General features: G+C 45.4%; 1 protein-coding gene and 1 pseudogene across 2 annotated transcripts; one reads left to right on the top strand and one right to left on the bottom strand.

Annotated features, from left to right (window-relative positions):
- Positions 1 to 35628: 35628 nt before the first annotated feature.
- Positions 35629 to 129033, top strand: NID1 (nidogen 1). 2 transcript variants are annotated; one of them, XM_057736098.1, is made up of 20 exons: positions 35629 to 35965; positions 61744 to 62043; positions 64036 to 64262; positions 66798 to 67171; positions 69466 to 69615; positions 73471 to 73722; positions 75826 to 76026; positions 78269 to 78514; positions 80139 to 80282; positions 87546 to 87671; positions 93412 to 93561; positions 94583 to 94705; positions 110369 to 110587; positions 112903 to 113075; positions 117908 to 118034; positions 121751 to 121922; positions 123677 to 123834; positions 124987 to 125110; positions 125810 to 125922; positions 126913 to 129033. In XM_057736098.1, exons 1-20 carry the CDS (start codon positions 35741 to 35743, stop codon positions 127032 to 127034), a joined length of 3726 nt encoding a protein of 1241 aa, XP_057592081.1. In that variant the 5' UTR covers positions 35629 to 35740; the 3' UTR covers positions 127035 to 129033. The 2 variants fall into 2 exon arrangements, with proteins under 2 accessions (XP_057592081.1, XP_057592080.1); XM_057736097.1 differs by having other exon boundaries at positions 69463 to 69615.
- On the bottom strand, positions 36205 to 44670 carry LOC130853316 (charged multivesicular body protein 1B2-like; annotated as a pseudogene).
- Positions 129034 to 144179: the final 15146 nt, after the last annotated feature.

Here is a 144179-nt window from a genome sequence, read left to right as displayed (position 1 = left end):
TTGAACAGTTAATGTGAATACTCTCTCCCATACAGTATCTAGACTTTAGAAGACAGTCTTGTATAATAGCTGTAAAATCATGTTGGGAATGGTAATTTCTGAAGAGACTAAACATGCTGGACAGCATTTTCATTTCTTTATAAGCAAAATTGCATGCCTATAAAATACAATACTTATTTAACTCTATCTGACGTACTTGCTTTTATTTTATTTTATTTTTTAACTTAATTTTTTTCATACTTGCTTTTCTAGATGACAAGTGTTGGCAAGGGTGTGGAGAAAAGGGAACCCTTGTTCATTATAGGTGGGAATGTAAATTAGGTGGAGCCACTATGGAGAACAGCATGGATAGTCCTCAAAAACTTAAAAATAGAACTACCATATGATCCAGCAATCCCACTCCTGGGTATGCAGCCAAAAGAATTGAAATCAGCCTCTCACAGAGATATTCGCATCCCATGTTCATAGCAGTATTACTCACAACAGCCAAGTTATGGAAGCAAATGAAGTGTCCATCAAAGGATGAACGGATAAAGAAGATGATGTGATATATACACATATGTATATGTGTATATATGCATGTGTGTGTGTGTATATATATATATATATATATATATATATATATATATATATATAAAACACAGAATTCTATTCAGCCATGAGAAAGAAAGAAATCTTGCTCTTTATGGCAATAGGATTGAAACTTGTGAGCATTATGCGAAATGAAATGTCAGAGAAAGACAAATACTGTATGTTTTCACTTATATGTGGAATCTAAAAACACCAAACTCAGAGAACCAGACAGTAAAGTGATGGTTACCAGGGGCTGGGGTGGGGGTGGGGAATGGGGAGAGATTGGTCACAGGCTACAAACTTGCCATTTTAAGATTAACACGTTCTGGGGATCTAAGGTACAACATGGTGATTGTAGCTAATAACACTGTATTATATACAGTCGGCCCCCCACAGCCACAGGTCCCACATCCGAGTATTCAACCAACCCCAGATCAAAAAAAAAAAAATCCAGAAAGTTTCAAAAAGCCAAGCTTGAATTTGTCACATACTGGCAACTATTTACATAATATTCATTGATAGTTTGAATTAGGTGTTGTAAGTAATCTAGAGATGATTTAAAGTATATGGGAGGTGGTACTTAGGTTATATGTAAATACCATTTAATATAAGGAACTTGAACATCCATGGATTTTGGTATCTGTGAGGGTTCTGGACAAATCCCCCAAGGATACCAAGGAACTACTGGGCCCGGCAGTGAAAGCGCTAAATCATAGCCCTGGACCACCAGAGATTACCAAGAACTACTGTACTATAATGTACAAAGACAATAGATGTTAATTGTTCTCACCACAAAAAAGAAATGGTAATTATATGATGGGATGAAGGTGTTAACTAATGCTATGGAGGTAATCTTTTCGCAGTAGATAACTGTATCAAATCAACACATTGTATACCTTAAACTTACACAATGTTATATGCCAATTATATCTCAGTAAAGCTAGAAAAATAATAACTAAAAATACACTTGCCTTTGATCAAGCAAGTATATTTCATTTTATAAATAAAATACATGTACATGCCTGATTTGTATTTAGCTTAAATCTTTCAGTAGATGTGGGAAACATGCATATTTTTCAGTGTTCAATCATTGGCTGCTGGGTTCCAACGCTGAGAGCAAGCTTTGATTCAGTTCCTATTAAGAAGTAAGTAATGATTGACAATAAGGAAAATTATAATGAACAAGATGCCAAATTATGCATGAAATGTGTATGTGCTAACATTTTGTTCTACATTGCATGTTTCATTTCAATATGACTATAGTAATATTTCTAATATTAAGCTTAACCATGTAAAGGATTTCAAGTTTTAGTTAAGAAATGCACAATGAATCAGTGCTTTTCCATCAACAACCCCCATGGGAAGCCTCCCTCTTTAGACTGTGAAGCATGGCTTCACTATTGACAGTTATCCTAGAAGAAGGCAAAGGATTAGCCTGGGAGCTTAAATCTCTATAGTGAGGAACACTCAGTGATTTGCCAGAGTTCTTATCAGAGTGTTTCTAAGTAGTTTGATTGTGTGAATTAAATATACCAAACATCCCCATATTCCAGGTGTGGCATTGATGAATACAGTAGGCACACGCCCCGAGCAGATATATAAATTTAAATGTAAATTAATCCCATTAAATAATATTCAGTGTAATTCCTCAGTCCCACTAGCCACACTTCACTGCCCATGCAGCTCACACTAGTGCCAATGCAGACCATTTCCAGCATAACAGGAAGCTCTACTGGGCAGCACTAGGCTTGAGTTTCCATTTTCCACAGTAATGGGAACTAAGGCTAAAAAGAATCACTAGAATAAAGGGAACAGTAAGCATTCGTTTTTCTCTCCTTGGCATTCCTTTAAACAAAGGCATGTTTAATTTCTTTTTTTCCCTTTCTTCCGCCTGTGTATTCCTCATCTCAGTGTAGTATCAACCAATACGCTTTCAGTTTCGGAATGGAATAAAATAATTTATTTGAAATAACAATTGATTTAGAAAAACAACGTCAAGTGAAAAGGTTTCCTGAGAAAGTTAGAGAACAATATAGGAAAGAATATATTAAACACCCCTTGTTAGATGAATACTAGTTATACAGGTAATTCCAAAATCAAAATCTATTCATCCATGGTGAATTAGGCAAAATTCACTTTGATTTTTGGTGCTCCACGGTAGTGAGAATTCTCCATCCTTTCCCCATTATTGTCAAGGAAAGATACACTTCAGAATTATTTCTCTACACCTACCTTTCTTAGGAGAAGTGGCCAATTTTGGTATCATTGGGCCATCTTGCTAGTAGTGGGGACCACTGGGCCCCACATCAGAGCCCTCTGCTTCTGTGTGCTCTGGGCATCCTGTGTTCAGATACAGAGGCTCCCTGCTGCTCCATCCCTGTGAAGCCAGGTACATCGCGCTCTCCTGATGCCATTATCCCTCCAGGACAAGACTTTCTCTCTTTCAAGTTTAGACCATCTTGCAGGGATGAACTGACTTCAGTTCAGGCAAGAGTGACCTCACTCCAGTCCCAGATCTAGGCATGTTCTAAAACTAAGTTTTTAACTGAAAGCCCTGCAATGGCTCAACTATTTAAAAACCTGGTTTCCATACTTCTCTACCATTTGCTCCATTAGCCAGAACTGGGGAGAGGATAAAAACCTTTAGCAAACAAAATGTATGACACACAATAGTGTTTCTTAACTTTTTTTTTTTCATTATTGCTTCCCTCAGGAGCCTTTCTATACATTTTTAACTAATCTTTGCAGCATGAAATTTTAATACCTCAGATATACCGTATATCTAATTATAAACATATACATATAAAATACATAACTACTGTATGTGTATCTGCTTTGTACATAAAAAAAGAACTTTTCACTTTTCAAAACAAAAGTTTTATCTCCTTGGGGAAGATATTGCTCCCTTTGCTAGTGCCTGGTAAACAGCAATTGAAATATCAGAGATGGGTACTGTATTCTAGATCCTATATCTATGTTGCAGTGCGGATATTTCAAAGGTTATAGCTCACTTGAGTGTCAGGATTCAGAAAATATTTCTTTTTTCCTGCAGACATCGTACTTGCATACATCAGTATGTCAGTGAGGAAATGACCTCTCTGGGCTTTCTAAGAAGTCATAGTCTCTGAAGTCACTGGACCTTGACCTTGGAGCTTGTAAGTCATTCTACTCCATTTTCAGCGTAACTGCTTACAGGGTTATGAAAGAATATGGAAGGATCAAGAATATGGAAGAAATAAATGAAGATACTTAGATAATACACACTTTTTATTTCCCAGTAGCTGTTTATTCAAGCTTGTTATTAAATAGCTTACCCCTGCATCTTTTGAAACTTCCTCACTTAATAGGTTAGCACTTGGAAAGCATCTTTTTTTCTCCATTCTCAGTTAATAAAATCCCCCATAATTTCCTAAAAGAGAAAACAATATTCAAATGTTGAGCACTGAATTCAATATGAGGTAAGTCATACTTCAATATAATAATTGTAAAAATTTACACGAATCTGCATTTTTTTTTCATTTTATCAAAGCTTTGCTCCTGCATATTAGTTGATAAGTCAACAAATCTTACAATTAAGACAACAAATAAGGCATTTGTTTATATTTTCCTTTGTTATGCTTCACACTAGTAATAATAAAAAGGAATATGACATTTTAAAGTATAATAAGATAGTGTGCTTAAAATGTATTTAATTAAAATAACAGACAAAAAATATACCTTTGAATTGTCACCAAGTCCAAGCTCACTCTGCTCTCCAAATGACAGGCCAATAAATAAGGGGATGAGGTGTTGAGGCAAGGAATAGTGACTTTATTCAGAAAGGTAGCAGATCAAGAAGATGGCAGAGTAGTGCCTCAAAAAGACCATCTTATCGGGTTCTGGATGCCAGTTTCTTTCCCAGTTTGAGAAGGATAGGTTTTAGCTCCTCTCTATGTGTTTGATAGAATTTGCCTGTGAAGCCATCAGGTCCTGGTCTTCTTTAGTTGGAAGAGTTTTAATCACAGTTTTAATTTCATTGCTTGTGATTAGCCTGTTCATATTTTCTATTTCTTCCTGATTCAGTCTTGGAAGGTTGTTCTTCTCTAAAAAATTGTCCATTTTATTGGCATGTAGTTGCTTGTAGTAGTCTCTTATGATCCTCTGTATTTCTGCAGTGTCAGCTGTAACTTTTCCTTTTTCATTTCTAATTTTTGATTTGAGTCCTCTGCCTTTTTTTCTTGATGAGTCTGACTAATGGTTTATCAATTTTCTTTATCTTCTCAAAAAATAGCTTTTAGTTTCTTTGAGCTTTGCTATTGTTCTCTTCATTTCTATTTCATTTACTTTTGCTCTGATCATCATAATTTCTTTCCTTCTACTAGCATCCAGTTTTGTTTGTTCTTCTTTCTCTAGTTGTTTTAGGAGTACGGTTAGGTTGTTTATTTGAAATTTGTCTTGTTCCTTGAGGTAAGATTATATTGCTATAAATGTTCTTCTTAGAACTGCTTTTGCTGCATCCCATAGGTTTGCTGATCCCGTAGGTCTAAACAAGTTTCAGTCTCTCAACACCAGTCTAAGCCAATGTAAACTGGTCTTGGCTGGTATAAACTAGGCTAAACCAATCTAGGCCAGTCTAAACCAGTCTAAATGGTCTAAACAGGTCTGGGCTACTCTAAATTGGTGTCAACTGGTTTAAACCAGTCTAAACAAGCCTCAGCTGGTCTAAACCAGTTTCAGCTGGTCTAAACAGGTCTCATCTGGTTTGAGATGACCTAATCAGTCTCAGCCGGTCAAAACGAGTACAAACCGGTTTCAGCTGGACTAAACAAGCTTCAACTGGTTTCAGCCAGTCTAAACCAGTTTTGGCTGGTCTAAATCAGTCTAAACCTATTTAAAACAGTCTAAACCAGTCTAAGCCAGTCTAAGGCAATCTCAGGTGGTCAAAATCAGTCTAAACCAGTTTCATGTGGTGGAAACTGGTCTAAACCAGTCTAAACCATTTTCTAAACTGGTTTCAGCCTGTCTAAACCGGTCTAAACCAGATTCAGCCACTCTAAACTGGTTTCAACTGGTCTAAAATGGTTCAAACAAGTTTCAACTGGTCTCAACCGGTTTCAGCTGGTCTAAACCAGTCCAAACCGGTTTCAGGTGGTCTAACCTGGTTTTGGCCTCTCCAAGCCTATCTAATCAAGTTTCAACCAGTCTTAACCAGTCTAAACCAGTGTCAGCTGGCCTGAGCTGGTCTAACCTGGTTTCAGCCAGTCTGAACCAGTGTAAAACAGTCTAAAACTGTCTCTACCAATCTAAATCGGTCTTTTCCATTCTAAAACTGTTTCAGCTGGTCTAATCTGTTTTTGGCCATTCTAAACCTATCTAATCCAGTTTTAACCAGTCTAAACCAGTCTAAACCAATTTCAGCAAGTCTGAACCAGGGCAAACTGATCTAAACCTGTCTCTGCCAATCTAAACCAGTCAAAACAGTCCTAAACTGGTCTTTTCCATTCTAAACATGTATATAGAATACTAATTTGGCAGTTAATTTGTTTCAATATATTGAAGATATTACAATATCTTCTGGATTTTTTTTTCTTCTTTGGAGATAATTTGCCTATTTTTCTTTTCCTTGAGCTACTTTAAAGACTTTTCTCTGTCTTTGGGTTTCAATAAATGATGTAATTAAGAAAGCATGTATAATGTTGTTACAGGAGTGTGTGTGTGTTTGTGTGTATGTGTGGTTGTTTTGTAGTGTTTGTTTTTGCTGATCTTATAGGGGGTTCCTGGCACCACTTGAATATGTAGAATTTTTTGGATCAGTTTTGAGAAATTCTTAGCTATTCACTCTTGAAATAGTGCTTTAGGTCCATTGGTGTAAGTGGGGTGTTAAAGTCCCCTACTATTATTGTGTTACTGTCAATTTCCCCTTTTGTGGGTGTTAGCATTTGCCTTATGTATTGAGGTGCTCCTATGTTGGGTGCATAACTATTTACAATTCTTATAACTTCTTCTTGGATTGAGCCCTTTATTATCATGTAGTGTCCTTCCTTGTCTCTTGTAATTGTCTTTACTTTAAAGTCTATTTTTTCTAATATGAGTATTGCTTACCCCAGCTTTCTTTTGATTTTAATTTGCTTGCAATATCTTTTTCCATCCCCTCACTTTCAGTCTGTATGTGACCGTAATTCTGAAGTGGGTCTCTTGTAGACAGCATATATGAGGGTCTTGTTTTTGTATCCATCAGCCAGTCTGTGTCTTTTGGTTGGAGCATTTAATCCATTTACATTTAAGGTAATTATCAATATATATGTTCTTATTACCATTTTCTTAATTGTTTTGGGTTTGTTTGTTTTTGTAGGTTTTTTCCTTCTCTTGTGTTTCTTGCCTAGAGAATTTCCTTTAGCATTTGTTGTAAAGCTGGTCTAGTGGTGCTGAATTCTCTTAGTTTTTGCTTGTCTGTAAAACTTCTGATTTCTCCATCAAATCAGAATGAGATCCTTGCTGGGTAGCGCAATCTTGGTTGTAGGTTTTTCCCTTTCATCACTTTAAATATGTTCTGCCACTCCCTTCTGGCCTGCAGAGTTTCTGCAGAAAAATCGGCTGACAACCTTATGAGGATTCCCTTCTATGTTACTTGTTGCTTTTCCCTTGCTGCTTTTAATATTTTTTCTTTGTATTTAATTTTTGTTAGTTTGATTAATATGTGTCTCAGTGTGTTTCTCTGTGGGTTTATCTGATATGGGACTCTCTGTGCTTTCTGGACTTGATTGACTATTTCTTTTCCTGTGTTAGGGAAGTTTTCAACTATAACCTCTTCAAATATTTTCTCAGACACTTTCTCTTTCTCTTCTTCTTCTGGGACCCCTATGATTCAAATGTTGATGCACTTAATGTTGTCCCTGAGGTCTCTGAGACTGTCCTCAATTCTTTTCATTCTTTTTTCTTTTTTCTGCTCCGTGGCAGTTATTTCCACCATTGTATCTTCCAAGTCATTTATCCATTCTTCTGTCTCAGTTATTCTGCTATCATTCCTTCTAGAGTATTTTTTATTTCAGTTATTGTGTTGTTCACCACTTTTTGTTTGCTCCTGGGTGACCTGCTCTTACTGACACCCCCACCTCAGGTTGCCTGAGCTGGCACTTGGTGGAGTTGGAGGGAGGGAGGGGGAGGAATCCCTCCAAGGACCTGCTGGGAACACCTGAGCTGAGTGTGGGACGGATTCATGGTCATGTGATGGTTGTTGAGCACCTACAAGGTGCTGCTGCTGCTGGAACCCAAGGCCGGGCTGCTGATGTCCTAGGGGGCGTTCAGTTACATGGGGCACAAGACAGGTACAAACGACCACGATACAAAGCAGGAAGCAGTCATTACCATCAGATAGACCAGTGCGAGGAGACTGCAGAGGAGAGGTTACCTTCTGCCCCTCTGGCAGGGGATGGGGGTGGAGAGGTGCCGGGGAGTGCTCAGGTGGCTTAACGGGGCCTGGAAATGGGAGAATAGGTGTGAGGGGCAGTGTGAGATCAGAAACAGTCATACCCACCCACTCAACCACACTCTCATGTGCACATTAACAAAGGCAGCCCCCCAAACCCCTGTCCATCCTTCAGGTTTCCCAGGGGCCCAGCTCCATCTGAAATCCCCAGGAACAAGTCACACAGGAACTGATGATGCTGAAATTCTTGAAGATTTTCTCCAAAACTGACAATGGCAAAGGACTGGCTCTCTCCACTTTTCCACGCTGTGGACTTGGTTTTGGCTTTGCTGGGACCAGGCTGTGCAAAGCCGGGGACTGTACAGTGTCATTGGCTTTGCCCAATGGAGCAGCTTTGCCCCGATTCTGGAACCAAGGGGCCTGGTGGTGAATTACAGGCCTAGCAGGTATTTCTATGTTTCCTGGGGTCCCCAGATCTTCCTGGAGATGGAATCATGGTCACTGAAATTGGTCCACGGTGGAGTTTGTACATCCGGGTGTCAGGAACTCTCCAACTAGGGGACACCCTGCTGTCACCCTCACGCCCCATCTCCCCCCTCCTCCCTCTGAGATGGCTGCTAACAACCTCGGTGGGAGTTTCCCACAGATACCTGTGAGTAATTCCTTTTGGGTGTTTAGAACACGAGAAGCAAGGAAATGATTTCAGCTGTTCGAAGGTGAACTGCAGGTTCCATTCTGATGTTAAAGGCTTCACCGAAGTCAATAATAGTTTCTGTCAGCAGGAGAAAGCAAAATCCTACCTTCCTCAGCCTGTAAAATTCTACCCATTGGCATCACGATCACAGTGATTTTATCTGGGCCTCAAGCCAGGGGCCTCTAAAGAGATCATGTGGGAACCCATTGCTGCCAGTACCATGCTGGTTCCCAACGTGTGCTTTGGGGGTTTCTTGGAATCCTCTGTGGATATTAGTTAGAGAACAGGAGGTCGATCTCGTACCAGAGAGTTTATTCTCACTCCTCACTTCTCCTGTTTTCAATGCATAAATTGGATCAGAAGTAGAATTCAGGTTCTTTCATTCATTTGACATTTAATTTAACATTTGCCCTGAGCACGCTTTATCTTAGGCATTGGAAATACATATGTGATTAGAAACCAGTCCCAGTTCTATAGGATAAGCTACATCCCAAAAGTGTACTTAACATGAACCCAGAGCTTTTCAATGCCTATGTGCCTGTCTCATTCATTTTCCACCCCTTGCACTTAGCATGGTGTCTGAGGTTTAAGTGAAGAAGCTCAGGTACAGTTTATTAAATAATTAATTGGCCAGTGATTAAGAATCTACTTTCAACAGTGGCAATGAATCCACTTGAGAAGAGAAATGGAAACTCTAGGATAACTAACATGCAGATAAAGGAATGATCACTGCTGCTTATCAAGAAATAAAATAACAAGGCCACAGGGGAAAGAACACTTAATTCTGCCTAGGGGAACTACTGGGGTGTTGAAGAGGAAAAACTCACTGTGTTTCTCCTCTACTTACCACTAAATGTGAGGGGAATTTTCTTACACCAAACAATTCTCCAACACCTGCTGGGTATCCTACAATTCAACTCAATTCTGACACTATCTCCTGGAGATGCCATCAGATCCCACAGGTTAAGGGCTCAGTCTCACAAGACTGCCCCCCTGCCCTCATTTCAGATACCAACCTCAAGTCCAGGTTGTTACCCATGCTTCTGACTGACTGTAAATCGAGGGTTCCCATGCCCCATCTTTGGGTTCAATAATTTGCTAGAATGGCTTACAGAACCCAGGAAACAGTTTGCTTGCTAGATTACTGGGGTTTGTTTTGTTTTGCTTTTTGCTTTTTGTTTTCTGTGGGGGTTTTTGGTTTTGTTCTGTTTGTAGATTACTAGTTTATACTTTTAAAATACAACTCAGGAACAGCCAGAAGGAAGAGGTGCACAGGGCAAGGTATGGCGGAAGGGGGGCGGAGTTTCAGTGCTCCCTCTGGGACCCCTCCCAGCACCTCTGTGAGTCCACCAACCCAGACACTCTCTGAACACCATCCTTTAGGATTTTTTTTTTTATTATTTATTGGCTGCATTGGGTCTTCATTGCTGTGCATGGTCTTTTTCTAGTTGTGGTGAATGGGGGCTACTCTTTGTTGTGGCTCGTGGGCTCTAAGCACAGGCTCAGTAGTTGTGGCTCATGGGCTTAGTTGCTCTACAGCATGTGGGATCTTCCCTGCCCAGAGTCCCCTGCACTGGCAGGTGGATTCTTAACCACTGCACCACCAGGGAATTCCCAGGAATTTTTATGGAGGCTTCATTACGTAGGCATGATTGATAAATCATTGGCCAGTCAGTGATTGATTCAACCTCCAGCTTCTCTCCTCTCCCTGGCGGTTTGGGGGCTGAAAGTTCCAACCTTCTAGTCACTAACTGGTACCCTGGCAACCAGCCCTTATCCTGAGGGACTTTCCAAAGGTCACCTCATTAACATAAACACAGTTGTGGTTGAAAGGGGCTTTCGATGAATACAAAAGACACTTCTTCTAGTTCTCTTATCACTTAAGAAATTCCAAGGTTTTAGGGGCTCTGTGCCAGGAACTGGACCTGGACAAAGACCAAATAGATATTTCTTATTATACATCACAGAATCACAGATGTCTTCATAGGGAAGTTGCCATCTGAGCTGTCTTAAGGGACAAGTAGAATGGTAGAAAGAGATTCTGAAGATAAAATAACTTAGGCAAAGTCCCTAAAAAGTGAAAGATCATGACCAATGATGAAGCAGATGGAAATACAGGACACGTGTGGGCAAGCAGAGAGCTGATGCTGAGAATCTGGGCAAAGGAATTTGTTTTCTTTTCACCATGCTTTAGAGGTCAGGCTTTCTCTTATAGGTGGTGCCAAACCACTGAAAGGTTTTAGATCTCCCTGTGCCAGCAATATGGAGGGGCAGGCTCAAAGCTGGAGAATTAATAGGAGGTAGCATTGGTGCATGTGAGAAACAATGCAAGCACAGAAGAGGCCAGCCCAGGAGATGGAGAGAAGGATCAAGGTGCAGGGTGGTGACAAAGAACTCAAGCTTTGGGGCTTCCTCGGTGGTGCAGTGGTTAAGAATCCGCCTGCCAATGCAGGGGACACGGGTTCGAGTCCTGGTCTGCGAAGATCCCACATGCCACAGAGCAACTAAGCCCGTGCACCACAACTACTGAGCCCACACACTGCAACTACTGAAGCCCGTGTGCTCTGCAACAAGAGAAGCCACCTCAATGGAAAAGCCTGCACACTGCAACCAAGAGTAGCCCCCATAGAGAAAGCCCAAGCGCAGCAACAAAGACTGTACACAGTCAAAAATAAAATAAATAAATAATAAAATAAATCTTGAAAAAAAAAAAGCGCTCAAGCTTTGGAACTAAACAGATCCAAGTTTCATCCTAGCTGTCTCTTAGCTCTGTGACCCTGAGCAAGTAATCTGCGCTTCATCTCCTCATCTATAAAGCACTGCTAATCGGAGTACCTACTTTGTATAGTTGGTGTATCAGATGAAAACGTTAGGGATTAGTGTACTGTCTGGCACACAGAATGTGCCCATTAGATATTAGCTATAATTATTGCTACTGATTAGACATGGGGTGGAGGGAGATGAAAAGGGAGAAGTGGAAGAAGACAGGTTTCTAGACAGAGCAAGTAGCCCAAAGATGGTGTCTTGGACCCAGGTGAGGGATCCAGGTAGAAGAACACACTCGAGGGGAGAGAATTTTGAGCTCCAGTTTTGGAAATGTTGAATTGAAGATGTCTACGGGACAGCAGTGGAAATGCCCACCAGGCATTCAGTAGAGATTTGAGCTGGAGTTGGACATCTGGGGGATGCACAGCACAAAAGAAGAAGTTTAAGCCAGTAGAGGACTTGAAATCACTTGGGGAAAGGCCTTCAAGTAGGAAGAAGGGAGAACTCAGAGGACACCAGCAGGCAGAGGGGGCGAAAGAAAGGCCCCGAACAAGGATGCTGGGCTAGTTGCAGGTGGAAGAGAGAGGCCTCCCAGAAGCAGCACTGCTAGGGGAGAAAAGACCACCCAGAACCCACCCACTGGGCATCTGCTTTCTGCTGGGCAGCTCACAAAGACAGGTAAGACAGAAACTTACAAGAAGAAACCTTCAAGAAGGCTCCAGGAGCCCCCCAGACCTCACTTTAATGGCCTGCAATTCTGTTTCAGTTGCCTCTTTTCTTCTCTCTTCCTTATGAATAAAAAAATCTTCACTTGCAATTTCTCTGCCCATCTCTGTCTTTGCTTACAGCGTGGAGGCTGTGCGAGCCCCGGTGGAGAGGGCAGGTCTGCTGAATGCGTTACATGGGCGGGCCAGGCAGACCGCATGTCCTGTGTTGCCTTCCAGCCCCAGACAGTCAGCACTTTGAGAAGCGAGTTAAATACTCTAGCCAGGAGGGAAGGAAGTGTTGGAGGTCTGTGCCAATGTAACTTGCAGCTGCTTTACCATCTTTGGCATTGCAAAAGACACACGCATTTCAAATTAAAAAGCTTTCTCGTTTTGCGACAATGTCATACACATCTAGGGCAGGCAAGAAGCTCTATTTATGGAATTCGACTGATTAAGTATAACCACGTGTCTGGCGTTTGGGTGGGAACTAATGGGTGGGAACTGTTAATGTTTGCTGCCACTGTCAGCAGGTTAGTGTGGAGCTCTACCTCTCCTGTCCCATTGCCTGTCAAATTCTCCCCTCACAGTGATGAAAGGGCACCCCGAAATCTGCAAAAGATGCTCCTCAGAGCTCCCTCCAGGGATTAGGCAACTGTGTCCCAGAATCAAAGGCTAGGGTGCTGCTTGCCCTAGGACGGCTCATGTCCTACTCTGCGGAGGGTACACAGACTCTGAGTATTATCTGAACAGTTATTTCGGGTACTGTGCAAGGAAATCTTGGGATTTCCAAGAGGGAGGGAACATATGTTTACATACAGCTGATTCACTTCATTGTACAGCAGAAACTAACACAACATCATAAAGCAATTATACTCCAAAAAAAAAGTGCTAGCAAAAAATATCTTTGTAGAAGGATGCACATTGCAGCGTTGTTTGTGAGAGCAAAGTTTGAAAACAACCTCAGCGCCCATCACTAATGCTTGGTTCAGTGAATTACAAGACTTCCATCCCCTGGAATACAGTGAGCTGACAGACAGCATAAACTAGATGTGCTTATACTGACATAGGGAGACCTACCCAATGTATTGCCAAATGGAAAATCTGTGTGCAAAGCAATATGTCTGGAGTGATACCATTAGATGAAAAGTGTGTGGGACAGAGATTGCTAGTTGTCTGTCAGTATCCCTTCTTTACTTCATTTAGGAATAGAATTCTGGTCTCCCCCTACCCCCTACTCGTGTCCATTTTAAGTGGGCAGCTAAAGGCTACATTAGCTTGGGTGGGTATAAAGATGCCAGGGGGCAGTGTAGCCAATCCTATATTTAAGTGGGCGGCCAAAGCCTCCCTTTTAGCCAAGTTTGGCAGAGAGCCTAAATTCTGGCCAGTGGGATGTGAGCAGAAGTGCTCTGTGCAACCAAATGGTCATATCCTTCTAAAGGAAGTTAATGGTTCACTTCCTCTGTCCCCTTCCTGCAGCTGGACCCCAGAGATAAGGCTTTAATGCAGACAAGGACCCCTGCTAGAGGATGAAACTTCATGAAACAGAGGCCAACTCCTGCCCTGTCCCTCTCCTCCAAACGCTTCTAGAAAGAGAAAGAAACATCTATCTTGTTTGATCTACCGTAGTTTGGGGCCTCTGTTACAGCAGCGAATCCTATATTCTAAGTAATACGGTAAGTGTTTATAGTCTCACCACTACTAATAATGCTAATTAACACACATCTAGTGCTTATTCTGTACCAAGCTCTGCTCCAGCCACTTTACATGTAATAACTTGTCTAATCCTCACAACAGCCCAATGAGATGAGTTCCATAATTGTCCCCACTTTACAGATGAGAAAACTGAAGCACCAGAAACTCAAGGAACTTGCTCAAGGTCTTCCCAGGAGAGTGGCAGAGTTGCACCCAGGCAGTCTGACTCCAGAGGCCATCTTCCTAATAGAAATCCCAAATGACCTCTGGAGTATGTGATGCAGGGAGGGGAAAGGAGAAACTTCCCTTTTGACATTAGACGTGCCTGAATGTTCTCAGTTTTTATAACAGTCGTGCACTGTTTTCATAATTTAGAAAAGGAAATTTTTTTTAAGTCTAGACACTTTAGTGGAAAATAAACACAATGGAGAGAGGTAACATTTGTTTAAAATAAAACTCAAAAAAGAAGACAATTCACTGATGGCCCCCTCAGCCAGGAGCAGGAATGCAGGTGGAAAGCCCTGATATTGTAACAGGACAATAGCAAAGGGTGGATTGGATGCTAAGATGAGAAGAATGGGACTGAATCGCCCCGCAGATGGGCCAAACGAACCAGCTGGTGCAATGTTGTCCAAACAACCCATTCAACACGCTTCTCATTTTTCATCTTTTGTTTTACCATAATCTATCTTCAGTGTAAACCTAGGAAGGAAAAACCCCTCTGAGTCAAACACTCCTCCCCTGAGAGGGTCTCAGGCATACTGTCTCTCTTTATATTTGTAAATATTTAGCACTCGAGTTCCTGGAAGAAGAAAAGCACTTGACTTTCTTAAACCTCCCTGGGCTGCAGGATAGCCTTGTGGGGTGTGTGTTTGAACCAAAATGTCACACCATATTTGGGCTGAAATGAGTGGATTGGTGATGGTTTTAGTTTCAGATCTTCTAAATGGAACGAAAGCTATTAGGTCCACACAGTTATCAGACATAAATAAACTGTATGGCTATTAGGTCTGTACACTCACCCAAAATAAATGGACTCAGGGGTTTCTGTCCATTTATTTGTCTGCAGGTCTTCGTGGCCGAGAGGAAATTCTTGCATATTACACAGAACCCCATGGGAGCCCCAAGCCGACAGGTTTTAGTTAAAAGGGCATTTTGCACCTCAGTTAGACTACTTACAGAAAATAATATTTGAACAAGTTTTAGGTTGAAAAGAAAATCCACCCACAATACAGTGTGTCCCAAAGATGATGTGTTGGTTACAGCTTCATAATGGCTGTTTTATTCATTTGCACTTTTAAAAAAAATTTATTTACTTATTTGGCTGCACCGGGTCTTAGTTGCAGTATGCAGGATCTAGTTCCCTGACCAGGGATCAAACCGAGGCCCCCTGCATTGGGAGCATGGCATCTTAACCACTGGACCCACAGGGAAGTCCCATGCATTTTTTTTTTTTTAACAATATAATAATCAGCTGTGTTTTCTCCTTAATATTATTTGTGGAATAATGTTATCTGGACCCATGAAGACTGCGTGCTGAGGGCAATCATTTTATTTTTATTTTTAAAAATTTTGATTGGAATCTAGTTGATTTACAATGTTGTGTCGGTTTCAGGTGTACAGCAAAGTGAATCAGAGGGCGATCATTTTAAATTATAGTTGTTTTAAACCCATCTACACCTATCATGTTTCCCAAAACCTTCCTGGACACAGGAAACAATGACTCGGTCTCCTGTGCAGTGTTTGATGTTTACACTCCCACGGAGGTGGTTTTATTATCCAGCCGGCTCCTGTCTGAGTCATCCTCATTAAGGAGCCTTTCTTTGAACAGGATAGTTTCTGCCCATAATAGTTCAGTCTGGTAAGCATTTTATGAGCATCTACTATGTGCTTCCTCCTGTGGGAGGACCCAGAGGTGAACAAGGAATTCAGTGTCTGGTCAGGAAAAAGGACTAACAGGGGCATGAATGATACAATCTGTCTTCTAAAGGACGGGAGAAGGGGTGAGGAGGGTGAAACTTTGAGGGGTGTGGAGTGGCCACAGCAGGAAGAGTGAGTTGGGGAGTCAGGGGGCCCCATCACGGATCCTGGGCCTCCTCCACGGGCCGTGATTCTCAAGCAGGGACCTGGGGTCAGCTTTGTTCTGTGACAAAGCTTTCATTAGCCCATGGTAAAATTGTTAAAAATTACATGTATTATAATTACATATTATATATATAACCACACAGATGTAGTCACATATACATTCCTATATTCTTTATGTAAAGTGCTTTTTTAAGGACTTTTATTGAGATATAATTGACATACAATAAACTGCATATATTTAAAGTGTACAATTTGATTTTTTCTTTCTTACCAGTAATGTATATATGGCAATCCCAATCTCCCAATTCATCCCACCAATGTGTTAACCAGAATCGTAGTTAACCATATTCAATTAAAAGGATTCTTCTTGATTCTGACCCTGTGTCATCGCTGTATGTGAATGTGAAATTGTCCTGTCATTTATCAAAGGATGGTGACAATAAAAAAGTTGCTGATTCTATGTTGATCCCCTCAATTTTCACTTTAAATCTCATAAGGCCTCGGGATTCTGCAATTTTGGGAGCCATTAGTAGAGACAATAGGGCAACTGAAGGATTGTGGAGACCAGACTGTGAGGGGGCGGGGCTGCCCGCTGGAGACAATGTAGGATGGAGAGGTGAACTTATTTACAAACAGAAACAGACTCACGGATTTAGAGAACGAACTTATGGTTACCAAGGCGGGAGGGGGAGGGGGAGGGATAGATTGGGGGTTTGGGATTGACATGTACACACTGCTACCTGTATACACTGCTACATGTATCTATATCTATCTCTTTTTTTGGCCGAGCCACGTGGCATGCGGGATCTTAGTTCTCCGACCAGGGATCAAACCGTGCCCCCTGCATCTTAACCACTGGACCACCAGGGAAGTCCCACACACTGCTATATTTAAAACAGATAACCAACAAGGACCTGCTGTATAGCACAGGGAATTCTGCCCAATATTCTGTAATAATCTAAATGGGAAAAGAATTTGAAAAAGAATAACACATCTCACAAGTGTTATGGTACCTTCTCTGACAGGGTTGTATTCAATCCAATCATTTTATCCCTTTCCCCGAACCCTAACCTATCTTTTTTTTTTAATTGGAGTATAATTGCTTTACAATGCTGTGTCAGTTTCTGCTGTACAATGAGGTGAATCAGCTATGTGTACATATACCCCCTCCCTCTTGGACCTCCCTCCCCTACCACCATCCCCTCCATCTAGGTCTTCACAGAGCACCAAGCTGAGCTTCCAAAAAACAAAACAAAACAAAAGAAAGAAAGAAAGACAAGGAAAAAGAATAGATACATGTGTATGTATAACTGAATCACTTTTCTGTACACCTGAAACTAACACAACATTGTACATCAACTGTTCCAACATAAAACAAGAATTAAAAAAAAAAAAAGAGGTAATGAGGCCCCAGCTCCCAGGGTCCATTCCTGTTGGTATTTCATCATAGAAAGCACCCTCTTCAGCCTGAGTGCAGTCAATCCAAGTTCCAGCTGGCCTGGGGATGCCCTAACACAGAGAGAGCCACCTGCATCCCCTTCCTCTTGATACACATAGGCTGGGGGTGGGAGGTGGGGTGGGTCTTTCCTTTCCCGGGAAGTGGTTCATTTTCTCTCCTCAGTAAAGATCCTGAAAAACAACCACCCCAAACATCCAACCCCCTCCCATTTGGTCCTTTCATCTCTAATAGGAAATCCTTTATTTTTTTTTCCCTTCGTTTCCAATCTGAGAGGTTACCTGAATGTTCTAGTGAGTATTCAACTCTCTCTCTCTCTCTCACATGCACACACACATAGACACACACATACAGCACATGAATCTACACAGTGACCTCACCTACCACACTCCCCTCTCTCATTCTGGCTCCAGCTACTCTGACTGCCTCATGTACCAGGCTGGTTCCTGCCTCAGGACCTTTGCACTGACTGCTCTCTCTGCCTGGAATACTCATAGCTCCTTCCTTGGCTTCCTTTTAGTCTTTACTCAGTTGCCACCTTTTCAATGAGGCTTTCCCTGACCACCTTATTTAAAATTCACACTTCCTTCCACCACCTCATTCCCCAAATCCCAACTCATCTCTTTATTCTCCATAACACTTGCCCCTTCTTACATATTAGATAATTTACTTATTGTATTTATTTTGTCTCCCTCAACCAGGATGTAAGTTCTGTGACAGCAGGAATGTTCATCTCTTTCATTCAAAGCTGTATCCCCAATGCCTAAAGCCAGGGGTCAGCAAACAATAGCCACTGGGCCAACTCCCACCTGCCCTAGTTTTAGTATAGCCAGCAAGCTCAGAAATAGTTTAAGATTTTAAAACGTTAAAAAAAAAAAAAAAAAAAAAAAAAACCCAAAACAACGACAACAGCAAAAACACACTGTTAGCTTTTTGGAGAGACAGTTGCTTCAAGATTTGAGGACATTATCTCTTGATCCACAAAAGCCTAAAGTATTTACTGTTTGGCCCTTTACAGAAAACATTCACCTACCCCGGCCTAAAACAATGCTGAGCACATAGTAGATGCTGAAAGAGTGAATGAATAAATGACCACCATTTAACTTTTAATTAAAGAACTCAATAGAGAACAGACTTGTGGTTGCAAATGGGGAGGTCAGGTGAGGGAGGGAGGGACTGGGAGGTTGGGGTTAGTAGATGCAAACTATTACATATAGAATGGATAAACAACAGGTCCTACTGTATAGCAGAGGGAACTACTGAGTGGGCCAAAAGATTCATTTGTTTGTTTTTCCTGTAAGATGGCTCTAGTAGCACTTAGTTGTCTTTGATTTCATTTGAAACAATTTGTTAGATTGTATGTGACAACTGTCACATCAGGGTGCATTTTAAAAAGGAAAGACATCAAAATTGGTGAATTTTTGTGTAGCCATTTTAATATTGAAGGTGGAAGAAAATTAAGTAACATTTTCCACATATTATGCTTTATTATTTCAGGGAAGGTAAACACAAAAAGAGATTTGTGTGGTGTATGGAGAAGGTGCTATGACTGATTGAACGTGTCAAAAGTGGTTTGCAAAGTTTCGTGCTGGAGATTTCTCACTGGAGGATGCTCCGCGGTCGGGTAGACCAGTTGAAGTTGATAGGGATCAAATCGAGACATTAATTGAGAACAATAAACGTTATACCACGCGGGAGACAGCCAACATACTCAAAATATCCAAATCACGTGGTGGAAGTCATTTGCACCAGCTTGGTTATGTTAATCGCTTTGATGTTTGGGTTCCATATAAGTTAAGAAAAAACAAATCTTCTTGACCATATTTCCATATGCAATTCTCTACTGAAACATGATGAAAACTTTCCATTTTTAAAACAAATTGTGACGGGCAATGAAAAGTGGATACTGTACAATAATGCGGAACAGAAGAGATTGTGGGGCAAGCGAAATGAACCACCACCAACAACACCAAAGGCTGGTCTTCATCCAAAGAAGGTGATATTGTGTATATGATGGGATTGGAAGGGAGGCCTCTATTATGAGCTCCTTCGGGAAAACCAAATGATTAATTCCAACAAGTACTGCTCCCAAGTAGACCAACTGAAAGCAACACTCGATGAAAAATGTCCAGAATTAGTCAACAGAAAATGCATAATCTTCCATCAGGATAACGCAAGACTGCATGTTTCTTTGATGACCAAGCAAAATCTGTTACAGCTTGGCTGGGTAGTTCTGATTCATCTGCCGTATTCACCAGACATTGCACTTCAGATTTCCATTTATTTCCGTCTTTACAAAATTCTTTTAATGGAAAAAATTTCCATTCCCTAGAAGACTGTAAAAGGCTCCTGAAACAGTTCTTTGCTCAAAAAGATAAAAAATTTTGGGAAGATGGAAGTATGAAGTTGCCTGGAAAATGGCAGAAGGTAGTGGAACAAAAGGGTGAATATGTTGTTCAATAAAGTTCTTGGTAAAAATGAAAACTGTGTCTCTTATTTTTACTTCAAAAATCGAAGGCACTTTTTGGCCCACCCAATATATTCAATATCCTGGGATAAACCATAATGGAAAAGAATCTGAAAAAGACTGTATATGTATGTATAACTGAATCACTTTGCTGTACACCAGCAATTAACACAACATTGTAAATCAACTATACTTCAATAAAAAAATAAATTTAAAAAGTGAAAAAAAAAAAAAGAACTCAAATAGGAACGACATGGCTTGATTTTTGGAGTTATATGGATGAAAGGGGAGAATATGGGTATTTCTTTTGTTTGTTAGAAGATATCAGAGGAAAGAGAAGGTATATGTAGAGACAAAGTAAAAGGAAGAATAAAAAGAGAATAGTAGAAAGGTAAAGAAGTGAAAGGAGATGGAGAAGAAGGAAAAGAAATGAGAAAGTCTGAGACCACAGCATCACGGAGGGCGGTACGTACCTCCCTGCTCCTCCCGGAGGCTGGAGGCACAACCAGAGCGAAGAGAAGTGTCCATTCCATTTGGTCCAAAGTCATTCATGGACCAACTAATGGATGCAAGGCCTTACGCCTAGCTCTCCCATGAGAATTCAGAAAGGATCATATAGATGCCAGCTGACCAGGATCTGATGGTCTTGTGCAGTGGGTCTCAAACTACCAGCATCAGAATCCCCTGTTGTTAAAACACAGATATGGGGCCCACCCCCCACCCCCGGGTTTCTGCCTCAGTAGGTCTCGATGGGGCCCTGAGAATGTGCATTTCCCACATTTTGAGAACCACTGGGCTCATGTCTCCTCATCAGAGAGGAATGACTCAAAACACTAGTGTTGTGTCGAGAGAGCCTGCAACTTTACTAACAGGCAACAAACCTACTTGCACATCAGATGGTTCCAATCCTTCGATAGAGGACCCACTCAATTGTCACCTGACATCCATTTTCCATCCTCCTCCCATGACCAAGAGTCATTCCTTGGCCCTTCCACACCCTTCAGGCTGACTTGTGTTTACGAATTACTTCTTCTTTCACGCCTGCCCTTGAGTTCCACATTCATCTGATTTAATCTGCAGTCAGATATTGAAAAGCGAGTCAGTGGGTATGTGTTGATCTCACACCCTCCTGTGTCTTCCCAGAAAGGATTTGAGGCGATGTAGTGTGATGATAACAAATTCAAAACATCAAGAATGAGATTAATGTAGATGGAAGCAGAAGATCAAGATGGAGAAAATGAGGGACTTCGCTGGAGATCCAGTACTTAGGGCTCCGAACTTCCACTGCAGGTGGCACGGGCTCCATCCCTGGTTGGGTACTACGATCCCGCACGCAGCAAAGTGCAGCCAAAAAAATGGGGGGAGGGTCCTGAATGATAAAGGAGTTAATACAGACCATAGGGTCTGCACAGCTATTAAAGGTGAACCTTATATTTTACGCTGAGAGTTCCATGAGCGGACAAACCAAAAGAGAAAAGCAGTCCGTTCACCCTTCAGGGGAAATCTCACAGCAGTCCCTTAGGGAGGGGAAGTTTTTCCCGGCACTTGGATTTGATGACAATCTAAGACTCTGGATAACATTATAAGCAAGGTCCTCAACAATCTGCAGGTGATAAATGAGAGTATTGCCTACAGCTGTCTCTTCCAGAATCGCCCTTTGTGAGCCAGGAACAACTTTATGTGAGCCAAGGCACAACACAGGGTGAGCAACTCTGCATGGGGTCAAATAACCTGATCAAGGTGTGCAGCTTTCTGATGTTCCAGAATGTTCCAGGGTCATTGGAAGGATGAGTTGACTACATGTTTCAAACAACCAGCCTTAACACTTCTGACTTTCAACCAGGCTTTGCTGACTGTTAAGAAGTAAACCAACCTTCAGGAGAGACCAGAGCAGCCTGAGTGCTACTGATTAAGCACAGAGCCACGTTCCCTAGGGAATCACCCTTTGGATTGAGGGTTGGCATCTGGAATTTTTATTCTTTTTTTTTTTTTAATTTTTAATTTTTGGCCACGCCGCACAGCATGCGGGATCTTAGTTCCCTGACCAGGGATCGAACCTGCACCCCCTGCAGTGGAAGCTTGGAGTCTTAACCGCTGGGCCACCAGTGAAGTTCCTGCATCTGGAATTTTTAGGACTTTTTGCCTACAAATAACTGAGACCCCTCAATATGGCTTGAGCCATGATTTACCATAAATTACCATAACGTCAAAGGTAATTCACATTATCTCACAAGACCTGGAATCCAGAGGCAGGGCTGGTTGATTCAGGGACTCAACAATGTGGTTAGCTGTGGGGGTCTAGGACCTCCAGGGAAGTGCCTTCCACTCAGTTCACTGCCTCCAACAAATAAGTGACAATGAACCCATGGTAACCTTTCCTAATTACTTACCTGTATTATAGGACTGTTTGGCATAAAAATTACCTAATATAGAAGTATTCACTCCATCTAGACTAAACACTTCTCTTTTTTGTGGGGGGGTGGGGCGCTGTGTTGGGTCTTCATTGCTGTGCGCAGGCTTTCTCTAGTTGCGGAGAGCGGGGGCTACTTTTCGTTGCAGTGTGTGGACTTCTCATTGCGGTGGTTTCTTTTGTGGAGCACCAGCTCTAGGCGTGCGCGGACGTCAGTAGTTGCAGCACGAGGGCTCAGTAGTTGTGGTGCATGGGCTCAGTTGCTCCACGGCATGTGGAATCTTCCCAGCTCAGGGATCGAACCCGTGTCCCCTGCATTGGCAGGCAGATTCTTAACCACTGCGCCACCAGGGAAGCCCTAAACATTTCTGTTAATACACACACCATGCACACAGTCTCCCTGGGGGTATAGGGTAAAGGTCCATCGTACAGGCACTGGTCTGCAGATTGTTACCAGTCCCCAGGGAGGCAAATGTAGAACCTGAGAGCAACTGTGATTAGAAACTTTACAGCAATTTGACTGAGTAATTTTATGTCTGTCCAATCTAATCATTACAAATGTGAGATTTATGTCTTTTATAATTTTCATTTTAATTGTGTTTTACAGAAGTATCATTTACATTTACAGACTGCTCCTTCAGCTCAGGCAGACTCAGAAGCACTCCTCCAGGCAGGCTCCTGCGCTAGACCATCAGTCACAGTGTAGGTGGGTGTAGGGGTGGATTCCTCTCACCCCAGGGGCTCCCAGCCCTCACTCTGGACCAGATCCTGTAAAGAGCTCCTGTCACAACCAAGTCGGGATTCAATGTGCAAGCACTGGAAAAGGGGAGAATCAGAATGGACCCTAAAGGGGAAGTTTGCACCATCAGCTGTGAGAGGTTGGGATTTTTCTGCTCTGTCCAGGGGGTCTCTCTTTCTGTGATTGGTCCCCTAAGGGTGTTGCACTTGGGCCTTCTCTATGATTCTTCTCTCACATAATAGAATTTGAGAGGCCAGGCAGTGGGACAGCTCCACGCATCCTCAGGGACCCCTGCAGCTCACTGCACCCCCCTCCCTGGGTGTGCCTCAAGGTTCAAGTTGACTGCTGAGTTCCAGTCAACACATCTGCATCCCAGGCAATAGATGAAGGAAGGAAGAGGAACTTCCCAGAAGCCTCTCACAAGGTAAATATGGAGGATACTTTTAACACAAGTATTCATATCACAGAACCTGTTGGTTTCCAGGTTCACTGGCATGCGTAGTTTCTAGGCCAGGCCTTTCCCCACTGGGCCACTCAGCTATTTAGTAGGACACACGTCAAACTACTATATGTGTCTTCCTAGTTAGAATGAAAAGAGGGTTGAAATGCCCTTCCTTGATCTCTTTCCATTGTCTGGGTTTAAATTTTCTTTATTCTTTCTGTTTTTTTTTTTTTTTTTTAAATACTTTGGCTGCACCACCTGGAATGTGGGATCTTAGTTCCCCGACCAGGGATCGAACCTGGGCCCCCTGCATTGGGAGCTCAGAGCCTTAACCACTGCGAAGTCCCTAAATTTTCTTTATTCTTATAACTTCATTTGTGCATGAGGAATGGGCCATTTGCCATCAGAATTAAATGGAATGATGGGAATTATCCTGAACGGAACCAGAAGCGAAAGCCCAGTGCCCACAGTCAGTGGATTGTCAGCTTTGATCAATGATTCCCCACCTGCCCCTCCCCTTCCCTCCCACCCTGCCCTCCCACCCGCTTCCCAGACCCAGGCACAGCCCCAGGCTTACTGGAATCCAGGGAAGGGAATTCTGAGTCTTCCCCCGCCCCAACTTCTCACCCCTCAGCCCGCCTTGCTGGGGACCACTGTTCTGCAAGAGAGTGTTTTCTCTCGAACCTGGTGGAGTTTCTGAAGGCTGCCTGGCCACATGGAGAAGTCAGCATCATTGCAAAAAGCCAATGTTGCCAACTCTTGGGCGGCAACCTCTTCGGACAAAGACAAAAAGTTCACTATTGACCTGAGTTGTTCTTTTATAGCTCTGTATAGGGAAGAGCCCTGCCTTTGAAGGCCTCTTGCTAATTGAGTGTCCTTGAGCGAGGTATTTACTCTGAGTCTCATCTGTAAAATAAGGATTAACATACTCCTGCAGGTTACATGAGATTGTGGATACACTTTGTAAACTAAAGAGTCCTCAGCCAAGATAAGATGTTGCTACAATCATTGATCTAACAGGGTACAGGAAAAGGAGAATGGATTCTGCTGGGGAGGGGTCTGGGAAGGATTTTGCAGGAAATTCTGTAGATTTGAGCTGCCTCTGTAGAAAGGTTAAAAGGCACATGTCTCATTTCTCTAGTGTTGGTGGTGATTTTGTCCACATTCTATCTCTCAACTCACCTTACCCCTCACTCCTAACAGCGGCAATACGTTATCAAGGGCCAAGAAAATGTTCACATCCTTTGACCTAGTAATCCTATTTGGGGTAGAAGATTTGAAGAAATAATCCCCAGAGAGAAAAAGCAATAGTCACTGCAGATGTTTTTTAATAACAGCCAAAAAAAAAAATTAAAAAAGGAAAAGGAAACAACCTAAATGCTAACAGATGGGAAACGGTCAGATTAATTAAGCTCTAATAAATGCGAAGTTTGCAAAGTAATAATTATGAAAGCTATGTCACAACATGGAAAATCATGACATTATCATGCTAACTGGAAAAAAGTGAATATAAAGTGGTGTATGGGACTTCCCTGGCAGTCCATTGGTTAAGAGTCCAAGCTTCCACTGCAGGGGGCACAGGTTCAGTCCCTGGTTGGGGAACTAAGATCCCATGTGCCAAAAAAAAAAAAAAAAAGAATAAAGTGGTGTATGTATACTCTAGTGGCAGCCCTGTATAGAATATTTGCATATTTGAACAGATTCGAATAAAAAAAAACTTGTATTGAGTAATAGTCATGTGGCCTTAAAAATGTTTACACAAACACTTGAATATCATTACATGGGTGGAAACAGTATTGTGTTTGGAGTTAGAAGAAGGCACTTTAGCCTCAGCTGTAATATTTTTTAGCTGTTGAGACCTTGGGCAACCATTTAAATACTCTGAGTCCCAGTTTCCTCACGAGTAAAGTGAGGTCTGTCATACAGCCCTCACCAGGCTGCTGTAGTGATTAGATGACATCACATACGTGATATTTACATACTTTGTAAAGGGCACAGACGTAACCATCCTCTTGGCCCACCAGGCAGAGAGTGGGCCCGTCCCCAACCCTCATCCATTTTCTTGGGCCTGGGGAGGATAAAGGGAGCAGGAGGGAGTCTGTGGACTCAGAGCAGTTCTCACACCTGTGAAAGGAGAGGGAGGAAGCAGGAAGATGCGTGGGAAGACATTCAGGCTGCAGTGTGATTCTCGGCCAAGTCACCTGAAGGAGGTGACTGCATCCCGCAGGAGTGGGGCTGCACGGTTCCCCGTCCGACTCGGGAAAGTGGGGCCACAGCAGGATGTGGCAGTGGGTGCGGAGGCCCTGCGGCAGGTGCTGTCAGTCAACTGTGCTCCGGGTATCCGTTCTGAGCGACGCGTTTCCACGACTACCTCTCGCCCCTCTTCCTTTTCCTCCTTACTGAGTCCATCTCTGTAGTGGATTGGTATCTTCTCCATTGTCCCCGACACTCCCATCTTCGTGACATTTCTTCGGTAATTCAAGCTAAACCATACTGATACAGTAATCTTCTCAGAGTACATCTCTGCTTACGTCACCGCTCAGACACTGTCAGCGGCTTCTCGTTGCCTAAGAATATATCCCATCTCTAACCTGTGTGATCGGCTGGGCTGGGCCTGCTCTTCCACCCCCTCTACGCTCTAACCTGACCTTTGTTGTCTATGAACTGATCTTGGTGATGTAGCTGCAATGTGATTGTTCCTGTGGTTATTATTTAATCTGCGGAAAATACATAAAGTACGTTCTGGTTATGCCGTAGAGATTGTATCTGGACCCTGGATTTTATCTCCAGGGGACATAGCTTGCTTTTGCAACCCCGTGGAATTTCAGGAGATGTGACTCAGGTGTAAGAGGTTTGATGAGACCCCACTTGGGGTTTTCTACAACCTGGCAGCATTTCACCTGGACAGGCAGAAAACCATTGCCACCAGCCCATGTGGTTTTCCACGAGGCAGCTGGAAGATTTGGGAAGTCGTGTTCCAGAAAATTCCTCAGCCAACTTTTCCCTAAGAAAATGTCCTTATGCCAGCCTGCTCTAACCTGTGTAAAATTTCTGTGTCAAAGCCCTCACTTTAGACAGGTCTCCCAACCATCCCTCTGAACATTCAGACTTCTGCTGAGTCTGACCCTCATGTATTGGTACCTCTCCGGACCTATTTCCACTGGCTGACTTCCAGTACCCATCCTTTCTAGTGACTTTTTTTGCTGTCAGAAGGCAATTATTGTCGTCTAAACAGATGACTGTGTGTGATTCCAGCAGGCAAGAACCAAGGGCTAGAGTATCTCCAGGAGGATGTGTGGAACGGGCATGGTGCTTTGAGAAGGATCTGGAAGGGGAAATCCCTGGCCTTCTGTGGGAGACGAAGTTAACCCAAAAAGGAGGAAGCCAGGTGCCTTTCAGTCCCACGGTGGTTTCCATGTCATGGCTTTCTAGGATGGCATTGACAGCTCACTTTTTCTTCCTGTTTTGAACGACACCAGAGAGAATCAGATGGATCCCAGGAAATCTGCACATCATCTTGGCTGTGTGGATATCTGTTACCAAAATGTGATAGATTTTTCTAGATTGCAAAACGTGCATTCCTGAAAATCATGGCAGAAATAAAAACCACGGGGTTTATGGGGGAAGTGGGGTTAGGGGCACGAAACTCAAAAACTGCATCAGTGAAATTTTAAAAAACAATAACACAGAAACTGAGTAAAAATGGCGGCACACTTTACTGCGTATGAAATGGTTTAAAAACGCACACATGCTACAACGGTGGCTCTTTACCTTGAAATAGATCCAAGGCTTGCCTGTGGAAGTGTGCACTCAGCTCCCAGGCCCACTGCCCGTGACTGAGAAAGAGAACAGAAAAAGAGAAAAAATGAGAGAAAAGGAAAAAGAGAGATGAATGGTGAAAAGGAACAGAGAGCATAGAGGAGAACACAACGTAGGCTGAGCAGTATTAAAGAGAGCGAGTGGCAGGAGTCAGAGGGCCAGAGTGGGCTTTGCAAAGCTGAGGGTCCAGGGGTGGAAGGAGGAGCATCTGAAACCCGAAGGTTGCAGCCCCTGACAGGGATGGGAGTGGCTCACCGTCCTGGAGAGCGCTGTGCGCATGTGCGTTTGTGCATCCCTCAGTTCAACCGGGTGCAGCTTTCTGTTTTCTTCCGGTGTTTCTCCAGGACAAAATTTTGCATAACCAAATGAGAAAACGCATTGTTCCCTAATCTATCATTCATGTTGGAACACATTAGCATTTTCAAAATAAGCGTTGTAGCAGAACTGACTGTACTTTAGTGAGAAGACACTAGAATTTTGCTCTTTGTATTTCTATCTTCTCAATGCTCGTGTCTCCTTTAGTCTCATATTGGAATCGTTTTTCTTCTTGTCTCTCTTCTGCTAGATTTGTACTACCTTCCATGTTTTCTATAACCAGATGCAGCCATTGAACTCGGACATGGAAATATGTATTCTAGTAATTTGGTTGATTTCTTCTGATTTTGACGTTGCTTACTGAACTGTTTTCAGGTGATTCCTAACGGTCCAAAGCCCTTACTGAGGCCTATAGGGCCAAGAAGTCTACCCCTTGCCCCCCCAGCTCTACCTACCTGGCCTGAATGCTATTCTTCAAACAGAGGGAGCCCATTCTTGCTCAGGAACTTTATTTATTTATTAAATTTAAAGCTTTATCTACTTCTTTTTATTAATTAATTAATTAATTTGGTTTTGGCTGCGTTGGGTCTTTGTTGCTGTGCTTAGGCTTTCTCTAGTTGCAGAGAGCGGGAGCTACTCTTCCTTGTGATGTGTGGGCTTCTCAGTGTGGTGGCTTCTCTTGTTGTGGAGCATGGGCTCTAGGCATGCAGGCTTAGTAGTTGTGGCACTTGGGCTCAGTAGCTGTGGCGCACTGTCTTAGTTGCTCCACAGCATGTGGGATCTTCCTGGCCCAGGGCTCAAACCCGTGTCCCTTGAATTGGCAGGCAGATTCTTAACCACTGCGCCACCAGGGAAGCCCTGCTCAGGAACTTTAAGTCTGCAGTCCCTAGACCCCCCCCAGCCCCAGTGCCACACCATCTGGACATTCGCCTGGAATGCTCCTTCACCCTGCACACATGTGGCTCACTCCCTTACTTCCTCAGGCCCCAGCTCCAAAGATATTTCCTTGAAGAGGACTTCCTTGATCACCCTAAATAAAACTACCTCTCACATTACCCATGTAAATTCTTATCCTAATTTTTTTCCTAATTTATTTTTATTCACAGCACTGTTAGAACAGTGTCAGGAGCATAATAGATGCTCAATAAATATTAATTGATGAATACATGATCAGTATAGGTTATTAAAAGTGTAAGTATAAATGCTAGATAAAATTATTTGGCATCAACGAACCCATCAAAAAGTATGCCCTGTCCTCAATATGCCTGTGGGCCTGTGAAATGGGCCAACTGTGTCTTAAGCACTCTGGTTCTCCCAGACTCTTATTTTTCAGTCCTCAGTGGTGTCCTCTCATAACTTTTCTAGCCCCCTGAAATTCTGTGTTATGTCAAAACATGCTTTTCATAAGTCACAAACCTAGGTGGCTTCAGATTTTAATTGGAAGGAAAACCTCAAGTCCAATGAACAAAATTAAAACCAGTGGGTAACTTAGAGGACTGGGGCGGGGAGGGTGGGGGGGACTCGAGGTGGGGGGAGTCAAGGAAGGGAGGGAATACGGGGATATGTGTATAAAAACAGATGATTGAACCTGGTGTACCCCCAAAAAATAATAAAAAACAAACAAACAAACAAAAAAACCAGTGGGTAAGTCAGAAATTGGAGGAGTCTTTTGCATCCTCTAAAATAATCCCACAAAGGCAGTTGTCTAGTCTATTTTGCAGAAAGATAAAATATCCAGAGAAGACATTACAATATATACTATTGCCTAGAAGGTACAGATTCTAAGCACAGCATCTAAGCACTAAGGAGATGACATGTAGCCTATACCACAGAACTAGATTGTTCAAAGAAGTTCCAGTTCAACACATATATATATATTTTTAACTTTATCCCCCTAAGCATGCTTGATGTCATATGGAAATGTTACAATTTGTTCTTTTTTTAGACAATCTGTTCCCCACTCGGTTTGTGCAGTGGTTAGTTGGTCTCAGCATCAGACATAGAACCAGAGGCCAAATGGTAACGACTGCTTAATCCCATTCCAACAAAAACATTTTTCACAAACATACTTTGTAATTACTTTTCATCTAATTAGCTAACACAAGGTAATGAGTTATCATGGTCTAACAACCTTCTTGCAATATGACTGAGTAAAATCAGCTACAGTGAAGTACATTATACTCAATTAGTCATCAAAATTTATGCTGAATTACATTAATTATGCAAATTTTATCTAATTTTGTTACAATAAACTCTACCACATAGAAATGGAAACTTATGAAGATTCATTAACAAAAGAAAATTAAAAAAAAATAATACCTTTATTTGCCCTTGACTCAGATTGAGTGATATTCAACAATCTTAGGCTATGTGTGTGATCTAGCATAAGTCACTACTATTTTCAATGAAACATACATGTGGGTTACAATATTAAAAATCTTTGCTGTTCTCTCATATAAGCAGAGAGTAGAATGGTGGTTGCCAGGGGCTTGAGTGTGGAGGAAATGGGGAGAGGTTGGTCAAAGGGCACACATTTTCAGTTATAAGAGAAGTAAGTTCTGGGGATGTAATGTACAGCATGGTGACTATCTATAGTCAGTACTGTATTGTGGACCTGAAATTTGCTAAAACAGTTGATTTTAAGTGTTCTCACCACATACACACAAAATGGTAACTGTGAAATGGCAGGTGTCTTGATTATGATAATTGTGATAGATGTGTTTATTACACGATTATGGTAATTATTTCACAATGTATATGTACATCAGATCATCATATTGTACAGCTTAAATGTATACAATTTTGTCAATTATATCTCAGTAAAGCTAGAAAAAATAATAAAGGTGATTAACATATGAAAATCCATTCTTGGAATAAGAAAATTGTGAACTGCAGCTTGGAAGCCATAAATATAAGATTTTGGATTAATCTCCTAACTCTCCTGTAGGATTGTCTTGGGATGAACATTGTCTTGGAACAAGATGTAGTTATAAAACTACTCTCACAAATTATTTTGGAGAGAAAAAATATAGAAGAAAAATGGTACGAAATGAAAAATTTGAAAAGCAGTGATTGGAAATGGAATTAAATATATGCAGATGCATTACAAACCCTGAAAATGGGAACAATAATAAGTATTCATAATAAGAGTAATAATTCTGGTGCTTAAGGAAACATTACTAATTAATTTTACTTTAGGAAAAAACCATGTGGAGAAATCCAGCAGACACCACTTCAGTCAACTGAGCAAAGTTAACATCAGTGCTAACATCCTTATTTCGACAACTGTGTTGTGGCTATGTGAGAGACTGTTCCAGTTTTTAGGAAATATACATTAAAGTATTCAGAGGTAAAGAGACATCATGTTTGAAACTTACCCTCAAATAGTCTGGATAAAACTTTGTGTGTATCTCTCACCTATCTATCTAGCTATCTATCATCTATCTAACTATCTATCTATCTATCTATCTATCTATCTATCTATCTATCTATCATCTATCTATCTCTATCATCTATCTACCTATCTCTATCATCTGTCTATCTATCTATCTATCTATCTATCTATCTATCTATCTATCTATCTAATCTAATCTAACTATAAAGAGAGAGAGAGAGAAAGGAAACAAAATTAAAGCAATTATGGTAAAATGTTAAGAGGAAATCTGGGTGAAGTGTATATGAGAATTTTTTGTATTCCTCTTGCAACAATTATGTAAGTCTGCAAACTACATAAATCAAAATAAAATATTAAAACAACAACAAAAGGCAGGTTGTGCTGGAGATTTCATGATAATGAACCAGCAAAATGCCCAGATGAAAACAGGATGTAGAAACAGAAGGATTAAACTTTGTCCTGAATACTGTGGTATCTTCCAAACCAAACACATTGATGGACATAATTGTATTTATCCAAATCTCCTTAGAAATAGAAGGATTAAGCTTTGTCCTGAAAACTGTAGTATCTTCCAAACCAAACACATCAACGGACATAATTGTATTTATCCAAATCTCCTTTGAAAATGCAATCAATTGAGCACCAAATCCTGCTTGATTCTCATCCTTTGGTAGGGATGGTATTTAATTTAGGATATCCTTACAACAATCATCTTATTCATTAAGTGAATTCCTCTGGAATTGAAACACTAATACATTGAACTCTACATGACATCTGGTAAATGTAGGAGTAAATAAAGGAATAAATATGGCCATTTGTGCTCAGTGGGCAAACTTCACAGAAGAGTGAGATTATAACAGATGTCTCCTCCGGTGACATAGACAACTGAGCTATTTTGCCACTCAATTGCCTGGACATTTTTCTGAGTAAACCAAATAGAAACGTTACCTTGGCTTCTTATGGATATAGCCCGCTTCCTAAATTTGGTCTTTTTGCCTCATCTGATCACAGCAGTCAACAAAAGAGTACACGTCTCAAAAGCATAGGGTTTAACTTAAAAAAAAACCCCACAAAATTGCTGTAGTCATGTAATTGTGGGTACCTATGTTACTGCAGATATCAAATGATTCTTAAAAGTGCTATTGAATTCTCAAACTGTTGACTTTTATTAAATGTACATGCAGCACTGGGCTAGGCTCTGTGAACTTTGGAAAAGAAACAGAACACGTGATCCTCGCCCCAAAGAGCTCATATCTGGGGGAAAAGAAAGCCATATAAAACAACTAGAGAAAAACATCTAGGTATTAAACACACTTAGAAAATGACCAGAGCAAAATATGAAATTAAATATTCTATGATGAAGATTATGATTACACGCTAAATATACTTGAAGAGATAAATTCTAAAGGAGTGCCTGGTACCCAGCCCACATTGTCCTAACAGAAGGCACAGCATAGATGTCATGTCCCCCCAGCACCAGGCAACTGTGCAGTGAGTACAGGGCTATAAATAGGAAATGACAGATTCAACCAAGACTATACTAACGAAATTAGGGAATGGAAGCACACGTAAAAACAAAGCATGAACGTTGTGTATCAACAAGGGAGCAAATGTATTTTGTGGATGGAAATTGAGGGAGAAAGCTCTCCTACAGAAAGGCAGGAGGGTGTAGTAGAAAGAATATCAACTTTGGTTTCAGATACACTGGGATTCAAATCCTGGCTCTTCCACTAACTGTGTGAAACTGGGCGCATTAACTCTTGCAGATCTCATTTTCCCTACATCTACTAAAAAGCTACTAACGTGTGCAATTGTTACTGTTAAATTCAATGCTCCATAAAGCATCTAGCAGAAGCAGGAGCATCGCTGTTGTTCTCTGTATATCTGTTAAACATCGCACTGTGTTAATGCTGTGTCTGTCGTTCCCGATAGACCATGAGCTGCATACAAAAGGGCTAACGAGTTAATGGTCTCCGTGTTTCCAATTCCTAGTACAGTGTCTGACTCAAAGTGGATTCTTAGTAAGTGTGGAAAGAAGAATCATGAAAAACACACATTTAGATAATAATGATGGCTTATTATTAACAGAGTACTTCCTTTACGCTCCAACTCCATGCTAGGAGCATTTCATGGATCACGTTATTTAATTTCCATAACAATCCTCTGATTGGGGTATGAACACCCCATGCAAATGAAGAGGATATAGAAACCTGCCCAGGTTCGTAGGGCTAGTAAATGGCCAAACCCAGGCCTCAGCCAGACTGGACTCCAAGCTACCCTGAACCGGCCGAGTGGAGAACAGCTCTTGCTTCTGTATTAGCCGAGGAAAATTCCACGGACCAATAGGAGTTTCAGAAGCTGTCTGAGTACTAAAAAGGCAGAGAATTCAGGAGAGGGGGTGAGAGCATTCCAGGCACAGGCAGCAGCTTCAGAGCCGGCTCTGATGTGAGACAGAAGGTGGGGTCGGGGTTGGAAGGGGGAGAGTCTGAGGGGTAGGCGGGATGGGATGGGATGGGCTGGCTGAGCGCACACTCGGAAAACTGGGGCCTGTGCCGGTGAGCACAGAGGAGGGAAAAAGGAGAGCCTCCGTATGGGGGTCTCTCCATTGGAACCGGCAGAGCTGGGGCTCAGAAGTCCAGAGACAGGTGGTGCAGCAGCTGAGGCTACGGATGGCACGGGGTAGAGTTCTGGGGCAGGAAGGAGGCCCTGGGTGGTGAAGTTCTGGGAGGGATCTGAAGGAAAAGCCACTGGATTTGCTAACATTGCAGGGCGATAGTCACTCTTTAACATCAAGAGGAACAAATGTAGCAATAATGACTCTACTTAGTATTGTGGCCTAAGGGGGGGGTGGGTCTTGGAGCTGGACAGGCTTCCAGCTGTGTGACCTTAGTAAAATGATTTAAACCTCTCTGGGTCTCTCTGTCCCTCTTCTGTAAAGCGGGGGGTGGGGGGTGGTTTCTGTCTCCTAAGGTTATTGTGATTGCACAATGAGGGTGTATTTCATTGGCATTTTCTTCGTATTTTCTAGTGGTCCAGGGCTCAAGCCCCCTAAATATTATACAGACTTTGCTGTTTATTGGGAGAATTCTCCCAAACCGGGTCGCAGGTCCTTAATTTTAGCCCGCGACAGGCAACGGGGGATACCCTGTTGACTCCTCCAGGTTAACAGGTCTGACATCAAACACACCCACCTCCCAAAGTCCCAGCTCCCCTTCCCAGACTTCAAAAGGCAGCACAGCTTGTGCAATCCTCCAGGCTCAAAACCTTCCACCCAATTTACATTTTCTCCCCTCCCCCCATATCAAATTTACATAATCAGGTTTATCCCTTCTTTCATTGTAATGCCTTTTATTTTTTTTTAATTTATTATTTATTTAATTTATTGGCTGCATTGGGTCTTCCTTGCTGCACACGGGCTTTCTCTAGTTGCTGCAAACGCGGGCTACTCTTCATTGTGTTGTGCAGGCTCCTCATTGTAGTGGCTTCTCTTGTTGCAGAGCACAGGCTCTAGGCGTGTGGGCTTCAAGAGTTGCAGCTCACGGGCTCAATAGTTGTGGCTCACGGGCTCTAGAGCACAGGCTCAATAGTTGTGGCGCACAGGCTTAGTCGCCCCGAGGCATGTGGAATCTTCCCAGAGCAGGGCTCGAACCCGTGTCCCGTGCATTGGCAGGCGGATTCTTAACTACTGCGCCACGTAGGAAGTCCTGCAATGCCTTTTAGATTCATTTCTTCTCAATTTCCACTTTTCCTTTCTAATCCCAATTTTTTCCCCCTTCAAGGATCCTCTGATGACTGCAGTGTCTCTTCTTTGAACCCAGTGCCAAATTAATGACCAACGGATTTTTTACGATACCACTTGCGTGCTTATCTCCCTTTGCCAAGAACTCTCAATAGTTCTGTGAGTGTTAGGGTGAGTTCAGATTCCTAGGTTTGGTATGAAAGGCTTTACTTCGAACAGGAATTCGGAAATTCCTTTCCCAAATTCTCCACCAGGGGATGGCACCTTGAATCCACCCACAGCTCATGCCCTCCAGCTTCTAAAAAGTTCCCTCTCCAGCCCCCTGGTGAAATTCTACCCCCTCCGGAAGACCTGGTTTGATTTCCACTCATGACTTTGTCTCTGGAGGTTGGAGCCGATTTCTGGCCGAAGTTCCCGTTACCAAGCACAGGATCCCGCACTCAATAAAGTTGAAAGAACGGATGGATGGGTAAAAGGGCCATGCTCCTGGCCCGATCCCGTCTGGCTAATCCTCAGCCCTGCTACCCCCTCTTCCTACCAGTCTAACCCCGTGAGTCCGACCTCCGGACGCCACCAAGCAGCATTGGGGTGGGCTGTGTTCCCGAATCCATAGCTTTTCCACGTCGCCCCATCTCCGCGACTTAGCCCTAGGCCGAGGACGAACATGCAGAGCCCGGCGCCCAGCTCCTACCTCCCGGAGGGGCCGTTCGATGGGAACGGGGTTGGTTTCGGGAATCGCGGCCACCAGCGCCCATTACCCCGCGGGGAACGAGGGCGACCCGGCCAGAACGGCTGGGGGATTCGGCGTCGCCCCTCGCCCTCCCCCTCGCGGCCATTGGGCAGCCTCCGCGGCGCGCCCTGTGGACGGGGCGGGGCCCTCCCCATCTCCCCTCGGTTCCCCTCCCCTATTTCCCGGGGTGGGAACGTCGGGAGGCGGGAGGCGCGGAGGGGCTGCCGAGGGGCGTCCGGTTACATCTCCGCCTTCCTCCGCCTCCGGCCGCAGAGCCCCTCGGTTTGCGGGACGGCAGTCCGGGAACATGTTGGCCGCGATCCGCCGGAGCGGAGCTGCGTGGACGCGGGCGCTGCTGCTGCAGCTGCTGCTGGCGGGGCCCGGGGGCTGCCTGAGCCGCCAGGAGCTCTTCCCCTTCGGCCCCGGACAGGGGGACCTGGAGCTGGAGGCCGGCGACGACCGCATCTCCCCAGCCCTGGAGCTGAGCACGGCGCTGCGCTTCTTCGACAAATCCGACATCCACTCGGTCTATGTGAGTGCGAGCCCGGGCGGGCGGTGGGGGCGGTTGTGGGCGAGGGCGCGGGGGGCCGAGGCGCCGTCGGAAGGAAGGCCGGGGCGGGCCGGGGGCGCCCGCGGAGCCGGACGGATGTGAGCGTCGTGGGCGGGGACCGGGACCCGCTGGGCGCCGGGGCGCGGGGTGCGGCGCCGGGTCTCCAAACCCAAGTGGGCTCCCGCCTTCGCCCGGCCCGCCGACGCCTCCCCAGCGCCTGGTCAGTGCCGCCCGCGGGGCGCTCGGGTCTGGGGAGCTCGCCCCATCTGCGCCGCCCCGCGCGCGCCCTGCCCGACTCCGGAACCCCGCGACCCCGGACCCCGGGACCCGGGAGGAGCCTCCTCTCCCGCGGCCGTGGGCCGCATCGCCGCCGGGAAGACGGTCCGCATCTCGCCCTTGTCCCCTGCCTTTGGGGGACAGGACCGGGTCCGGCTGGGACCAGACGCGGGCGCGGGGCAAAGGCCAGAGCTGGGTCGCAGCCTGCGCGCGGGTGGACTCCCGTAGGTGCCGGGGCAGGAAAAGCCCGCCAGCCTGGCCCTCCACCCCGGGAGTGGAGCGGACAGCCCCTGCATGTGTTGTGTGTGGACTCCGGATATGTCTTGGCAATGATTCTGTTCTCAGTCCAGAGTTCAGGGCTGGGAAAGCAGGGCGCCCCGGTGATCCAATTTCCTGTAGCCGAACATGGTCACCATGGGGGGCGGGGCGGGGGGCCGGCCAGAAGGGGAGCGGGACAGGCGCCTTGTCTGAACTGGCCGGGCGCAGGGACGCTGTCAACTTGGTAAAGTCCTTTCGTGCCGCCGCCGCGCACCATGTGGATTTCATATAAAGCTGTGTGCATTCCAGAAGTGCAGGGAACAACACCAAGAGTGGCTGGAGCCTGTCCTGCCCCTGAAATGGCTGTGCTGGTCTCCTGGCCGGGGCGGACTGCGCCGGGGACAACACCCACGTGGAGCGGGTCGGCTTTGCCCAAAAAGAATCAGTCCTTGAAGTCTCCACCCACAGAGGGTGTCCCCTTGTTGGCTGACTACCCTGACCTCCTTGGGCAGTACTGTAGCCTATGAGACCCCGTCTTGGGCTTTTAAATGCATAAGGTAAAAATCCACAGGATTGCCAAGGAGATCAATTCTTGGTTAAAAAAACGAGTTAAAATATTTTTAAAAATTTAAAAATTTTTTTAAATAATTAAAGTGACAAAATATTTTTTAAAAATTGTATGAAGTAATGTGTGTGTGTGTGTTTAACCATATTAAATAGCAAAGTGTAGCAGTGCGTCCAGCAAACGATCAGCTAATGACTGAACTTTCAAGGTCATGGGAACTGTAAACAATATTCAGAGACACCTACAGTAACTATAACGTGATAGGAAAATATCTGTGACTTCTATTAGTGGCAAGGTCATTCAGTTCTAATTCTATAGTGTTTTCTTGCCTACATTTATAATGGAAAGAAATGCTTAATATCAATTACAGGTTACTGAAAATAATAGTGAAATTTCTTATTCTCTCTAGGTTAACAGACCCAGTGAATTCAATTCAGGAACCCCTTTGGGGGGTCACTGAATCCCAAGCTCAGAACCCATATGTTAAATTAGGACCCTCCTGCCCTCCTGTACTTGTGGCATCAGTCTAATCACATTACATGATAAAGACGTAGAAAATACATTGCTAAAAAGTTCACACCTTTGGAGCCTATTTGGGTTTTTAATCTGCGTTTGAGGGAGAAAGACTCCCAGAGCTCTCTTCGCATCTTATTTCTGTGCTTCAGGTTGGGTTCCCAGGAAGAACTCTGAGATGGAGCTTAGCAGGTAGGTTATTTCATTAGGGCGACTCCTCAGATCCACACCTGTGGAAGGGAGGGCAGAGAAGGACTGAGTGGAGGGGGTAGCTGAGCTGCAACACAGGCCAACAAGGGCGTCCAGCCAGCCCCCCGCAGAGCTCTTGAAGGGGGATGGCCTTTCAGAGCTGTCTCAAGTCTCCTAAGAGGGCTGGGCCTCCATGTCCTTATGGGGGTCAGTGATTCCATAAGGGCTGCCCTGGAAGGAGGCGTGACTCTTGGGTGACGCAGTTTTTTCCATGGAGGCAGTTATCAAAGAAGAGGGCTGAGGACTGCATTCCAGGAGCCGAAGGGGATCTGTGCCACATCACAGCGTCCGCCACCATCTGTAACTGTGTAGATGCTCATTTGAGCTGATGGAAACCCTCACATGGCCCTGAGTCAAAGGGTGAACTAGATGGTCTGTACTGTTCTGAGCACTAGATTAGGAAAACGAAAGGAAACCCACCTAGGATGAAAGTGATTATTGCACGAATATATCTACATGTGTTAGGGACTTGCATTATTTAATCCTTGAAACGACTTGTTTTATTCAGATGAAGAAATAATCATAGTAATTAGTAATTACCCAAGGCCATAGATAGCATCAGTTAAAAATACCCAAAGTAGGATTTCAGCTCAAGTCTGTGTCTGACTCATAATGCGTTCAAGCATCAGGCCTAAAACATGTGATGAACCCAGGGGACTTCTGTGAGAGTAGTGAGGGAAGATTTTACAGAGGAGGTTACCTTTAAGACTTGAAAGACAGGTCCATTTTCAGTAGGTAGAGGGGGAAATGGAGAGGCCACTGATGGTAGAAGGTTCTGCAGGGGCAAATGCGTGAGGACGGCAACAAGCTTGGCACATGCTGGGAGAGTGGGGGATACGACCCCACTGGAGCAGAGTGTGTTTGTCGGAACAGGAGGATTCTGTCTGGGACAGGCAAGTGGGATCAGGGATAAAAGTATCACTTAGCTCTTGCTGTGTAACAAACAACCACAAAAACCTTAGTGGCATATAACTAGGCATTTGTTGCTCATGTGTCTGGAAGCAGCAGGTGGTGGGCTGGCTTAGGGTGGCTTCAACAGGAGCAACTGGGATGATCTGGTTCTGCTCTGGGAGGTGGCAGGGAAGGGGGGGTTGTCTCTCATCCTTCACAGCTGTTTTGCTTAATAGGGTAGCTGTTAGCCATGTATAGCTATTTTAAATTAAAATTTTTTAAAAATTTTATTTATTTTTGGCTGCATTGGGTCTTTGTTGCTGCATGCCAGCTTCCTCTAGTTGCAGCGAGTGAGGGCCACTCTTTCTTGCGGTATGCAGGCTTCTCATTATGTTGGCTTCTCTTGTTGCAGCGCACAGACTCTAGGCACATGTGGGCTTCAGTAGTTGCAGCACGTGTGCTTCAGTAGTTGTGGCACTTGGGCTCAGCAGTTGTGGCTCTCAGGCTCTAGAACGCAGCCTCAGGAGTTGTGGTACACCAGCTTACTTTCTCGGTGGCATGTGGGATCTTCCCGAACCAGGGATCGAACCTGTGTCCTCTGCATTGACAGGCAGATTCTTTACCACTGTACCACCAGGGAAGTCCTTAGTTAAATTAATTAAAATGAAATAATATTAAAATTTCAGCTTTCGAGTCACCGTAGCCACATTGCAAATGTTCAACACCCTCACGTGGCTAGTGGCACCTAGATCGGACAGTGCTGCTGTTGAATGTATCCAGCACCACCATCCAAATTCTGTTGGATGGTGCTGCTTCAGAGGGCCAGCTTAAGACTGTCCTTTTTCACGGGGATGTCAGAAGCATAAGAGAGTAAGTGAAAGTGCATAGTGCTTTTCCAAGCCTTCACTTGGGCCATGTCTCCTAACATCTCATGGACTAAAGCAAGTCTCATGGCTGAGCTCAGAATCAATGGGTGAGTCAGGTCACCCTACCCGTGGTGGTAATTGGCATGGATACAGGGAGAGGTGAAGGTGTGGAGCCAAACGATGCAATACATTACATGGAAGGTCATGAAAGGTGGCTGGAAGGTCAGTGGTTGCTGGGTTATACTGTGTGTAGCTGGTCACAAGGCATGCCCATCTTTAGTAAGATATGTCTGGCAGTGGTTTGCAAGAAGCACAAACAAACGGACAGGGAGAGTTTGGGAGCCGGAAAACCAGTCCCATAAGTTGCTGGCTTATCCAGATATGCGGGGATGAGGGCTTATAGAAATGGGACAAGGAGAGAAGTGAGTGAACCTGAGTTGATCTAAGATGCATCAATAGGATTTCTGATCAGTCACATATGGAACATGGAGGAGAAGGCGGGAGGGAGGGGTTCTTGGTCTTGAGAAGTGAGAGAGGGATGAGATGGTTGGGAGAGCTGACTTGGGTGAAAGCATTAGTCCAGGTTTGACTCAGTGGTGTTGGGGACCAACAAGGGGACTAGAATGTGGAGATGCCCTGGAGATGCCCTTCAAACAAGCACTTAGGTTGGGAGGTGAGTGGAAGCCTTGCCCCTGGTTTACAAGGAGAAGTAGGAAAGTAGGAAACAAGCTGAGAGCTGGGTTTAGAGCCCTTGGAAAGGGTACCGTTAGTGATGACCCAACTCAGCGGTTCTCACAGTGCGGTCTGGGGACTCTTAGGCGTCCTGGAGACTTTTTCAAGAAATTTACAAGGTCAGAACTCTTTTCCTGATAATGTGAAAATGTTGTTTGCTATTTATACTCCCATGCTCTCATGTGTATACAGGGGAGCTCACTAGAGGCTACAGGATGTGTGGTATCTACATATGTTGTGATCTCTATCACAACAGATCAAATGCAGAAGATAGGAGAATCCAACTGTCCTCCATTAAGCTAGACATCAAATTGATTTGCACAAATATACAACAACGACACTTCTCTCCCTAGGTACTTTTTTTTTTTAAACATATTGGATTTTTTTTAAAACATTCCCATTTTAAAAATTATTTATTTATTTATTTATTTAGGCTGTGTTGGGTCTTCGTTGCTGCGCACAGGCTTTCTCTTGTTGCAGAACACAGACTCTAGGCACAGACTTCAGTAGTTGTGGTGCACGGGTTTAGTTGCTCTGGGGCATGTGGGATCGAACCCATGTCCCCTCCATTGGCAGGTGGATTCTTAACCACTGCGCCACCAGGGAAGTCCCCCTAGGTACTTTTGGGTTCTACTTTCTTTAAAAATATGTTCACATGTAATGAGTTTATTATTATTTATTATCAATACTTAAATTTTTCTCAGTTTTAATTTCTGGTAAGTATTGATCAATGTAACCTGTATAAACACAAGATTCTGGGGGGGTCTTTAACAATTTTTGAGAGTATAAAGGGGTCCTGTGACCAGAATGTTCAAGAGCTGCTGATCTGATGGTATCTAGACATCACATGCCTCTGTTTTAGTTTGAGAGCTGTTCCAAGGCAGAGGGTATTGCTGGCGAATGTTCCATCGTGGGGTGAGGGGCCATCCCAGTTGCCTGACTTGCTCCTGTGGGCCATTGCATGATGAGATCTGAGTCTCCTCATGGAATAATGTCTTATTTTTGAATCAGCACAGTCCCAGTGATGAAGCCAGTCATTCTTTGGACCCCATTCCTGGGTAACGAGTGGGGAGTGGGCCAGTGGGGAGTGTAAATTGACTCAGCCAGCTCACTGAGCCGATGGGCATTTTCCATGAGCTCTGCTGCCTTGGCCAATGACCTGAACTCCCCCCCCACCCCGGGCAAGAGTTCTTCAGAAACACAATGAGGTTGTACAGAACAATCAAGACAGTTTCTTCCTGTGTCTGCAATTTTACCACCTCAGTTTACTAAGGCTGGTTCTCTCCTGCTGACGGAAAGCTTTGATCGCCTGTTGACCAATAGAAGAAATTCTAGAACATGGTTTGATTGCATGTGATATTATTTGTGTCTTGATGCATAAACATGGAGAAATGATTTAGTTATTCTTTAATAGGTTCGGTTGGGAAAATAACATTCTTCTTGGCTATGGAAAAATAATAAAAGGATATCCTTGGAAGCAAAAAGATTGTGCACCGCTGTCCTGATTCACCTCCTCAACTCCCTTCCTCATGTCTGTCTGTCTGTCTGTCTGTCTGTCTCTCTCTCTCTCTCACTCCCTCCCACACCCCCCCCCCCCCACATACATCTTCCACAAACTGGTTTTCTTTATACCACTTACATACAGGAATCTTTCCTTAAATAGGGTAAATTTAATTCTTCTTTCAAAATCTAACTTTCTTCCTATTTTTATCCTACTTTCACTGCCAACACAGGCCACTCACAGGCCACTCACTTTCTTCAAAACTTACTTCATTCCACCACTTGTTACCAAGGGATTCTTATGTGTTGTAGGGGCTGAGCTGGGGCTCTAAACTGTCTGAAATGCAGCCACTGAATATGGCCAGGTCCCTGCCCTCAACAAAGTCCCTGTGTCACCAGGGAGCCACAGAGGAGCAGGTGGTCCCAGTGCCCTGTGCTAGGGACGGTGATAAAGGAACAACTCCCTGCAGTCGAGGGAGCTCAGAGTCTCCAGGACGCGCTGCGCGCCACCGGGTTCCTTCCCGCAGGCCTCAGTAGACCTGATCTAAGTCTACGTCGTACTGTGATTGTTGCCAGAGTTTCCTTTCCTGGTCTCATCCTCTCTTCTGTCTGTCCACAAATAGACTACAAACCCGCTAAAGTCATATAGTATGGTTTGCATGTCCTTTGTTTAGTTTTTCCTTTCTTTGGAGATCTGGCCAACCTCTCTGGCTTCATCTGCCTGCTTCATGGCCGTGTCTCTGGGTTGTGTTTAAACAGCTTATCATGAGGTGATGTGCTCTAAAACTGGGCTTTCTTCTCTACTGAGAGCAGAGATTGAGTCTTTTTTTCAAAAACCCAAATCTTTATTCTATACTTTATTCTGTAGCACTTTGGTGCTAGAATTTTTTTTTTTAAGATTTTTTTTTTTTGGATGTGGACCTTTTTTTAAAAAATTGTTATTTATATATTTACTGTGTTGGGTCTTTTTTATTTGTTTATTTATTTATTTAATTTACTGTGTTGGGTCTTTTTTGCTGTGCACGGACTTTCTTTTTAGTTGCGGTGAGTGGGGGCTGCTCTTTGTTGTGGTGCGCTGGCTCCTCATTGCCGTGGCTTCTCTTGTTGCGGAGCACAGGCTCTGGGCGCATGGGCTTCAGTAGTTGCAGCACATGGGCTCAATAGTTGTGGCTCATGCGCTCTAAAGCACAGGCTCAGTAGTTGTGGCACACGGGCTTAGTTGCTCCACGGCATGTGGGATCTTCCTGGAGCAGGGATCGAACCCGTGTCCCCTGCATTGGCAGGCAGATTCTCAACCACTGCGCCACCTAGGAAGCCCTGGACCTTTTTTTAAAAAGTCTTTATTGAATTTGTTACAATATTGCTTCTGTTTTATGGGTTTTATTTTTTATGTTTTGGCCCTGAGGCATATGGGATCTTAGCTCCCCGACCAGGGATCGAACCCATACCCTCTGCATTGGAAGGTGATGTCTTAACCACTGGACCACCAGCAAAATTCCTGGTGCCTAGATTTTTGATGTTAATTTTTGTGAAAGATGTTTCATATGTAATAAGCTAATGCTACTCTGTCAAAGACATCGGCGGAAAAGATATCTTTCATGCATCTACACATAATATACAGAACTGTTAAATATGTCAAAGTGGAAACTTCCTGCAATCTCTTTTTTCTCCTGCCTACAATTTCTTTTTTCTGCCCCCTGCAATTTCTTAATGTACTGGGAAGTACAGCAGAGCCAAAGAAAGCATTACATACAAATAGTGTTTAAGCATTCTGGCATATGTGGTGTTCTTAGCTTTACTGGAATACAACTTATCTGTATATATGCACAAAATATTTTAGAAGCAAGTAAAGTAAACAGAAGTACCAGTTCTGTAAATTACTCTTGATCTTGCAGACGAGCAAGTCTTTGATAGTTCATCCTGTTCCACTGAAGCAACACTTGTACCGACAGAACCTCCTGACCCCATGGTAGTTGCATTTGGGGTCAAGGCTAGCTTTATCTGCCATTTCTTGAAGCAACATATCCACTTGGTGTTTTTTTTTTTTAAGTTTTTTTTTTTTTTTAATTTATTTTTTTATTGGCTGTGTTGGGTCTTCGTTGCTGCACATGGGCTTTCTCTAGTTGCAGCGAGCAGGGGCTACCCTTCCTTGTGGTGCACAGGCTTCTCATTGTGGTGGCCTTTCTTGTTGCAGAGCATGGGCTCTAGGCACGTGGGCTTCAGTAGTTGTGGCACATGGGCTCAATAGTTGTGGCACATGGGCTCTAGAGCGCAGGCTCAATGGTTGTGGCACACGGGCTTAGTTGCTCCACAGCATGTGGCATCTTCCTGGGGCAGGGATTGAACCTGTGTCCCCTGCATTGGCAGGTGGATTCTTACCCACTGCGCCACCTAGGAAGTCCTCCACTTGGTTTTGTGATGTTATTTGGGTGGTGGGGTGACTCATTGTGTCTTTCTTTTGCTGTGTTTGAACCTCTAGCATTTCTAATTGGCGTTCACATACGTCCATCAGGGCAAACATCTTTTCAAGGTTCATACCCCTCAGTGTAGCATCTGCAGACCTAGCCAACGGCTGTGAACTTTGTCACCTTGCTCATAGTTTGAACTCCTGCTGCCACAGCAGGAACCCCGGTGCTCACGCTTAAGATGTTAGTTGCTTTGTTCTTCTGGTGGATTGCATTTTCAACATGTGTTCTTGCAACTTCTGGATTGCTCTCCTGAGTGGCCTTTTTAATCTTGGCCTTTCCAGCCTTTTATAGTTTCTCATATCTCTTGGCATTCCTAGTAAGTTCTTTTATAGAAAACTTCAAGTGAAATAGGTGTTTCTCCATATTTCACAAGCTCCCATGACTTTTTTTGGGAGGTGCAGGTTTGATGGGAGGATGCGTGCAGCCGTTAGTCCTGAGCTGTGGGCCGGCCTGGCTCCCTGTGATTGTGTCGTATTCCTCTTGTCATCACTCGTGGACCTGCCACACTTACTGGCACATAGAAAGTTTATGGTTAAGTCCAGGGCCACCACCCATGGTTATGCAGTGGTTTGCAGCACAGGGCTGTGATGGCGGGGACAGATGGGCTAAAGTCCAGCCCATAGGCCTGTTACCAAGCCCTGAACCTCAGCATGGGCCTGAGGCCACTCAGAGGAAGGGGTACTTCTAATTTGCCCAAAGGCATCCTGTGGTCTCTAACAGTAGCCCTGGCTGAGTCACAGAACGCTTAGAGTATCAATTTCCAGTGGGGGCGAAAAGGAAATTGACGAATCATGTTGATTAACCAGTTTCTAATTGAGGCCCAATCATTTCATATCTCACCCTCTTATCCTTCCAGACCTCTTTTATTGTAAAATGAAGAGGTTTGATGAGATTTTCTCTAAGCTTCATTTTATCTCAGATCTTTGATATTCTCTGCTCAAGCAACCAGATGTGGAGTGTGTACCTTTACTATTTCAGGACTGGCTATTATTTCTCGCAAAAAGCAGTGCAATGTTGAGATACATCATGTGGTCATGCGACAAATATTTAATTTGTTGCCTAACATGCCAAGACCAGTGCTAGGCTTTGGAGATTGAGATCGAGCCCAGACCAGTGTCTTTTTCTACTCTTTACAGTCTAGTGAGGAAGACAGACATTAAACCAGTAATGATACTGATCACTGACCAGTTGCCACTGTGATAAGTGCTATGAAGAAGAAGTTCATACATTGTGGTGAAACTGAGCTAGGTGGAGGGTCAGGAGGACCTTCTCGACCTGGAACTAAAGCGTGGGTGGGGGGTAGCCCTGTGACAAAGGGAAGGGGCAGGGTGGAGGCTCCTTACTGAGTGTGAGGCCAGGAGCGTGTAGAGAGGAGGAGCTTGGCACATCTCCGGGATGGACTGAAAGCCAGAGCGAGTGAGGGCGGTGGTGCAAGAACTGGGGGAGCTAAGTCAGACCCGGACACGCCAGCTCGAAGCTCTCCAAGTGTTTCCCTTTGCACTTAATGACATCCAGCTTCTCACTACGTGTCTGCAACTCACATGGTGCAGCCGCGCTGGCTCTCCACCCCTCATCTCTTATTACCCGCCTCTCCTCACGTGCCGGGCTCCAGCCTCCCTGGCCACTTTCTCTTCCTTGAACACAGCCAGCTTGTCCCACCCAGGTGTAGACACTTCTCTCCCCTCTGAGCTCCACACGTCTGCACCTTCCCATCGCGCAGGTCTCTGCTGACACGCAGACCGCCATGCGTGATATTATGTCGCATTCTGTCTTAATTTCATCCCAGCATGTACAGCCACCGAAAACTAGTTTGTGTGTTTGTTTGTTTACTTGTTTGTTGCTCATCCTTCTCATCAGGGTCTGAGCCCTTTGCAGGCAGGGTCTGACCTGCCTTGTTCACTGCTGTCTCCCGGTACCGGGAATGGTGTCTGCGGCCCATAGTGGGTGCTCTGTTACGATTTGTTGAACGAATGAAGGTGTGAATGAATGCTAGGTGTTTCTTACTGGATTCTATGAAGCAGTGGGATGCCATTAGGGATGCTAAGTAGATGAGTGACATGATTGAAAGAAAACTTTTTTATTTTATATTGGAGTATAGTTGATGTACAATGTTGTGTTAGTTTCATGTGTACAGCAGAGTGATTCAGTTATACATATACATGTATCTATTCTTTTTAAAATTCTTTTCCCATTTAAGTTATTACAGAATATTGAGTAGAGTTCTGCGCGTAGGTCCTTGTTGGTTATCTGTTTTAAATATAGTAGTGTGTGTATGTCAGTCCCAAACTCCTGATGTATCCCCCCTCCCCCCATGACTTTTTTTTTTAATTTTTTAAAATTTTTTATTTTTTTATTTTTTACAATAAACTGCACATATTTAGAGTGTACAATTTGGTATCCCAGTCTCCCAATTCATTCCCCCCCCAACCCTCCCTGCTTTCCCCACTTGGTGTCCATATGTTTGTTCTCTACATCTGTGTCTCTATTTCTGCCTTGCAAACAGGTTGATTTGTACCATTTTTTATAGTCCACATATATGTGTGAATATACAATATTTGTTTTTCTCTTTCTGACTCATTTCACTCTGTACGACAGTCTCTAGGTCCATCCATGTCTCTAAAAGTGTCCCAGTTTCATTGCTTTTCACAGCTGAGCCCATGACTTATTTTTAAAAGATTCCCATTTCCTCAGCAAATAAATGACGTGGGAGAAAAAGCAGGGAGAACCGCATAGATTCAAAGAGGCTTAAGAGACAAGTGAACCAAATGTAAGGTGAGGACTTTGTTGGATCCTGATGGAAACAAAGTGGCCGTAAAAGACATGTTTGAGACAAACTGCTTTTCTAGAAGAGGTACATGTGGAAATATTGACAGGTGAAATAATTTGATGGCTGGGATTTCATTTAAATACTCCAAAAAAGAAAAAAATAAAACATGCACATGTGCGGAAGGAATAGGTAAAACAAGAGCTAGAGCGTGTGGATAATTTTGGTGATTCTTCTGGGTGTGTTTGAAAAGTTTCCCTTATTAGTAGTCTTATTATGAAAATTTTTTTTTTTTTTACAAATTATGCTGCCTCTGGGTAGAGGACTTTTAGGGGAAGTGTGGAGGAGGAAGAGTGAATTCCACAGCTACAGACCTGTTGTCAGGGTCCAGGGGAGGGTGGTGATGGTGTGTGGACATGGGTTGTGGGTTCCAGAGCTCTTTGGAGGTGAGCGCAAGGAGGCTTGCTCATGTGTTATCTCATCTGAGACACACAGCAGCCCTGTTAGGTCACTCAGCCAGGTGATGGGATGAGCCCCTTATTATAGAGAACACTGACACATGCAGCTAAGGGCCTTGTCAAAATACACTCAGTTCGTGTCGAGGTGGACCTCAAACGCATCTCTTCACACTCCTAGTTCTGTGGTCTTTATACTCTGCCACCTTGCATGCTCTTCCCTTCCTTCCTTCATTTATTCATTTGACAATCTCTTATCAGCACTGTAGTGCACAGACTTTGGGGTCAGGTGTGTGGGGCTACATCAGATGACAAGGGACATCACACATGGTCCCTGCTCTCATGGGACTCACTACTGTGCCACAGCACTCACACCACTGCATCACACCACTCACACTGCATCACACCACTCACATTGCATCACACCACCCGCCATTGCATTACTTGTGAAAAAATGCTTCTTAGCCTTAAGGAGCAGGTTTCTTAACTGCTTTGTCCTCAGGTAAACTCTTTCTTTAATTTTTTTTTTTTGGCTGCACTACGGGTCGTGCAGGATCTTAGTTCCCTGACCAGGGATCGCAGCTGCACCCCTTGCTGTGGAAACGCAGAGTCTTAACCACTGGATCACCGGCAAAGTCCCTTTAATTTTTAATTAGAAATATTTTCACACACACACACAAAAGGGGAGAAATTAGTATCATGAACACCCATAAACACATTACATAAAGGTAACCATTGTTAGCATTTTCCCTATGTGTTTAATTAATTTCTCTTTACTCATGTGTGCAAAGGAAATTACAGTCTTCATGACATTTCATCACTAACTATTTTAGTATGCATTCCTAAAACAATAAGAACATTTCCTTACCGAACCAGGATACTATTATCACACTAAATGAAATCAGTAATAATTTCCTATTATCAGTTTATGCTCAGTCCATATCAAATCTCTCCAGTATCCCCAAAGCTGTGCTTTATAAGCTAGACTTATTCAGACTGGGGCCCAAAGGAAGACAATCATTACATTTGGCTTTTAAATTTGACCAATACCTTCCCCCTTTTGATTTATCAATTTATTTAAGAGTCACTGCTTATTGTCCTGTAGAATGTTCCACTTTCTGCATTTGCCTGTTTGTTTGTAATGTAGTCTGGTCTGTTATTCCATCTCTGAATTTTCTGAAAACTGGTGATTTTGAAAATATTCAGGTTAAACATTGTTTTCTTTAGGAAACATAGAATTTTATTTTTAAATTAATTTGGGGAGCAGTAAGACAATGCAGATGGTTAAAAAACTCATGAAAACAGTGTCCAGGGACGTTCCCTTCCTACCCTGGCCTCCAGCCCCATTGTTCTCTCCCCAGAGACGATCACTGTTCATGAATTTTGTATCTCCTTGCAGAGGGATTCTCAAATGTACAAACACATGTATGTACACATTCCTCCTTGTTTTCTACACTTCCTTGATTTTCTGAATAACAGTGTTATGAGATGTAATTTACATACCCTAAAATTCACCCCTTTAAAGTGTACAATTCAATGTGTTTTGTATATCCAGGGAGTTGTGCCACCATCGTCACTAACTCCGGAATATTTTGCTCAGCCCCTAAACAAACCCAGTATCCTTCAGCAGTCACTCCCCATCTCCCCCACCTCCGCCACCGCCCCAGACCCTGGAAACTGCTAATCTGCTGTCTGTCTCTGTGAACTTGTCTGCCCTGGACATTTCACACAAATAGAATCACACAACGTGTGACCTTTGGTGACTGGCTTCTTTCACTGAGCATAACATTTTCAAGGCTCCTCCACTTTGCAGGACATCTCAGTTCCTAGTTCCTCTATGACTGAATAATATTCCGTTGTTTTATTCGTCCATCCGTAAGTTCATAGGTATTCAGGTGGTTTCTCCTTTCTAGCTGTATTATGAATAGTGATGCCGTGAATGTTCATGTTCAAGTTTTTGTGTGGACATCAGCTTTCAGGTTTCTTGGATATATACCTAGGAGTGGCATTGCTAGGGCATATGGTAACTCTATGTTTAACATTTTGAGGAAGTATCAAATCGTTTTTCAAAGGGGCTGCACCATTTTACATTCCCACCAGCAAAGCATGAGGGTTCCGGTTTCTCCACGTCATCAACACTTGTTATTACCTGACTTTTTGATTTTAGCCATCCTCGTGGGTGTGAAGTGGTATCTCATTGTGGTTTTGATTTGCATTTCACTGAAGATAATAAGGTTGAGCATCTTTTCATGTGCTTATTGGCTATTTGCATATCTTTTTTGGAGAAATATCTGTTCACATCCTTTGCTTATTTTTTAATTGGGTTATCTGTATGTTTATTGTTGAGTAGGTTAAACAGTATTTAACAAGAATACTTCATGAATGAAGCCGTGTGTGTCATACTGTGTGACATCAGGAGGCAAATGGTGTCTGGTTGTTGCTTTGCTAGCTGCTCCTTTAAGGTAATGACACTAGATCATGTCTGTTGGGTTACATTTTTCCACTTGTGAGCAGAGAGCAAGCTATGGGGTGATACTTTGGTCTTATGGAGCTGTCCCCCTGCCCGCCAACCTTTTTCAACCATTGATGATCATTTCCTGAATCAACTATTAAATCAACGGTTGCCAAATGGTGGTTTGTTTTGTCTTGTTGTTTGCTTGTTGGTTTCTAGCATTTTTTTACGTTTATTAGTGGACATACTCCTGTAAAAAAGAGCTTTCCCTTATCGACTGGGGCCTTTGGGTTACACTGACATGGTTCGTTCTGGAAGGACAGATGAGTGCATAATTCTTTCCCTATAACTTCTGATGTTGAAATTAAGGGACTGGTTTCAAATTAAGGGGTTGGTATAATCCAAATTCAGGGAGTCCTGGTGCCCTAGTTAGCCTAGGTGATCTTCTGCTGTCTCCACCCAAGGTATTAAGGAGGGACACACTTCTCCCCAGAGACTGCAGGTTTGGACAAGGCCCTTCTCTTCCCTTCCCTGATCACCTCTTGTTCTGGAATGCTGAAGGACACTTCTACCTCTTCTTTGATAGACATACCACAAGTTAACATTTAAAGACTCCCAACCATTTTTAAATGTTGGCAGATAATCTCAGGTTCCTGCAGAAGAGATGGGTAACTGATCCTGAGTCTCTCATTAGACATTAACTGGATTAAGTTTAAAACATTGACTCATCTTTTAACTATTACACCTAGGTTGCCCCTTGTCTTTATCTGCTAATCCTTTTGTTTCTATTTCTGATTCAAGCCAGAGTTGTTTCTCTGGCTCTGTGGAGTTAATAGAAAAAATTTGCAATTTAGACTCAAGAGTTTCCTTCTGGCACTTCTGGTGTGTGATCTTGGGCAAGTCTATAAATGGAAACTCATTTTTTTCTCAAATGAAGAATGAAGATGATAGTAGCGCATACTTTACTGGATTCACTACCATAACTGGAGTGAAAACGCTTTGTAACTTGTCAAGTACCACACAAGCAGGGCAGGCCCAGGTCTCCTCTGGGCTTGAGGCTGGAATCAGTCAACTTCCACCTTGATTGTATCATTATTTCAGGCTGTATCAGGGACTTCTTTTTCAAGTTTTTCTTTCCTTAGGCCCTTTTCATTTCCTAGGTTTTTCTAGCTGCCCAGTCTCTATCCATGGAGCCCCCCAGGAAGCTTTGCAGCCTCCAGGATTTTCGCTCCCCATTTCTCTACCCTAAGTGGCTGAATAGTAACAGAAAGAGCACAGGTGATGGACTCGACCAGATGTGGGTTCAAATCTTGCTCCCATCATTTGCTGGCTGTGTGACATGAAGCTCAATGGTCTCTTGTCATTTCCTGGTCTGTTTCATATACCTGAAAAGAGGGGTGATTATATTAAATTTTAAAAAATATGACTAGCTTTAGTAAAAGGGCCTCAAACTTAGCAGTAAGCATTTGCTGCCTTTTCCTTCTGTGCCCCAAATGATTTTACCTTAGGTTCCTGCTTCCTCCCACCCATGGAGTTTGCTTTTGCAGCTCCAAGCAATTTCATTGTTTTCCCAGTACAGCTATTTGCATTTCTACAAGGAGCCCATTTGTTTCTTATTTGTGCCTACCTCAAGTATTCTTAACCACATCTGTTTTAAAGAAGGCTTTCCCCTCCCGGTTGCAGGGCAAAGGCATTCTCTGCCCTGGGGTCTGCTACTAGGCTCACTGAAGCCAAAAAAGATGGCTGTTGTTTCAAGGTTCGCTTGAATATAAGGAATCTAACACATAATTTTAATGTGTGGAACATCTGCAGTTAGACTTTCTCCAGGGCTTCATGTGCCTGTAAGTTCACTTTAAAGATGCACAGGAGATTGGAAGTGCTTTTTAAAATGGGGACCACTCCCCCACTATGAGTTAGTGCTCTGTGCTGCCTCTTCTTACTGTGGGCAGAGTTGAAACTGTTGCAAGTAAGTGGCTCCAGCTGTTAGCCCTGCAGGGGCGTTTTGTGATGCAGTTGATGGTGCAGCTCTGGGGAAGGGCCTGTTGTTCGCCTGTTGTTCGGTGTGTTCCTTGGGGTGAGTGAATCGGTGTGTTCTGTACAGGGGTGTTAAGTTGTGCCAGTAACACGCTGAGCCGAACGTTAACTTTGCTGAAGGAACTTCTTTTTCCCAGTGTGAACTGTCAGCAAGGTTCAGGGCGGTATTTACATTGGTCAGTGTGCTGGATGTAGTTGTTTCTCAGTAAAGAAGCAAAGTATTATTTACTCTACCAAAAACCTCAGCGAGGCAATATTTGGTTAGAGTTACCTTAAGACAATAATATAGCATCACCACCATCATCATTACTTTAGCCCTCAAGAATCCAGACTGACTTTCTCAGGAATGCATTCAATTCACAAGAGTTTTGGAACTTCCCTGGTGGTGCAGTGGTTAGGACTCCGCGCTTCCACTGCAGAGGGCAGGGTTTGATCCCTGGTCGGGGAACTAACATCCTGAAAGCCACATGGTGTGGCAAAAAAAAAAAAAAAATTCACAAGAGTTTTGCTGTGTAATAGTTACCAAGTCCATAGGCCAATAAATCGAGAGAGTTGTTGGGGCAGGGAAGGTTGCCCAGTAGAGCTACAGGAGACTCCAGGTTGGATCTGTTTCTTTGACTTTAACCCTTGCTTTTTGTTGCTTTTGTTATTATAATCACAGATGATGGCCTGCCTCTGGGAACACTGCCCCTCTGCCTGAATGTTAAACTAAAGTGCCTCTGTTCATCTCACAGATAGACACTCTGCCCTGCCCACCTGTGTGAATGGCTGAAATTAACATATCCCCTCACCAGGGCTGGTTATTCCGGGAGATCTTTTGTAAGACCGATGGCCCTTTCACTTTACTTCCTCACAGCCTCTCCCTCTCTGATTCTATAAAACAAACTGGCATCCAGACCCCAATAAGATGGGTTTTTTAAAAGACACAAGTCTGCCATCTTCCCGGTTTGCCGGCTTTTCGAATAAAGTTGTATTCCTTGCCTCAACACTTCGTCTTCGATTCATTGGCCTGTCGTACGGTGAGCAGAGTGAGTTTGGACTCGGTAACAGGAATAGGGACTTTATTCGGAAAGTCAGCAGACTGAGAAGATGGTGGACTAGTGTCCCAAAGAACCATCTTCCCTGAGTTAGGATTCAGGCTTCTTTAATACCAAAAGGGTTGGATGCTGTAAACTTCTTGGTGCCAGAATCCTTTGTTCTTGCAGCTGTCCATGTAGGTCTGGTGACAATGTTTCTATAAACTCCAGCAGGACAAATGCTATTCTCTGTTCTGCAACTTTTTATTTCTATATGAAGGGGAGAATACTATACCTTTAAAGTTCAGAGCCTTGAGAATGGGCTCTCCTGTATATTTCAGGTTGTAGGCACCATTCTTAACTTGTAGCAAAAGCAATAGAATAACAAAGGTTAAAATAAAAAATCCAATACAGAGTCAGATTTGTTCTTCCCTATTTCATAATCTACAGCAAGGAATGTGCAGGTGTCATTGGGACTCAGGGCACCAAGGTGCTAATTGCGAACTGGTAAAAGATAAACTGGGGTGTATTAAAATTTTTAAGAGTTTGAGCAAAAATTGATTCGAATCGGGCAGCATCCAATCTAGCAAATAGAAAGGAGCTCCGAGGAGCTGTACAAAAAGAAAGACTTTAAAGGCAGGAGGAAGTGGGAACAGGGAAGTTATCTGGCAAAAAAAAAAGCAGGTTGTGTTATTGCAAAGTTACTTTTCTTTAGGGGAGGACAGGGGTCTACCTGGCAGATGGTCTCACTAGTGCTGATCAGGTGGTTTCTGGTTGACTGGTTTAAGATTGCATACAGAATGGAAACTATAATTAAGTCTCAGTTTGGTAATGTGGGGCTTAGCATAAGTGACTCCATTTTGGGCCTGTTGTTTTGTTTTCAATATTTATTTATTTATTTATTTTATCATTTGGTTGCAGAGGGTCTTAGTTGCAGCAGGCTCCTTAGTTGTGGCTCCAGGGTTTCTTAGTTGCAGCTTCCTAGCTCCTTAGTTGTGGCATGCATGTGGAATCTAGTTACCAGACCAGGGATCGAACCCAGGCCCCCTGCCTTGGGAGCTCAGAGTCCTATCCACTGCGCCACCAGGGAAGTCCCCTGTTGTCTTGTTTTTTAACAAAAGTTAGAGGCGCAGATGTAAAGGAGCTGGTGGTTAACCCCACTTAGGGAGGGCAGGAGGGCTTCACAGGGAGAAATGGGACTTTGCTAAGGACACGAGCTGAGTGAGGGTCTTCAAGGCCGAGAGGACCATAAATGCAAAACCACGCAGTGTGAAGTAGGTGAAACACCACGGTGAGTTTGGAGAAGTGTAAGCAATTAAACAAAATTTTTTTCAAGCACGTGCATTTCTTCTCTAGCCTTCTCCTCACCACGTTCATATCAGAACTAAAACCCGGTCCCATAATTCATGTCATTTCTCATCTGGCACAGAAGTGGTGAACAGAAATAATACTGGCAACTGCTGTGTAATACTTATTTATTTATTTTTTTTCTTTTTAGTTGTGGTGCACGGGCTTAGTTGCTCCGTGGCATGTGGGAATCTTTGTGGAGCAGGGCTTGAACCCGTGTCCCCTGCATTGGCAGGCGGACTCCCAACCACTGTGCCACCTAGGAAGCCCAATACTTATGTTTAAATAATTGTTTCTTTCTGGACTCAGGGCCCTGCACCTGGTGCCTCAAGCACCTTCATTTTTTTTTTTTTTTTTTTACTTTTTTTACTAAACCTGCTTTCACCAGCACCTTCTACCCATTAACAGAATCTAGCTTGCCCAGTGCAACTAAGATTCCTCAAAATCTCCGGTAGAGGAGAGGCAGGGGCCATGAGGGAAGGGGTGGACTGGTCTGGGGAAGGAGGAGTTCAGACAGTGGACACGGGCCCTCCTCCTTGCAGAGAACGTTCGTGCGGGCTTAGCTGCAAAAGTTAACGGCCTTTCTTTAGAAACTTTACACTTTAGATAAGTCACTTTATCTATTTGTTTAACTTTTTTGAAAATTTTCAACATATGCACAAATAGAATATTATGATGCAGTCTCATGATTCACTCAGCTTCAACATGTGTGCATTCATGGTGGGTCTAGTTTCGCTTATATCCCCACCAATTCTTAATATTGCCGCTCTTACCTAAACTGAATTGTTTTTAAGCAAATCCCAAACATTTTATTTCATTATCAGCATTTCAGGATGCATCTCTAAAAAATGACTCTTTTAAAACAAAACTGCAAAATCATGATCACATCTAAAAAGTTAATGATTCCTTAATATCTTCCAGGATTACATAGGTTCATAAAATATTTTATTTGGCTTTTAAGTTGATTGGTTTAAATCAGGATCCAGGCGAAGACCACACATCACATCCGGTAGATATTTCTTTTCTTTTCTTTTTTTTTTAAAGCAATGTATTTCACTCAGTTTTTCTTTCTTTCCTTCCTTCTTTCCCTCCTTCTTTCTCTTTCTCTCTTTCTCTTTCTCTTTCTTTCTTTCTTTCTTTCTTTCTTTCTTTCTTTCTTTCTTTCTTTCTTTCTTTCTTTCTTTCTTTCCTTTTCTCTCTTCCTTCCTTTCCTTTTCTCTCTTCCTTCCTTTCTCTCTCTCTCTCTTTCTTGCTCTCTTGCTCTCTTTTTTAAATATTTATTTATTTGGCTGTGTCAGGTCTTAGTTGCAGCACATGAGATCTTCATTGCACGTGTGGGATTTTTAGTTGTGGTCGCCAATCCTATGGCCATCCGAGGATTATGTTCCTAGAATTAGAGCACCCCCGAGGCTGGTGGTGTAGGATAAAGATAAAAGGCACATTTCTTTCTTTCTTTTTTAAATTTATTTTTATTTTTTGGCCATCCTCCGTGGCAGGCGGGATCTAGTTTCCTGAACAGGGATTGAACCCAGGCCCCCTGCACTGGGATTGCGGAGTCAACCACTGGACCACCAGGGAAGAATCAGATATTTTCTTAGGCCTTCTGAAATCTACAGGTTTCCCTCAGCTCTTTTTCATGCGTTTATTAAAGAAAGTGGGTATTTGTCCTTCAAAATGTCCCATGTTCTGGATGTTGCTGGTCATCCCTGTGGTATCCTCCAGGTGTGCTTCTGTCCCCGGTATTTCCTGTAAAGTGGTATTTAGAGCTAGAGACTTGCTCAGACTCGAGGTATCGGTTCACATGTATGCAGACTGTTTTAGTAATCGTGTCACACTCCAGCGGAAGAACTGCAGACACATAGTAAGTACTGTGATCCTTGGCGAGGCCCGCCAGGCAGTAGTTCTCAAACAGCCTTGGCAGGGGGACCTATCCCTGTGAACCTCCCCTCCCCAGTTCCTGGAGGGAGTCAACAAGAGAGGGGACTAACGTGTGCCAGGCAGGGTGTAAGCTCCGTAGATACAGCAGAGACCAAGACCTAGTCCTGGGCCACGAGGGGCACACCACCCAGTGCGGAGAGCAGCCAGAGCCGGCAGATGAGTAAATGAGACCATTACAAACGGTGGTCTGTGCCTGGAAGGAAGCAAATAGGAGGCGGAGATAGAAATGGGGGTCAGGCGTGAGGGAAGGCAGGAGGAGGGGCCGGCCAGGGAAGCCTACACTGCATGGATGGAGGAGGCTCTTTTAGAAGGTGTTATTTCAGCTGAGCCCTGGAGGAGGCCAGAAAGCGCAGGGATGCAGGAGGTGGGGAAGAGGGATGCTGCTGGTCGCAGGGATGGAGAAAGTGCCATATACTTCGGAGGCAGGACACAAAGGACATTGGATGAGAAAGAGGAAGGAGTCAAGGTCAACTGCCAGGTTTCCTGTTTTAAGCAGCTGGGTGAAAGGCTGTTCTGGAGAGAGCCATGAGCAGCTGCCAGGAGGCTGTGTGACTCTCCCTGTGGTCCCCAGTCTAGTTCTCTTGGGGATGGTGTTACTGACCTGGGTCCTTGCACTCTCTAATCAATAGAAATGGATAAGAAGCCAGATGAGAAACTCAGGCAAGGCTTTACTGGGACTCGTGCTACAGCCTGAGGGATTAAAAAAAAGGAACAGGTGCCCTTGCTTGCTCTCCGGCAGGGGGCAGTGAGCGGTCCCTTAAATGGGGTGAGGGTGGGGGCGGAACGGTGGGTCGCGCCGCAGGGGCAGCTTAGGTGGTCTGCCCTTTGGTGGTGCTATGTGCAGGGATCAGGGGCTTTTGCTTTTGCTCCAGGCATCTTAGAAGTGGCAATTGGTTTGTGGCCTTTTTGTATCTTATCGTTCATGTGTCCTAACTGCACATGCACCCGGTTATTTTTAGTCCCTTATAGTTTCTTTGTATTCTGTTGCTGGAGGAGACATTTGTCCAGGTTCAAGTACAAACACTCAGATAGAGGGTCCCAGGTCCCCGCCTGTCTCAATTTTATCCAGGTCTGTCTTCCTGGCCTCCTAAGTACCTTTTAGACCCGTCTTTTTGTGTGTCTGCCCTTCTATTGAATTGCTCGACTTTAAAAAGACAGAGAGGGACTTCCCTGGTGGCGCGATGGTTAAGAATCTGCCTGCCAGTGCAGGGGACACAGGTTTGATCCCTGCTCCAGGAAGATCCCACATGCCGCGGAGCAACTAAGCCCCTGCGCCACAACTACTGAGCCTGAGCTCTAGAGCCTGCGAGCCACAACTACGGAGCCCATGAGCTACAACTACTGAAGCTGTTGTGCCTAGAATTCATGCTCCGCAACAAGAGAAGCCACTTCAGCAAGAAGCCTGTGCACGGCAACGAAGAGTAGCCCTTGCTCGCCACAACTAGAGAAAAGCCTGTGAGCAGCAATGAAGACCCAACACAGCCAAAATAAATAAATAAAATAAAATAATAAAATAAAATAAAATAAAATAAGATAAAATAAAAAGACAGAGAAAAGGAACCAGTCCAGTAGGAGCATCATAAGCTGGACAGATTTATGAAATGAGCCTAGTGCCCAAATGTAAGGGATTATTGTTCATCAAGTCTGCCATTCATTGTTACTTCTGGTAAAAAACAAAAACAAAACCAAAAACGTTTACTAAGAAGTTTAAGAATCAGGGCTTCCCTGGTGGTGCGATGGTTAAGAATCCGCCTGCCAATGCAGAGGACATGGGTTCGAGCCTGTGTCTGGGAAGATCCCACATGCTGTGGAGCAACTAAGCCTGTGCGCCACAACTACTGAGCCTTCGCTCTAGAGCCCATGAGCCACAACTGCTGAGCCCGTGTGCCACAGCTACTGAAGCACACATGCCTAGAGCCCGTGCTCCGCAATGAGAAAAGCCATCACGAGAAGCCCGTACGCCAGAACACAATGGAGAGTAGCCCCCGCTCGCCACAACTAGAGAAAGCCTGCACGCAGCAACGAAGACCCAGTGCAGCCAAAATAAAAATAAAATAAAATAAAAGTTTAAAAAAATCTTAAGAAGTTTAAGAATCAAATGAAACTTCCAGGTGTTCTGTATATGACAGCTTTCTTTGTTCTCATAGACAAGTGAGTTGAATGTACTGTAAAACTGGCTGAAAAATAATTTTCCTAATAGTACTAATACTAATCAGGGTTATCTGGCCTTTGTCCAAAGCATTTGCAGGCAGGGCGTCTTAATTCTTGTCTAAAAACTCAATTCCGAAAGCATCCCGTGTGAAAACAGAAACATTCCTGTGCCCAGATTCTCAATAATAAAAGACACCGGGAGTGTTTTCAAAATTGTTAGCCTGACTTAAATTTCACTGGAAAACAGCTTTTTAAAACTGAGTTGTCTGTATGTGGCCTCCATGTGATCACTTCCCACTGGCAGCTGGTAACTGCCAACGTCTGGTGGCTTGAGAAAGGGAGCCGTTTCCCACGCTCCCACACAGCCACCCAATCAGGATGTTTGTGCTGGGAGATGTTTGGATGGGGTGGGGGCACCGAGAGCGAGAGACCAGCTGGACGAGGCTCCTTCCCTGACTCCCTTCTCTGCAGCCAGTCTGTAGGTTCCAGAAAACCTTTGCTGGTGCCAGGTGATGATGGAAAATATGTCACCTGAACAATTAACAGCCCGTGACGCTCGGTAAGAAGGGAGGATCTTGCTAAGGCCACCCTTCACTCCCAAACCTGTTGTTCTTTCCCCTTCCCAGGGCCCAGATTGGCTCCATCACCTCGAACCTTTTTACCTGATTCTCGGCATGTTGTAGGGTTTCTGGTCTTCCCCTGCCCCTCCTCCAGGAATGAGGTCTGCAGTGAGGGAAGGATAAGGCCGTGGGAGGAGGAGGGAGGGAAGTAAGTGACCTGGAAAACCCACAGGCCTTGTAATCAACTCCTGAACAATTGTAACTCCCTTTGCTGCATTCCTGTTCTTCCCATCTGTAGCCTCTTGAAGTGCAAACTAGGACGCCATATGCAAAGTTGCTCCCTCTGGATTAGGGAATTTTTTTTTTTTTTAATGCACGGACTCCAGAAGTAAAAAGATCACTGGCATGGTGTTCTCTGACCCCAGTGGACTGTGCACTAACAAGGATGTGTGAGGGGCTCAAAGCCTCATTCCAAGCCAGGCATTGCTGGAGGCCCACGCACACCTACTGCCGGGCGGCTGTGGTCCCTTCCCCATTTTCCTGGGGAGTGTGGGTTTTAGCTGGATAAGAACACTGAAATCTTTTTTTTTTTTTTTTTTTGTCTCAAATAATACTATTTTTATTATTTTTTTATTTTTTGGGGGGTACACCAAGTTCAATCATCTGTTTTTATACACATATCCCCATATTCCCTCCCTCCCTCAACTCCCCCCACCTCGAGTCCCCCCCCACCCTCCCCGGCCCAGTCCTCTAAGGCATCTTCCATCCTCGAGTTGGACTCCCTTTGTTATCCAACAACTTCCCACTGGCTAGCTATTTAACAAGAACACTGAAATCTTTTCATAGGATATAAGCTGATTTCAAGAAATGATAACTGATGGCTGGTTTCAGGAAGGCTGTACATGCAGTGATTCAGAGGGCTGTCTTTGGAGTGGGGCTCCCTGGGTTCAAATCCTGGTGCTGCCACTTATTTAGTAACTTTGGACAAATTGATTAACTTCCCTCATTTTCCAGCTCAGAAAAATGTGGATAATAGTGATAGCTAGTCTTATGGGGTTCTTCTGAGGACTAGATGCTAATAAGAGGTCTGAACATGGTACACATTCAGTAAATGTTACCTGTTGATCTCATGAATTTGTTCAAAGTAATGACACCATCATGGCCCATTCACATTTAGTTCTTTTCTTTTTAAAATTTTACTCATTTATTTACTTATGGCTGCATTGGGTCTTCATTGCTGCGCACGGGCTTTCTCTAGCTGTGGCGAGCAGGGGCTACTCTTCGTTGTGGTGCGCGGGCTTCTCAGCGCAGTGGCTTCTCTTGTCGTGGAGCATGGGCTCTAGGTGTGTGGGCTTCAGTAGCTGTGGCTCGCGGGCTCTAGAGCACAGGCTCAGTAGTCGTGGCGCACGGGCTTAGTTGCTCCGCAGCACGTGGGATCTTCTGGACAAGGGAGCGAACCCGTGTCCCCTGCATTGGCAGGCGGATACTTAACCACTGTGCCACCAGGGAAGTCCCCCATATTTACTTGTTGACACTTGCTGTTTGCTTATTGTCTGATCATCTGTGTTCGTCCTTCCCCATATCCTTCTGGATTGTGGGTGCCTTGAAGTCAGAGCTTGGGTTCTACCCATTTGCGGACCCACATGGCTTAGCATAGACTTGGTTTGTAACAGGCTGTTTGTTGAGTAAAGTAACTCAGGCTTTGATGATGACTTACATTCGAATGGTGCTTCGTGTGCCACAAAGCACACACACGGGAAGCCTAAGACTTGAAGTTTTAAGACCCTTGCCCAAGGCCTGGGGACTGGCACCGCAGAGGCAGGTCCTGTGATTCTTGCCCTGCTCCTTCCACCGGGCTGTCCTCCCCACGAAAAGAATGCTGAGCTTTCCGGTTCTGGGTCCTGTCTTTCTCCAGCTCTGTTGTATCTGACACACCATCGTGTTTGATACACTCTCACGGCATCCTGTGAGTGGAGCTGAGTCTTCCTGAGGAAGATGTCATTTCTGCCCTCCTTTTTTCTTTTGTTCCTTTGATCATGTCCTTTTAATGAAAGAGCTGAGATAATTTTATCTTTCCATACTCTACAAGTGCAGCTTTTGTGTACGTTTGAGATTAACTGCTGTTACCTGAACGACACCATTTTCCTCTTGAGTCTCACATAAATGAAGTCATAGTGTGTACTGTGGTTGTGTTTGCATTCTTTTGCTCAGCTTAGTAGTCGTGAGATTCACTCATGTGGTTTTGTGTATTTTTTAAAATTATATAATTTATTGGCTGTGTTGGGTCTGCATTGCTGCACGTGGGCTTTCTCTAGTTCTAGAGAGCGGGGGCTACTCTTCCTTGTGATGTGCGGGCTTCTCATTGTGGTGGCTTCTCTTGTTGCGGAGCACAGGCTCTAGGGGCTCAGGCTTCAGTAGTTGCAGCTCTTGGGCTCTAGAGCTCAGGCTCAGTAGCTGTGGCGCACTGGCTTAGTTGCTCTGCGGTATGTCGGATCTTCCTGGCTCAGGGATCGAACCCATGTCCCTTGCATTGGCAGGCGGATTCTTAACCGCTGTGCCACCAGGGAAACCCCTTGTGTATTTTAAAAAATTACTGTATACTATTCCATAGTATGAAAAGGCCAGAATTTATTTACCTATTCTCTTGTTGATGGGTTTTTGGGTTGCTGCCAATTTGGGGTTGTAATTTTCTGCACTGCTTTTAATGATGTTTGGTTCTGTACAGGTCACTACAAATGGCCTCATTGCCATGAGCGAGCCCCCAGCTGAGGAATCCCATCCTGGGCTCTTCCCCCCGACCTTCGGAGCAGTCGCCCCTTTCCTGGCAGACTTGGACACGACCGATGGCCTTGGGAAGGTTTACTATCGGGAAGACTTATCTCCCTCTGTCACTCAGCTGGCAGGGGAGTGTGTGCAGAGAGGGTTCCCGGAAGTCTCTTTCCAGCCCGGTAGCGTGGTGGTGGTGACTTGGGAATCTGTAGCTCCCTACCAAGGGCCCAGCAAGGACCCTGCCCAGGAAGGCAAGGTAAGCACCCACCCAGGCACAAGGGCAAATGGTCTAACACGGTGGCTTGGTACACTTTGGTCTTCTGGTTTGTGCTACTCTGATGTACACCATGCCTATGGGATTGATGAAGACAGGACATCCAAAGCAAAATCTAGTAGGCTGTTTATTGCGGCTCTGAAACTTCCGAAACCGTATCTGCAGGGCTGCCTAAATCTATGTTGTAATGATGATTAGATGTAAAGAAAACCAAATCCTGAGAAGACTGCCACATGGCAAGAATAGGGTTAATCAATTACAGCCTCAGCTGCTCTTACTTTGGGTGGCAGATAGCAGGAGGCGGTTTCTAGGTAGAGAATTTATTAATATGAAGCGATAGGTTGAAATAAAGCAGTCCCAAGGGATGTGAAGAAAGACAAGACCCACACTCTAGTTGGGGGGACAAAACCCATTTGTACCTTATTGATGGTTCAGAACACGAGTTTCATCATAACCAGAGGTGGGGGTCTCTGTAGATGCTGTGGTCGGGATAGGTGTTAGGGGGTGTAGAGCTTGGACTTGCCTTTAAAAGAGGAGTATTTGAGTAGGTCAAGAAGCCATCTCTAGATCTGAAGTGACTCTTTAGGACATGTTTCCATTTTTCCTTGAAAAATAATTTCATTCCACCATATCTAATTTTTATAGTATTATAGGGTAGAGAACAACTTGAAAGGCCCCAAAGCACTCCTTTTAAACGAGGGATGTTCCAGGCTGGTGGTGCCCAAAGTGTGTACCACAGAACACTAGTCCTACAGACAGACCTTGAGGAAAAGGACTCCTTGGGCCAAATACGCCTTGGGGAACGCTAAAACTATATCTCCCTCATGGCGACTCACTCTGGAAAGTCCTACAGTACAGAAACCTGATTAATTTCGTTTCATGTAGCCATCCCCAAACCTTTTGGCCATACCCTTTCCCCTCCCAAATAAGACACATCTGCATCCCATAGAGCACACTTCAAAGAAGTCTGTCTGACTCATTTTGCTTTGCCACCTGTACCTGCCTGAGTGCTGGACTTGAAAACTGTATAAAACCTTCAGTTTCTCGAGTGTGCATCCCTTTCACTCTAGTGATACCTGCCTGGCCCCTGGTACAGAGCTCTTACCTGCTTCCCCGGGTCAAACATCCCCCATCCTTACGCCACACCCCCTTGCAGCAGCTGTACCGGATGATTTGCAATTCCCTGATGAGGCTTTTTGCTTGTTTGTTTTACCCACAGTCTCTTGCACTAGCTGTGCTCTCTGCTTGCGATGGCCTCTCCCTGACCTCGCTACACGTGTCAAGCTCCTGCGAGTTCTCTCCTCCTCCTCTATCCCCGCCCCTCCAGCATCGGGCGCCTCGCCTGCACACATTTCAATTACAGAATCTGTCCTCCAGTTTGACAATGTTTTGTTCACATGTCAGTCTTCCCACCTAGACTGGAAATTCTCAAGCGGTGGGATCACGTATCTCCATCTTACAGAGTCACAAATCAAGGTTCAGAGAGGTTAGGTAACATGCCCAAGGTCACACAGCCAATGAGATGTAGAGCAAGGATTTAGATCCAGATCTGTTTTCTCCCACAGCTCATGTTCTTTCTTACTGCACGGTTCTTGGCTCAATAAGCTAAATAATGAATGTGGTTGAATATATTTATGGCCGTGGAAACAAATTCTGCAGGTAAGAATTTGCTAAGTTGCATGAGATATAGGCCACTACCTGGAGGTACCGTCTCTATAATTTTTGGTTACCCTTCAGGTCACAGTTATGCAGAAGGTATTCATTAATTAATTAGAAAATTTCATGTTAACACAGGCTTAGAGATATTTAAGTGGAATTGTCCTGGAATACTTGGTCCTTGCTGCAAAAATACTTCTCTAGAATCAGGTGTGAATACTGCCATCTCTGCACTTTTTATATACAGTATGGTGAAGAGCATGTTTTAAGATTTGTAGATATTTTCCTGAGTAACTGAATTTTAACTTATCTTCACAGAGAAACACATTCCAGGCTGTTCTCGCCTCCTCTGATTCTAGCACCTACGCCATTTTCCTTTATCCTGAAGATGGTCTGCAGTTCTACACGACATTCTCAAAGAAGGATGAGACCCAAGTTCCCGCAGTGGTTGCTTTCAGCCAAGGTTTAGTAGGATTAATATGGAAGAGTGATGGAGCTTATAATATATTTGCTAATGACAGAGAATCCATTGGAAACTTGGCCAAGTATGCTTTTTTTGTTCTTCACTAGATTTTCCCCCTAATAAGATTATCATTTTACTATTTTATTAAGAATAACGTAATGGAATATAATGGAATAATAATGTTATAGAACATTACTTAAAAATATTCCCATGGATTTAAATTTTGTATATAATTTTTATATGATGGCATACTTTTTTTCTGATGAATTCAAGGGCATATACTCAGAATGAACAGGTATCTAAGTTTCAAATCATTCTCACTTGAAATAGTTTTACCATTTCTTCTACATGTATAAAGTTACACATACAAACTATTCAAAACTATCTCCTGCTGTGAACCCAAGTTTCGCCCCCTACACTGACTGGGGATAAAATTCTTATAATAGAAACAGTGTTCTCTTGGGCTCTTTTGTAGAATTTGGCAAAGGGGGAAAAGCACAGACTGCTTTTTCTAAAATTAAGGTCTTTCCTCTCCCGTTATTCTTTAAAAAAATGAAGCACCTCCCCCTCCCAATTTCACGTTGTCAGCTGAGCCTAAAACTCATCTCCCCTGCAATGATGTGCTGGTGAATGCTTAGCAACTGGCTTTATGTGTTGAGGAAGCCCTCATTTATAGCATCTGCTTATTTCCATGGTGTAAATACTCCTCCCCTGGCCCCCGTTTCCAGCTGCTCACATCATGTTGCTTAACCTGGGATTGAGAAAAGGTGAACCATCATACAGTATTCTCACCGTAGAGGTGCAATAGATTCAGATAACTTCTAGAACGTAGCTAATAGGAACGTAATTTGGATGGGATGAGTGTCGAGTATTTATTGCCTCTGCTTTTAATGCAGTTTGTTTAATTGTAAGTTTATATAATTTGATGTTTTACAAGCTGGTGCAAGCAGACTCCTGCACACCACTGCCTTTATTTGAGTCCCAGGCAGACGGATTGATTAGATGACCAATTTCTGCAGGATTTTCTTGCTTCCTTCCCCTGTCCCACCCCAATCTTTTGCTGGGTGTTCTCCACTGAATAATGTAGGTCCCTTCTTTCCGTTGTATGATCTGGTCATTTTACATAATTTCTGATAGGGACACTTCCAATCACACACGTAAGAACAGTAGAAATGGTGCAAGAAGTAGAGACTAGGGTTACTATGGTATTTTATAACTGTAAAATGCCATTAGATTCTGAATATCATTTGCATTTCACTACACCCTCTGAGCACAAAAAGGTAAACTGAGACCTGTCCAAGGTTCCACAGCTAACAGTGTTGGGATTTCTAATAAATCAGGTCTGTACTGTTTTCACTCATAACTCTTCTGACACCAAATATGTGGGGTTTTTTCCCCACCCCAACCAATTCTCCAACTCTTCAGACACCAGCTGAGTGTCCTATAATTGAGTTCAGTTCTGACACTAACTGCCTGGAGTCAGCACAGACCTCACAGGTTAAGGGCTCCGTCCCACAAGACCACCCCCCCTTCAGACATCCTTCGCAAGTCCCGGGTTGCCACCTGCACTTCTGATTAACCAGCTATAAATCGGGGGTCTCCATGACCCCCTGCTCAGGTTTGATTATTTGCTAGAATGGCTCACAGAACTCAGGAAAACACTGTACTTGCTGTTACCAGGGTATTATAAAGGACACACTCAGGCACAGCCCAATAGAAGAGATACTATTCTATGGGGGGAGGAGGGGGTGAGGGGCTTCAGTAGTCTCTCTGAGCGCACCACCCTCCTAGCACCTGGATGTGTTCACCAGCCTAAAAGCTCTGTCAGCCTCATCAGTTAGGAATTTTGATTACATAGGCATGATTGACTAAATCATTGACCATTGGTGATTAACTTAATCTCCAACCCAACCCCCCCACCCTCCTCCCTGGACGTCAGGGCGTGGGGCTGAAAATTCCAACCCTGTAACTGTGCCTTGGTCTTCCTGGTGACCAGCCCCCATCCTGAAGCTACCCAGGGTCCCAGCCACCAGCCATCTCATTAGCATACAAAAAGACACATCACTTCAGAGATTACGGGGATTTTAGGGGTTATATGCCAGAACCAGAGACAAAGACCAAATACATATTCTTTTTTGTTTTGTTTTTGTTTTTTTTGGCACACGGGCTTAGTTGCTCCGTGGCATGTGGGATCTTCCTGGAGCAGGGATCGAACCCGTTGTCCCCTGCATTGGCAGGCGGATTCTTAACCACTGCGCCACCTAGGAAGCCGCAAATACATATTCTTAATTGTATCACACCATGCCCTGGAAAGAGAATGAGGAAGAAAATGGATGACTCCAGTCAACTGGTAGCTCATATGAAAAAGCACGAGACCAGCGATGTAGATAAATCGCATTTTTAAGGCCTGAAAATGTTCCTGTAGAGTGCCTCTCGAATGGCCGAGACTAAGGCTGTGCTAGGGTTGTGCCCGTTGGATACAGCCTCACCGTATCCCCCCAGATGGTCTCAGCTCCGTGACGACCAGACAGGACCGCATCTGCTCTCCCGTCCTCCAGCCGAGGCTGTGGGTCGAAGCGGGCGATGGGTTTCGGGTTGACACTGTGCTTCCCCCTAGGAGCAGCAACGCTGGGCAGCAGGGCATCTGGGTGTTTGAGATTGGGAGTCCGGCCACCGCCAGTGGTGTGGTGCCCTCAGACGTGAACCTGGGATTGGACGACGGAGCAGAGTACGACGATGAAGATTATGACTCGGTGACACGGCTGGGCCCGGAGGACACAGGCACCACATCCTTCCCCTACGAGGCCCCGAGAAGGGGAAACACCGGCACATACAACATGCCCGGTGACCTCTCCCCCAGCCGGCTGGCTACCGAGAGACCCCCTGGACCTCCCACGGAGAGGACTAGATCCTTCCAGCTGCCGGCGGAGAGGTTTCCCCAGCAGCAACCACAGGTCATAGACGTGGATGAAGTTGAGGAAACAGGAGTTGGTAAGGCCATTTACGTGGCAGGTGGTACCTACTTGGGTTTCCGCCAGGGGAGCGTTGCGGGCGGGGTGTCAGCTGTGTGCCTTATTTGGTGGTTTGTAAGGATGAGAGCCTGGGGAGGGAGGGACAGAACTCACAGCTGCAGAGCATGGTGGATGGGCCCGAAGGCTTCAGAGACTCCAAGGGATCTGGGATGAGGGCTGGGGTTATGGAGACTGCAGAACGTGTCCTCTTTCAGGTTTCCTGCTGTTCATTTTTTGGGTCTGTTTTAAAGAGAAAAGTGCTTTAGAAGTATTTTGAAAGTCAGATTTCCTTGCTTATTTGTGACTTCTGAGATCAGCAATGTATTCACCCACCTGAAAAAACATTTTAGAAGTTCCTTTGGCGATTGACACGGTTTATCTTTGACATTTATTTCCTCTTGGTTTTGGAAGGAGGATGGTTGATTATTTTTCCTCCCGGGTCCTGTCCATTTCAGAGTTAGTTTGTGAACATTTAAAAATACAAAATAAGTAGATCCCCTTTTCAAGGATGGTTTTAAAGTACAATATCTTGTAATCGACTGTATTATATCAGATTTTTGCTACATTTTCAGGGAAAACCATTGGAACCCCAGCATGCTTTGATTTGTCTTACAAAAGACATTCCAGCTCGACTGTGTTCATTATTTTTTTGCCCTTCAGGTTGACCTATAACCCGTTAAGATTCCTATCAAGGGGATGGTCCAATGATGTTTACCATGACTCACAGCTGCTTCTACTCTGACGTTATCATAAGGCCCTCAAAAAATCTACTCCATTCCACAGTGTTCACCCATTTTTATTTCTCCTTACTTGTGAATTGTCTCATAGCAATAGTCATCAATGCTTATTCTTACCGAGTAATCCCAAAGCGTGGACAGGTTCTGGTGGCCGGGGTCGTGTGCCTACTTAATCCTGAGGCACAGAAATGGAGAAGCTGCCCTTTAGTGACATGATGAGGACGTGGGTTCATGTCTCAGGGCTCCCCTTACACACACAGCACCCTAGATTTCATGGGGGGATGCTGACATCTAGCACGTGGCACTCTGCTTTTTAGCTGCATCTCAAAAGTGCTTGCCCCAAGGTGGGCTGTGGGTATATTTACTTGCACATGTTGAGTTTTGAGCGTCATCCTGCTTTCACCCCACACAGGTGTCTCTGAAATTCTCATTTGTGAAGCCATCACTTTGAAATAAGAGCATAGCTAGCCCCAGCCACTTACGGTAGTATATTACTTGGTGCTAGTAAAAAGAAGAGCCTAGATTTGAACCCCAACTGTGTGTAAAAGAGATGTTTTTCTGCCCCTGATCCCAGTTATTTCCCTGTTTTTATTACAAAGGTCGGTCTTCTGTAGCCAGCAGTGCCTTCCTGGTGTTATTTGAGTCGTCACCCACAGATATGTTGGCTGTAACAGACCCACTGGGAGCTGGGCTTAAGCAATCAGTAGCATCACATGCATTCAGCTCAGGGCCCAATTGTTCTTGGCTCCAAATGCCATCTTTATACACCGAGGAAATTCCCTTCTGGGGACGTAGGACTCACGGGATCTACCTGGGGTTAAACTTTACTTTTATTTTCACTCATAACAATTATAAAGTGGGTCATTATCCCCTCTGAAAGTTCATCCCCTCTTGTGCTTTTGAACTTCATTCCAAATTAATTTGCTCTGGGTTTTTAAGTTTAATGAGCTAGTTCATTGTCCTAATAAAATGAGCCTAGGAGGGAGATATTTAAAATAGGGAGAAATTCTTCTTGTTTCTTGGGTCAAAGGCTCTTAGATCAGGTGTGACTGAGGAATTATTTCTAACCAGCTTTTGCCTTTAAGAGCTTCTGATTTATCCCCTGGTGAGAAGAAAGGGACAAAAAAATTTTAAATACTATAAGCTCGTTAAAATGGCACATTTACCACAATAAAAAGTAATTTAGATATATTTTAAGGTCCCCCTCAATGCGAAGCAGATCTGATGACCTTAGATGGATGCCATGTTAAGGCCCACATTGGACTAATACTGGTTCCGTGATACTGAGGACAGTGGATCATAGCATTTTAAAGTAATTCACCCTTCTGTTTTCTCAAACTCCCACCAGACCGACTTGCCTTGGTAGTTTGAGCAATGGAGCCACCGTACTATTTAAGTGGCTGCAGGTAGAGAGCCCCGTGTCTGAACTGCCTAAGCAGATGTCAAGTCTCGCACAGCCGAGGGTGCAGGGTCAGAAAGCCTCCTGGTCCAGAGCCCTGTGAAGTGCTTACAGGTGTGCTGTGTTCGCTCCAAGCAGTTTTCAGCTACAACACGGATTCCCGCCAGACGTGCATCAACAACAGACACCAGTGCTCGGTGCACGCAGAGTGCAGGGACTTCGCCACCGGCTTCTGCTGCAGCTGCGTTTCTGGCTACACGGGGAACGGCCGGCAGTGTGTTGCTGAAGGTACTTTGCTTTTGTCTGTTCCGTTTGTGGCAGGAGAAAAGGAAGGAATGGAGTTTTTCTTTTGGTGCTTGTCTTGACATCTTGCCTTTACCCAGATCTCTAAGGGGGGTGTTGTTTTCAGTTGGGCAATGATATTTAATCTCTCATTCCCCATTCTTGCCCGTATTTCTCTATTGGGTGGGGGGGTCCTGGGGAAGGCCCTTTGTCCTAATGAGGGGAGGTCTCTTTCTTTCCTGGGCTGTTTCTCCATCTCTGAAATGACAACCATTGGGACCGCATCTTGACAGCCACCCTAGCTTGAGACAAAGGCTAAAGTGTTGAAATTATGCAGCCTGGACCACGAATTGTCAGTCCCCCTCATTTTCCTCTGTTTCTTTCAAACCTCTTCTTTTGGCATCGCTCGGACTATCGTAGTTGTGGTTCAACTCTAGCAGGGCCACAGTGGGCTGGTGGAGACCAAAGTGTGTAGCAGGCCAAGTCTGTTCCAGTCCCGCTACCCTCTGATCTTCCTGTCCTCATGCCCTTGCAATCCCAGTTTGGTGATGGAGGACCATAAGGGGTGGATCACAGCTAACTCTGGAGCCTGGACCCGCTGTGGGGCCAGCTCCAAAATGGACTCAGCTGTGGGCCGGCGCCAGTGCTGAGCTCTGCCCCCCTGAAAAGAGCCAGCCAGTCTTGACATGCTCAGATGGTCGGGAGAATCTTCTCTGCAAAAGTCTAGAGGGTCCAGATAACAGTTTATTTAGAGAGCGAGACCTATGGGAACCCGAGGCCATACACTAGAATTAAAACAAAACCAAAGCCGACCATACTGAACATTTGTCCCTTCAGATGCCGTCACCTCCCTTGTCACCCGTCATTTTCCTTGTGTGTTTAACGAGGAGCCTCAGTTGCTTCACAAAATACGACTAAATAAAACTCAGTTGGAGGAACGCTTTTCTGTTTTTTCAGATCCCCTGCTATAGCTATAGTGAAGAAAATATAGCTATTTTAATTTGGGTAAAAAAAAAAGTTTCCTTCTAGGTCACAATTAGATAGTTTTGTTAAGTATTATCTTCAGCAACAAAAGAAAATTTTGTATACTTTACATAAATTTGGGGGGATGTTTTTAACGTCTATAAATGTGTTTTCTGTTTTCTTCCAAAGCCCACTGCCCCAGGGACTGGTGTGCCTTTGCTGCTTTGTCTTAGGCTTGGTTTTTTATATTTCTTGCACCCTGGGAGCAGCTTCCAAAATCTACAATGAATCCCTCTTCTGAAAGAGCAACCCCATTAGCTCTTTCCATGCCAAATATCAGAGCTGGAAATGCTGACCGGTTGTGTTTGGCAGGAAGCTCCGATATGACAGATTGCTCGGCTGCATTTTCTGACGTTCTATACATGCCTTGTCATAGTTTTGTGGTTTAAATATTTGTTGGCGTCCTGCTACTTTTGAAATATTTTTCTAGCTCCAAGTTTGGTGGAAAAAATTTGATGTCCTTCCCTTGGCTTCCCTGCTTGTTTCTGTAATTGTTTGGGGGAGGCATTTCTTGGATATTACTCTTCTAACTTCACAGCATTCCCCCAGTGTAATGACACAGTTTATGTGCAGAAATACTTTGTCGAGTCTGTCTTGGCTTGTCAGTGACCCTGTTTATTTTATTTTATTTTATCTTATTTTATCTCATCTCATCTTATCTTATTTTGGGGGGCCACACCACGCAGTATGCGGGATCTTAGTTCCCCGACCAGGGATTGAACCCATGCCCCCTGCAGTGGGAATGCAGAGTCTTAACCTGGGAAGTCCCTCAGTGACCCTGTTTAGCGGCTGGGGCATACTGAACATGGCAGAAAGTCTTCAGAACACAGGTGACGATGCTCAGAGGAGGGCTCGTTTGTCTGTATTCTGCAGACTTTACTGAGAACTTCCTGTGCACAGAAACCTCTGCTAAGACGGCCGGGAAATTGGATGTGGCGGTCCTGTCTCTAGTCATCTATAACCTAGGAAGAGAAACATGATATGTACGACCATTAAGTGCTAGAATTTAATTCTACATCAAACCTGAACAGTCCAAGGTGACTTATTTACCTCTTTCTTCAGTTTTTGTTTTTAAAGATGTAAGTAACACACATTTAAAATATACCATTTGTTTCTTTTTAGTATATTCACTAAGTTGTGCAACTATTACCTCTAATTTTAGAGCATTTTCATTGCTCCAGAAGGAAACCCTGGATCTATTAGCAGTCACCCTCAACTCATCCTTATCCCCCAGTCTCTGTCAACAGCTCATCTACTTTCTGTCAGCATGGGTTTTCCTGTTCTGGACATTTCATATGAATGGAATCATACAACATGGGACCTTTGTGTTTGGCTTCTTTCACTCAGCATGATGTTTTCAAGGTGCATCCGTGTTTTAGCATGTACCAGTACCCCATTCCTTTTTTCTTTTTCTTCTTATAAAAAATTAATTAATTTTTATTTATTTTCTTAATTGGGTCTTTGTTGCTCCCCGTGGGCTTTCTCTAGTTGCGGCGAGCAGGGGCTACTCTTCATTGTGGTTCGTGGGCTTCTCATTGTGGTGGCTTCTCTTGTTGTGGAGCACGGGCTCTAGGCGCTCAGGCTCAGTAGTTGTGCGCCAACTTAGTTGCTCCTTGGCATGTGGGATCTTCCCCGACCAGGGATCGAACCTTTGTGCCCTGCATTGGCAGGTGGATTCTTAACCACTGTGCCACCAGGGAAGCCCCTCATTCTTTTTTTCTAGCTAAATAATATTCCATTGCATGGATAGACCACATCTTGTTTATCCATTTATCAGCTGATGAACATTTGGGTGCTTTCCCATTTTAACTATTATGAATAATGCTGCTAAGAACATTTGTGTACAAGTTTTGTGTGGACATATGTTTTCTGTTCTCTTGGATATATACCCAGGAGTTGGAATTGCTGGGCCATGTGGTAACCTTCAGTTTTCTTATTTGAATACAAGAACATCTTACTTTCTTGAGATCTTATCTTTTCCTGATTAAACAGTAGTAAATACATGCAAGTTATAAATATTCAAACATTGTAGAGATAGACAGTATAGAAAATCAAAGTTCACCATATCCCCCCGAGTTAACCACTGTCAGCAGTTTTGTGTATATCTCTTCAGATATTTTCCCCTAAGTGTGTGCTAGTATTTATCACTAATGTAACTTTTAAAAGTGGTGTCCTACATATACTATTTGACAATTTATGAAGAAAGCTTTTAAATATGCCATAGTAAATTTCACATCTTTCCCAGTTGTCTGAATGGGAAAGGTCAACAGCAAACACACAAGCTGGTTCTGGCTCAGCGGGCATGTTTGTGTGGCCTGTGATGTCCGTTGTGGCCACTTCTGTCTGAATTGGGTTGAGTGAAGGTCCAGGACTCAGACTGGCAGTCCTATATTTGAGCCAGAGATGCTCTTTAAGATGTGTTATAGATCAGGCAGCCAAGTGCCCCATCCAGCTTAACCCTGCTGTCCCAGTGAAATGACTAATTCTGACCCTAATACTCTCAGAAGTGATAAATTATGTCACCTTGTTCTAGACCACCCATGGTACCGTTCTCCTGAGATTGTTTTATTTGCCTCTGAAGTTCTCCCATCAAACACCAGGTCCCCCTTTTCTGCTGTCCATTATCCATCAGCATGCAAGAGAGGAAGACACTGGAATTTCTAAAGCTCATAGACACAGCCATAGGAACTGCCTTCTTGGGAAGAATAGCTACTTTTTCACTCACCCCAGAGCCCTTTACCTCACTGCTGTTTGGCTCTTTGCTTTATGAGGTACACATCCTACCAGACGTACTCTTCTGCTCTGAAGGGCTGGCTTCTTTCTTTGTTTCTGGCTCAGGTTCCCCGCAGCGAGTTAACGGCAAGGTGAGAGGGAGGATCTTTGTGGGGAGCAGCCAGGTTCCCATCGTCTTTGAGAACACCGACCTCCACTCCTACGTGGTGATGAACCACGGGCGCTCCTACACAGCCATCAGCACCATTCCCGAGACCGTCGGGTACTCTCTGCTTCCTCTGGCCCCCATCGGAGGCATCATTGGATGGATGTTTGCAGTGGAGCAAGATGGATTCAGGAATGGGTTCAGCATCACAGGTGACTGACATCAGACCTTAAAATTAATGGGCTGGGGTGAATGGAAAGGGAACGCTGTGTCTGCAAAGAGCTTACCAACTTTGCAGCTGTGAAAGTAAGATGTTGAGGTCAAATTATCAGGAAGTTTTTCATTAATATACATTAACTAAAACTGTCTAGACTTGCATTTTGATCAGGGTGCGATTTCGGGCTAGAGATTTAGACATCTCCGGCAGAGCAAACGGTGTTTGTTCCTATATCCTCACAATCTAAAGTGTGGGGCTCCTTCTATTTATTCATCCAGCCTGCCTCCAAATTCCAAACTAATCTGAAACGGACACTTGGCATTTCCTCAGTATCTGCTTGGAGAAAAGGAACCTGTCATTTCTGGCTGGCCAATTCAGCCTGATAAACATAATCTTCATGAGTCTTAGGAAACCTGAGTTTCCTTGGAGCTTCTTAGAGGCTGTGTCCTGTCCGGGGAAGTTCAGTCTTTAGCACACATGTAGGCAGATGGTTGGTCGGAGTGGGGGGGTGCTTCCCTGGAGCAGCGGTGGCCCCTCCCATGCTCTGCCGAGGCCGCCCCTCCCCGTGCATGCTGGAGGCCCTTTCCTGGAACCACTTGGGTGGAGGAGCCTTCATCTCCAGCTACTCCCAGAACCTGGAGCCTGCTGTTCTGGGGCACAGGTAGAAAGCTGCTGCCCCTGACTACCTAGATCTGTCTTCTCCACCATCCCTAGCCTCACTGGAGCTTCAGCCACGGTTTTATCCTGAAAACACTGCTGAGAGCAGAATCTGTAGGCTTTGCATAGACACACCTCCCAAAGTCATAGAGCATAAATACCTAACTGCCGAAAGTGTGGCCATTTTAGGAAAGGAGAGGGTGTATATTTGAAGAGGGTATAAAATCCCTTATTTGTGGCTCAGTGTTTTATCTTCCTATCCCGCAGGCATATATATCCTGAGTGTTATAACGTTCCTACCCTCCTGCAAACACATGCTCTTTCCTCTGAAGACATAGTTGAGCTTTGCAGTCAGACCCACAGATCCTACTCTTTGGCTGCACAGCCTTTCATATTGGCGTTGCCTTGAATACAGGCTGATTTAAATTGATGGTCCTCTGTAACTCAGATCAACTTCAGGGAGGCAGAGGGAGCCTTTACAAATTCCCAGCACTAGCAATGCTTTGTTACTGCAGTGGTCCTTCTTAACTGCCCCAGGACCTGTGTTACCAGCTGGATATCTGCCTGGGACCTGGGGACTAAAAAGCAATTGTCAAGCTTTTTCTGCAGAGGGCCAGATAGTAAATGTTTTAAGCTTTGCCTAGATATTTCAGGCTATTTGGTTTCTGTTGCGGCTATTCAACTCTGTCGTTACAGTGAAAGCAACCAAAAATAATATGCAAATGAACGATCCTGTCCTTCCAGTGAAATTATTCACGGGCACCGAAATGTAAATTTCATGTAATTTTCACCTATCATGAAAGAGCTGCCAGCTGTGCTATCAGGAGAGTCTGCAAACGTGGAAAAGGGAGGAAGATGGAAGAAAGGGGAGAATTTTTTTCCTGCTTGTCTGTGGCTGCTGCCCTCCACAGACCAAGGGGAGGTCCTGAGCCGACACCCATAGAATGTGCTCCTAGGATGGTTTCTGGGTGTGGTGATTGTGTGCCCTGAACCACTCGCCCATCCTGACCAGGGCTTAGCTGTTATAATAGTCAGGAGCGCTTGACAATTGGCAGGACACTTTTTAACATATTTATCTCATCTTCACACCATAGATTGTATCCCTTTTTCATCATCAGGAAAATGGAGGCTCCGTGGGATTAAGTAACTTGCTCAAGCTCATCCAGTCAGTACCCAGCCCAGTTGGGAGTCAAACCCTGAACCCCTGCTTTTTCCAGCACAAGCCCTGAGCCCACCCCTCTCAGATGCTGACTTGCAGCTGGGAAGCAGCTTCTGTTTCTTGTGCGTGACTCAGCTGGGCCACATGTCCACAGCCCCATTTCTACTAATCAGATTAAAATATCGGCGGAGGAGGTGTGAGCCTGTCCCCACTGTGAGCCCAGGGTGGACGTGTGGGTGGCTTCTTCTTACGGCGAAGTGACAGACTGACTTTGCTTTGCAGGGGGCGAGTTCACCCGCCAGGCGGAGGTGACCTTTGTGGGGCACCCGGACAAGCTGGTCATTAAGCAGCAGTTTAGCGGCATTGATGAGCACGGACACCTGACCATCGACACGGAGCTGGAGGGCCGCGTGCCGCAGATCGCCTTCGGCTCCTCGGTGCACATCGAGCCCTACACAGAGCTCTACCACTACTCCCACCAGGGTGAGCCCCAGCGTCGCATCCCGGGGGCAGCTCCGCATCCCAGGGCTAGCTCCGCATCCCAGGGCTAGCTCCGCATCCCAGGGCTAGCTCCGCATCCCAGGGCTAGCTCAACATCCCAGGGCTAGCTCAACATCCCAGGGCTAGCTCTGCATCCCAGGGCTGCACTCCCACGAGCTCCAGCCCTGAGTGCATGCCATCTCCTCGCCTTCAGAGAGGGAAATGCAGGGGGCACCTAATTCAAATCACCTTTTCTCTGATAGATATCGTGCACACTCATCAGAGAGAATTTAGTGCAGGAAAGGAAATAAGCATAACTTATAGATGTAAAATCAGGAAACAATTATTATTAAATTAAGTATATTTCCTTTGAAGCTTTTCCTTATATATAAAAAAATCCCAGCATATATATATACCAACATGTATAATATCTCAACATATTCTATAATTCCAAAATAAAATAATGTAACTATTATAATATACATCTATATGTAGTTTTTTAAACTTTTTATTTCAAATTTACAGGAAAGTTGAGAATAGCACCGTTTCTGCATGTCATTTACCCAGACTCACCAGTTGTTAACATTTTGCTACATTTACTTTATCATTCTCTCTCTCTCTCTCTCTCTCACACAAACACACACACACACACACACACACACACACACACACACACGGTTTTCTTTTGGAGAGTAAGTTGTAGGCACCATGATCCTTCATCCCTTAAATATTTCATGTGTTTTTCCTAAGAGCAAGAACATTTTCTTACGTGGCCCCAGTACAATCATCAAAATCATGAAATTTAACATTGATGCAGTACTATTGTATGCTCTACAGTCACGTGTATAGTTTTTATTTAAATAAAATTGCAATCATACCACATTGTCATATCTTCACTTTTCTAGTTAGCATCAAATCATGACTACTTGATAGCTTCATTAAATGGGCTTTGCAAACACTTTTTAATGAATCTATACCATTCTCTGGTATGGGTATTAATTTAAATTTAAACCATTCTCTTTTCTAAAGCTTAGGTGATTCCCAACTTTTCCTTCTCACAATGAGTTGAAATGACCATCTTCACCATAAATCTTGACCAAACTTGTGACTTTTTTTTTTCCTGACCGAATTCCTAGAAATAGTACTGCTGAGTCAAACAATGGAAACCCTTTAAAGGCTCTTATTAAATTGCCATCCAGAAAGGCTGTACCAATTGCCACAGCTTTGTGGCTTGCTCAGGCTCTCCTGGGGAAAACGAGTGGGTGAGTAGGAGGTGGGGGAGTGGCAGGACCCCCATCCGCAAGTCAGGCTGTGACCAGATGGTGTTCCTGGCAGCCCAGCACGTGGGAGCGGGACAGGAGGCAGCTTACACTAATCTTTTATTTATCCTCTGGCTTTTATTATGAACTACAGCACAGCACACAAATATAAAGAGCCTTTTATACCTTTTTTTTTTTTTTTTAAATAGAAAGTTGAGATTTTCACTGTATGGGTGAAAGCGAGCTCTCTTCTGAGTGGGGAAAACTGTCTCTCTTCTCTATGGAGATTTGCTCACAGCTCTTTAGTACTTTATAGAAATTGGCTACTGAAACCTATTAGTGTCTCATCTTTGTATATCAGAGAACTGTTTAATCTAGAGTTATTTATAGCAGCCTCTATGTACTGAATCCTAAGTGCGATACCCCTACAAAGCACTTAGCACTCTGCTAGTTGCGTGGTAAATGCTCCATAATTGGCAGCGTCTTAATAAGAGTATTAGCCTGCTTGATTCCAGAGACTTTGCATGTTATCTCATCCCCACCCCAGCCCGTGTTGTAAAGGAAACAGAGGGCAAAGAAGTTAGTAAGAAACAGAGGTCTATGATCACACACTTTGTGAGCGAAGGTGCAAGGTATGAATTCAGGTGTCTCTCTTTCCAAGTCTGTGCTCTTTCCATCAGATCTTAGTCTCTAGGTTGGTTCTGGGTGACTTAGGAACTTATAGAGAAACACTTGGTAAGAAAAAGCAATAACTATTCCCAGTGCAAATAACATCAATAATAGTATGGGAAATCTGGGTGGCAGAAGGCGTCTCAGCGCTGAAATAAACAGTCTTACTTCTCCTGTTGCATCTGACCTCCCATCTGGTAGCAGTACGGGCAGGGAATACTGCTAATGGTTTTAGAGCCCTTGACTAAGTCTCTTGCATCCTCGAGATCTCTCCTCAGTCTCTCTGCCTTGTCTCCCTCCCTCCTTCCCGCATCCAGTGATCACATCCTCCTCCACCCGGGAGTACACGGTGACGGAGCCCGAGCGGGATGGCGCTGCCCCTTCGCACGTCCACACTTACCAGTGGCGCCAGACCATCACCTTCCAGGAGTGCGTCCACGACGACTCCCGGCCGGCCCTGCCCAGCACCCAGCAGCTCTCGGTGGACAGCGTGTTTGTCCTGTACAACCAGGAGGAGAGGATCCTGCGCTACGCTCTGAGCAACTCCATCGGTGCCGTGAGGGGTAAGAGATGGCCGCTCAGACTGGGCACCGTGCGTGTCTGCCCTGTATGGCTCTGTCAGTGCTTTTGACGTATTTTTTTTTCATCGCTTACTCTCAGTAAGAAGAAGGAAGGTTATGTGAAATAGCTCCCGATAGAAGTAAACGTCTTGTCATCTGTGATTCTTAGGAAACCTACCCATCACTGTTCTGCTAATCTAATGCCTCCTCATTATTCTGTTTGGGGTAGAAAAGAATGATAAGCCTTGAGTTACCCTAAAGAGTAGACCATCCAAGGGCATTTATTTTTATGTTATTTTTTGTTCTTTTCCACTATGATTGATTGCGGGATATTGACTGTTGTTCCCTGTGCTGTACAACACAACACAATGTTCTTTATCCATTCTGTATATAATAGTTTGCATCTTCTAACCCCAACCTCCCAGTCCACCCCTCCCTCCCTCCCTCCCCAACCTTGGCAGCCACAAGTCTGTTCTCTATATCTGTAGGTTTATTTCTGTGTCCTAGATAAGTTCATTTGTTGTTTCCATGTCATAGGTTGTTTCCATGTCTTGGCTATTGTGAACAGTGCTGCCAGGAGTGCATGTATCTTTTTGAATTGTCTGGATATATGCCCAGGGGTAGGATTGCTGGATCATAAGGTAGTTCTGTTTTTAGTTTTTTGAGGAACCTTCATGCTGTTCTCCATGGTGGCTGCACCGATTTACATTCCTAGCAACGGTGTAGGAGAGTTCCCTTTCCTGCACACCCTCTCCAGCATTTGCTTTTTGTAGACTTTTAAGTGATGGCCATTCTGACCAGGGTGAGGTGGTACCTCATTGCAGTTTTGATTTGCATTTCTCTAATAATTAGCAATGTTGAACATCTTTTCATGCGGCTGTTGATAGCTGGGCGTTTAAAACACCCTGATACTCACTGTGGGCTCAGGGCTTGGGGAAATCCAAATCAAATCTGCTAAAAGTCAGGCATGAAGTCTACAAGGAGCTCTCTGCCTGGGGACGGCACATCTCGGGAGCCGAGGTCTGGTCTGGGGGTGCTTCCGGCTGCATGGAAGGAGCTGGAGCTAGTGTGACAGCCCAGTGTCAGGTCTCACATTGTCCAAATCTTTAAGCCCCAGGGGTTCTGTATATTTGGGGTCTGGGTGTTAAGCTCTTTCTCTTTTTCAGTTATTTTTGATTCTCCCTCTGTACCCAGGTCATTTCTCCAGCTGGTCAGGTTTGTGTTCAGCTCCGCAAAGCGGAGGGAGGGCAGATCTTCCATTAGACAGCTGTAGCTCCAGGCATCAGGGGTTGGCATATTTTTTCTTAAAAGGCCAGATAGTATCAATAACTATTTCAGGCTTTGCCAGCCATGCAGTCTCTGTCATAAGAGCTCAATTCTGTGGCTGTAGCACAAAAGCATCCATGGACCATATGCAAGTGAATGGGTGTGGCTGGTTTCCAGTAAAACTTTATTTATAAAAACAGATGCGGGTCCAAAGGAATGTCATTTGCTGATCCTGCCCCAGGTGACACAGGAGTCTGCAGGTTTCCTGGTCATCAGTCCCGCCTTACTTTCTGGAGGAGGAGGAGGTAACCTGTGAGTATTTCTGAATCCTCATTGGGTTTCAGTGTCTCTGCTTTCACAGACGGCTCCCCTGATGCCCTTCAGAATCCTTGCTACATTGGCACTCACGGATGTGACACCAACGCAGCCTGCCGCCCTGGCCCCGGGACCCAGTTCACCTGCGAGTGCTCCATCGGCTTCCGGGGAGACGGACGGACCTGCTACGGTACAGCCATCCGCTCTCACTTGGTGGTGGTGGGGGGGTGTTGGGGTGGGGGGAGTGGGGTGCAGAAACAGATCCTGAAAACCAGAGAGCTGGGGGAGGGGAGGTAGCACAGGTGGGATAAATACTGATGGGCACGGCAAGCCAGCTTTGTGTAAGCTCCACACTCGGTGTCGGTGTTCCCTCCGTGATCTCAGGGGTCCTGGCCCTTGTTTCATCTGATCAGATGCCCTGACTCCAAGCAGCAGAGTAGAATTTAAAAGGCCACATTCCACTTCACCTTGAGAACACACAGGTTTAAAGGGAAGGGAAAGTCAACGCTGTTTATAACATGCGTAATATGACCATAACTGTTTGTAACTGTAACCTTGTTTTAGGTACGTCACAAACACCATCTCATTTAATTCAGTAACTCTAATGAGATAGATCCTTTCATTTCAGTCTTTTAAAAATTATTTTTAATTGTGGTAAAATGCACGTAATATGGAATTGATCATTCTGGCCATTTTTAAGTGTACAGTTCAGCACCATTAAGTACATTCATGTTTTTCAACCATCACCACCGTCCATCTCCAGGTCTCTTTTCATCTGCAAAACTGAAACTCTATTCCCATTAAATAACTTCCCTTTTCCCTCCCCCCCGCCAGCCCCTGGCAACCACTATTCTACTTTGTACGAATTTGATGACTCTGGGTAACTCGTGTAAGTGGAATCATATAATATTTGTCATTTTCTGGCTGGCTTATTTCACGTAGCATGAGGTCCTCAGGGTTCATCCATGTTGTAGCCTGTGTCAGAATGTCCCTCCTTTTTTTTTTTTAATTTTATTGGAGTATAGTTGATTTACAATGTTGTGTTAGTTTCAGGTGTACAGCAAAGTGAATCTGTTATACATATCCACATATCCACTCTTTTTTACATTCTTTTCCCATATAGGTCATTACAGAGTATTGAGTAGAGTTCCCTGTGCTATACAGGAGGTCCTTATTCTCTATTATGTAATCAGTCGTGTGTTTATGTTAATCCCACTCTTTCAATTGATCCCTCCCCCCCTTACCCCTTCTCTCCTTTTTGAGGCTGATAAATATTCCACTGTATGTACATACTCTTTTTTTTTTTTAATCCGTTCATTTGTGGACCCTTGGGTTGCTTCAGTTCTTGGGCTCTTGTGAATACCACTGCTGTGAGCAGGGGGCTACAGATATCTGTTTGCGATCCTGCTTTCCGCTCTTTGGGGGATACACCCAGAAGTGGAATCACTGGGTCACCTCAGTTCTGTGCTTGATTTTGTCTGAGGAACCATCATATTGTTGTCCACAGCAGCTGCACCGTTTTGTACCCCACCAGCATTGCACAGGGCTGCAATTTCTCCACATCCTTGCCAACACGTGTGTTTTTTTGGTAGCGGCCATCCTAATGGGTGGGAGGTTCATTCCTGTTTTTATAGATGAGAAAACTGAACCACGAACATTGGAATGTTGGACCTTGAGGCTGACCCGAGTGCATATGTTACACTGCCTTCGCGGCACTTATTTTACTACTTATAATTTCACTTTAAATGCTTTCACACAGACAGCTTGTATTTATGTGTGTTGCTAAAGTTTAATCCACTGCGGATGTTGAAACTTGGCCTCTGTGCACTGATGCCAAATTGAATCTCAGACAGAGTTTTGAATGAGGAAGAAAAGAATAGCGTTATTGCTTTGCCTGGCAAAGGGGGCCACAGCTGGCTAATGCCCTCAAAACCATGTGTTCCAACCTAGGAGGGGTTTCTGAGGAGTTTTATAGTCAAGGGGCAGGGTTGCTGATAAGAATCAGGGTGCGTGCAGGGCCTGCATTCCTTCAATCTAGAGATCTTCTGGAGTCAGCTGGTATCGTGATCTCTGGTTCTCGAGGTTCCTGGACTGTGATCTTCTCTCTGGAACATCTTCCATTTGTTGGCTGTTTTAGTTCTGCAGAAGAGCTCAAAGATATTGTTATGTGTATCCCTTAAGGGGGAACCAGGACCCTGCCCCAAGGCTGCACTATTGTGTCTTGGCTCCTCCCGCCTTGTCTCTGCATCCCCTCCCTTCCCTGATTAGTAACTGTTTGAATCTGCCCTTTGGAAGGCAGGGAAGGGGACAGAAAGGCTTTTGTGCCCAGGAGCCCCACAGGTCCTGCTCGGTTTCACTACCAAAGGGCAGTGAGTTGACTCCTGACTCAATGAGGAGTCCACAGAGCAGAGGCATCTAGTGTAAGAATGTCAGATGCTTTAGCCAGTGCTGCCTAAACCCACCACAAAGGGCGCACCCACAAATGTAAGGAATGCTAGAAGCAAGCTTCCCTCGTGAAGTGGGTGGTGTGCACACCTCTGTTTGGCCAGAATGATGGGCAGCCCCCTTGAATGACTGGGGCTTAAGAATCAGAGGAGCCCAGCAGAATTTGGAATTTGGGAACGAAGCCTTGGCCCTGGAATCCATTGAATTACATGGAATCCATTGAATGCCTCCAATTAATGGCAGCTTTATTATGCTGATTTAACGTGAAGGTTAGCAGATCCTGCTGCCCAGGTATTGCTGCGTTTGCTTCAGAGTGAAATTTATGTCAGGTGCTCACTGGAACATCTGAAAGGATGGAGAGCAAGGGTTAGGCTTACAGGAGCAGCTCATACAACGGTTTAGCCAGCTTGCTGATAACTTTGTACGTGCGGTAGAATTCAATCTGAGACTCGCTTCCCTTGTAACTTACCACTGGGCAGGGGACATAGTTTCTACTCACCTCTGATCATCAGAGGTTTCCAGTGTTTCCCCAAAGAGCCCAACAGTCTTGAGTAGTTGAATTGGCTTGGCCACTTTGAAGCAGTGTGATACCGCGTGTGTGTGAGCAGAGCCTTCCCAGGCTGTGGACATGGTGACAGACACCACGTGGGGGTGGGGCTCTTCCTTTTCTCCAGCAGAAGCCTATACCTCCTGAGTCTCTATATAGCTCTGCTTCAGCTTCATAAGTCAACTAAAGGCAGTAACTCCCCTACATATGAACCTTCAAGTTGCGAACCTTCAAAGATGCGACCGTGACGTCCAATCCCCTAAGTTAGTTCACGTGTCTGGCGTACATTATCAAGTGTGTGCCTCCTCTACAAGTGGTTGTGCTTTTGTGTACTTTACTGCACAGTAATGTATAGAGTACAGTAGCACAGTATCTTTATTTCAAGCCCAGGATGTCTGGAAGCAAGCGTAAAAGCAGCAGTATATAGACGATTGTGTTAGTTGGGTACCTAGGCTAACTTTGTTGGACTTACAAACAGATCGGACTTAATGAACGCGCTCTTAGAATGGAACTTGTTCGTATGTAGGGGACTCGCTGTATTAGTAGAACATGGAGCTACCTGAACCTGCTGACCCATATAAGCTGTGGCTCACTCTGCTCTTGGTGCCTGAGCTTACCGTGATGGGACTGCTTGCTTCACTTTCCAAGGCACAACCAGCCGTGCTTTACGGATGGAGTCTGTTGCTGTCGTGGAAACCCTCTGATGCGTTGGCCCAGGAATACGTGTGGTTGTGCGCACTTGCTTTTGCCCTGTGATTAGTTCTCATCCTGGCAGATTTGCACCATGGAATGTGGGTATATTCCTAAGTCAGGCTACTTTTTGTTCTGGGTCACACAAATAAGCCTCATAGCGTTAATGCATTGAGACACTGGCTGTTGATAGGCAATTGCATTAAGCAGATCACGTCACACATTATTTTGACCTGGAAAGTGCCTCGGAAGACAATGGGGGTGAGCCTTTGTCATTCAGTGTGTGTAGCATTGATATAATGATAGATGACATTCACATCAAGGCTGGGGTTGATTAGACGCTGCACAGTGACCCTGCGAGGTAATTTGAGGAAGATTTCCAGTTGAGTCACAGAGCTCTGATGCCTGGCAGAATGGCTTCTCTATATTTCTCAACTGGGAGGCTGTAAGAGAGAGTTTTGGACAATCTCTCATTGAGTAATTTTGAGTGCGCACAAGGCGTTTCACAGATCAGTCAGTCCTGAGACTCTTCTCCAGCAGGAGCCTGGGGTGTATGAAAAGGACACATGGGAGAAACTTAAGAGTTGTTGAAAATATGTGGAAACTAGCCACTCTGAAAAAAAGTCGAAAAGGAAGCCGTTAATTACGGGAATGATCCAGGATTTTCCTGTTGGGTTAGGGAATGATTTGTGTGAAAGGACATCTCTTCCCAGGGAAGATGTTGACCACATATTGACTAATAAGAGCAATTATCTTCTTGGCAGATATTGTGCCATTTTGTGAGGAACAGTTACCGCTAGTTCCCTGTTTCTACTAAAGAGCGGGTTAGAGTCCTAACCTCCAGCTACAGAAGGGAGAGTTTAAATTAGGCATTAGGAAGAATTTCCAAACTGTAAGGACCACGAAATAATAGCAGGGAAATGGCTAGGGTTTTGCCCTAAAAGAAAAGGAGTCGCCCAGCTTGGATTTTATGTGTAGACCTGCACGGAGGTGGGGGTGGTGCTGGGGAGCCTTCCCCTCCCCCATCCCACAGGCCCTCAGATCCTATTTGCCAGCGATTCTGTAGATAGCGCCTGGGGGACAAGCATCCTTCCAATCACCCAAGACGCTTTCTTGAAACACACAGTTTCCCCTTGCGTAAATCTTCCTGGGGTGGAACGAAGCTGGGACGTTTCCCCGGGTGACTGTGTTCTGTCCCTCTGATTGAAAACTGCTGCTCCGTGCTCTTGTGCTCTGGCAGTTGAGTCTCAGCCACGAAGCCCTGCAGTCTGCACAGTGTGTCCGGACATCTGGGCCTGCAGTGTCCTCTGAGAGCTGTAGTGCAGAGACAGTGAAGCCAGAAGGCTCCTTTTCTCCCTTGTTGTTGAAGCAGCAGCTGGTGGATGGAGCTGGAACGTGCACACTTGCTGAATATCCCTCCACCCCCACCCCAGCTCCAGCTCATCAAGAGGCTGCCTTGGGAGGGGCTTTGTTCTGTAAGCTTCCAGCTGTGCCTGCAGCCATCCCTCTGGTCTGAGATCTTGTAGCTGTTTTTTTTTTTTTTCAAATTGAAGTATAGTTAATGTACAATGTTGTGCCAATCTCCGCTGTACAGCAAAGTGACTCAGTTATACGCATATAGACATTCTTTTTTTTTTTTAATATTCTTTTCCATTATGGTTTATCCCAGGACTTTTTTGTTCGTTTTGGAGTATAGTTGCTTTACAATGTTGTTAGTTTCTGCTCTACGGCAAAGTGAATCAGCCACACATATACACATATCCCGTCTCCCTTGGATTTCCTTTCCATTTAGGTCACCACAGAGCATTGAGTAGAGTTCCTTGTGCTAAACAGTTTGTTTTCATTAGCTATCTGTTTTATACATAGTAGTGTATATATGTCGATCCCAATCTCCCAATCCATCCCACTCCCCGCCGTCACAGGATATTGAATATACTTCCCTGTGCTGTACAGTAGGACCTTGTTGTTTATTCATTCTAAATGTAAGAGTTTGCATCTGCTAACCCCAAACCCCCAGTCCATCCCTCTCCCTCGCCCCTCCCCCATGGCAACCACTAGTCTGTTCTCTATGTCTGTGAGTCAGTTTCTGTTTTGTAAATAGATAGGTTCACTTGTGCCATACTTTAGATTCTGTATACAAGTGATATGAGATGTTGGATCTTAAACACGTCGCAGAAACGTACATTGCAGTATAGTTTCAAAAAGCTGAATGCCATTTGGTTCAGGTTTTTGTCTGAGGATAGGTCCAGCTCTGGGGCTGATGTGGCAAAAATGCTTGTCTTGTGCAATGTTGTCCAATAAGCCAGCAGGGCTTTTGCCTCACCAGTGAAGAGACCGGCTAGACTGGCCATCGGAGGTGGAAGCATGAGGAAGAGTCCCATTATGGAATTGAGGAGGGGGAGTTGTGGTGGGGCAGGGGGCTTTGTGTGGTCTCAGCCAATATGCAATCTTCCTCACATGTGTCTCCCAGAGTTCTAAAAACGCCAGAAGTACCTGTACACTCTGAGAGTGACGTTGGCACAGAAGGATCCTGTGTGAATGTACTTATTTCAGTCCATCAGTGGACAGGTAACCAAGGTAATGACACAGTAGCTTGATTTCTTGTCCGAGCCAGCCAGCCGTCCTGTAGTGGTAGCCACAGACTGGCCTCCAATGCCATGGCCATCCAAGGGCTGTGTTCCTAGAATCAGAGCATCCCTGAGGCTGGTGGTGTAGGATAATGATAATGGGTACGTTTCTTTTTCTTTTGTAATTAATTTTTATTTTTTGGCCATACCATGCAGCATACAGGATCTTAGTTCCCTGACCAGGGATCAAACCCCTGCCCCCTGAATTGGGAGCATGGAATCTTAACCACTGGACCACCAGAGAAGTCCAAATAGACATTTCTTGAGTAGGCTAGGCTTCCGTCCATTCTCTGTAATCTTCACAACCCCTCAAGATGAATAGCAGTGTGAGTACTTACCAATGGGGAAACTGAGGCTGAGTAGTTAGGCGACTTGCCAAGACCACACAAGCTGGTTACCAAAGGAGGCAGGATTTGAGCCTAGCTGTGTCCAGCTCCAAAGCACGCGTTCCTTTGTTCCAGTCACCCCACACGACAGCCACAGTGTTGTCCTGTGGGAGAGCATCACTCACAGCCTTATGAGTTAACGGGTTTTTAGTGCATTAAGCTCAGGATAACATTCCAAGGATCACAATTAGGCTCTAAACAGTCCAGCTTTGCTTTGTCACTGTCATTGGAGAAAGGAAATATTTTTGAAGAAGAGCATATTTAATTACGCTCTGTAGTGTCAGAACCTGATTCAGAGTCTGGAGACTTCTCTGCACATCTTTCCAGCACGTATTTGCCCATCTGATGTTCGTGGACGCCGGGCTCAGCAACTAACTCCAGGAGGCGGGGCGGGGGAGGGAAAAGCACACATTTATTCAGGAGGGGGGCCTGGGGATCACTCTCAAATTATGCCCAGAAAAAAAGAGATTTCTTTAACATTACTTTTGGAATATAAAAAGGTGTGTTTTAAAGTGGGTCCATTTGTGTGCCAGAATGCTTTCTGTTGTGTTTAGCGGTGTTTGAAAAGGTTCTTTTCTTTAAAGTCAGCATTTAAACAAACATTTGGGAGGAATTCCCTGGTGGTCCAGTGGTTAAGATGCGGTGCTTCCACTGCAGGGGGCCCAGGTTCGATCCCTGGTCAGGGAACTGAGATCCCGTAAGCCGAGCGGTGCGGCAAAAATAAATATATCTTAAATTTTTTTTTTTTTTTGCTGTAGATATCGACGAATGTTCGGAACAGCCCTCGGTGTGTGGGAACCACGCAATTTGCAATAACCACCCGGGCACCTTCCGATGCGAGTGTGTGGAGGGCTACCGGTTTTCAGAGGAGGGAACGTGCGTGGGTGAGTGCTGTGGGTGACTTTTCAAAGCGAGTCATTCGTAGGTGGTAGGTCAGCACCTGCGTGAACCACGTTGCCTCAGGTAGTTCTCCTGGCTGCGTTGGAAGGTTCCCGGTTCCATTGTTGGGGAGGACAGTTTACAAAGGTGGATCAGACTTTATTCCTTCCCTCCGACTACCTGGAGAGTCCCAGGTACAAGGAATAAGCCATGTTGTCCACACAGGTAATACCCTTCCCTGCTTACAAAATTCCTTTTAATTCTTTTCATTATTCTTTTCATAGCTATTCAAACAATGAGACGTTTCTCATAGTTAGTGTCCTTGGGATTCTCGTGGAGGGAACACCACGTAGGCATGTATGTCATTCCCTGCCTTAGATTGAATTCTTCCTGGTTTGCATCTAAAACTCCATTCGGCGCCTTTCTGTTTATGGATTTCCATCTTACAAGCCACAAGTCCTGGCATAACGTCATAGCCTATCAAAGTTAGCAGTTAAGGCTGTTAATTGGGCTAATTAAGCTTTAGGGGGATGATGATTCTGGTGATGGTGGTGACACGCTGACCACAAAGAGCCAGATTGTTTAAAGTTCCCCACTTTTTCCTACCGCTGCACTTTGACCTGTTGTTTCCAAGAATTTCAAGTTCAAAGATTCTTGCAGATTTTCAGGTCTGGAGGGCAGCGTGCTGAAGGGGCCACCTGAACTTGATATTTCTTCCCGATTTAAAACAGATTCCTCTTTTAGCACATCAGAGAGCCTTTTCCTTGCCCCTTCCTGGCTGTTTACTAAACCCTCGCATACTTTCTGTTTGCTGTCTTGCAACTCAGATGAGGCCGCCAAGGTCTCAGGGTGAGGTGGTGTCTTGAGGGCGGAGGGAACAGGCCGTTCTCATATTTTGAGTGTGACCCAAACATCTGTGAGCGGACAGACGGCCAGTCCCCTTTGCACAGAGCTGAGATTTCAGCTGTGCTAAAGTTACTTCTATCTTTTGTTTTCCCCCCGTAGAGAACAACAATTTCTGTGAATGTGGCCTGACTTCCTTGTCTGCTTTTTGAGATGAAGGAGAATTGGAAGGCCTATTTTTCACGGCGGCACCATTTACATTAGATTTCGGCTCAAGCTTGGGTGGCGGATCCTTTACCCCTTGAGTGGTGACGTGGACAGTCCTGGGACAGACGTGTGTGACGCATGATGTCCTGGGTTTCTCCAGCCCCTGCTCGCGCCCACCCTCACAGAAGGGCTGAGGCGGGCGGCAAGACAGATGGTGGGGGAACGTCCACGCCTAGGCATTTGATTTTGAGGAAGACACTTAACCCCTCTGAGCCTCAGTTCCTCCCCTGTAAAATGAGGTGATTAGACTGCAACCCTGGCTTCCTGTGCCCCATGGAGCCCCTGGAGATGCCCCAGGATCTGCCAACGGAGACACAGGAAGCTGTGAGCAGACTATTTCATTTTCCTGTATCTCAAATTCTGAGTAAGAGTATGTTTAAATAGTGGACCCCCATTGCTTAGACACAAGTGTGAAAACCACCTGGAGATCATTAAGTTCCACCGAGACGTGGCATCGAGGTTTCCTAGTTCTCTCACTGCTTACAGCCTCTGCGTAATTCCATCCTGCTTGGCCTTTGCCTCTTTTAATTGGCTCCTTTGAGACTCACCACGCGGAGAGACGGTTGACTGGGTAAAACCAAGCAAGCCTGCCTGAACGCAAACAAAAACTCAGGCTCGTCACTGGATAATTTAGTGGTCAGCTTCACTCTCCTGGAATTCCCTGTTAAAGCTGTATCCTGGGCTGAAGCCTGGGCTGGGATGGTATCTGTCCAGGTCAGAGCAGGGAGGGGTGAGGAAAGAATCTGGACAGTTTAGGAGGCCGGGGGGCTCCGTGCCCTGCCAACTGTGAGGGTCTGGGCCTGTGGATGGCCAGAGGTGACTGTCTTTCCATGAGGTTGGGTCTCTGTTAGGGGAGGGGCTGCTTTGTTGATTTCCATCTTTGTCATTTTCTGTAAGCCGGTGACTTTCTCTTTTCCACTGGGTGCAAACTTTTAGTTAATTGGAACGTGAGAAGTATGTTGACACAAAGGAAAAGAGCCGCAGCTGGGCTGCAAATCACCTTTATGTGTCGATACAGTTGCCCGCTGATACGTGGCCTGTACGGAGCATGGGGGGGTCGGGGCCCCGAGTTGTACAGTGAACGGCACTGTGCACCTGCCCATGGGTCAGGGCAGGAGCAGGGCTGAGCTTAGGCTAAAGGCTCAGCCTGGCCTCACCCAGCGTTCCTATTCTCTCTCCCTCGCCTGTCATGTTGTTAGGAAAAGTGGTTGTGCACCATTCACCTTTGTGATCTTATTCTCAGAACTTAAAGTTACTAGAGGCTGTGTGAACCACCCTCCTAAGGGCTGTTTATTCCCTGCCCTTTTCTCTCCTTGTAACGCGTGGCCTCTTACCCTCGGTTTGTCTTTCCTTCTCGGCATCACCTCCCTTCTCCACGTTGCCTTATTTCCCAGCCCCAGCCAGCCTTACGGGTGTCTCTCGGGGACCAGTGTCACGTTGGGTGGTTGCATCTCAGGGCAGCCCCCCAGCTCTGCCCGTTCCAGGTCACAGTTCAGGGTTCTCTTCAGAAATGCAGGAGCTGGAAAAGTAAAAGCCCAACTGACTGTGTAAGTGCAGTTAATTTTTTTAAATTAATTTTTATTGGAGTATAGTTGCTTTACAATGTTGTGTTAGTTTCTGCTGTACAGCAAAGTGAGTCAGCTATATGCATACATATATCCCCTCTTTTGTTGGATTTCCTCCCCATTTAGGTCACCACAGAGCATGGAGTAGAGTTCCCTGTGCTATACGGCAGGTTCTCATTAGTTGTCTATTTTATACATAGTATCAATAGTGTATATCTGTCCATCCCAATCTCCCAGTTCATCCCACCATCCCCCTTGTAATTAATTTTTGTTTATTTATTTATGTATTTATTGGCTGTGTTGGGTCTTCATTGCTGCGTGCGGGCTTTCCCTAATTGCGGTGAGTGGGGGCTACTCTTCATTGCGGTACACGGGCTTCTCATTGCTGTGGCTTCTCTTGTTGCAGAGCACCGGCTCTAGGCGCATGGGCTTCAGTAGTTGTGGCACATGAGCTCAATAGTTGTGGCTCACGAGTTGTAGAGCACAGGCTCAGTAGTTGTAGGGCATGGCCTTAGTTGCTACGTGACATGTGGAATCTTCCCAGGGCAGGGCTCGAACCCGTGTCCCCTGCGTTGGCAGGCGGATTCTTAACCACTATGTCACCAGGGAAGTCCCCGCCCCCGTAATTTTTAATTCCCATTTTGAGCTTGATTTTCTGTCCTTTCCAAAACGTCCCCCTCCTTCCCGCCCTGCACCCCCGGCTAGCTGACGGGCAGGGTGAGAGTTGTAGGAAATTGCCAGCCTGAGGGGTTAGGAGCCTTTGAGGGAAACACAGCTGGGTGTGCTGGTGGCCCGTTTTGTGTACATTAGTGAACAGGTCTCCTTTGGGTTGCTGGGGCAGCTTGTCTTTTGTAGTGATCTGCCAGTGACTGTCTGGTTTTAAAATGAGTTCCCTTTGAGTTGAATATAATCAGTAAGACCATCTAGAAACTCCATTCGTGTGAGGCTTGAGGAGAACGTCTAGGGCTATGGAAACCGCAGCAGCCACTCAGAGCCTTAGGAAAGACTTTCCTTTTCATTGATTTGAAACGTTTGCTTAAAAATGCCTTGTGTACTTTGAAAATGAAAAAGGTAGAGCCAAACCGTTTGGAGTTGTAAAGTTCTAAAGCTTCCTTAAGAAGAAAATTGCTCTGGTGTGAAAAATGGTCTTACATAAAGGAAAATGTGATTTAAAAAATTAAATTATAAACTAATAAAACTATACAATTAAATTAGAAAGGATCTGAGGATTATAGAAACATAGGTGTGGAAGTTCCCTGGTGGTCTAGTGGTTAGGACTTATTGCTTTCGCTGCCAAGGGCCTGGGTTCCATCCCTGGTCAGGGAACTAACCAAAAGAAGTGATCGTGAAGGTGATGACGGGGCAGGGGACATTAGGACCCACCCGTGCTGCAGCGAGGTCCTCCCCTGTTACCAAGGGTGGGGTAAAATCAGGCTGGAGCAAACACAACGTGTAAAATGATCACTCACGCACTATAAATGACATTAATATTTGATGGAAGAAGAGTGAGACTCTTTGCTGGTTGCTCTGTCTGGATATATTTTTCCTACCTTTTTCTTGGTCCCAGTGCTCCAAGAGTGTCCCTTTCACACTTTGCGAGCTGAAGGAGTTGGGGGAAAGAGGACCCTGGAGAAAAGAAGAATGTTAGAAATGATGGGACGTGTGAGAAGAAAGGAGGGCTCCAAGGAAACAGAGTGTGTCCTTGGGCTGATGCAGTGGGACCTCGGTTACTGCTTTCCAGACAGAAATTTGGACCATTTGTAGCACTTTAAAACCCGGTAACCTTTTGGTCCACAAGACTTGGTTTGATGGTGCCTGTCCCATGGGAGTTAGTTAATGGTCCAGCTTCAGGAGTCTAAGCTGCTGAGTGCACAGGCTGGGCCTCCATCCACCAATACGGTACTTTACTAACCTCTCATGGGCACAGACCTCTGAAGAGGCTCCTCTTCTTTACCTGTCCCCTGATAATGCTTGGAGCTCTCTCTCCCGAAGCATGAGGCAGGATACACTGGAATTAATCTTGGGAAGACTCACTGAGGAGAAAGATGAGGAGTCCTCCTGTAACCAGGATAATCTAAGCACTGAGGGCCTCCTTGCGGGGAAGGAAAGGTTCTGTTATGACGTTGAGAGGCCTGGGACTCTGACCTGGGCCTTAGAGCTGTAAGACCAGAAGTTTAAGTGCCTCACAAACCGCAGAGCATCTGAACCAGCTGTTGGAAATCACCCCCTAGCCCTCAGCCCTTGACTCACGTGGAGGCAACAGCACAAGATGGGGTGTGATTGTCTAGCCTCTGTGTCACATGCCTCTTTCCAAGCCCTCATTCTATGAGTCTTGTCATCAGGACCCTTTAGAAAATAATAATCCCATCTCCTGGGCTTCCTCGTGCTTGGCAAGCGGAAGTCACTCCTATTCTACAGAGGAGGAAAGCGTGGCTCCAAGAAGTTATGTGATTTACCCAAAGCTGCGTGGTGGACTCACATGGACCTGGTAGAAACCTAGAGCTGCCCACCCAGAGGCCCACAGTCATGCTACCATACCTGTCTCATTCCCTGGGAAACTTTATTTCACCTTCCTTGGTGGGAAATGGGTGACTTTGACTTCAGCATTCGTAGTGAATTCCCCCTGCCCAGTGAGCCAAGGTCAAAGACACCATGTGGAAGTCTCAGGTCCTCAGCTGCAAACACTCTGCCAGCAGAGTTGCCACAGGAAGCGTATCCACCTGCAGTGTTCCAGCCCCGCATCCAAACGAAGGGAAAGTTAGGTTCCGGGGACTGGGTGGGAGAGTGGCCTGAGACAGAGCCCTGGGGCGAAGCTGAGGTCGAAAGCCAGGCTGAATGACCCACGGTGGTGTCAGGCTGCGAAGACTTATCAGAGGTGAGATCCAGGTGGGAGGAAGGAGGCGGAGAGCCAGGGGTACCACCCAGCCGGGACCAGGGATGAAGCTGAAGAGATGTCTTGGAGGTCTGGGGTCCAGATATAGTCCACCTCAATGGCCTACACTGCTTCGAAGGGCCGTGGGACTGTGCAGGGGACTCTTCCAAACACTGTGTGTCAACCTTTTTTCTGAAGCCATCGAGGACCAGCGCCCCATCAACTACTGCGAGACTGGCCTTCACGACTGTGACATCCCCCAGCGAGCTCAGTGCATCTACTTGGGAGGCTCCTCCTACACGTGCTCCTGTCTGCCGGGCTTCTCTGGGGATGGCCGAGCCTGCCAAGGTGCGTGGTGGTTCTGACTTTCCTCTCTGTGCAACCTGAAAAAATTCCCTGGGCAATACTTATATACTAATTACTGAGTCACCTCCGAATTCAAGAGAATTATTCTCTCAACTCTACTGAGTAAACGGGCTGCATTTGGTATCTCTAGTAGTTTGAATTATGCGTTTTATTTGAGGGGTTGTTCTTATTGGGGAAGACGCTTGTCCTCCCCATACCATTTTGTTCCATGTCACTTGCTCATTCAGGGAGTAATTAAACACCTGCTGTCTGCTAGGGACTGAGAAGACTGTCTTTCGTGAAAAGACAAACAGTCCTTACACACGTGGAGCTTAAAGTCCAGCCTTTTATTTAATGAGATATATACAGTCATTCACCTGGCCTGCTCTAATCTTGTGCTCCCAAAAAAGTGAAGTCCCCTTTTTGCATAAGTGACTGCAGAGGCAGAGAATAAATGACTCTACAGAATTCTCTCGGATCTCAGATCAGTCCATCATTGGCAGCCAGGGTGCCCTCAAAGATAATTTTAAGTAAAATGACTCTGAACCAGTTCCACAGTCCCTTGGTTTGCAAAATTACTCAACATTATACTGTAGAGTATTTCTGGAAAGTCCAAGCTTTTCTAAGAAATTATAATTTCTGAAATACTTTGTTACCAAACATGGGAATTTTCTCTGACCTCTGAGATTTTTCCGTCAAGCAGTTAATCATCTGTCTCCAAACTCTCAGACATTATTGAAGCTCTGGTTTATGATGAGAAGGAAATAATGAAGAAAAAAATCCTCTTTTTCCCTTTGCATGTTTGATTTTTCATGAACGCGTCAAAGTGAAACACATTTGTAAATGCACTAAATAGAAATTGAGGCGTTAGTGTTTTGATAATTCATGTTTAATGAGTTCTTCAATCACTGTTCCCAGATCAGAAACTGGGTCCCCAAAAGGGAGCACGTGACTTAGATGATTGTGTAAACTGGGAATTCTAGAGGAAACCTCACCCTCCCTGGGCTTGGTGGCTGTCTTGCAGATGTGGACGAATGCCAGCCAAGCCGATGTCACCCCGATGCCTTCTGCTACAACACTCCAGGGTCCTTCACGTGCCAGTGCAAACCTGGTTACCAGGGAGACGGTTTCCGTTGCGTGCCTGGAGGTAAGGTGTTGGGGACTTTTGGAGGTGACTGAGTACATGGCCCTGGGAGAGGGGGTGAGGTAGGGATGTGGGCGGCTCCGTGGAGAGTTGAGGTGGGTGATCAGAGCCCGGCCGCAGTAACACAGGGTGCACACTGCACTACTCTCAGGGTGGGGCCACACCTGGACCAGAACTGTGCTGGCAACCTGGAGGCCGGCCATCCCTGGGACTTGAGCAGTGCAAGATAAGAACTGACCTGTTATTCGTCACGGCCCTCCAGAGAAACAGAACTAATGCGTGTGTGTGTGTATGATTTATTAATTTATTTATTAATTTATTTACTTATAAAGAGGTTTATTAGAAGGACTTGACCCACATAGTTATAGAGGTTGGCAAGTCCCAAGGTCTGTAGTTGGCAGCCTGGAGACCCAGGAATAGCCAGTGTTTCTGTTTGAATCCAAAGGCAGGAGAAGCTCATGTTCCATTCATACGTCATCAGGAAGGGAGCATTGCTCCTGCTCCGGGCAGGGGCCACCTTTGTGTGCAATTCTGGCCTTCCACTGATTGGATGAGGCCCGCCCACCTAAGGGAGGGCCATCTGCTTTACCCCGTCTACAGAGTGAAAGGTTGATCTCAGCCAAAACCACCCTCACAGAAACACCCGCAATAATGTTTGACCAAATATCTGGCACGCTGTGGCCCAGTCCTGTTGACAGCTATAGTTAACCGTCACAGGTTCCTAAGAGACACGGGGAATAGAGCTGGGCTGGGGTGGGGGTGGGGGTGGTGAAGGGCCACCATTTGCGGGTTGAGGATTCTACACCATTGTCTGTACCACCTGTTATACCTGGACTGTGCAGCTTCTGAAGTTGCCTGCTGACCTGAGACTTGAGTGGTGTCTCGTTAGATCGTAATGATAATGATAGCCCTAGTTCAGTACCTGGACTGAGTGTGGAACTTAGGAGGCGCTCAGTAAATACTGTCGAATGAACATGTATAATTGGCTGCCATTTGCATAGAACCTACTATGTGCTAGGTGCTTTACCTATATTCTCTCTTTTTTTTCCTCTCATATGTACATTCTTTTCTATATTCTTTTCCATTATTACAGGATATTGAAAATAGTTCCCTGTGCTCTACACTAGGACCTTGTTGTTTATCCATCCTGTATGTAACAGTTTGCATCTACTAACCCCAACCTCCCAGTCCATCCCTCCCTCACTACACTAGTTCATGTAATGTTCATAATCATCTCTTTAAGTACTATTACTATTTCCATTTACATAGAGGATGCTGAAACATAAGGAGATAGAGGCACAATCAAGGCCCCACAGGTAGCAAGTGCTAGAACTAACACTCAAAGCCAAGTCTGCCCGACGTACACCAACCTGGATTCAGTCCCTTAAACCACATGGTATCCTGTCATGAGATTAAGGATGTATTTGACGCCTCCAGTTGGAGTTAGCCAGTTGTGTTGTTACTTATCTTCAGTTGCTGTTGCTGCTGTTGTTTGGCCACATATGTTTATGCCACCATCAATGTTTCAATAAGCGATAAGTGGAAATTTCCGTTTCACCACTTTTTTGAGCAATGAAGAACTATTTCAGCGTCTGTCTCCTCCACTAGCCTTGAGTGCCTTGAGCGTAGGATGCCTGTGCATTTTATTTCCACGTCCCCAGTGTCCAGTGGAGTACCTGGCTCATGGTGGGACGCATAGCTCTTTATAGCTGTTGAGGAAATGAATGAATGTACCATTTTCCAGTGGTGTATACAAGCATTTGTTTATTCATACTCTCAGTAGGACTGGGTGTGACCAGTTTTTAGGGTAGTGGAGGATCTAAAAGGAGAAAAATATCAGATTAAGTTTAAATTTTGATATATAGCACTACATATTGCTGGCCTAAATTGTTTTCTTCCGCTTAGGACAGGGGTCAGAAAACTGTGACTTGCAGATCAAATCTGGCCCACTGCCTGTTTTTGTAAATAAAGTTTTATTGGAACACAGTTGTACTCTAGTTTATAGATAGTCTGTGGCTGCTTTCATTCTACATAGGCAGAGGTCAGTAGTGGTGGCAGAGACTGTAAGGCCTGCAAAAACCTAAAATGTTTACTACCTGGCCCTTGACAGAAAATTTTGTGCCCCCCCAGCCTAGATGAACTCAGGAAGGATCAACCTTTTGTTCCTGAAATGATGAGTGAAAGACACAGCTCTGCCCGTAGATTCTGATAGGCAGGTTATATAAAGAGAAGTTCCTGATCATTTGAATTAAGGCATTCCAGCAGCTATTAAAAATGACGAAGGCATTATTTCGTTAGGTTTCCTTCACATCTCCAGTTAAAAGGAAGCAGATGTTTCATTTTTGTTTTTTTAACCCAACTCCTTGACCCCTCTTCAAGGCTCTGCTGACTAAACAGAAACAAATCCAGGCCTGTAGCCTGGGATACGAAGATAGGACAGGATAAAACCAATCAGAGCCCTTTGCTAGGATTGTTTAGGTGTTTAATCCTGCTTTCTTAAGAAATTCAACATCTAGTTATATGCTCGAGAGAGAATGTGCACTAGAAATATATGTGTCCACTGAATATTGCTATAACAGAAAAAATATCTAGATGACTACCAACAGGAGGAGTGGACACATGAGTCTGGATACAGTTTATACCATGAAATAATATACAGCAGTTAAAATGAGTGAACTGGAGTTAATGCTTGAATCTCAACAGCGTGTTGGGCAAAAAAAAAAAATAGTCATAAAAGGTTACATACAGGGACTTCCCTGGTGATCCAGTGGGTAAGACTCCATGCTCCCAATGCAGGGGGCCTGGGTTCAATCCCTGATCAGGGAACTAGATCCCACATGCATGTTGCAACTAAGAATTTGCATGCCACAACTTAAAGATCCTGCATGCTGCAACTAAGACCCGGTGCAGCCTAAATAAATAAATAAATATTTTTTTAAAAAAGGATATATGCAGTATGATCCCATTTGTATGAAAATAAGCCTATAATAAAAAGAAAACTGCATGTGTATATATGTATACAATAAAACTATAAAATTCACGCATGGGAGTGAGAAACAAAAACTTTGGGATAAAGTTTACTTCTGTGGTGGGAGAGAGGGAATTGGGGTTGGGGAGGGCTACACAAGGGCTGCACTTGCATTTCTAGTGATTTTTTTTTTTTTTTAGACTGGAATATGAACACAGAGGTTTTCATATTTTTAAAATTTTTATATGACTAAGTAGTTAATGAAATATTAACAAAAAATTAAGTATAGTGTCATCTGGGCTCCTGTTGCCAAACATAATGAAGTGTAGGGATTAGACAGGCAGCATTTTTTGGTACCTACTCTATACAGAGGGGACTAGTTGAAAAAAATAAAAAACTAAACTGGCTTTAGGGGTGATCAGTTAGCTCATGGCTACTGCAGTATCAACCAACGATAAGCAAAACAGAAAACATGATGACTTGTTCCCCACTGTCCTAACGCACTCTTTGCCCAAAAGCATGTGTGGATTGTGAGATCAGGTCAGTGGGTCACTATTACCATTTTCCTTTCAATGGGTGGAATGCAATAGAAAACAATAATCAAGAAACTAGAGTAGGTAGAGTATATGCAGTAGGAATGAGTATTGTTTCATGAAATGATAGTTGTATATGCTTGTCTAGTGCATGGCTGAGTGTAAGTGTGTGTGTGTGTGTAAGCGTGCGTGCGTGTGTGTCCTGAATTGCTGAGTGGAATGCATTTCTGTGGGTCGTGGTCAGGAAGTTTGAAAGCTGCCACATTAGTTATCTGTTTCTCTGTAACAAACTCTCCCCCAAAGTTAGCAACTTAAAACAGTAAATGTATATTGTCTCACAGTTTCCGTGGGGCAGGGATTCAGGAGCTTAGCTGGGTGGCCTGGATTCATGGTCTCTCAGGAGGTTGTTGTGAAGACCTTAGCTGGGCTACAGTCTTCTCTGAGGTTCGTCTGGGGCTGAAGGATCCGTGGCTGGCAGGCCTCCCTTCCTTACGAACTGTTGGATGGAGGCCCCCAGTTCCTCATAGCACGGGGATGCCTAAACATCTTCAAGACCTGGCAGCTGGCTCCCTTCAGAGGAAGCGAGGAGGGGGGCAGTGCCCAAGATGGAAGCCATAGTCTTTTTTTTTTTTTTTAGTTTTTTAAAAACTATTTTTTGCATTTTTTAATTGAAGTACAGTTAATTTACAATGATGTGTTAGCTTCAAGTGTACAGCAAAGTGATTCAGTTTTACATGTATGTATGTGTATGTATATATTCTTTTTCAGATTATTTTCCATTATCAGTTATTACAAGATATTGACTATAGTTCCGTGTGCTCTACAGTAGGTCCTTGTTGGCTTATTTTATATATGGTAGTGTGTATCCGTTCGTCCCAAATTCCTAGTTTATCCCTCCCCCACCCCTTTTCCCTTTGGTAACCATAAGTTTGTTTGCTATGTCTATGAGTCTATTTCTGTTTTGTAAGGAAGTTCATTTGTATCCTTGTTTTTTTTAGATTCCACACATATGTGATATCCTATGGTTTTTGTCTTTCTCTTTCCGACTTACTTCATTTAGTATGGTCATCGCTAGGTCCGTCCACGTTGCTGCAAATGGCATTATTTCATTCCTTTTTATGGAAGCCACAGTCTTCTGTAACCTAACCTTGGAAGTGACAATGCTGTCACTTCTCCTGATACTATTAGTCACAGGCCAACCCTCCTACAGTGTGAAAGGGAATTACCTGAGTGTGGGAATATGAGGAGGTGGCAGGTCTGGGGGATGGAACTGGGTGGAAATTTGCAATGTAGGAGAGCTTATTAGAGGATGAAAGGAGAATGAAGAGTCCTGGGTTGGAGATGTAAAGCCCGATTTTTAGGGACAAATACCAGTCCCAGGGATGCTTGATCACTCCACCTTATGCTTGGCACTAGGCATACTTAGCAGCATACTGCCTCCAGATCCTCGCCACCCATCTTTGCCTCCGTGGAAAGAGAATTAAAGAGTTCAGAAAGTAGGGCTGCATGGAAAGAGGAAAACACTCAGTATAATACAACATGAAGGAAGGAACGCCGAGGAACAATTTGACGAACACTTTTTGTTTGCCATGCGTCCGTTGTTTGTGTTACCGTTTGCACTTTGTTCCAAACAAACCCACTGTTAGAAAACTCAAATTTCCCATTGAGAGCTGGCAAAGGCTCCAGAAATTCTGTAATTCCTCTCCTTTATTTTGCAAATAAGGAACGTGAGGGCTGAACAATATCTTAGTTTACAAAAAGGTTTTTTGAACTCTTCATAGAAAAGAATTTTCTGAAGCAACTCTTCTCAAAATTGAGTAAGACTCTTCTTGAAAGAAAAATATTTTTAAGACCTTGAGGGTTGGCTTAGATTATTATGGAGAAATCTAGGTATCAACTTCTATTAGAACTATAAAAGCAAAACATTTACAAGTTAAATACCAACCAAATGACAAATCGTAAATTTCCAATCAACATTCATTGAATGGGCCACGTTATTGTTTGAGATGAAACTGCCATTCCTGCGGTTGCCCCCCCCCCCCCATCCTGGATGGTGACTCTTTCCGTCTCTACTGGATAATTCCAGTCAGCCTGCAGAGAAGCCAATTCTCATCTAAAAGACACCAAGGAGGACTTCCCTTGCCCCTCCAGCCCTCCCCACTGCCGTCCCATTCCTCCTCCCTTTTATAGTGTAATTCCTCATAAGGGTGGTCTGCAGTTCTACTTCCGCGTCCTCTTCTCCCATTTGCTCTCCTTTTTTTCTACCTTTTTGTTGTAAGATAAGACATAGATACAGAAAGTCATGTAGAACAGATAGATAGCTCAAGGGTGGATAGCTAAGGTGAATCCCCCCTGTAACTACCAACCAGATCAAGAAAGAGAACTTTCCAGCAGCCCCAGAAGCCCCTGCAGGTAGGTGCTGTGTCCCGGTCATTGCCTCCTTCCTCTCCCGGAAAGCAACCACCAGCTTCACTTTCATAGGAATCACTTCCTCGCGTTTCTTCACAGTTTCATCATGCGTGTACATTCCTAGACACTGTAGACTTAGAGTGGCTCGCTTTTCTGTCTGTAGTTCCCTCTGCCATCCCTTTCTTGTCCTTGAAGTTTCTCTGCTGAAGAACCCAAGACGTCCGAGCTGTAGCTTCCCACCATCTGGTGCAATTCAAAACGCTCTGTCTTCCACGTTGACTGCAAACTGGCAGCTGAGTCCAGAAGCTTGATCAGACTCAGGGTCAGTCCTTTTGGCGAGACATAGGTGGTTTTACCTTACGTCGGAAGCACAGAAAGTCTGCTCGCCTCGCTCCTTGTGATCTTAGGAGCCGTTAATGATGTGTCCTGACCCATTAATTTCCAGGGAGTGGCAAATGGTGGGATGCTTATTCTACTATTTCTTTCTCATTTATTAGCTGGAGTTGATACTCATTGCTTAAGTCCGTTAACGTTTAGTTGGTAGCAAAATGGTGATAGTCTCATTCTGTCATCATGGTGGGTAATTTTTTTTATTTATTTATTACTTGGAACACTTGTAAAGAAATGCTTTGCCTCATCTACTCTTTGGTTGCCCAGTGGTACATTTCATAAAGAAAAGGCAGGATAAATGCTTGGATCTCTCCCTTTTTTTTTTTTAACTGGTTGACAAGATAACAGATTGATTTCTTCTTAGCCACTGAAGTTTGCTAATTAATTGTTTTTTAATATCATTATAAACTCATGGGTATCAATTGGTTGTAATCATTATTTTCCTTGTGGTTCAGAGTCCCACCTTTGGCCCAAGGGAACCTCTTCGAGTTGGCCTCTGGTCCTTTTGACATGATCCTAGCATAGTCATCCCTCAGTATCCATTGGGGTCTGGTTCCAGGACTCCCCCAGGATAGTAAAAATCCATGGATGCTCAAGTCTCTTGTATAAAATGGTGTAGTATTTTCATATAACCTATCCACATCCTCCCAGATACTTTAAATCATCTCTAGATTACTTACAATACCTAATACAATGTAAACGCTGTGGAAATGATTATAAATATTGGATACAATGTAAATAGTATGTAAAAAATTGTGAATATAATGTAAATGATATGTAAATAGTTGTAAATACAATGTAAATGCTATGTAAATTGTGTGGCAAATTCAGGTTTTGCTTTGTGGAACTTTCTGGGGTTTTTTTTCTAATATATTCAATCTGTAGTTGGTTGAATCTGAGGGTGTGGAACCTTGCAGATACAGAGGGTCCACTGTGATGTCTAAAAGCTTCCTTGTTTCTGAACTAGCACCAGCCATTTCTCCACGGAGCTCTGGTTTCTTTCAGTGGGAAATAGCACTGCAGGACCGCAGTCTAAGTAGCGGAAATGCTCAGACAGAGCCAGGGATTCATGAGTTTGTATTGATAGTTCCACTTCAAATTCATGACTGCAGGAATGTTCCTTAACCTCGTCTAGACTGTATCTATATCTCCTTTCTTCCACACTGAGAATCCTGGTTCTCGAGGGCACAGTGAGTATAAGAATTAGAATAGACCGTCGTCCTTATTTACTTCATTCCACATTACACACATAACAGGCTGAGAATTCAAATACTATTTACCACCCATACAATTTTCTTAGAACAATTAAAATTGTTTGCACATGCTCTCCTATTTTTATAGTTACATCTACATTGCTTGGGCATGTACATGTAACCAACACCTACTGTATTCTCTCACTTTGTTTTTTGTTTGTTTGTTTGTGTCTTCTGGCCACTCCTTGCAGCACATGGGATCTTAGTTCCCTGACCGGGGATCAAACCCACGCCTCCTGCAGTGGAAGCATGGAGCTTAACCACTGGACCACCAGGGAAATCCCTATGTTCTTTCACTTTGAACCCTCATTTAGTCTTAGTTCAACAAGTAACTGTTTATTGCTTGTTACCAGTCCTTATGTCAATGCCTCTCTAGTTATTTGGTTGTCAGAAGGCTGTTCTCTAGTAAATTCCTCAGGAAGGCTCATGGAAACAGTATTCCCTGGCTCATTTTCTTTCCTTGACCAGCTCAAATATTCCTCTGACGTAAAGCATGACTGTCCAAAGTGCATATGCTAATCGGACGACATCCCCTTTCTACCTGGATGCCCAAAGGATTTTTTTTTTTTTTTCTCTTCCATAGTTCCCTTCAAAAGTTCAATAGTTTTACTAGAATATGACTTGGTGTTGGTTGTTCTGGGTCTTAGTTACATGGTGTTCTTTTTCAGTTTGTCATTTCACATCTTTTAATTTCAGGAAAAATTTCTGGAATTTTAGTTTTAGTATTTGTTCTCCTTCCTTGCTTGGGTTATTTTTTTAGGGACTCCAGTTTTACATATTGAATCTTCTTTGCCAATCTCCAGTATTTGCCCTGATCTCTTAAATCTATTTGGTGTCCTTTCTTTTTGTCTTTAAACATTTTCCTCACCTCCACTTTCTTTCTCTTAAAGCATAACCTGTTATGTTTATTCACTTTGTGTTCCATCTAGTTGAATCTTCGTTTCTGAAGTGATTCTTTTTTTAAATTTCGAATTCTTTCCTGAATTCTGTTGCCTCATTTCTGAGTTTTTCAAATTCTGACTCATTTTCTTCTTTCCTGTCTTTTATCATTTTCTACTGTCTTTTCGCTTAAGTTGATATACTGAGTTGACTAAAAAAAGTTTGTTTGGGTTTTTCCATAAGATCTTAGGGAAAACCTGAATGAACTGTTTAGCCAACCCCATAGAAGATTACAATTTTGATCTGTTAGCACGTCTTTTTGGCAAGCTTTCACTGTCTGTGTTACCGAGTCCAAGCTCGCTCCGCTCACCACGACAGGCCAGTGAATCTGAGACGAGGTGTTGAGGCAAGGAAGACGACTTCATTCGGGAAGCCAGCAGACCAAGAAGGTGGCAGAGTGGTGTCTCCAAAAACCATCTTATCGGGGTCTGCATGCCAGTTTGTTTTACAGAATCAGAGAGGGAGAGACTGTGAGGAAGTCAAGTTAAAGGGCCATCGGTTTTGCAAAACATCTCTGGGAATGACCAGCCTAGGTGAGGGGATATGTTCATTTCTTCTTTTCTGCAGCCATTCACACAGGTGGGCAGGGCAGATTGTCTGCCTGTGAGATGAAAGAGGTACTTTAGTTTAACGTTCAGGCAGAGGGCAGTGTTCCCTAAGAAAGGCCATCATGTATGATTATAAACAAAAGCAGTGAAAAGCAAAGGTTAAAGTCAAAGAAACAGATCTAACACAGAGTCCGGTCTAGCTCTTCCCTGTTACATCTGTAGGGTTGTTATACGCCTGACTAGCCTTTTGTAAACTTTTTCCTTACACTAACTTTCTGTTGAATTTGCCCTCCATACTTTTCTGTAGCTCATTTTTATGGGAGTTTTAGTTTTCCTGAACTTTCTGAAAGAAGCTTGGTGCAGATAGCTTTTTCTAGCAACACAGAGCTTCCTCTTCTGTTCTTTTGGTGAAGTGTTTAGAAACATTTCAGCTGACTTGTATGATTCCCTGGTTCTGCTCCCCTCCCCCACTGTGTCTGGACCTTCTCTTTCCTTGTCCGCGTCATCTCCATCTTCCTTCGTTTTGATTCCATTCCCAGCACTTTCCCCCCAGTAGGGGCTAGATCTTCCAGCCCTTGTCTGCTTTATGTTCCACCTTGGAATAGAAAAATCCCTCCCAAGTTTCAGCTGCAGTTTTCAAATTGGCCCGCTTTTCAGCTGAGTACCTGTTAGCTCTTTGGGTCCTCCTATTCCCAGACCTGTTAGATGCCCTGCTGCTTCCCTCTCCTTGTTACCAGAGGGTCCTTGTGGCCCCTGCTTGTGTTTGGGGTTCATAGTCATCTCGTTTCTTTGTAAGTGTTGCCCATGGCTTTGTAGCTATTCTGTCTGTAATTAAATTCTAAAACTAGGGTGTTACCTTCTTCTCAGAGCCTCCCATTCCCTCTTGAACTACTGAAGCTGAATCTGGCCTCTGTACCCCAACACCCAATTAAAAAAGAAAAAAGGAAAATCTCGGAGACAGAGTTTTGGGTGAAGTAGAAAAGAAGAGCTTTATTGCTTTGCCAGGCAGAGGGGGCCACAGCTGGCTAAATGCCCTCAAAACTGTGTGTGCCAACCTGGAGCGGGTAGTGAGGCGTTTTACAGCAGTGATTCAAAGAGGAGGGTGTGATCAGCTCGTGGACCTTCTCCTGACTGGTTGGTGGTGAGGTAAGTGGGACTCGGCATCACCAGCCTTCTGGTTGCATTGAGTCTGGGGTCTATGGAAATCTGGTGGGGGTTGTGTATCTGCAAAACAGCTCAAAGGTGTTGATATGTGTATCCCTTAAGAGGGAACCAGGACCCTGCCCCAGGGCTGCACTGTTGTTTCCTGGCTGCCCCTCCCTTGTCTCTCATCCCTCCCTTCCCTGGTTAGCAATTGTTTGAGCCTGCCCCTTGGAACTCAGGGGAGGTCATGGAAGCTGAGTGAAGCCTATTTCCTGTAATCAAGAAACTGGGGGCACAGAACGGCTTTTGTACCCAGAAGCCCCACAGGGGCGTGCTCGGTTTCACGACTGCAGTCAGCACTGCCCTACTGCTCACTGCCCCACCCCCATCTTGGAACTGCTCCTATAAAAGTCAGGGATGACCTTCACTTTACTGGATCTCAGCCCTGTCCCTCTTCCTTAGTGACACTCACCTTCCCACCTGAAACCCTTTCTTCATTTGGTGATACCACACATCTTAGTTTCCTCCATCATTGCCTGGAGTGTGTCATTGAGGGTACGATTAACCTCATTAAATGGCTAAGGGTTTAGAGAGGCCACCTAACTTGTCCAAGGCACCGCTAACTAGCAGCATAGCTTGGATCAACTGCTAAATATTTCTTAAGCATCTGTGACGTGCCTGCCCCTGTGCTCGGCACATAAACAGTAATGTTTGCGCTCGGGAGGAGCTCACACTGTAGCTGGGCAGGGAAAGACGCGCTATCGTGGAACTGTCGTGAGTCTGTAAGTGCTAACTAGCGGCTGGGCGCGGAGATCCAGGCGAGCTAGGGAAGTGAGGGAAAGCCTGAGAAGTAGGATTTACACTTGACCTTGGAAGATGGGTAGGATTTGAATAGGAGGTGGGGAGGGGATATGGTTAAGTAGCTTGGGTGAGGTTGGGGTGTAGAGGATCCCGAAAACCAGGCCCCTGGGGGCCTAACTCCTGTGGCCTTGGGGCCCGTGGCCACCTTTGGCCACCACCTCCCTGCCTTGTAGGCTGCACAGCCTTATTTCCAAGTCAGCTCCTCCATCCCTTCTTTTTCCTGAAGTCCGCTCACTGTAACCCCAGGCAGTATCATGTCAGCCACCCTCACCAACACCCTGAATTTCTTGGCTTCTTTATCCTCCTTCATGCCTGGCCGGAAAACCTCCAGGCTGAGGTGAACCCTACACCCAGGCCACTGGGCTCAACCACAGGCTGCGTGGTTCAGGGACACCTGCACATTGATGGTGTCAGGCGACCCCTTGACCAAGGTGGTCCTCCTCTCGGCTCCCAAGCAGCCTGGTCAGACCACTGCCCACCACTCTCACAGCGCGTTACCCTGGTGGGTCCTGTGAACTCCCAGGGCCCTCCTATCTAACCACGATGCCCATGGCCTCCAGGGCACATGGCTCATGGAGCCCTTGGGAGGGGGTTCCCACAGGGGCTGCTGTGGGCCAGGCTGAGAAGCCATCCCAGTGATATCACAGCTCTCCTTAAACACACTTGAAATTCTGTTTCCTGAGTCACGATCGAGGTTTCCCCCACCTTTATATAAGCTCAAGATACAGCCCTTAAAAGTTCCACTGGAAGTTCTGCATCACTTGAGGTTTTGTGTATTGGCTAACACAAAACTGTCAGCCACTTCCAAGGGAGGCACCCCCACTCCCTTACAAGTTTGGTTTGGTTGATGGTCACAGAACACCAGGCCTGTTTTCTAGTTGGAAAGGCAGCACCGTGTACAGATGTTGATGGAAGGAAAACAAGTCTGTGGGCCACAGATCATTTTGGTGAGGGTGTTGAGCTGACGTGTGTGTGTCACTGTTGACATAACACGTTCCGTGTGCGGGGGCTTCCTGGGCACTGGGCATGTGGGTGCAGAGGGCCCAGGGCTGGGCTAGGAATCCAGACACCCGGGTTCTAGCTTGAGCTGAACCACTAATAGTGCTGTGGCCTGGGGGAGCCAAGCTGAGCTTCGTTTCTCTCATTTGACCTAAAAACCGCAGTTGCCTGTATAGGATTATGGTGAGAGTTAAGTGAAGTGACCTGTGTGTGAGCAGACACAGCTTGTACAGAAACTAAAGCCCTGTACAAATGTAAGATACTGAGGAAGTAAACAAGCCCTACATCCAAGAGGGAACAAAACCAACATTTTCATTCTCGGCCAGATGGCTTATTTGTATCTTTGTTTAGCTCTTCCTACGTCAAGTGTGTTCTTGTTGTTGTTTTTCTTTTTCTTTTTAATTTTTTTTTTTTTAATTGAAGTGTAGTTGTTTTACAGTGCTGTGCTAACCCCTGCTGTCCACCAGAGTGGCTCCGTTATACACATACAGACATGCTTTTTTTTTTTATATATTCTTTTCCACTGTGGTTTGTCACAGGATATTGAATATAGTTCCCTCTGCTGCACAGTAGGACCTTGTTCTTTTGGTTTTTTTGTTTTTATATTAGCCTCTGGGAGAAAAGAGAAAGCAGGCCCAGTTTCCGCCTGCCAGGTTCTACAACACACTTTTCTGGCCGGCTCACTGCTTCTAATTGAGGGGCCAGCCACGACGTGAGAACTGGCAGCGCAGACAAAGGCACTTTCAGCATTCAGTGGCAGCACACGCACCAAATGTCACTGTGAAGGCCTGGTGTAGATGCAGTCCCAGATGAATGCTGGAGCTCAGGACTTAAAATTCCAGCCGTTCACATTGTCTCATCACATTCCACTCAGGCCTCAAATAATGCCATGGGATTAGTTACTTCTGCCATTGCTGGTCGACCAGCAGTGCTGACGAGACCGGAAGTGGTGGAACTGAGGATCAAAAACATTTTTTGGACACAAAAGTCTGTGAAATATGTAATATATTATTATATATTCTATTAGTACAATATATATTATGAACACAGTAATCCGTTAATATACATTAATATGTTAATTAGAGTATTTATATAAGATATCTCCCTAAGGTAACTAGCAATGCCCTAGAGCAGGGCCAGACAACTACAGCCCCCACAGGCCAAATCTGGCCCACTGTTTGTGTTTGTAAATAAAGTTTTATTGGCCCACCCATTCATTTATGTATTAAACTTGGTTGCTTTCATGCCGCATCTACAGAGTTCCATTGTGACAGAGACCAGGTGGCCCACAAAACCAAAAATATTTACTCTTTTCCTCTTAGCAGGAATAGTCAGTGGAGCCCTGCCCTTGATTATATAACCACAATTTTCCAGGGAAGATCAAAAACAGGACTCCAGCATGCCTTTGCTCTCCAAAGCCCTACAGAAAGGATATCTTGGGAATTCCCTGGCAGTCCAGTGGTTAGGACTCAGTGCTCTCACTGCCCAGGTTCAAGTCCCTGGTCAGGGAACTAAGATCCCACAAGCCATGCAGCGTGGCCAAAAAAAAAAAAAAAAAAAAGAAAGGCTCTCTTGTGTGTCTGTGCGTGTCCTGGGCTCCTCTGTCAAGACACTGACTTACTGGATGGTCACTGTGTATTTGCTGGTTCCCTGCTCTGCAGACGGTGAGCTCCCTGAGGGCAGGCCCTGGGGGTTATTGCCATGTGCACTCCCACTCCTGCCCAGGAGATGCTTCCTAAGTCATGGTTAAGGGGATGCAGTCACTCACTACCTTCTCAGAGCCTAGAATCTGCTCAGGGACACAGACAAGGCACAGCCTCAGAGTCTCAGCATCCATGTGATGAGAGCCACGGGGCAGGAGAGCCCAGAGCCATCCTGGGAGCTCTTGGAGGGCCCGAGAAGCGCACGCCTGAGCTGGTTTTCAGAGGATTTACCGGGGAGGAGGAGAGGGGAGTCACCCAGTGGACAGCACATGGAAAGGCCTGCAAGCGAGGGGCAGCACACAGGGCTCAGCTTGGCTGCAGGGTGGCTCTCGGCAGGGTCGGGGCATCGCTTTGCGTGGTGGGTGCCGCAGAGGTGGCGGGGATGCTGCCCTGGCCAGGTGCTGTGGTGGCTGGACTCTGGCCAGCATCAGAGTGGCTCCAGTCCTGCACATCTGGGAGTTGTTTAGTCCAGGGCATAACTCCTCATCAGCAATTTCCCAGAGATAGAGCCGTATTTCCCAGCGTTGGGATCTGAGTCACACACTTGAGAGGCCATGTTTCATGCCAGGCACTAGCCCGTGAGTAAAAGGAAACACGCAAATGCTGGTAAACGTGCCCTGTGGTCTTCGGTCTCCCAGATCTTTGACCTGGACTCGCTGTGGGTAATCAAGAAGCTGGTGATGAGAAAGAGGACAAATTTAAGAAAACTTAAAATTTCTTAAAACAAACGTCCATGCTGTCCACCAAGTGACGAATGGATAAACAAAATGTGGTGTAGCCACGTGATAGAATATTATTCAGCCACGAAAAAGAACAAAGTACTGTTACATGGCTACACCATGGATGAACCTTGAAAACATTCTGAGTGAAAGCAGTCAGACACAGAAGGTCATATATTGTATGATTCCATTTATGTGAAAGAACCAGAATTGGTAAATCCGTAGAAACAGATGCAGACTGGTGGTTCCCAGGGACTGAGAAGAAGGAGGAAGTAGAGACAGCTGTTTAATAGGTCTGGGGTTTCCTTTTGAGGTGAGGAAATGTGTTGGTACTAGAGGAGGGTGGTGGTCATGCAGCATTGTGACTGAACTAAATGCTCCTGAATTGTTCACTGTAAAACGGTTGATTTGGGGAATTCCTCGGCGGTCCAGTGCTTAGGACCGGATGTTTTCACTGCCCAGGGCTTGGGTTCGATCCCTGGTCGGGGAACTAAGATCCCGCAAGCCGTGTGGCACTTCTAGAAAAAAAAAAAGGTTGATTTTATCTTATGTCAATTTTGCCTCGGTTTTGAAAAACTGAAAAGAAAATGGCCTAGGAAGGAAAAGAAAATGTAGATATACTCTTCTTGACTGTTAAATCCACTAGATAATAATGATGCTTAAAACTTTTTTTACTTAATAAAACATTTGGGATTAACATATACACGCTACTATATATAAAATAGACAGTCAACAAGGATCTACTGTGTAGCACAGGGAACTATACTGAATACTCTGTAATAACATATGGGAAAAGAATCTGAGAAAGAAAGGATATACGTGTATGTATAACTGAGTCACTTAGCTGTACACCTGAAACTAACACAACACTGTTAATCAACTCTATTCCAATATAAAATAAAAATTAAATTAAAAAAAATTTTAAATCAGCTATAAAGATCTATTGTACAGTGTAGGGAATGTAGCCAGTATTTCGTAATAACCTTAGATGGACTAGAATCTATAAAAATTTTGAATCACTATGTTGTACACCTGGAACTGATATAATATCGTAAATCAACTATACTTCAATAAAAATAAATAAAAAATTTTAAAAAGTTAATGAAACAAAACTCAGTCGTGAACAGGCAGCTCCCGAGGTTCTGAGCTGGATGTGGGAGCTTGAGCCGGATGACCCTCTTTTCGCTCGTCTCTCGAATAGACGTGGAGAAAACCCGATGCCAGCATGAACGAGAACACATCCTCGGGTCGGTGGACCCGCAGCGCCCCCGGCCCCCGGGACTGTTTGTCCCCGAGTGTGACGAGCACGGACACTACGCGCCCACCCAGTGCCACGGCAGCACCGGCTACTGCTGGTGTGTGGACCGTGACGGCCGCGAGCTGGAGGGCACCAGGACCAGGCCCGGGATGAGGCCGCCGTGTAAGTCGGAGGGTAGTGCTGGAGACACACCTCGGGGACCAGAAGTCCCAGCACCTGTGAGCATCACTGCAGACCCTTCTGAGGGCGCAGTTGGCGCTTTCTGCTGCCCCACATCCTGACCTGCTCCACTGGCTCGAAGCCCATCCCTCCCTCCCTTTCTCCCCTCTGCAGTCCCCTCCTGCATCTCTCCATCACTCACCTCCCCGCTCACCTTCTCTCTCCCCGCTTTCCCTCTCTCTCCTCTTACCCTCTCTTCTTCCTTCTCTGTGCAAACCTGTTCTGTGTAAATGATGGGCAGGACCTGCCACACTGAGGCTGCAGTTAGCCTCGGTGTGTGTTCGGGGCTCCTCCAGATGAATCTCTGTAGTCGATGGCCCGGCCTTGCAGCAGCTCTGTGCTGGGACCTGGCAGGGATGGGAGAGACCAACCGGAGCCCGTCTCCAGGACCTTCTCACTCAGACATGGAACTGTCCTCCCCCGACACACTTGCCTCCTTCACCGTTGTGCCTGGACCTTTAGGTACTCGGTCCCTGTAGAACGGCGGGAGCAAACAGCCGCAAAGGTTTCTGCAAGCTGGTTCTGCGACAGCCGGTGCCGGTGGGGGCCAGGCTGTGTGACACGGGACAGGTACTTGCCTGAGTCTTAGCGTCCTCGGCCTCAACATCAGATTCCAGCAAAATAATCTCTAGGATGCTCCTCAGCTCTAAAATTCTGTCACAGACGTAGAAAATGGTAATGGTCACCAGTTACCAAAATCTAATACAGTCAATCCTTGCATCTCCATTCTCCACTTAGCAAATAATCATAAAAACGATCTCTTCCCTACCAGATAGTTTCCCAACGCTGGTAAGAGGCGGCAGAGTAAGAAGTGATCACTCACAGGGACTTCCCTGATGGTCTAGTGGTTATACAGCTCCGCACTTTCAATGCAGGGGGCATGGGTTCAATCCCTGGTCAGGGAACTAAGGTCCCGCCTGCTGCACTGGGCCACCAAAAAAGAAGAAGAAGAAGAAAGGAGAAGTGATCACTCATAAACTTCATTATTCAGCCAGCCAGCATGAACTGAGTGTCAGATTGCTGTGGTCAGTGCTGGGGGCCCGCAGAGGGAACCGCAGTGCCGGCCCCAGAACCTCAGAGAGCAGGTAAACAGGTGCAGGGTAGGGAAAGCACCCCCCAGGGGTTTGTGTGCCGAGGGAGGGGAGCAGAGCGGAGGTGAGGACATCAGATGCCCCGCGGAGGGGTCTGGATCGATCCTGGGGACAGAGGGGAGCCCGGGAAGGGTTTTGAGCAGGCGCTGACGTGACCAGGTGTCCGTTTTAGAAGAGCTGACGGGGAGGAGTGAGGCCCTGGTGGGTGGGAGGCGGGGGCTGTATTTACAGTTAATCCAGGTGAGAAACTGTGAGGGTCTGACCTGAGGTGCTGACCGTGAGTTTGGAGGGACAGATTCCAGAGATACTAAAAAGGTCCACCAGCTGGGTTTACGTCACCGATCGGGTATCACAGGCAAGATAGACAAAAGAATTGAAAATGAGCTCGGCGATGACCTGGTCCCTCCTGCTCCCTTCAGACAGCAGGAGGCGAGGCCCGGAGGGTCCACGACGTGGCCACACGGCGAGTGTCAGGACCAGGTCTGGGACCCAGGTGTCCCGACACCCACCGCGTGTTCCTTACGTGCAGCACAGGCTGCCTGTCCCCTCCTGGGACATCCTCTTGTCAGGCGAGCCAGGAGCTGTGCCGGGCTTCCAGGTCAGCAGGCAGGAGGCAAGGCCGAGTCTGAGAGAGGATTACCCCGCCCATCGTTTTGTTCTAGGAAGCTCAGAAGGGCCGTGTTCCCGCTTGTGGGGTCTGAGACCCTCCCACTCCCGTGGGATGGAGTGCAGGGGGCGGGTCCACTCGGATGGTCTCCTTAAGCATGAAAATACTCAGCAGCTTCCGGCTGGGGGTGCGCGCTCCCTGGGGCCAGGGTTTCGGGGTTGCTGCTGTTACGTGGTTTCATTCACTGCTGCAGCCCCGTCCAGAGCAGGGTGCCAATAGCCAGGTTGGTTGCACTAAGGGGGAGCCTGAGCCATTTCTTTTCCACTTGACCTTTAATGTTACACTCGGGCCCTGCATCATCTTCATCACAAATGCCCCTTGGTTGACTGAGATCTTTCTGCTCCTTGTGCTTTCAGATATTACATGGGCAGGTGTGACAGTGCAGTTTCTGGTGACGTGACCGGGTGTGGGTGCGTGAGTCTGTGCACGTGCCCACACACGTGCGTTTGTGCATTCCCGGTGCACGCAGGCCTTGCTCAGTGCCATCTCTCGCCACCCAGGTCTGAGTACAGTGGCTCCCCCGGTTCACCATGGACCCTCAGTTCCTACCGCCGTGATCCCCCTGCCACCCGGGACCCACCTACTCTTCGCCCAGACGGGGAAGATAGAGCGCCTTCCGCTGGAGGGAAGCACCATGACCAAGATGGAGGCCAAGGCTCTGCTTCATGCCCCGGTGAGTGCTGGCTGATGGCACGTGGTGACAACGTCTGCTTCCATGACCGGGAGCAATGAGCAGGGTGTAGTCAGCCCAGGGACCAGGGCTGGACCCCTGGACCGAGGGGCCTCTTCATTCTGGGGGACCTTGGGTGTCCATCTCTATAGGGGGCCACTGTATTCCTGAACACCCCCGTGAGATGCAAGGGTGGCAGCAGAAACGGGAGGCCTTCCAAAGACCACTTTGGTATCTGACCCCTTGGGTGGGGGCGTCATGTGAGTTTGCCATCTTGTCTGCGAACATCTGCTGGGTTTGATCTTGCCTTCCCTGCGAAGTTAGCAACGTGACTCATCTTTCAGCAGCCGCTCAGCTCAAGATCCTCATATCTGCCCGGAGGCAGTAACCAGAGCTTTTCAAAGCTTCCAAGATGCATTTTGTGAGTTGGGGAATTTTGTCCTTTAGGTAGAGGTCGGACACTTCTGAGCAGCCGTTCTGTTTTATCTGGGATCCTGACCTCTTGCCGGGAAACCAGACCTGAGACCTGGTGGAGGCTTCTGGCTGTGGACTTAGGGTTGCTAGGGCAGTGGGGGCTGTCAGGGTCCTCCAAGGGGTGAAGAGGTAGCAGCGAGTGGGCCATCAGCTCTCAGAGGTGAAAGTCCAGCAGACAATCCTTATCACCCCTCAGTGCTGGTCGCAGAGGCTGCTTGCAAAAGGAAATGTTCCTTCCTTCTCATCTTCCCTTCCCTACTCCCCTGTCTTTCCCGCCTGCCCTATATTTTCTTCCTGCATTGATCTCTGCATCACAGATGCCACTCCCTGCCACACCCCCTCTTCTTTTGGACCAGGTGGAAACATGATCAAAAAAAGTCTGCAAAATAAGAATGCTTCTTTTTTTAAAATTGATTTTATTGAAGTATAGTTGATTTACAATGTTGTGTTAATTTCTGCTGTACAGGAAAGTAATTCAGTTATACATACATATATATACATTCTTTTTCATATTCTTTTCTATTATGGTTTTTCACAGGGTAGTGAATGTCGTTCCCTGTGCTCTTCAGTAGGACCTTGTTGTTTATCCATCCTGTATATAATAGTTTGCATCAGTTAATCCCAAACGCCCAATCCTCCCCTTTCCGGGCCCCCTCCCCTCTTGGCAACCACAAGTCTCTTCTCTGTGAGTCTGTTTCTGTTTCATAGATAAGCTCATTTGTGTCATATTTTAGATTCCACATATAAGTGATGTCATATGATGTTTGTCTCTTTCTGACTTACTGATTTACTAGAGATAATAATCTCTAGGTACATCCATGATAAAAAGGCTTTTCAAAAGCCTCTTGCAAAGCAGCCTGGATTGGATTCACCTTCTTCCCCAGCACAAAACCATCTGATGGGTTCCCCCTTCACCCAGAAAAAAATCCAATTCTTTCCATGGCTTCCGGCTAGCTCTCCCACCCCATTCCCTACCACTGCCCCCTCAGTCACTGGCTGCAGCCATCTGACCTTCTAGCTGGTCCTCCACTTACCATGCATACTCCCACCTCAGGGCCTTTGCACTTGCTGCCCCCATCCCTGGAGTTCCAGACACTTGCACGGTTCACTGCCACATGTCACGCAAATTTCTGCTGGAACATCACCTCTCACAGAAGCCTGTCCTGGCTGCCCTATCCAGACTGCAGCCTCCACCCGCCCTGCTTTGTCTTTCATCAGGTTCCCAGCACTACTTGATACATTGTAGATCAGGGTACATGTTCTGTATCCCATGTATTCAATATCTCTTCCCACCAAGAATATAAGCACAGCTAGACCAGAAATTGTCCATCTATTTCATGGAGGTATTTGTTTCACAGTGGTATTCTCAGACCCCAAACAGTGCTTGGCACTTGAAAAATATTTGCTGAACGAATGCATAAGTGATCTTTGTGATTTTCTGTTGCCTCACTGAAGCACAGATCCCTTGAGGGGTAATCATCTTTCTTCCTTTGTATCCACTAGCACACCCTCCCAGGTAGTGGAAGTGGGTTAAATTCCCTATGAAAGTCATTTTCCTCCAAGACCAAGCTGAGAGGCTTACATGTCAAGTGAGGCTATGAAAAGCAGGAAATTGAGGTGGGATCAGTGGAGGGAAGGGTGCTGAAACAACATGATAAATATTCACTGTGTCCTTCCTATCTATCTGTCTGTCTGTCTGTCTATCTATATCTATCTATCTATCTATCTATCTATCTATCTATCTATCTATCAATCTATCTATCTATCTATCATCTATCTTTCCCATTTAGCTATTTTACCTGTAGCTGATGCCACAGTTCAGTGGCATTAAGTACAGCCATCATCACCATCCATCTCCAGAACTTCTTCCATTACCCCAAACTGAAACTCTGAATCCTCCTCCCCCACCAGCCCTTTGCACCCCCATTCAACTTTCTGTCTCTATGAACTTGTCTGGTCTAGGGACCTCCTGTAAGTGAAACCAAACAATATTTGCCCTTTTGTAACTGGCTTACTTCACTTAGCATAAGATCTTCAAATTTCATCCATGTTGTGTCATCTGTCAGCATTTCCTTCCTTTTTTATGGCTGAATAATATTCCATTATATGCATATATCACATGTTGTTTATTCATCCATCCGTGGAGAACTTGAGCTGCTTCTGCCTTTTGGCTATGGTGAATAATGTTGCTATGAACATGGGTTTACAAACATCTGTTCAGGTCCTTGCTTTCAGTTCTTTTGGATATAAACCAGACGTGGAATTACATGGTAATTCTATTTTTCATTTCTTGAGGAACTGCCATTGGTTTTCCTTAGCAGCTGCACCATTTTGCACTCCCACCACCAGAGCACAGAGGTTCCAATTTCCCTACTACCTTGCCAACACTTATTATTTTCTGTTTTTTAATTGTAGCCATCCTAACATATATGAAGTGGTATTTCACTGTGGTTTTGATTTGCATTTCTCTTATGATTAGTGATGTTAGCATCTTGTCATATACTTATGGACCATTTATATATCTTCTTTGGAAAAATGTCTATTCATATCCTTTGCCCATTTTGTAATTGGCTTTTTTTGCTGTTATTGTTTCTGAATTGTGGGAGTTCTTTGTATATTCTATCAACCCCTTTTGAGATATATGATTTGCAAGTATTTCCTCACCTTCCACGGGTTGGTTGCCTTTTCACTTTGTTGATTGTATCTTTTACTGAACAAAAGTTTTTAATTTTGATAAGATCCAGTATATCTATCTTTGCTTTTGATGTCATATCTAAGAAATCATTGCCAAATCCAATGTTATGAGGCTTTCAACTATGTTTTCTTCTAAGGGTTTTGTATTTTTACCTCTTACATTTAGACCTTTGATCCATTTGGAGCTAATTTTCATATATGGTGTATGGTAAGGATCTCCATTCCTTTATGATATGACTCTTGGAAGGCAAGCGTTTACTGATAACCCAGATTCTCCCACTAAAAGATCATCCTGGTCTTACACTTCTATGGTCCCCAGGGCCTCACTTTGCATTTCCATGTATATTTTAGAGTAAGCTTGTAAATTTCTACCAAAAAGGAAAAAAAAAAGTGAGAAAAGAAAAGTCTGCTGGGATGTTGATATCGATAACATTGGATCTTTAACTCTATTTAGGGAGAATTGATATCTTAGCAGTATTAAATCCTATGATTCATTAAACTAACATCTCTTCATTTATTTGGGTCTTCTTTAATTTCATGCTACAGTGTTTTATAGTATTCAGTATAGAATCTTGCACATTTTAAAATACTTACTTTGTTGCTGTTGTAAACATTATTATTTTAAAATTCTACTTTTTGCTGGTATGTAGAAATACAATCGTATATTGAGCTTGGATCCTGCAATCTTGCTAGATTCAATTTGTAGTTAAAATATTATTATAGGATTCCTCAGGAGTTTCTACATAAGTAATCATAGTGTCTTAAAATAGAGTGATTTTTACCTCTTCCTTTCCAATATTTATGTCTTTTATTTACTTTTTATGATCTTCAGTTGGGCAAAGATTTCTTAGACAATATACAAAAAGCAAAAAGCATTAGCCATAAAAGAAAAATAATAAATTGAACTTAATAAAAATTTAAAACTTTTGTGCTCCAAAAACATCATTAAGAAAATGAAGCGAGACAGTAGCAACTGTATACTACCAACTGTAAAATAGATAGCCAGTGGGAAGTTGTTGTATAGCAAAGGGAGTTCAACTCGAGGATGGAAGATGCCTTAGAGGACTGGGACGGGGAGGGTGGGGGGGTCTCGAGGGAGGGTGGGGGGGGGAGTCGAGGGAGGGAGGGAGGGAATACGGAGGGAGGGAATACAGGGATATGTGTATAAAAACAGATGATTGAACTTGGTGTACCCTCCCCGAAAATAATAAATAAATAAATAAAATTAAAAAAACAAAACAAAAGAAAAAATGCTATTTACTGAGAGAAAATATGCATATACAAACTTATACACATATGTATATGTGTATGAAAACAGATTTTTATCTGAAATAAAGAACTCCTACAACTTAATAATTTGATTTTTAAAATGGACAAAAGAGAGACTTCTCCGGTGGTCCAGTGGTTAAGACTTTGCACTTCCACTGCAGGGGGCATGGGTTCCATCCCTGGTTAGGGAACTAAGATCTTGCATGCCGCATGGCATGGCTGGGGGAAAAAAGAAAAAAAAAAAGGACAAAGACGTGAAGACACTTCATTTCAAAAGGTATCCAAATGCCTGTAAGCACAGGAAAGAGTCCCACCGTCATCATTCACTGGTAGGTGAGTGTTGTTGCTGTTATAAACATTATTATTTTAAAATTTTCACCACTGATCTGCACTTCCAGGATAAAGTCATCATTGGACTGGCCTTCGACTGTGTGGACAAGATGGTTTACTGGACCGACATCAGTCAGCCTTCCATTGGGAGAGCCAGTCTGCATGGCGGAGAGCCATCCACCATCATTCGACAAGGTGGGCAGGAAAATATCATTCTTCCTTTTCGGTTTTGCTTCTAGCAGCCCACGTGGCTCTTAGGCGAGAGTGGAGGGGTGTGGTGTATGGTTGCTTTCAGGATATGGTGATTTGAGAGGCGCTGGGTTCTCCACCTCAAAACATCACCCTGAGACATGTTTTTCCTTCCTTGGCTCTTTACAAGAGATGATGCAGCAGGCATTAAGCTGAGGTTGAGAGAAATGTGCCTGACTTTGGACATAGACCTCAAATCCTTTCCTGGAAGCCGATGTGCTATTTAAATAATGTCCACTAGTTTTCATGGCTTGCTTTAATGAACAGAAGTTTGAAAATGCCTTTTTGCATCTTATCATGGTTAAAAATATTGTTGCTATCATCTGTGATTTGGCTTCTCGGAAGAGCCCTCCGAGGACTCATCACTAAATCATGGACGTCTCAGCTGGGATTTGTTGCTAGCCTAAGGAGAATAAAATTAAAACAGGGTAAGTGTCCATGCCTGTCTCTGAAAGCTTCTGTGGCCAGTTTTAAGGAATACTGAAGGACAAACTCAAGCATCCAGTTTGAATATACGTTTCTCCCTGTGGCTGCTGAGCCTAGAATGGATTCTCCGAGTGTCTGCCCCAGCAGATGCCATCAGGCAATAAGCAGATGGATCGTAAAGATGGGAGGGGGAGGTCACAAGCTCATTGGCAAATATTGTCCCTGAGAGGTGAGTTTATTCCCAAGACAGTTTTCAAGTTGGAGGGTTGTCACTTCAGCCTGCACCCTCGTGGTGGGGTAGGTCTCCTCTCTTCTACCTCACCCCCACTGGCACTTGCTCAGATTGCCAGAGGAGCACAGAAAATCAGGTTGAACTTTGACAGAGATGTCTGTTTTTGTTGCATCACCGATGATAAAGCACATGACAGTTTGGCACAGCCTACCCCTCGACATTTAACCTCAATTCCTTAACTTAGAGCTGCCAATTTAAGCCAAGGACCCTATTATCTTAATGCCTACATGCAACAAGTCAAGGCTATGTTAAGTGGATATGTTTTTATCAAGATTCAAGTCCATTATGACAAAAATCCAAGGACCTGTAAAAATTCTCCTCTACTGAAAAGGTCAGATGTTACACGTTGCTAAGTCTGTGACTCATCAGCTGACTTGCAGATATTTTCAATCAAAAGACATTGTCATGCCAATGATATTTGCTGTGTAAAATCATCTTGTTTCTTCTGCCAAACACTCAAATCAAAGATTCATCCTTAAGATATGTGAGACTCTTTGGTATTTCTTTTTACTTGGGGCCAAGTGTAGCTTTCCTGATTTCCAATCTAACGTTTCCCTAAAAATGGGTACTTCGGAAGGGTCCCTATGCCAGCAGAATAGCCCCTGGGGCATGTTTTTTCCTTCCTTGGCTCCTTCACGAGAGATGATGTAGCAGTAATTAAGCTGAGGTTGAGTTAAATATGTCTGACTTTGGACAAAGACCTCAAATCCTTTTCTGGAAGCTGGTATGCTATTTAAATAATGTCTGCTTGTTTTCATGACTTGCTTTAATGAACAGAAGTTTGAAAATGCCTTTTTTGCATCTTATCACTGTTAAAAATGTTGTTGCTATTATCTGTGTTGTGACTTCAAAACCCAGTGGAAGAGGCGAGTAGGTCATCGTTTGCTATTTCCTGTTGCCTTTGGAACTGGTAATCATCCAAGAAAGCTTTAAGCACAGTAAGAAACATTCCAGACAAAAGCCCACTGTACAAACACAGAATTAAATCAGACTGTGATCTTTATAGAAGAAAGATCACTAGGAATACATTTTTTTTTTTAATTCAAAAGAGAGAAAAAAACTTCTGCTTATATTCCTAGTGAGTGAAAATGGCAAGACGTATCTTTTTCTTTTCTTCCTGATTTCATAACGTCTGAATCCTGGGCTTCTCTGTCTTTCCTCGAGTTCAGGTCCTAGCCAAATATCTTTAATAAGTATCATCATCTGTTTCCTTTCGACATAATCAGTGTGGAATATACTGCCCTGCCGTCTTCCCATCTTGCCCTGACTCACAGCAAAGGATGCGGTTTTCCAGGCCTTTCCTGTGGCTCCTTAGCCCATAAAGAATTATTTTCCTTGTTGGGGAAGGCAGTCTGATTGCTCTTGGCTTTGACGTCAAGACCAGGGCTGTTTATAAAGAGACAGCATGACATGGCATTCCTTCCGGGAACTTGTAAAGAGGCTCTCATTGAACAGCCTTCCCTGGTCCCACTGTTCTGTGTGTGTCTGAATAGCTCACGCCTCTCAGACAGGATCTGCCCATTCCAAATATATCCCAGAATGATTTCTTCTGATTTTGCCTGAAAGTTGAAAGGGGCCTTTGGAGTTGTCTCACCGTCCCTTTACCTCTGGGAACATGGGAAATACTTTAATACTTTATAAATCTTTACTTTTGGTTGGAATAACAAAGACCTTGTTTAGAATTAGAAACTGCTGTTTCTAGTTCTTAATGAACTTCCTCTGGTGGGGGTCATTTGAGGGGGCTTTGACGTTGCCGGCATTCACAGTCACCACCGTATTAGGAATCTAGTGAAAGCCAATATGGGGGAGCTTAAGGGAAGGATTGCTTCTCTATGGATGAAAGAGCACAGTGCTGGGATGGTTTCCTTGTACCAGGTCCCTGGGGCAGAGTAGCTCCATCCTCAGCTCTTCCCCTTCCAGTTTCCACTTCCAGCCATACTAGAAGACCTTCCATTCTATAATCAGTGGAGGGAAAAGAATCCCAGATAACAGCAGTAAAACCCTGGTGGGGTTTTGGCTTTTCATTTGGTTGTATTTCTAGTCAGGAAACCATTGCAATCTTGAACTCCTGATTAGATTATGTGGGTGCCGAAGTGTCCCATCGCAGTCAGCTTATGCTGTGGCAACCCCTGGCTTGAAAATCAGTTGCTTATAGCCTAGTAAAGACTTCTGGGATGTTATTCACAATTACTGACACCCCTTCTTTGTACCCCTAATACTTGTATAAAAGCAATAACAGCTGTGATTTCTTGCGTATATTATTTCTCTGAAATGATCTTTTTTCCCCATTGATGAATAAGGTAAATCTGTCCCATTCCCCATCTTCAGATCTTCCTGTGCCTCTCCTTTGCACAGGGGATAAGCTCTAGGCTCATTAACACAGGCATCCTACCTTCATCTCTGGCCACTCTCCAGCCTCGGGTCTCCAGCGACACAAAATGACATACAGTTATCTTCAAGGCATGTCTGATCTTCCTTTATACTTTAGTGCTGGTCCCACTACCTGGAAAACCTTTATCCAGGATCTTTGCAAGACAAAGTGCTGTTGTTCCTGCAGGAGCCAGCTTTAGGAGGTGTCGCCTCTCCCAGGAATCCTTCCCTGGTCTTCCCAGGCTGAGTCCAGTGTCCCTCCTTCATGATCCCACAGAACCCGAAATCAGTCTGAACGGTGATTGGCTGTGGGCTTCTTGAAGGCAGAGAGGGCCACAGCTTCAGCATCTTTATGGGTCTGGCTCCCAATGTGGTACACAGGGTGGATGTCCATCAAGGCATTTTTCAATTTGTCACTAAGTGTTACTTATCTTAAACAACAAGCGTTTAACACTCCCATTTTTTTTTCAAAGTGCAAGGATTGGATGCCAGGTGAAATAGAACTGAGTAATCAGAAAGACCTCATCTTACTTGCTTTAAAAATAAATCAGGAGTGTTTGGTGTTTGCTTCTAGATCTTGGAAGCCCAGAGGGCATTGCTCTTGACCATCTTGGCCGCAACATCTTCTGGACGGATTCTCACCTGGATCGAATAGAAGTTGCGAAGCTGGATGGGACCCAGCGCAGGGTGCTGTTTGAGACTGATTTGGTGAATCCCAGAGGCATCGTAACGGATTCCATGAGAGGGTATCTTTACATAAATCTGTGTGTGCGTCTCTTCTGTTTGCATCTTCCCTTTTGGATATTCTCACACGTTAGGCTGTAACTCCAGCAGAGCTGTCCTGAAATGAGTGAGTTTAGGATGAATGAGTCTACAGTTGGCAGGTTATAGATACCCCTGGTGAAATGCCAGAATGTTTATTGCCATCCCCTGTGATCATGGACTTGATACCGTGTTTCACTTTCAAATCTTTTAGCAAGAGCCTTTGTAAGTTGACGGCTCAGAAATGGGATATTTCCACTTGGGTTGAATGTCAGTCAACACGCGAGTTGCACGGACCCCAGAAGAGTATCAAGGTAGCATAAATGTCCCCCTGGAGCCCCTTCCTGGGGGCAACCAGCATGAACGCCTTGGAGGCCCTCCCTGTGGATTTTGTTAGCACATCAGTGGTTTCTCTCCCTTTCCCGGACTGCAAGCTCTACATCTTACGCACCAGGCCCGTGACCTCCTGATGCTTTGACTCCTTCCCTTTGAGACCACGTCTCCTGTTCTGTGGCCCCTCAGCCACCTCCTTCTTGGGCTTTATCCCTTGGGTCTGCTGTGCCTTCCTGTGTGGCGACAGCATATGGGAATTACCGTGTATTTATGGCAGTTGTGGTGTTCTGGTTTTTTTAAAACAGTTTTATTGAGATACAATATGTTACTTATGTTTAAGGGAAGTGAAATTATTAGTGAGAGAATGATTGAAGTGAAGAACCAAATCCAAAGGTCTTTGCAAAGGAAAATATGTCTTGGCACCTCCAGACATTCTGTGTTTCGATGTCTGCTATTGTCTTTATCATAAGTTCTCTTTTTTTTCCTTTCAATTTTATTTATTTATTTATTGGCTGCATTGGGCCTTTCTTGCTGCGTGGGCTTTCTCTAGTTGTGGAGAGTGGGGGCTACTCTTCGTTGTGGTGACTTCTCTTGTTGCGGAGCATGGGCTCGAGGTGCACAGGCTTCAGTAGTTGCGGCCAGTGGGCTCAGGGTTGTGGCTCACGGGCCCTAGAGCACAGGCTCAGTAGTTGTGGTGCCCGGGCTTAATTGCTCCGTGGCATGTGGGATCTTCCTGGAGCAAGGATCGAACCTGTGTCCCCTGCATTGGCAGGCGGATTCTTAATCACTGCGCCACCAGGGAAGTCCCATAAGTTAAGTTTTGTTTGTTTGTTTTTAATGAACTTTATTTTTTAAATTTTATTTTTTTGGTCACACCTTGCAGCTTACAGGATCTTAGTTCCTGACCAGGAATTGAACTCAGGCCCTCAGCAGTGAAAGCACAGAGTCCTAACCACTGGACCATCAGGGAATTCCCATCTTTTTAAGTGTTTTTTATTGTTTTTAATTTTGTTAATTTTTTTTAGTTGGTTATTTTTTTAACTTTTTATTTTATATTAGAGTATAGTTGACTGACAATGTTGTGTTAGTTTCAGGTGTACAGCAGTGTGATTCAGTTATACATATACATGTATCCTTTTTCAAATTCTTTTCCCATTGAGGTTGTTACATATTATTGAGCAGTGTTCCCTGTGCTATAGGGTAGGTCCTTGTTGGTTACCCATTTTAAATACAGCGGTGTGTACATGTCAAATCCAAACTCCCTAACGATCCTTCCCCTCCCCATCCCCCCTGGTAACCATAAATTCATTCTCTAAGTCTATGAGTCTTAAGTGTTTTTTAACTGAGCTTTTTCTCGTGTATCTTCGTTATTTCTCTTCCTCTTTTACCTCTTTCCCTCCTCCAGGAATCTTTATTGGACAGATTGGAACAGAGATAGCCCCAAAATAGAAACTTCCTACATGGACGGCACAAACCGGAGGATACTTGTGCAGGATGACCTGGGCTTGCCCAATGGGCTGACCTTTGATGCCTACTCATCTCAGCTCTGCTGGGTGGATGCAGGTGAGGGACACTCCCAGGCCTGGCTCCTGGGGTTGGCACAGTGCTTTGTTTTTTTTCACCAAACGGTTGTTGTCACCCACAAGGGTAGTTATCAAGGGTATCTGTTATGGGGAAGAAAGCATAAGATAACTGCTTTTCTCCTGCACAGACAATAGCTGCATATCTTTGCTCTGAAATGTATTGTTCCTCTAGGCTTGGCACAGTCCAGAGAGAGCTCTCAATCTTCCAGGTGAGGGTTCAGCAAACTACAGCCTTGGGCCACATCCAACCTGCCACCTGTTTTGATATAACTCGGGAGCTATAAACGGTTTTTTAATGTGACATATTAAGAGGTTATATAAATGCTTATCAAATGTCCTGGATTTTGCCTTTTGGCCCACAGAACCTAAAATAGTTACTGTCTGGCCCTTTAAGAGAAAGTTTGCCGACCCCAGAGCCTGTCCTTATCCTGATACCTATTAAGCAATTCCTGACTTAACATTCTTGTCCCGCTTGTCCCCAGGGGCTTAGGCAGGCCTTGAGGCCAAGGAAAACAAAGTACTACAGCCCTGGTGTGTGCTTCTGTCTGGGCAGCTTTGGAGTGTCCCTCGGGTGAGGGATGTGGGCAGGATGCTCAGCTGGGGAGGAATGTCAGTCATTCATCAACTCTCTGTTGAGTTCCCGCTTTGCTCTAGACGCTGTCAGGTCCCACCGGGGATGCAGGGACAGTTTAGTGAAAACCCAAGCCTTAAGTTGGTTATAATGCAGGCACTGATGTGAGGCTGTGCAGCTTGGCAGTTCTAAGGGCTCTGAATGCAAGGAGGGGAGATCTGGAGAGGCTTCAGGGAGGAGGGACTTGAGCAGGACCTGGAAGATGGCCTCGTTCCCACCAGGTCCCTGGGAATGGGTGAAACAGGGCGCTCTTCCTCTGCTCCGGCTTCTGTCTCCCCATCAGAACCAGGTATGGGTACCTGATGGAGGTGGGCATGACCAATGAGAGGCGCCAAGGAGGACGAAGAGACAATTTCCCGGTTTAGAAGAGCTAGTCTTGTGTTCTCTAGCATCTGAGCCTGTAGCACTGACTCTCACCCTTGCCCTCGTTACTCTTGTTTTTGGACACAAAGGGGCCATTTCTTGTATGAACAATGGACAACTTGTGTTCGCCCCACACAGGCACCCATCGGGCCGAATGCCTGAAGCCCGATCAGCCCAACAAACGCAAGGTCCTTGAAGGGCTCCAGTATCCTTTCGGCGTCACGAGCTTTGGGAAGAATCTTTATTACACGGACTGGAAGATGTATGTCAGCTGCTGCAGTGTGGGGGCGGGGGGGCTTGCCCTGCCGTCCTCTCTGGAGGCCATGCCCTTCCCAAGTGGCCTCTTGGCTTGACCTTCTCGCCTCCAGAGGTGCCCTCTCTGCCTCGCCCTCTGGATGTCAGAGAGGAGGGCGAGGAAGGGGGGGCAGGGCTTCTAGGGGAGCAGGGGCTGCCACGGATCATCTGGATGCTCCTTGATGGGCAGCTTCAGGTGCAAACTTGGACTTCCTGAGCATGTCCGTTCTCTCCCCAGAAGCCGGCCTGGGTCACTTGGCCCATGGGCTCCATGCCCATTCCGTGCCCCTATTTTATTATAATTCTTGAAATGCAGTATTCCCAAAGCCCCTTCTTGACCAGCATTTCCTGTAGAAAGGTGGGGTTAAACTGAGCAAGTGCATAGCAGGGGCATCTGTACAGAAAGCCGATATCCCAGTTTGGAATTGAGAGCTGGAGGGCAGAGCTAGCTGACCTTTGTCCTTTTTTTCTTTCTTTTTTTGGTAAGAAGCCAGAGAACTGCAGGCTCGTCTCATCCCAGGAAGAGGGAGGGATGGCTAGGAAGCAAGGCCAGTGTATCTGTTTATGGCCTCCAAGTTATCCCCCAAATGACAAAAGAGGCTGCCCTGTAGAGAAAAATTCAAGCCATTAGATGTGTTTTAACCTCCCGTCCTTTGGTGCTCTGTAGGAATTCCGTGGTCGCTGTGGATCTTGCTATTTCCAAAGAGACGGATTCTTTCCATCCCCACAAGCAGACCCGGCTGTACGGCATCACCACCGCCCTGTCTCAGTGTCCCGAAGGTAACTCACCTGTGGTCTAACTGGTCAGGGGGCTGGAGGCACCCTGGGGCTCAGAGCCCACACTCTGGCTGCTACCTGTGTGGCCTTTGGTAGCCCTGATCACATGGCAGGTGAGACACAGTCCCTTCCATCAAGGGTCTTCATTATTGAGTAGGTGAGCCAGGTGAATCAATAGAAAACATTAGGAAATGAAGTGGATAGAGGATGAGGGTGAGGAAGAGGATTGACTCTTGGGCAGTCTTTACGCTCCAAGGAAGAACATCAGTGTTAGGATCTCTGCTGCTTTACATGAAAGTCCATCCATTTGGCCTGATAGCAACAACAGTAATTTGTAAAAATAATAATGGCGAACATGGACGTGATGCTTCCTGGGAGCTGGGTACCTCATGTATATTAAGTCACTTAGTGTACTACATGTTTTGTACCCACTCGTTCACTTAATCCTCATAGTAACCCTATGAGGTAGGTACTATTATTATGCACCCCTTATAAATAAGGAAACTGAAGCCACTTGCTGAGAATCACATGGTCACTTACGGTGCTCACGGTGGCAGAACTGGGATCAAGCAGCCTGGCTCCAGAGTCCGTGCTAGGCTGCCTCTCCCCTAACCCAGCCTCCCTCCTGGCTTCCCTCCTGTCCCCCAGGCAAGTGGCCACGCGAGGTACAGAGTACTTTGTGCTTTAAAATTCCAGCTCCATGTTGCTCTGATCAGAGCTGGAAAACCCTCCCTGAGATCTGTTTAATAGCTTGCATGGTAAATCTGCATAGCCCCCAGATCAGGAATCAGGAATCAAGGTTTCTGCACATCTGGCAAATCCTTAATGATGAGAAAACAGCCAGCAGATAAACTGAGCTGAGTGCACTGTACAGCTTTCCCTGTTCCCTGGGAGCCCCCACAAGCTTGGCCGCCCAGAGACCAAAAAGGGGGCTCGCATGGAGGCCACTCTCTTAGCTGATTGAGCTGTTGAGCTGACTTCTGCCTTTTCCAGGTCACAACTACTGCTCAGTGAACAATGGTGGCTGCACCCACCTCTGCCTGGCCACGCCAGGAAGCAGGACCTGCCGTTGCCCTGACAACACCCTAGGCGTTGACTGTATCGAGCGGAAATGAAGACAAGAGCGCCTCATTTGCTCTCCAAAGTATTTCACAGCAACACCCTACTTGAAAGGGTCCAGACCGAAAACTGTCTGACCTAGTGGCTGAGTGACCACCAGGCTCAGGTCCAACCCAACCTGCACCCCAACAGCATTGCCCTCACCGTTCCCCAAAACATGTGCCCTGGGCTTCTGGAATGGGAAAGCCTCTACCCCCTACACAAAGACAGAAAGCCTCCCTGACCCCAACCCTCAGACAAGCTTATGCAGTCCTAAGTGAGGATTATATGCCCATCCTGGTGCTGGAAACTTGCCCCACCCTTAATACCCCAGTGGCCAGTGGAACCTCCCCAGGCCCAAGCTGCCCCCTTCCCTGTGGCCTTATGAGCTCAGCCTCACTCTGATATACCCATCATCCTGTCGGCCACTGGACACACCAGCCAGGATTGTCTAGGCAAGGCTGTGAGCAAAGGAGGGAGTTAGCCCTCCCACACTTGTGTCTTGGTGCTCTGATTTCCTTCTTTATACACTTGGCTTTTAACCCCTGAGTTCTGTACCATCTGCATCCTGCCCAAGGCCCACATTACAGTGAGCAAGCCCTGCCTTTTGGTCAAAACCCACCCTATCCAAAGGATACATGGGTATTTGGTGGATGATACTGAGCAGCCTCTCCCAGATAAGTTAGTGGCATTTCAGCAGTAATCTTTGGTAGTCAAAGGCTCAAATCAAAGGAGTGTCCGGTGGTAGGAATTTCCAGGTGTAGAGTCAGATGTTTGAGGATGGAGATTCTATTGATGTGCCTTAAATTACACCAAAGATTACCAAATTATTCCTCTTTGTCCAAAGCACTTGGATCCTAGCCTCTGGTCTCTTGGGCAGCACAGCCCCGCTGCTGACACCTGTGTCCAGCCTCCTCATGGAGACCCACCTGAGACACAGGCTGGGGCTGGTACCAGTGATGACCCCCTGGTAGTCCCTCACCTCTGGCCTCCACCCATGAGATCCAGTCTACAATCAACCATGAGCTTTCTTCTCCTTTGTTTCTCTCTCTATCCACGGCCCTCGCTGGCTATATTCTCATCCAAAGATGTGATCCAGGAAGGCCAAATTGAGTACTTATACTAGTGATCCAGACCCTTTATTGTCCACTGGTGTAATTAAAAGGATCATCGCCACATTTCATGTTTATGCGTCTACAGTTTGTTTAGAAAACCCCTCCTGACCATATATAGCTAGTGTTATTATTATTATTTTTTTTTTGTCAACTGCTTCCCACAGTCCTAAGATAATAGCAATTTTGGATTGAAAGCTGAGGATAAGGAATTTGAGTCAGTAAAGATCAGGGTAAGGGAGTAGAGAAGACCCAGTGAAAAAGTATCACAAAGAGATTGATCAAGACCAGGAATGGAAAACCCCAAAGAAAGGATGGAGGAGGGGATTTAACAATAGTGATTAGAAAAACTCTTAAATAATGCCCAAGAATACATGGTATGTTCTTTGCCAGAGAACACTTACACACTTCAGGACGTGGAAGAATCTGCCTGTTTTTCTCCTTAAGGAAGAGATCCCTCTTCTTCTCTGCAAACCTCAGTACACTCAGCCCCTCCCACCCCCTTTTCTGCAGTCCACTGAGACCTGAATTGAGAAGGCCTTTCCTTGAATAATTGGAATTTTTTTTGAGAGGCAAATATATCCCCAAGAATCACAAGGTTTGGGGAACACGCGGGTCATTTATAGAGCCCAACCCCATAAATTAGTTTAACTTTATATTTATCATTCCATATCATGCCCTGTATATCAAATGTTTTGTCATGACTTTGTATACTGTTTATAACTCTTTTATTCATTTTACCGGACTCATCCTAAAAGTTTGTAAATGGCAAATTCTTAAACTGTGGAAACCACTGAAGGTGCTTATTAACTGTTCCCCAGATTTGTACAAGTATTGGATGATTCTTTGAGTTTACAGCTATATAAATATTAGTGCAGAAAATAAAATTTTTTTTTTTGTTAAAAAGTCTCTATCTTGCTTGAATGAAGATATTTAGTCTCAGGAGGCAGACTCACAATGGAAATAGAGCCATTTAATAATCTGCAAAACCTACGTAGCCCCCCGTGTCATAAGGGATGGTGTTTCCCAAGGGAGTCCCCAAACGTAGGGGGTGATGAGTGAGTTAAAAATTAATTCTGTCATGGACTTCAAACCACCCTTTTAAACATTGTTTTCAGTTTTTTAGAGAACTTTTAGCTGCAGGCAGTAGGGTTTCCTGATTCAGTTCTGAAGATGAGCTGTGTTTTTCTCCGCTCTTCACATCCAGAAGGAACAGAGATACCTTCCTGACCTTGGCTGTGGAGTGAGACCACTGGTCTGTTCTGAGCTGCCACCAATGGGCAGTGCCACCCATGCTGGCCCCTGAGAGGATGAGAACGGACCTTTGGCTTGTACAGAGTGAGGGGGGCTCAGCCACGGCAGGAACGAGGGGCTCAGAGCCACAGTGGTTGTAGAGGAGGGACCTGGTGCATCAGGGCCTGCTCGTAACACGGCACCATTAGTGGAATCAGCTACAGCCTGCCGATGTGGATATATTGACAGGGATGACTTAAACATTAGGGCTGAAACGTCCAGGGTTTTATTCTGGTTGTAAAATCGTCAAGGTGATATCAGGGAAGATGGTGCAGTAGGAGGCTCCAGGAATCCATCCCTTTGTCAAAACAACATTTGAAAAGGCAGGATCCGTCTGAATAAACTACTTAGGAACTCTATGTCTAGTAGAAGGCTTGCAGCCCCCAGGACAGAGCCTGATGAAGAGGCTGGTAAGTTTTGATCAGTTTCAGCTTCCTGTTAGTGTGGCAACCATCCCCCACCCCCCACCCCCAGCCCCAAGACAGTCCGCTGTGGGGACAGCGGCCCACGTTCCTGGTGCAGCTTGCTACGGCCAGGGTGATCAATAAGAACCAACGTTGCTCTCCAGAAATCAGATTTGTGGGTTCTGACTGCTGATTACTGCTTTTAATTGTTTGGGGGCCAGCACAGAGAGGCAAATCTCCCTGATGTTGGATTTGGCAATGATTTCTTGTATGTGACACCAAAAGCACAAGCAACAGAAGAAAAAGACAAGTTGGTCTTCATCAAAATTCAAAACTTTTGTGCATCAAAGGATGGAGAGTGAAATGACAATCAACCCACAAAAGGGTAGAAAGTCTTTGTGAATCCTTTGTCTAATAAAGGTTAATATCCAGAATATATAAAGAACTACAACTCAACAATAGCAACAAGAAAAACAACCCAATTCAAAAATGGACAAAGGATTTGAAAACATTTTTTTCAAAGAAGATATACAAATGACCAATAAGCACATGAAAAGACGGTCAACATCATTCATCATTAGGGAAATGCCAATCAAAACCAAACTTAGATAGCATTTCACACCCATGAGGATGGCTATCAAAAACAAAAACAGACAATAACAAATGTTGAGGAGGATTGGAACCCTTGTGCTTTTCCAATGGGAATGTAAAATGGTGCAGGCACCGTGGAAGTTGGTTTTGTGTTCCTCAAAAAGCTGAGTATAGAATCACCACATGATCTAGCAATTCCACTCCTAGGTACACACCCAAAGGAATTGAAAGCAGGGGCTCAAACAGGTATTCGTACACCAATGTTCATAGCAGCACTATTCACAACAGCCCCCAAATGAAAATAACCCAAGTCCATCAACAGATGAAAGGATAAACAAAATCATGTTCACAGACAATGAAATAACATCCCGCCATAAAAGGAACGGAGTTCTGACACCTGCTACAACACAAATGAACCTTGGCGCCATCATGCTAAAGGACATAAGTCAATCACGTGAAGTGCCTAGAATAGACAAATTCACGGGACACAAAGTAGATTAGAGGTTACCAGGTACTAGGGGCAGGATCAAGGGGAGTTATTGCTTTATAGTTTCAGAGTTTTTACTTAGGGTAATGAAAAAGTTTTGGATATAAATAGTGGTGATGGTTACACAACATTGTGAAGGTACTGAATGCCACTGAATCGTACACTTAAAAATGGCAAATTTTATGTAATTTACATTCTACCACATTTTTAAAAAATTGCTAATGCAACATACCAAAAAACATTGAATTTACACTTTACGTGGGTGAATTGTATGGCATGTGAATTATATCTCAATACACCTGCTTTCTAAAAAAAAAATCACTGTAATTTAAAAAAAAGTGAGTTAACCTAAGATTGGCAAAATGTTGATCCTTGTTGTAGTTGGCTGAATTCTAAAGATTCCAAGATTCTAATCTAGGTGCTTTGCGGGTGGAATCAAGATTATTGGTTAGTTGGACCGCAAGAAGCCACTCCATCCACGGATGACATCTGTGTCTCCCTTGCCCCCTGGCCTCCTAGCAGGGAGGGAGGGAGAGAGGAGAGCGTGGAGCCCTATATCAAAGTCACAATCTGGAGTTAACTCATGGCCCAGCAACCTAATTCCAGAGTTAACTTGACCCCCATAGCAACCTAATTCTGTAGTTAACTTGATGCCCATAGCAACCTTTGATTCATGACTTAGGCTAGCTGATAACATGACCCCATATCAGTGAAGGTATTCATCATGTATAGGACCCTAGCCTATCACCTAATGATACCCTTCCCCTATGGCGCACTGGCCAATAGATTAACGCTATTTTCCTAGCAGGAATTTTCTTTGTCTTGGGGTTATAAAAGCTGGCTGCCAGCCCACGAGAGGGTCGGCTCTCCCTGGTCTGCCAGGAAGTCGGCGCACTGTCTTTACAGCGCCCCTCACTAAATTCTGCTTTGTTCTTGATAAACTCACTCTTCTGAAATGCTTTGTGTCTGAAAATTCTTTTCCAGCCCGTGCTCGGACCACATTTTGGTGGCCCGTACGGGGACTCTCTCTCCTGGGGGACTCTCTCCCCCACCTCCTCTCCTCATTCCTTGGGACCCTCTGCGAACAGGCAGGTGGCTGTGAAAGCAACAAAGGAACCCTGGCCAGGGCCACACCCTGGTGTGTTCTCAAGGTTCCACAGCTCACTTCGCCCCAGTAACTGCCACCCAGAACGGGTGAGGGTCTCTCTGGCATCCTTCTAACTGAGGACTAGGCCGGTTGACATTGTGCAGGCACGGGTCAGGCATTTAAAAGCCACGAGGGTGCCTGCCACTTGAAGACTCCCGTGAGAGGATAAGGGGGTCACGGAACAGGCCAGGCTTAGAGCGTCTGCCCCCAGCAAGACAACTTCCGTGCAGCGTGACGCACACGGTAGTACGAGCAAAACACGGAGCCCCCTGCCCTCGGCCGCCGTCTCCACCCTGGCAGGCTTGCGAAGGGGGTTCCTCCGCCTTCTCCTTCCCATCACTTTTGCTCTCTCCCTTCTGTCTGGATCGACGCAAAGAACATTAGGTGTCCCCACGGAGCCATCTCGAGAGTGCCTTTCCACGCTTCAGAGGATCGCCAAACGGTGAGTCTCTGGGTTGTTCCCTGAAAACCTCTGCTCTTTTCCGTCGTTCCCTGCCCGAGTCGCATGGTGCCTTAAAGTCACATGGTTATGCAGGGTTTGTGCCTCAGCCACACGCTCCGGGGTCACCTCTCACAGTCAGACGTAGGGGCGGTCGGCCCGTTTTTGTGCCTTGGCCCCGTGGAGGGACCACTGGGACAAAAGGGACAGCTTTCTGCGGCCGGTGACTCTCGGGACCCCCATTCCACGGCATAAGGCTAAGGGTGGTTCTCGTACGTCTCGGGAGCGTCCTTCAGACTCACCCCTTGGCTGTATTCTCAGGAACTGGAAAAATTTGACCCTGACAATCTCAAGAATAGACTCATTTTCTTTTGTAACACGGCTTGGCCCCAGTAATAAACTGGGGGACCAAGAACGATGGCTTCTTAACGGTACACAGAATTATAACACAATTCTCCAGCTTGATGTCTTTTGTTGAAAGCAAAGGAAGGACTCAGAGGTCCCTTGTGTTCAGACTCCTATGGTCCTTAGTCAGAATCCAGATCTCAGGGACTCGTGCGCAGGTGTCTTTCTGTGGCTGCCTTGCCCCCCGACCCTCTCTGTGTCCCTCTCCATCAGATCTCCTAGATGACCCCCTGCGTGACCTTTCCCGTCCAGCACCCCATCAGCCTCCTTTACTTCAGCCCCTGCCCCCACCTCAACCGACAGCTCCCCAACAGCCCTTATCAGGGCGAAGGCCCCTCTCTCCTCCCTACACAAGATCGAGGACAGCCCAATGCCAGGAAACAGATCCTGATACGCGTCCCCTAAGGGAAGTGGCAAACAGAGAGAGGCGCACGGTTAAAAAGTCCACGTTCCCTTTCCCGTGTCTGACAAGTCCCAGATTCGAAATGAGCTAGGTTCCTTTAGCCGGGACCCCCCACCACTTTTGTTAAGGAATTCCAGGCCTTCCCTGTACCCTTTGACCTGACCTGGCAAGACATTCATGTAGTCCCGACCACTTGTACTCATGAGGAGAAAAACAGGATGTGGGCGTCAGCCCAGGCCCAGGCCGCCGAGCACGTGCTCGGAATCCCACTGAAAATCGAACGGGAGCGGAGGCAGTCCCAAGAGCTGATCCCAGATGGAGATACCAGGCCCGGGACAATGAGCCGGGGGTGGGGATGAACGGGGAGAGGCGACCGGATTACTTCCTGGTGGAGGGCCTGAGGAAAGCAATCATTAAACCTGTCAATTGTAGTAAGCTTAGGGGGGTCCCTCAGGGCCCTTCCGAGAACCCAGCGCTCTCTCAGGCCCGGCTGGCAGAAGCAACGAGGAAATATACTAACTTAGATCCAGATACTAATGAAGGGGGAGCTTGCCGTCGACGTCATAAGCCAATCTACCCCGGACATCAGACAAAAGCTACAAACACTAGATCAGGGCCCCCAGACTCCATTTCCTGTGCTACTTAATATGGCTTTTAACAATAGGGAGGAAGCATCCAGGAAGGAACAGAAGGACAAAGAGAAACTAAGAAAGCACGCTCAATGTATGGCTCCCGCCCTGTCCCAGCCCCGCTCGTGGCAGGGTCCCACGGAAGTGCCTCCTATCGGTTAAAAGCCACCCATGACCCACTACCAATGCGGTCGGCCAGGACACCCCATCAGAAACGGTCACCCTCCGCTGTCTAGTACCCCTTCCCCTATTTGCCAGCAGACGGGCCACTGGAGAAGGCGTTGTCCCTCCCGCCCTCAAGCAAGTGGACCGACATCCCAAGCTCCCAGTAACAGGGGTATGACGGGACATCACGTCCCAGACACAGGTCAGACCCTACGACCATTATCGGTGATTGTGGATTACCAAGAACAGGAGCCGGACAGTCTCCTGTGTCCTGACCTCCGGGAGGCGGATGACTGACGGTGCCCAGGGCTTAACGTACAGGCCCCTATGGTCCCCATAAGACCGGAGAGCCCCGGGTGACCCTAGATGTGGCAGGGGCCCCTGTAACTTTCTTGATTGACACAGGGGCCCCTTATTCAGCCCTAACTTCCTTCTCTGGTCCCACCCACTGTTCCTCAATCCTTCTAACAGGAATAGATGGATAACCCAGCCTTGGCCGTTTTATTCCCCCACTGCCATGCTCCCCTGAAAACATCCTATTTACACATTCCTCTCTGGTTCTCCTTGCTTGCCCCGTTCCCCTGCTAGGCAGGGACATTCCAACAAGGCTCAGAGCCACCCTACCCTTCACCCCAATAACTATGGCTCTCAATGTTGAATCTATTCCGGGTAATATTCCGCCCCACATCTACCATCAGGTACCTCCAGGAGTGTGGGACACTTCCACCCCGGCAGATCCACGACTGCCCCCTGCACCCCGGTAATTATTAAAATAAAACATCTCACCTCCTTTCCCTGAGTCCCACAGTACCCTCTTAAGGAGGAAGCTTTAAAGGGATTTCAGCCTCTGATCTCTAAATTTCTCAAAAACGGCCTTTTAATTCCCTGCAGTTCCCCACGCAATACCCCAATTCTCGCAATAAAAACTTCTGACGGCACATAGCATTTGGTTCAGGACTGAAGAGCAGGACATCAGGCCGTGACCCCCACACACCCTATAGTCCCAAACCCTTACAACCCTCCTAAGTCACATTCCACTGGGGACGCAACGGTATTCAGTCCTAGATTTAAAGGGTGCTTTTTTCTGCCTCCCAATTCATTCTGATTCCCAATTCCTGTTTGCTTTTGAGGGGAATGACCCCAATACTAACGTGCTCAACTCACGTGGACGGTGCTTCCGCAGGGCTAAGAGACAGCCCCCTCCTATCTGACCAACTGTTGGCGAAGGCCCTCTCACCTCTACGATCGGAAGGCCAAAGCTGTCTACGTGGACAATCTCCCGATGTGTAGCCCAGATAAACGAACCTCAGATAACAGAAATGTTAGTTCTCAAACATTTAGCAGAACAAAGACAGTGAGCATCCCCATCCAAAGCCCAGATTACTTCCCAACAGGTCACCTTCCTAGAGTTAGTACTAACCCCGGGGAAGAGAAGCATCACGCCACAGCAGAGGACTCTAATCCAATCCGTGGCTCTGCTGGCCACTAAACAGCAGCTCAGGACTTTCCTGGGCGTGACCGGCTTCTGCCAGATCTGGATCCCCACCTATGGCCTGTTCGCAAAGCCACTCTGTGAGGCCCTTAGAGGACCAGAAAATCGCCCTCTTGAGTGGGCCACTGACATGGAGACGGCCTTTAGACAAGTGAAGGAGGCTCTTGTCACGGCACCGGCCTTAGGCTTGACAGACTTAACCAAGCCTTCTTTCTCTTTTCACTCAAGGAAGAAAGGGAATAGCCCTCGGAATACTAACTCAGTCTCTTGGGCCATCCCAGCGCCCCATGGCGTACTTGTCTAAAACCTTAGACGTGACATCCCAGGGGTGGTCTCCCTGTCTCAGGGCACTAGCGGCCACAGTACTACTGACAGAAGAGGCTCCCAGCTCACTATAGAACAGCCCCCTACAGTTTATACACCCCATCAGGTCCTAGATGTCCTCAATCCCAGAGCCTACCACTGGGTCTCAGACAACAGTATCTGAAAATATCAAGCTTTATCTCTAGAAGGATCTGAAATATCAAACCCTGTAACACAATAAACCCTGAGACCTTTTCGCCCAGCCCAGGACCTGATGCCCTCCAATTACACGCCTGCCTAGAGACACTAGATCATAATTACAGTGCTGGAGTAGATCTCCGGGTCACCCCTTTGCCCAATCCAGACGTAGCATGGTTTACGGGTGGTAGTAGTTTCATAAAGGAGGGACACAGATTTCAGGCTGTGCCGTTGTCAGCCAAAAGGAAGTAATGGAATCTGGCCCACTCCATGGGGCCACCACCTCAGCCCAGAAAGCAGAACGTATTGCTTTAACCAGGGCATTAACACTAGCAAAGGGACGCCCAGTTAACATTCACACAGACTCAGCGTACGCCTTCCATGTAGCCCATGCACACGCCGCTGTCTGGGAGGAGAGGGGGCTTTTAGCAACATATAATACCCCAGTTAAACATGGACCGGAAATTTTGGACCCACTAGAAGCGATAAAACTACAAAAGGAAGGGGCAGTCATCCACGGCAAGGCACACCAAAAGGATTTCTCAGAGGTCATCAAGGACAGCAATAAAGCTGACAGGGAAGGAAAAACCACTGCCCGCAGAATCCTGCAAGCTCCCTTGATCCCAAATCTAAATGTCACCCCACCCCAGTACCCAGACTCAGAACTGGAAGATGGGAAAAATCGGGGATTCACCTTAACTCCTGAAGGGTGGTTACAAGGCCCAGACACTAGGTTCCTCTTACCAGAGGCATCTCAATGGAAGGTCTTAAACCACCTCCACCAAGCCATCCACCTAGGAGCCAAATCTCTTTTCAAACTAGCTGAGACTGTCTTTTCTGGAAAGGGAATCCTTTTTTTTTTTTTTTTTTTTTTGCTTTTTAAGAACTTTTTTTTTATAAATTTATTTATTTATTTACTTTATTGGTTGTGTTGGGTCTTTTTTGCTGTGCGCGGGCTTTCTTTAGCTGCGGTGAGCTGGGGCTGCTCTTCATTGTGGTGCGCGGGCTCCTCATTGCCGTGGCTTCTCTTGTTGCGGAGCACGGGCTCTGGGTGCGTGGGCTTCAGTAGTTGCAGCACATGGGTTCAATAGTTGTGGCTCATGGGCTCTAAAGCGCAGGCTCAATAGCTGTAGCTCACGGGCTTAGTTGCTCCGCGGCATGTGGGATCTTCCTGGAGCAGGGATCGAACCCTTGTCCCCTGCACTCGCAGGTGGATTCTTAACCACTGTGCCACCTAGGAAGCCCTGGAAAGGGAATCCTTTTGAGCCTCCAGTCCACATCGCAGGCCTGCCCAGGATGTCGCCAGGTGAACCCAGATGGAGCCACGAAGCCCCCTCTGCTATTCCAGCTGGTCCAAAACCGGGGACACCAGCCAGGGGAAGATTAGCGAATAGACTTCACTCACATGCCCACATGCAAGGGTTACAAATACCTCCTGGTTATGGTGGACACTTTTACTGTGTGGATAGAGGGCTTCCCAACTAAGACAGAGAGGGCAGCCAAAGTCACCACGCCCTTCGTGGAACACCTCATACCTAGACTTGGACTCCCCCAATCGTTACAGTCCGATAATGGGCCTGCTTCCATCTCCAGTTTAACCCAGGGAGTAAGCAAAGCTTTACAAATTAAATGTTTCCTCCATTCAGCCTGGCACCCCCAGGTGTCTAGAAAGGTAGAAAGAGCCAATCAAACTCTCAAAAGATATTTAACCAAACTAGCTATGGAGACCCACCAAACGTGGCTCTCTCTTCTCCCTATTGCACTCTTAAGAGCCTGAATAACCCCAAAGTCCAGGACCCATCTGAGCCCATACAAAATCCTATGTGGAAGACCCTATTCGACTACAGATCTCTTAGTCAATCCAGAAACCCACTGTCTAGCTCAATATCTCCCAGTGTTAGGACTCAAAACTATATGGGAATACCAAGACCAGAATAGTCCCAAACCTGACCCTGAATCTATGGAGACACCGAAAGACTTTACTGCCTGGTAATTGGTTAAGTCTCTCCCACAGGAGTGATTTACACGGGGCCACACCAAGTTCTACTGATCACCCCAACAGCAGCAAAGGTCCAAGCCTTCACCCCTTGGATACACATATCTAGACTAAAAACAGCTCCTCCCCCAAAAGACAAAGTCTTCAAGAGACAGAAAAATTGGCGGACTCAACATACAGCTGCGACCTTCTGGAAGGCCTCCAATGCTTTTTCAGAAAACAATCAGGTGATGTCCCCTCCTTGCAGCCAAAGGTTTGACAAACTGATTTTCAACTTTGTCATTTTCTTGCTATCCTCTGGGCCGTTTCATTTCTAATTACACGTATCACCCTTCCCTGTGGTGGGATCCCCTGGTATTCTAGAGACTGTTTTGCTAAAATACTTCATAAGTGGCACCAAAGGTGGAACAGGTCTGATTCTAATAACCTCACTTCCTTCCAATACTAACGTACACCCTGACACACCTGCTGAACTTACTCTTTCCACAGACTCTTACACGCCGACTTTACATTTCACCTTTCGGATCTGACTTCTACGGGGCATTATCAGAAGGCATACATTCCCAAGATCCCCAAACTACACTTACAGCCCCCACACCACCAAGACAGTACATATGACGATTAACATGGGACAAGACCCTCCAAGGGGTCTTCCGAGACTTCACGCCACAACAGGTCTGCTCCCTTCTCAATTTAGGTCCTCCAAGATCCTGATTTTCGTATTAATGGTTATGACAAATATGCCAGAAAAGACGCTTGGAAAATGGATACCTAATTCCTTAGTAAATATTTCTACCATTATAGAACAGGGAGAACGTCTCAAGAATTGCTTGGAATGTCACCAACACCCACAAGAGGACCCACAAAGTCTCTCTTACCGCCCAGTTTCCCTAGGGGTCTGCAATCCAAAGTTTAGTTTGTCATCCGGTCCAACCCGTGACTCGCCCGTTTGGGCTTCTTTTCAGGAACCGGAGACGTTCCCTTGTCTACATTTAACTCCCCAACTGAAAGTAACAGGAGATAAAAGAGCAAGCGCATTAAAGTGCACCCAGAAGGGGAGCTGCTGCCACTGCTACGGCCCGGGGCCCAGCGGAGGCCCCTGTGAGAACTCTCTTTCGTACATACACGGGTTCGACACTTCCCGGATTTCACCTCTACCCTTTGACCACGCACTCTGTGAAAAGGGGTTTAGATTCGGTAACCTGACTCATTGGTGCCCAGTGTCCGCTGGCCCCACACCGTTATCCGCCACCCCTTACGATCAGTGCGCTTATTGGGGAGGAACGGTCGGGGTTGCCTGGCGTCTAATCTACAAGGTCCCCAAGGCCTATGGAAAGGATCCAAACCCGCACTCCCGTTTCACTTTTGGACATCTTTCGTACCATTGCAAAGGCAGGCCGACTTGGGAAAGACAGATACTGTCTTGGCTCAACTCCACCCAAGTCAGGCAGGTGTGCGCTCCAGCCGGTTACGTCTTTCTCTGCGGTCTCCCCGTTAACCAATTGCCATACGATGGACACCCGCATCCCCCATCACCCCACCCGGGGAAGGCCGTGGTGCTCAGGTGTCTTGATAATGCATGGTATCAGGGGCAGTGCACGCTGGGAATTGCAGAGGGCACTCTGTAGAGGTAACTATTTATAATGCCATCAGAACATGCTCCAAAAGGGCCACGGGGCTTATTTTAGCAGGCATAGGAGCTGCCATAGGATGGGCTGCCCTGTGGGGAGGCTTCCCCTATCATGAAAGGACAGTACGTAATTTATCGGATACTTTATACGATCTCAGCCAGTCAACCCAAAGATCATTAGGAAGACTATCCCAGTCTTTAGATTCCCTAGCAGGAGTGGTGATGGGCGACCGATGGGCGTTGGACTATCTCTTGGCAGAACGAGGGGGAGTATGTGCGGTTATTAATAAGGCTTGTTGTACATATATCAACAACAGTGGCCTGCGGGAAGAGAACATGAAAAGAATATACACACAAGCTAAATGGCTTCATTCTTTTGGTAAGGGAGCCTTGAATACAAGTACCATTTGGCAAACTATAAAAGGGGCCCTACCTGGTGTTACCTGGTTTCTGCCCCTCCTCTGACCTGCATTCACTCTCCTCCTCATATTACTATTTGGTCCTTGCATTATTAACATAGTATCCAAGTTCATCTCTCGACAGGTTCAAAGATTCAGTTCCACATGGTGTTACAACAAGGATACCGGCCAGTTGGCATGCGAACTACGTTGGTACAAGCAGCCTTATCCTTCCTTGGGCTCTCATCTCCCTCCATAAATACACCCTGACAGACAGCGGGCATTGGGACCCAGGACCCCACGACGCCCCTGTCCAGCTTGAAGAAGCCAGAGCGGTCATCGCCCCTTTCCCCAGTGACCTGGGTCCCTACGGCATGAGATGGGGATAGGTATATAGTTAGTCATGAGCGGGGTGTAAAGGGGCCAAAGATTTGGCCCATAAATAAAGAGGGGGGATGTGGAGCCCTACACCAAAGTCACAATCTGGAGTTAACTCATGGCCCAGAAACCTAATTCCAGAGTTAACTCGATCCCTATAGCAACCTTGGATTCATGACTTAGGCTAGCAGATAACATGACCCCATATTAGGGAGGGTTTTAACCATAAAGGACCCTAGCCTATCATGTAACGACATTCTTCGCCTTATGGCACACTGGCCAATAGATTAATGCCATTTTCCTGGTAGGAGTTTTCTTTGTCTTGGGGTTATAAAAGCTGGCTGCCAGCCCACGAGAGGGTCAGCTCTCCTTGGTCTGCCAGGAAGTCATCCTGCTGCCTTTACTGCGCCCCTCACTAAACTCTGTCCTCAATAAACTCACCCTCTTCTGCAATGCTTTGCGTCTGGAAGTTCTTTTCCAACCTGAGCTCTGACCGTGACAGAGAGTGGATCCAAGTGTTTATTCCCTGCTCCCTCCCTGCTGAGTTGCTGAAGGCTGTCTCTACCCCTTAACCATGGAAAGTCACTGCCCCACTCCAGGTGTCCTTCTCCCCACGCTGTCTGCTAGGGTCCCAGGAACCACTCTCTTCCTTGGTATCTTGGCCTCAGGGAGGTAACACACCCCTGGCACTATCCCCTAGAACTGCTCCATTCCTCTGAGCTTCCTCATATCCCAACCATAACTTTAAATCTCCCTCATATTATCCTAACATGAGTACACCTGCCTTTTGTTGAGACTGCAGACTGGAAAAAAATTGCACAGCCTAAAAGTTGAGAATTATGTCCTATTCAGCAGACTTGCTGAGGACTTCATAGCCTCTCAAATCGCTCTGAGGTTCTGCTCTGAAGAGGTAAGGGAGGAGCCAGGATATACGGGAGTTTTTGCAAAAAAAAGAAAGAAACTCAGGGAACTGGAACATCAAAAGATTACTGTTAATTAAAGGAAACCAAACATCTCAAGTTAATGAATTTAATGCTTTTCTATGTATAGGAAGATGCAAGAATCTGGGCTTCTTGAAATTGTTCATTTGATATGCACCTTAATATCTAGGGCCAGTATTCTGGTTTTCTCCATCCTGAATCCCGTCAGGGTATACGGTCCAGGGTGGTTGCAGTGGCTGATGGCAGCAACATCCTCTGTTTATTGATATATTAGGTGACATTCTTTGTCCACAAGCCCTAACTAATACATAAGTTTGTAACCAGAAAGAGCTAAATCAGGCATCATGTTAGATCTGTTTCTTTGACTTTAACCTTTGCTTTTTGTTGCTTTTGTTATTATAATCATACACTCTGGCCTGCCTCAGGGAACACTGCCCCTCAGCCTGGATGTTAAACTGAAGTGCCTCTGTTCAGCTCACAGACAGACACTTCCGCCCTGCCCACCTGTGTGAATGGCTGAAATTAACATATCCTCTCACAGAGGCTGGTCATTCCCGGAGATGTTTTGTAAGACTGATGGCCCTTTCACTTTACTTCCTCACAGCCTCTCCCTCTCTGATTCTATAAAACAGGCTGGCATCCAGACCCTGATAAGATGGTATTTTTGGAGACACTAGTCTGCCCTCTTCTCGGTCTGCCAGCTTTCCGAATAAAGTAATCTTCCTTGCCTCAACACCTCGTCTCTGATTCATTGGCCTGTCATGTGGAGAGCAGAGCGAGCTTGGACTCGGTAACAAGTTCATAACTCTGTGATCTGCTTTGAGTATGTTTTAAAATGTTTGTAGTTCAGTTTGAAAAAAAAATCAAAAAGGTTGTTTATAACCACACCTTACAGGTACTTGTGTCCAATTAGGATACATGTTAGTTACAGTGTAACTAGCAGGTATGAATCAAACAGATGTACAAAAAAGGTACCAAAAAGTCCTATTTATTTCATAGCTTATTTTGATTTTCCAACGCAGAGCCCACAAAGGCATAAAACTTAATCTGCTCATTCTGGGGAATTCTCATTCAATACCATAATGGCTCTGCCACTCCGGGGTCAGACTCGGTTGCATTGAGGAGCACTGTTGCCCCATCCTTCCTCGGGCTCTCCCCCAGATCCAAATCTAAACTCCCTGTGAAACTGAGCAGGACACTGTGGGGGCCTCCTGGGCACAAAAACCTTTGTGTCCCCAGTTTCTTATTTGCAGGGTAAAGACTTCAGCCTCCTAGACCTTCCTGAGTACCAAAGAGGAGATTCAAACCTTTGCTAGTCAGGGAAGGGAGGGGATGCAGAGACAAGGGAGGAGCAGTGGAGAAACAACAGTGCAGCCTTGGGGCAGGGTCCTGGTTCCTCCTCGAGGGATACACATAACAATATCTTTGAGCTCTTCTGCAGGAACTAAGGGCCCCACCCAGGTGTAGGATGGTAACTTTAGGCTGAGCACAAGATGCCTGGAGCACTGCCCTGTTACCTCACCACCAACCAATCAGGAGAAAGTCATACACCCTGCAGCCCTCACCCCAAATTTTGCCTATTAAAAACTTCTCCCCCAAAACCATCAGGGAGTTTGGGGTTTTTGAGCACTCAGCCACCTGTTTTCCTTGTTTGGCCCTACAATAAACCTTTCTCTGCTCCAAATTCCTGAAACTGCACAACTCAGGTGGGATTCCAAACCCAGCCAAAACTCAGATTTGGGACTTGAACCCATGGGCTGGGACTTGAGCTCACTGTCCTTTAATTGAGATTGCACACCTGGTGTCAGGACTTAATGAAGCTCAGGGTCTTTATGTTTCAATGCAGAAGGAATTTAGCAAGAGGCAAAGTGATAGATAAGAAGTGTGTTTATTTAGAGAGATACACATTCCATAGACAGAACATGGTCCATCTCAAAAGGTGAGTGTGGCCCCGAAATATGCGTGGTTAGTTTTTATGGGCTGGGTAATTTCATAGGCTAACAAATGGGAGGATTATTCCAAATATTTGGGGAAGGGGTGGGGATTACCAGGACTTGGGCTACCGCCCACTTTTTGGACTTCTGTGGTCGGCCTTGGAACTGTCATGGTGCCTGTGGGTGTGTCATTAGCATATGCTAATATATTACAATGAACACATAATGAGGCACAAGGTCTATCCAAGTTTGAATCTTCTGCCATCTTGGGCCTAATCGCTTCTAACCAGTTTTTATCATATCCTCAAGGGCTATGTCATCCGTTTAAAGGCTGTGCCCTGCCCCCTTCCCTCCTGTTTCACTTCCAGGGTTCGGTTTGGCCTCACTGTGAGTGGGGCACACGAACTTGTGTCTGGGAACACCTGGAGTTGTGGTCATGCTACTTAGGACACCTCCAGCCTTTCCCTCTGTGTGGCCCTCCGGGGGTGCTGCCTGTACTCTGAGGCTCTCTTGCCCCAGGGTCTCCCTCAGTGGGTCTCAGAGTCTTTGGTCCCCTGATCCCCAGGGGTCACTCTGCAGCCTCCTCCTCCCGGCTGTCTGGTCTGCCTGGGCCACAGCATCTCCCAGCCCTTCTGCAGAAAGGGTAAGGTGTGCTGTGCTCCCCTCTCCCAGGGAGACAGGGCAGTAGGTAGGCTCCCCTCCTCCCTCACTGCCCTTTCTTGGGGTCCCTGTGGGACATGAGACGGCCTCCACACCCCCCACTCCCACCCCCCGGGGGCAGGAGCAGGCTGACCCTGTGCCTCTGCCTCCTCCCCTC

Source organism: Hippopotamus amphibius, chromosome 5 (genome assembly GCF_030028045.1).
Source record: "Hippopotamus amphibius kiboko isolate mHipAmp2 chromosome 5, mHipAmp2.hap2, whole genome shotgun sequence".
In the NCBI taxonomy this organism is placed as follows: Eukaryota; Metazoa; Chordata; class Mammalia; order Artiodactyla; family Hippopotamidae; genus Hippopotamus; species Hippopotamus amphibius.
The sequence above is the reverse complement of the archived record's forward strand: the minus strand, read 5'-3'. Positions and strand labels throughout refer to the sequence as shown.

Excerpts from the sequence above, each read along its gene's own strand:
- NID1 (XM_057736097.1), top strand. The coding sequence starts at position 35,741 with ATGTTGGCCGCGATCCGCCGGAGCGGAGCTGCGTGGACGCGGGCGCTG. Across the intron at positions 125,111-125,809 it reads TATTACACGGACTGGAAGAT|GAATTCCGTGGTCGCTGTGG; the intron begins GTATGTCAGCTG and ends GGTGCTCTGTAG. Across the intron at positions 125,923-126,912 it reads CCTGTCTCAGTGTCCCGAAG|GTCACAACTACTGCTCAGTG; the intron begins GTAACTCACCTG and ends TGCCTTTTCCAG.